This window comes from Onychostruthus taczanowskii, unplaced genomic scaffold, assembly GCF_017590055.1.
Source record: "Onychostruthus taczanowskii isolate IOZ18803 unplaced genomic scaffold, ASM1759005v1 scaffold64, whole genome shotgun sequence".
Taxonomy (NCBI): domain Eukaryota; kingdom Metazoa; phylum Chordata; class Aves; order Passeriformes; family Passeridae; genus Onychostruthus; species Onychostruthus taczanowskii.
The window spans coordinates 2,450,102-2,594,280 of record NW_024504122.1 but is presented as its reverse complement, the minus strand read 5'-3'; the positions used below and the strand labels follow the sequence as shown (position 1 = coordinate 2,594,280).

The following is a 144,179-nucleotide window of genomic DNA, read 5'->3' as shown; positions in this document are numbered from 1 at the left end:
AAACATTTATTAAACAAAACTGATACCAATGCACATGTAGTCAAGTTAACACCCCTAATAAAAAATAAACAATTCAGCCAAGACCAAAATTATCTTCGCTTCTGGAAGATGTTGCCACGGCCCATACCACGGCCTCTTCCTCTTGCAGCCACTGAAGAAAGAAAACATCAGGGATGACATGAATTTGACATACCTGCATATTTATCTCAGCAACTGACAAGCAAAACATCAACAAAACTCAAGGTCTCTTGCTCAGAAGCAAGGAAATGCTCAGAAAGTGATGTGAGAGGAAGAAGCGTTCTGTGAGAAGAACCAGAACCTAATGGTCCCACAGTCTGGCTCCTCAGAACAACTGCAGTAGGTATTCATACATTTCATGTTCCTTCTGACACACAAATCTCTGTCACCCAGGACATTTGGAGCCCCACACTCCTGCAAGGTTTTGTAGCACTATTCAGTAAGTTACTCCCCCACATCAACGTTACTGCACACTGAAGTTAACCAGGGACTTTGTGGCACATGACTGTTACTCAACTACCTAATAACTAGAGTGATCCCCTGAGGAAGGCACAAATGAGAGTGATCTACAGAAAAGGCAACAATTACAGCTTCCCAGTAGCTTAACTACCATCTTACTAACTAAAGCTGTTTTCCTACAACAGCTCAACAAGAACACCTGAATCCTTCCCTAAGCATTTCAAACAGCTGGTGGCCACAATTGCAGGAAAACAGAACTCCCAAGTTTAATAGAAAGGTTCTGTTTAAAAAGACTACTCACTACCTCTAAATTACTGTAGCATCAATACTAAACATTCAGGTAATTGGGACAATTTGAGTCTTGACTCTCACTGTAAGATAAAACATACAGAAAAACACTGTATGAACCAGTAATCTTTTCACTTCTTACTGCTTAATCTCCTCAGTGACAGAGATGAGTTTTCCAGTTCTACAGAAAAATAGGGGGAGGGACCATGAAGAAACTGTACATACCTTGAGCTTTGAGAATAGCTGCTTTCCCTCGCCCAGCTCCAGAGCCCTGGTTTTTATTCTTCATGCTTTTCAGCATAGGAGCATTCTTCAACATATCTGGTAAGATGAGAAACCGTATCTTGCTGCCCCTGATGTACACCTGCTCGAGCTGTGCCACCCGTCCATCTCTGTAGGTCACTGTTATGTTGGACATCTGGAAGGGAAAAATCAGTCAGTGCTCACAGGCCTCAGCTGTGACACAAGGCATCATGACCATGGAAACACACCCCACTGCTGCCCAGGACTTCTGCTTTCTCACCACTTTACGAATGAGCTTTATCAGCATCATTATTTTTGTTTTCCTATATGCAAATAGTTTTAATAAAGCTATTCTAGTACTAACTATTAGGAAAGCTTTCTAATTTCAATGAGCACTTGCCTGAAGTCAAAGTTAGGCCCTCTTAATGTGCATTAAATAAACTTCAGTTTATTAAATCAAGGTTTTTTATTCTTACACTCAGTGGCTTTAAACAATAAACTCTGGAAAAACACTGTTCACAGACAGTGAACAGGACAGACTCTTAAAATCTCTGATCATACTGACAGGGATGCCCAATCCTACTCTGAAACTGGAAATAAGCTCTAGCCTCTTTGGAGCATTCTGTAATGCTGAATCCACTTCACCATGGTAAAAACCAGCAGCAGTGCAGTTTTTATTTTATCCCAGAACTAAAAGCAACAGTCTTTTAATCAAGTTTTTAGCCTTCCAAGGCCCAGATCAGCCTTCCCTCCATCCTTGTGAAACAAAAGATACCTGACAATTCATGTTGTCTTCAGCTTCGATAAGTTTGCCTCGATAAACTTCTCCTGTATTGGTCTCGCAGGTCACGATGTGGCCCTCGGCCTCGTGCAGGACCTTGATTGGCACTCCAATCGACATGGCTGCAGTGCTGTGGCTCTACACCTGCGGCACAAGCAAAACAAAAGCTTTTATTACAAAGGAAGATGTAGCTCCAATTACACAATCCATCATCCCTTCCGTTAGCGTAAAGCATCATTTTTCTCACATTTTTAAGACAACGTGTGTTTCGACTATGCATCAGTAACACTTCTCTAGAGACGTGTCCAACGTCTTTAAACACCAACAGCCAGTCTTTTCCAGGTCTCTTCTGGGAAATTCCCTTTTAAGGGCCACAAAACAAACCACTCGTAGCTCCACGGGAAGAGCCCCAGGTAGATCCCATAGCGGTACGGCCCCTGCGAGCCCCGCGGGCAGCACGGCGGCGCTCGGGGGCGCAGCGCCGAGCACCGGGCCCTTTCGTGAGGGAGCCAGGGCCGCCCAGCCCTCCCGCAGCCCGCCGCTCCGACCCGGCCCCTCCGGCTCCTCAGGGGATGCGGCGGCGCCGCCCGGGCGCCTCCCCACAGCGGCCGTGGAGCAGCGTGCCCCGCAGGGAGCCGAGACCCCCGAGCCGCACTCACCGCCCGCGCCGCTCTCCCCTAATGGCCTCCGCCGCCTCCCGCCCTGCTCCGCGCGCCGGAACCGGAACGAGCGCTGGGGGCGGCGCGGCCTCATTCCGTCCGCTCCCGCCCGGGGCCAGCCCGGCAGCCCCGCGGTGCCCCGGGTCCGGGGCAAAGGCTGCGCCTTCCCCGCCCGCCGTGTCATGCCCCTGCCCGCCCGCACGTCCCGCTGCTCCCCTCGCCGCCACGGCGCGGGGCAAGCGCCCCGGGGCCCGGCCCCTCTCAGCCCCCGCCTCCGGGAGGAGCCGCGGCGGGGAGGAGGAGTCCGCTCCGCGGAACGGGCCAGGCAGGGGGCCCGCGGGCGGCGGGTGGGGAGTGAGGGCCCCGCCGAAGCTCCCGGCGGCCTCGGTCCTGCCGAGCCGCGGTGCTGCGGGTTTGGCCCGCGGCAGCCATGTGGAATTACCGGCCCCGTCGGTAAGGTCGTGGCTGCGGGCAGCCGGCCGAGCACAGAGGGGTTCGCAGGGTGCTTTACAGGCACGGCATAGACGGGCTGCTCTCGTCTCGGCACAGCCGACAGCCATCGCTGAAGAGCTCTCGGTGTGTTGGGAAACAGGTGTCTGTCTGGAAGCTGGACGGCCAAGAAAACTTGTCACTGCTCTCTGAAACTTTCACGTGGAAAACGCGTACCCCTTGGTTAATGTGGGACTTGGCAGAGGCGCTGGCTGCTTGCATAAAGGGGACAGATTCACAACGTGTTAAGAAAATATGATGACAAAATACTTGAGAAAGCCTCCTGGTTTGAGGACAAGTGGGAATTGGTTTTTTGTTTTTTTGGCTTTTGTTTTTTGTGGTTTTTTTGTTGTTTTTTTTTGTTTTTTTGGCTTTTGTTTTTTGTGGTTTTTTTGTTTTTTTGGCTTTTGTTTTTTGTGGTTTTTTTGTTTTTTTGGCTTTTGTTTTTTGTGGTTTTTTTGTTTTTTTGGCTTTTGTTTTTTGTGGTTTTTTTGTTGTTTTTTTTTTTTCTTGTTATGATACTTGACAGGGCCTTAAGCTAGATGAATTAAAAAGACTGAATATATCAACTGATATGCTATTCTTTAAAGTCATGATTAAACAGGGGCACAACTAGGAAAAATACAAGAACATTATCTAAAAAGTTCTATAAATCATATTACCCGAAAACTAAACAAGTCCACATGATGTCAAATGCATTTTTATTCCCATCATAAAATATAGAGGACCTTGTTAACGAAACTTCTCAAAGGTCTTTTCTAGATCAAAGGTTATTGAGACAAGCCCTTTGTGATTAACTCATATTGGTCAATGTTGAAGTAGCAATGACAGAGTAGCACAACTCTTCAAGTCCTGCTAGTGGTGAAACTGAAACCACCACATTGCCAACTCCATAAAAATAAAAAACTGAGGCAGAGGATGGAGCTTGTTTTTTGGGGTTTTTTGGCAGAGATTATTAATTTTCCCTCTTTATGGAGGTTTTGACAGAATTAATACAAAAGGACAACTGGTGCTACTTGTGAGTTCTAACTTGTTTTGTTTAAATTCTGTAAATTACCATCCCTGAGAAAAAAGATTTTTATAGAAAAGGTTTAAATCTGTGGGGCTCCTAAGAGATTCCTGCCCGGAGATCCTGGTATGTTTTCTCCCAGTTTGGTTGAACTCCTCTTGTGGCACAGAAGTACAATCAGACACAAGAGAAAAGGTGAATACCTGTGTCTTACCTGCTGCTATCCAGGAGGAGGCACAGATTCAGTTGAGGGGTGGTGGGCACATCACCCCACAAAAAAAAACAAACTTCCAAGGGAAAAGAGGGTGGAAAGCCAGTGATCTAGATAAGGAACAATAAAGGAGTATGAGATTGAACCAAATGCTTACCTGTACAGAAATACTAAATACATGTTCCCCTAAGAAAGAAAAAAATCCACCTGCCAGTCAGACAAAACCACATTCCTAAGTTTCCATGGCTGTAGTGCTGAGGACAGGCTGACTTTTAGTGGCATGGTAAAACATTTCTGTATGGATTGACATTGTTTGTGTCCTGCTCACACAGTTGACTGCATCCAGCTGAAAGTGCCAGTGATTCAGCAGCTGTACCACTGGGACTGCGGGCTGGCCTGCTCCAGGATGGTGCTTCAGTAAGTGGCTCTCAGAGTGGAAATCCATTCCATGGGGAGGGGTAGCAGGAGGCAAATCCCGGGGAGAAGAGGCGTGTTGAAGCAGCCATGAGTTCAGTCTTAAGAGAGCAGCAGTTTTTGAGGTACCCTTGGACAGTGACTGCTGCTTGGGCCTGGCCCAGCTCTCCAGCAGGAGCAAGGGAAAACATAAACTGAACTTCAGACCCTTTTGAATAACTGACTAATTACACAGATGCAGAATACCTAATCAGCTCTATGAACTCTGCGGGCTGGCATGCATAAGCTTCTAGAAAGTGTTGCCTCTTTTCTGTTGTTACAATTAAGAAATGATAGTTAGCTGTGACTCATCTGATTCCTTTCTGTGTTTTCAAGTGATGGGTAGGTGTATCCCAGTTTATGAGCGTGTGCTGTACCTGTACTGCCTCTGTCCTGCTGAGCCCCAACCTGTGGGATGAGTGTTTGTGTCCCAGGAGTAGTTTCAGCTTCAAAACTGTGTTGCCCTCTGGGGTTTTTTTTGTTTATTTTTGGTTTTACCGTTCTTTGAACTAGTAGCTGTCCTGCTGAACTCCTCTTTCCTTCCACAGAGGAACATGAGCTTAGGTGCAGGAGAAATACCTATTTAGATGTCCACTTAGTAGATATGAAGCAGAAGATTTTCATTTCTCTCCATCCCTTCTGCCAAGACGTTAGTCCGTGTGCTGGTAATTTCCCATCTTGACTACTGTAACCTCTATTCCCTTTACCTCTTTGCCACTCCAGTCTGCCCAAAACTCAGCTTCCAAGATTAATCTTCTTACCCTGCTGATCTGACCTTGTTTGCCCTGCATCCTCAATTCCAGTCGCTTTTTATTTTTTATCATTTACTTCCATTTGTTTTCTTACTTTCAGAACTCCCTGTAGCTACCTTGCCCTGCCCCTTTGCAACTTGTCCCAAGCTTCCTCCTGACTTCCATCTCCCACTTTCTTCCTTTTGTGTCATCAGTGCCTAAGACAAGCTTCCTTTGAATATTTACTGAATTCCTTTATGGCTCCTTTTAAAATCCATCTATTGTGTGAAGGAAGTTTTAGTCTTTAACTCTTCTTTCTGTGTTGGCTCTAATACACTTGTATATTACACTGTAAACCTTCAGGACAGAGTTCTATACCAGCTTGACTCTGGTACAGCACCTGTACACTTCTAGCACTCTAAAATAGTCAAGGCACCACACATTTCCAATTTTAAAAAGTCAGCAATAAATCCAGTTAAATATTCCCTATTCCCTTCCCTTAAATTTGTCTCCTTTGTGGGTTGGTTTGGTTTTTTTTTTTTGGTTATTTCTTAGCCAAGCCTGTTGTTTCAGTTTCTATGTGCTGTGATGTAGAGGCTTGGACTACAGCACACATTTTACTTCTCCTAAGATCTGTGCTTCCCTTCCCCTGCCTTTCTTGATACTCTAGGTACCTGAATCATTTGGACAATGATGAGTTTCAGAAAGCCATCCAGGAACTCCAGCTAACAAAGAGTATCTGGACTATTGACCTGGCCTACCTAATGCGGCACTTCGGAGTTAAGCATAAATTTTGCACCCAGACACTTGGAGTGGACAAGGGCTACAAAAATCAGGTCAGTATTCTCATCTACAGGGGGAGAGCAGGCAGCTGTAAAAGCTTTGAGTGTCATGCTATAAAAGCTCTGGTGTGTTACTGACAGTCAACTACAGTTAATTTGACCTACTGCCAAAACTGGCACAGATCTGTTCCAAAGGCAGTATGATCCCATATTGATTCCATCTTTTGAATTTTTAAAGTTTGCATGTAGTGTTCATGAAAGGTTCCAACCTATTTGACAGCCTTGGAGACTGAAGCCCTGTATTTATCTACAGAACAGGTACAGCCTGGGCAGCAGCAGTGTTTAGCTTCCACACTTTCCCCACCACCGTGCCTCAGCCTTGACCTGGAAGATCCACCTCTAGAGGTGAGAGGGGAACTCAGCCTCCCATCCACTGAGAGCTTGGCCTCTCCAGGACTGCCAGCAAGGGGCCAAGGAGGGCCTGTAGCAGTGGTGACTTTATTGCAAGCTCCTGCCCAGTTTCCCCTGGGAAACCAGACAGGCTTCTCTTATGTAGGCAGCTGAACAGCCACTGGATGGAAACTGCAACAGTAACTGACCAGGAGCAAATTTAATTTGTAATTCAGAGCAGAAATCCTTGTCCTATTTCCAGCGAACTAAGGGAGAGATCTTTTATCCCATAGCCAGAGCTCCAACTTATGCAGGCTCTTGCTAGCAGACACTAAGTGGTGGATTACCCAAGGTAAACACCATTCCAGTTCAGAACTTCTGTTATTTCCACAGTCATTTTACAGGAAGCACTTTGACACAGAAGAGAATCGAGTGAATCAGCTCTTTGCACAAGCCAAAGACTGCAAGGTGCTGGTGGAGAAATGGTAAGCTGTTTTCTTTCTCTTTGGAGATTCTGTGGGCCCCTGCTTTTCTTGGAGGCACCAAGCTAAATCGCTGAAAGAGACTGAAATCAAGCCCTAAGCCTTTTTTTACCAATTAGTGTCTTTCTCCTCATGCACATCAAGAGCTAATAATGAAGTTTGAAGAAAAATTAGTCATGATGCAAAATAAGTGATAAGAAAATGCTGATAGGAGCTGACTGTGTTTTGAATTTGGTTATCCATTACACTTAGGCAGCAGGGAGTGCCTACAGCACTCTAATTGGCCATTGTTGGAATTAAGGAGAATGCTGTGTGGGTACAGAACTCATTGTTCCCAGAGCTATGCAAACATTATGGATCTCTGTTCCCAGACAAACATGCAAATTACAAGTTAGCGTAGGAGCTTTTGCCAAGGAGACCATGAAATAAGGAACTCCATGAAAGAACTACAAACCCAGAGGAAATGGAAAAACTGCAGAATTTTCATAATCAGCAGTGAAATTCTATTGGGGAATGATTAAGCATCCAACTTGAGCTGCATCCCTTTTTATAGGGAAGCTGGGTTTGGATCCCTGCTGTCAAAGTGGGGTAAGTGATTGGGGGTAAGCAAAGAAGAGAGGATATGGGGCAGCCACAACAACATTTGAATGCTGGAGCTTAACTTATATTTAGCAGAATCAAGTGTCCTTTCTAACGTGTGGAGTCACCTTCACTTTAATTAATAAGCTGTGACAGGACAGAAGGGACATGCAGTTCCTCTTGCTTTTGCAGTCTTAAGACTGTGGCCTTGTGCCCTCTGGCAGGGACAGAAGGCATATCTACCTGTGCAGTACTGAGGCTGGGGCATCAGAGTGGGGAAGTGCCACGGGAAGGATTAAATAAAAAGCACGTGAGTTTAGTCAGGTGCTGCACACAGCACAGACATCTGGAACAGATCCAAGAGATGAGTTTCTCACACATATGGAACACACCATCTGCCGCAGAGAGGGACAGCTTTTAACAGATGAGGTTATAGGTGGTGTTTGGTGAATACATACTCTCTGAGAAATAAAGCCTAAAGTATGAGGTGATTCAAAATTCCAGCTAGGAGAATCACAGTTCTATGTGACACAGGGAAATTTGGGCACATCTTAATTTGGTTAGTGGTTACACAACATTTAACCACTCACTCGATAAAGATTTGGTGTTTCAGAGATAAGCTTTCTAACAGCAAGAGAGAACAATTCACTTAAAATTTTCCTACAACAGAAGTCTCTCAAGTTACTGAGTGAGTTGCCAGTTGCTTTAATTCTCTTCTCTGGAGCATCTGATGTGTCATATCAGAATGTGTTACTGCAGAATCCAGAGCTGTTGCTCTGCACTTCAGCAGCAGCAATGAAATGAAAAGGCCATGAATGCTGCAGATTCTGTCAGGCTTTGTCCATAGCAAAGCCTGCAGGGTTTAACAGCAAAGAGCTGTACCTGTGATACAGAAGTGTATCTATAGTGTATCTATAAAGTGCCAGCTGCACTGTCCACCATCAGGCACTTTCTTCACACCAGTCTTTCAATGAGTGTGTCTGTTTTTTTCCTTGCAGCACAGTCACTGTTCAAGACATCCAAAACCACCTCTCCCAGGGTCACGTAGCCATTGTCCTTGTGAACGCAGTCCTGCTGCTGTGTGATCTTTGCTCAAGTCCTGTCAAATACTGCTGCTTCCTTCCCATCGGACAGAAGTGCTTCTGCAGGAGCCCTGACTACCAGGGCCATTTCATTGTGTTATGTGGCTACAACAAAGCCTCAGGGAGTATTTACTACAACAACCCTGCCTATGCTGACCGTGAGTAGCCTGTCCCTTTTGGATGGATTCTCAGGCAGTGCATTACTAACGAGTGACCCAGAGCCACAGCTGGACCTCCCCTCACAGTGCACAGGCATTTTAAGCATCACTACCCAATTTATCAGAAGGGGTTTTGCCATGTTAATTAGATCAGTGCTGCATTTTGTGGTGTGATTTAGTGGAAGAATTCAGATAGGCATTCTCTAGCAATTGGCTTGTTTGGCTTTCAGATGGGTTAGTGGGAGAATCTGAAATGTCTGTGTGCAGAATATAGCAGAAGGGCCAGTTTGGTATCTGTCTGCAGCATTATTTCAGTGAGCTCTCTAAGGTGAAAAATCTACCTGAGTAAAGCTGTAACCTAAGCTGCTGGGTGTAGTCTCTTTACTAGTTTGGTTTGTGGATTCTGTTACATCCAGTGTAAGAACCTTTCACTGGCAAATCCTTCTGAATTTTTTGTAACATTTTGTTCCTCCATCCCAGGAACATGCTGCACCAGCATCAGTAACTTTGAGGAAGCCAGGACAAGTTATGGCACGGATGAAGATATTCTGTTCATCTACACAGACAGCTGACACCCACCCAGGACACTCGTGCTCCTTCCTGCACAGCCTGCAGGGCAGCTGGCTGCTCGTCTCAGGACTCCCCTGCACACACCTCACTCCTGGACTGCAGTGGGACCTTCAACAAGGGAGGCTTTATAGACATTGACAGGACTGTATTGCAATGCTGTCTTTACCTTTTTGGGTTTCTGGTTTTTTGGCTGGTTTTTTTTTTCCTTTTTGTGATCGTGTATCTGATTTTTCAATATCTGTCTTTGGGTTTTTCTTCCCCTAATTTTCAAAACTGCACATTTGACAGCAGTTCTAAAATACAGGCCCAGAGCCTGTTCACTTTCAGCTTATTTTCAAATTAAACACATAAGAAAAAAGCACCATATTTGTGAACTTTAACACTTGGTAATATTTGCATAGGTTTAGGTAAACAAAGAAAAAAATAGAAAATACCTGTTTCTCTCTCTGTCAAAGCATGAACAGCTGCTCTTCATACAAAATCTATGGATTTGAAGTTCAGCAGAATATTATAAAAGGAAAAAAATTAATGTAAAAACTTTTCAATCAAAAAAATGCCGTGTTGGCTCATCAGTATTGTCTGCAATGTAGGAAACTTCCCATCTACCAAATTCACAGAGATTTAGCATTTATGCAACTGCAGTACTGGAATTACTCCCTTGCACTACAAACTCAATCTCTTTTGGCTAAATCCTCTTGGATGACTGCTCAGAGCTCCATATTGCACCAAAACTTTAGGTGGAAAGATTTGCTTTGCACTTGGAAGTCTTTACCGCTCTCTGCAAAAAGCTCTGAATGTTATGCCACCCACATGTACCAGTTTCTGCAGAATCCATTCGAAATATGAACATTCTAAATATTTCAACTTATTAAGCAAATGCAGAAAATTGTCATCCACACTAATGGTATATATTTTGTGTGTAAAGTGTAAATATCTGACAGCATCTGCATTGTATCTAAAACGCTAAATCATAATTTGAGCCAAATTTTGCTGTTAGTATTTGTTCAGTGACCTTCTCAGAAGAGCTAAAATCAATTAAGGAAAGAGGGAATACAAACACACCTTCTCCAAGTAAGAAGGCAGGAACATAGATTGTTCTAGCTCTTACACTACAGCTGTATGTGGATTAAATTGTTGCTATATTGAGACATTAAGTGAAACTGGTAGCAGCCTATTCATAGCCCTTTCCTCTGTTACCTGAGGAGCACTCTGAAGTGTAAGAAAAAAACCACTTATTTCAGCTTCATCCATCCTAATTTGTTACAAGTCTCAATCTTCAGTCCTGCCTATATGAAAGTGAGTAGGAAAATCAGCACTGATATAAAACTAGGAAAATTTGCACTTAAGACAGAGATCCCACATCTCTGGCATGGTTTTAGGAAAAGAACTGTTCAAGTTCTGAAACTATGTGGATATAATAAATAGGAATCCACTTTCAGCATAGAAAGCTTTTTTACCAAGATAAAATTTATCAGTTGTTGACTAACTGAAAAGTATACAGTGTTGACTAAGTACTTAGTAGAATCAAGTGCTCCTTTGTACAAAGGCAAAAAATAGTAACAGACATCTAAAATGCAGTAACCCTTAAAAAATTCCAAACAAAAGTGCATGACAGGAAGTTTTGTGTGTCAAATTTTGCTTATCATTGGTGAAGTTTAAATACATTCTGGCAGTGATGAGCAACAGGTAGGATGTGCTTTGTGTAGAACCAGTTCATCAGTGCCACCAGCAGAATCCTTCCAGAAGAAAGGTACAAAACCTGCTGGAGGTAATGCCTTTCAACTCCTCCAGAGTAAACAACCAGAAGACTCCTGATCTGGGAATTTCTATGTCCAGGGCCAAAATCGTGATGTTTGATTTTGAGAGAGTGTCTTAGCTGTGTTAATAATTAACAGGTATGGAAACTACAGTCTGTTAAGAGTACCTCCTTAACCCATGCATTTTCAGGTAGATGGTTCATTCAATACCATTAAACTGCCACAGGATTTATCTTAGAGCAGGCTTGATTAGTTGAATAAAAACAATTCTTACAAAGGTTTGTAATTGGCATTCAGCATCTTACTGTTTCCATTACCAAAAGTGAATCCTGGGTGTATAGAAAACATGAACTTAAGGGCCAGCTTAGTGTTCTGAAGTGTGCACACAGGTGTAGCAATATTGACTGGCAAGTGTTGGGTACCCAGGGTTTAAATGCTTCAACAAAAATGAAAGATAAACAAAGCTGTCTAAGCTAGTGCAGACAAAAGGAGAGGTCCACTACAACAGGGTCTCATACAGCTGCCAAATGGAAGATGGCTGTGAGAGATGAAAACACAAGGAAGAAGCAAAAGCCAAGTGAAAAGACTGAGTATGTGACACAAATTCAACTGAAAAAGCAGCTCACTGCACAAGCATCCAAAACACCTGCATTTTCTGAAACTTTGTTTCCTCTTACAAAATTGTCTATCAAAACACTTAGAAAAATGTTCTGTTGCTTTGTTTCTGTCAGGATGTCAATAGCAAAGGAAGGGGATTTTACATGCAGGGATTTTATACATAAATATATTTTTATTTGTAACTAAGCCATTCTCAATAAAGTTTAAGCTCACAAATAACCTGGTAACATAATGTAGCAAGTGCATTTATTAACAAGTTTATTAGAAAAAATGTTTTTGAAAATCTGAAATTGCAATTTGGAAAAACAAAAACAAGAGTTCAAACATTTATTACTATCATTAGCTATAAATTCATAGTTGCTGGGCTGTAAATTGTAATCAGTCTGCATTGTCTGAACACCCACTGCCATCACCCAAATCATATGAAGTAAAATTTCAGAATACAGTATTACCTAAGAGTAGCAAATGTATCATTACTACCTTTATTCCACAGCTGGTTTGTGTACTCTGCAGCCAGCACATATCCTACTGGAGTGCAGCCCCAGGGAAGGAATCTTCCTTGCCCATCCTGAGCTTTCTGTTCACAGTGAAAAGCATGCAACTGCCCCAGCCTTGCCTGTGCATTGGGTCTCTATTTCTGCTTCCCTTCAGGACACTGAGCTTCAGAAGATACCAAAGCATCTCTCTGAGCACAACTTCTGCACCCTGAAGGGGCCTAGCAAAGACACTGCTCCAGCCGTGGCTGTGTAAAAGGCAACAGTACCAGAGCAGACCTGCTTTACAGCACCCACAGATCTTCACTCAGCTGGGGTGTCTGGTACATTACTCAGCTATAACTGAACTGCATCAAGTAGTTTGTAAGCAGAAAAAGCAAACAAAACACAGATGAAAACAATTTCTGCCTCATCTCTCCCTAAATTATGCATTTGGGCAGAGGGTAAAAACCAGAAAGCAGAAACAGATGTACAATGCAAAGCTTACATAAAAATTTTCATGTCCTCTGAACTCATCCCATCAACTCTATCATAGTACACAGTATGTATATCTACTCTAGAAAAACACTGGATGTATTTCTAGCAAGGAACAACTTTAGACTCATTAGTGTAAGTGACAAACACTTAAGAAGCCATTTTCAATTATTTTATGTAACAGAGTTCTGACTCCTATTATTTAAAACATGAAATTACACTGACAACATTAAAACAGCAACTTGTGATTCACATTAAAGCTATAATCCAACAGTAACTTTGAATTTGTCTTGCAACATTTCAGTGTAATGAGATGCTCTCTCTTACTCTTTGATGATATTGGGTATAAAGAAAGGCTGGATTGCTTCAGCAAGCTTTTCTGCATACATTTCATATCTACCAGTCATCTGGAAAACAAAAATCAAAGCTTCAGTTCTTTCAAGTAAGCTACAAAAGTACTTCAGTAGAAAATATTTATATCCACTGGTTGCTTTTTTCTATGACAATATATGATTTAATTGTCCCAAATATCAAAACCATAATTCCCTCAAAATCAAGATCTCCAGTGCCTTAGCACAAACTTTTTTTTATAAAAACTTTTTTTTTATGAAAGAACTCGTATTATGTTGCCTAGCACTGCATTCCTATCCAAAGAATAAGTGTAGTTACACCCTGAAAAGTCCAACTTTTAAATGAACACCTTCCTGTTTTGCAGCTCTCCTTCAGTGACAGTCATGTCCACTGACTTACTACTTATTATAGCTATTCTGGATAGCTGGAAGTGAGTGTGAAAGGTGGACTTACTCTCCTATGCATCAACCATTTTTTAAGTTATGTCAGTGAAGGCAGAGCAGTGTCTCTGTAATGAGAGAGTCCTGTCCTTCATGTCATGTCCCTGACTACCAAAGAGCCCTGCTGCCAGCAGTAAGTTTGCATATAACACTGACAGTGTTGGGGTTACTCTTAATTCACCCGTTACTAATACAAAATATCAATGGTTTGGACAACAGAGCAAGTGCTGGAAGTGCTGCAATACAGCAGCTGATGTAGTGCCATCATCCTCTTCTGAGTGTGCAACCCACAACATTGGCTCTGGGAGGGGAAAATTACATCTTTATTTCATCTGTTTAACCCCTTTGCTGCTCTAAGATTAGCAAAGACATTCTACTGAATGTCCCTTTCAGGCACCACTGGGTGCAAACTGCAGATACCAGAGCAGGTTAAATAGGTTCATACTTGTTGTTAAAGGTTTTCTGCAGTGGGTGTGAAAACCTGTGACCACTCTTCCTCATTCCCCTCAGCAAGAACTACCTCTGTCTTGGCCACAACTGAGAGGAAAAGGAAACACCTCTCCCCTGTCACATAAACAAAACCACAGCTGTGCCTTAAGTGCCAAAACCCAACAACAGCACTCCACACCACCAACATGAAATAAAGGTGCTGAAAGCACAGGAGTTGAAGACAACAAAAAATACACAATTCTACACAAATCAGCTGAAGGGCAGTGTTTTGCTTTTACTGTCTGTTTTTCCTAATCAATACCATTGCTTTTGTTCAGATACCCCTGCTAAGCTGGTAGAAGCAATGCTCCATGTGCTTCCTGACACACCAAGCCTCCACTCTGCAGTAAGGGCCTCAGACTCTCATGGCAAAGCAAAACTAAATGCATGCCTGGCTTAAAAAGCTAAGAATCTTTCAGCACAACTTAATTCCATTATGGCAACAACCACATGCCTACCACAGGCGTCTGCAAAATAACAAATGCAATTCTGTTCCAGAAGATGACCTGAAATTACTTCTTGGGTTTAGTCCCTATGTATGGATTAGCAGTATTAGCAAAGAAATTGAGCTGTAGATAAGAAATTACTGGTTTTTTTTAATAAGAAAGCTTATTCAGCATTTCAAATCACAGACACTTTTCGTTTTTATGTCAAACTGCCATCAAAATACGTTGGATATTGCACCATACTGTAATGCACAACAGGCAAATAAAGCAGCTCTATAAAATAAATGTCTGCTTGCAGTAGCATGATGTTCAAAAACTGACACTCCTTGCAAATGATTACTTATTTTAAATACTAGGTGATCACTGAAGAACCTACATATATTGTACAGCTGCTAGCCAGGCATTCTGGTCTATTTTGTTAGGATTCAAATCATGCTCATCTTAAGAGTGACTAGGAAAAACTTCTGGTCTTTAGCAGTACTGAGAACTGGAACAAAAGATCTGTCTCCACAGAAGCAAAAAAGATGTTTTCTTCATCAACAAAGCCTATTTCCAGAGTTGCCACTTTTTTCTTTTTTTGTTCCAACAGGATCTTTGTGTGGTCTGTTGTAAACTTGGTCAGAATAAAAAAGGAGAGTCGATTGTTTAAAAAAAAAAAACTGGTTACTCCACTAAATCAGTACATAATATAGCACCCCACACAGCCTGTACTGGCAAAACTGAAGGGTTAGCAAGCTGCTGTGCTGAAGCAGCCATTTCTTCAACCAGCACTGCTGCTGGACAAATTAAATCCAATTATGCCCTCTGGAAAGATGAACCAAATTAGCTTTACCTCAGAATACAAAAAAAATAGTAATAAATAAGGTTTGTTAAAGCCATATGGAGTGGCTTGCAGCTATCTTAATCTGATTTAGATAAATTCAAAAGTGTGTTAAGATGCTTCAGAGATTAATATATACAGTACATAGTTCTTTCTCTGTAGTTTCAACATACCCACAACTCAGGAAGTTAATGTTGCAAGAAGTTTGCCTTCAGAAAGTCCTTAAGTTTGTGGGTTTGGGTTTTCACTAAATTTCACCAATACTGACAATTAAGGCCTTTAAGAATATGCAATAGTACCATGTTAGATAGATCCAATGAGTCTGGCTCAGCTCAGCAATAAATGGCTACATTCACTGCACAAGGAAAGCAAAACTTGCCCAGCAATCAACCTCAGAGCTGCTGGCAATCCACATTAAGGTCCTGAGGCTAGAGTTTTCATCTGAAAGCTACTGGCCTAGTTTCCCTGAATTCTATTCCTTTTCCAAATCTATTTAAGCTTTTGGCCTCCATTATCCTGTTAAATTACTTCAACAATTTAAGCTCTGAACTGCTAAAAAAAAAAAAAAAAAGGCTGCCTTTTAACTATTGTAACATCACAGAATCATTATCAAGCTTGTTTGTTCTGATACTGTATTCCCTTTAGTGTCAGGCTTACCTTAAAATTCCATTTGTCACTGACTTGCCTGCAGAGGTTTAGGTCCATCTCTGCCACCAGCAGCCCGTCCTGAGTGCGAGACAGCCCCGGGGTCCGGCTGCCGTCTGGCGCAGCCACGTAACTCGAGCCGTAGAAATGGCCCAGCTCGTGGTGTGCTTAGAGAGATTTTAAAAAGCATGTATTGCCATCTGCAAACAGGTTTGTAACTTAACATGCAGTGTCCTCAAAACCTGACTCTGTTTCTTGGGTACTCACTGTGCTTTAGGCAAGATAATCATCTTGAAGAGTCACAGATGATCCTAAAATAACTGCAGTTTTGGCCAGTTATAATTTTCATGCAGAGTACACCATCAAATTACCAGGAAAATCTCCCTGCCTTTCATTATTGCCTGACATTATTGCCTTTCAAATCATGTACCATTATGCTTTCCCATTATTAAGTCTCTGGACTAAAGGCTTTGCTTTCATTGCTTTTTACTTTGCATTTAAATGAATTCTAATTGTCAAATCACACATTTTCAAAACAGCTGACAGAGATACGCCCATTCTATTTTCAATAAAAGGTCAGAGGTGAAAACACTGGGATTTGAGGCACAGAAAAGATGTTATTTCATATTGCACAACTCTTGAGTTGTGCCAAAAATCAATCACATTTGTTGTACTACTAAGCAATGGATCCCACTGACCTTTCTCATGCAGCTGCTAAAAACACTAAGATCCAAAACGGGCTAAAAAAGGCTCAGGCACACTCTGGATGGAGCCACAAGAAGCCACAGTTTTCACAGCACAAGTTACTGTGTTTCAACACATAAATACATACAAGAAAATCTCATACTCCTCATTGGTAATCCTCTTTAACTTCCAGCAAATCTGGGAACTGGGAGTGAATGTGATTTCTGAACATACCTTTTCCACCATCTCCAGAAGTAAAGGCATTCTTGTAATATTCCTGTGAAACAAGAGGAATCCATAGGTGGCAGTATAATTCTGTTTCACTCAAGAAATCCTTGCTAGTCTATCATATTTTGGGAGTTTATATAAATCTACAAATATTTTTTTCTGGCACACGATCAGCACTGTCTAAAGGGAGTCATCAGAGAGGCCTAGTTTCTGTGATGGATAGCATAGAACACAAGGTCTTTTTGTATCACTGCCTGTTGTTCATACACTTTAGGGAACATGCCTTGTATCCATTTCACAAGTTTAAAGAGGCAAAAGAGGAGATATTTAACCAAACATATCTTTTCAGATCACAAAAAAAAGGCAAACATATTCACATAGCAGCAAGGAAAATTCAGGATTTTTGCAGGGAATCTAATTTAAAAATATACACATAATAGTGTAATTTAACTAGTCTGAAGGTAATAATGACTTATTGCATGCATTATTAAATTTCATTATAGAATTTTACAGACCAGAAAGAGATAGTATCTGCACAACAGCCACAAGTTATGTACCACTGACTTAAGGATATATTAATTTTTCAATCGTTTTGGCTAAAAGAATACTGATTTCACCAGAGAAACTGGGAGAGTTACCAAAAGGCGGGTGCCTATTACAAAGATTCAATTAAAGAACAGGAAACAGCTGCAACCAAAAAGTAGGCTGCCAGCAACAGAGGCAGCTCTCAATCTCTTCATCACTGTCCATCTTCAAATCACATCATAAAGCCTAATCCAGTGGTTACCCAGCAGGGGAAGCCCTGCTGCCCTGAACAAACCCGTGCTCCAAGCCCTGAATGAGGGGATGAATGAAGCCAGGAGGATACGAACCGTTCCTACTCTGTTGATGGGGCACGTGAAGCAGTGATTGGCTATGGCAGCGTTTCTGGCTTCGATGGGCCACAGCGCCTCGCTGCAACACAGAGGAGCAGGTATTCACTAACTGCACGCTTCAGAGAGAAATCTGGGCTCTCACTGTCTCACGCTGCGCGTTTGCTGTCCAAGAAGCCACAGCTGGCTTTTAAGAAATCAAGTCAGTCGGGTGCAATTAATGTTAATGTGCAGAAGATTAATCTCAAGGGACAGGTCACACTGGTCCAGTCTGGTTTGAGAGGCCTGATAATCATTAAATTGCCAACAGTTTAAAAACAAATTCCGAGAAAAGGGTATCTCAGCTTGGTTCTGAAAACTGCAATTTCATACCACACTCCTTAGGTGGACAACGGAAGCTGGTAAAATAAGCCTGAATATGACGACTACCAATTGTATAGCAAAAATACAACATAAAAAATCTAAACAAACTCTCAGTTTTCAGAGCACCAGCTAGATGCTGGTGAATGCTGTCTCAAAGACAGGAGACCTGCTGATGTACAGTAAAAGTTCTCAAAGAGAATCAGTTACTGGGAGGAGACCGAGAGCCCCAAATTCCTAGTAGAGGAGAATGCAGGCTCCTTTTTGAAGACAAAACAATGAGACTACAAGACATCAGCAAGGTGCCTTTAAGGCCCCAGTGAGGGGCTCAGAGGTTCAGTTAACCCAGAAAGGGAGCAATGGCACAGATCAGTTTGTATTTTACCTGAGTGCTCCTATGGTGGCTGAAGGGTTGAAGATGATCTCTGCTCCATTCATGCTGTACATGAGCCAGTTCAGAGGGTGGTGGCGCCCGTAGCAGATGTTCACAGCAATTGTCCCAAACTGTGTCTGAAACACTGGGTGTCCTGTATTTCCTTCCATATAGTAAGTAGACTACAAATAAACAAAAGAAAAAACAAAGGAAAAAGTCCAACCAACCAACAAAACCCACAAAGGCAGACTTCTTTAAAAAGTGCAAAGAATTACCTCCAAGTAAAAAAGCTTTTTAATCTGTAGATGGAAGGCTGAGGATAATATGATGAGATTTACAAAATCACTTAGGCAGTAGAAAAGATGAATACAGAAATGCCAATGCAGCAGCAGGAGTGTGTATTCACTGAAATTACACTTATACCTTTCCTTGCTTTCAAGCAAAGGAACTTTTTTTATGCAGCAGGCAGTGCACTTCCAAAGTGTGCTGCTTTCTGAAAGTACCATCACCAGGTTCAGACAGTGATAAAGACCCACAGATAAGGAGACAAGACATGCCACCCAACATTCCTTATACAACACTGAGGATCCCAAGGCAGCACAGAAGTTGTAGTGGCCAGGCTCATTCCTGACAGAATCCTTTGGTACTGATCTGAGATAGAAGAGCAAGGGACACAATTCACCACCCTGACCCAACAGGACATGTCTCTCATCACAGAAGGAAGGTGTGCTGTAAAGCAAACTCCCCTTTGTTGAAATTATCTGTTCTTTGTAACCACCACTGCCATTGGTCCTAAAGCAAGCAGGAACAGCTGGGGAACAAACCTGGGCCTCCTGTAAGTGTGGGCCAATGGCATGGCAGATACAGGAGGTCACCTTCTGAAACCAAGGGCTACAGGTTCAGTATGGCCAGTAAAATAATCATCTCATGTTTCTTATTTATTATCAGTTCTCATGAAATTGCACAGTCCCTTGAGAGGTGATTTGATCTCCTTTCATGTCTGTAGACAGCAGACCACATGGTGGGTGCTCACACAAGTCTTTTTCAAAACAATTCTGCTGAATGAATATATTTCCATTTTTTTCTCCTATTCTCAGTTTCTTTTCTCACAACAGCAGAAGAAAAACAAGAATGCTGTTGCTTCAGGGAATTCATCAGTTCCTATTTCTTTATTTCACACCAGAGGTCACAATCCTCTCCACAGCAATAAACTGTGATGTCTCAAGAAGGATTGATTTTTGTTTATAAGGCCTCCCACACTTGGCTGAATAGGCCACAGACCAACCTCTCTGCCCTTTCCATTTAGTTCTTGCTGATTCAATGGGCACGATATTAACAAGGTTCCTTTCCCATCTGCCCTACGGAGACAACCCACAAGAAATAATTTCAAATTCGATATTTCCTTGAGGTTTAACTTTGTTGACAAAGAAAACAACATTAAAGTAACACAGATGAATACAATCCTTTCCTGTAGCCTGGGTGGTTTCTGAAGTTGCTTTATCAGAATTGCTCAGCTCACAAGAGTGGACTTAATGCTTTGCTAACAAAGCCAGCTGAAGACAGTGCTGTCTTGGGTAAGCACAACTTGATTCTGTAACAAGTAGATATAAGAAGAAGTGCCAGATGATTATAGTATATCTGGAAGCTATAAACAGATATTTTTGTAGTAATTCTGGCATATAGGATTCTAAGAACTGATTTCTTTTAGCAACTATGCAAAACTCTTAGTGAAACTCTATTTATACTTCACATGAGAAAGTAAAAATTCTTTCTTTTTTTAGGTGTCTCTCATTACAGTTTCATAGCTGGAAACAATGAGTTTCTTGGAATCTGTTGATTCTCCACTAAACACTGTCAGGAAAACTGAAAGACATCATATTTTAGCACAAGCAAAAGGAATTTATTTTTTGCTGGATTACATAAAGAACAAATTAAAAAATGTGGAAAGTAACCAATGGATTTATTAGTTACTACTTTTGCTAGCTAAAGGACAGACCTGATAAAATAATATTAAATATCAGAATAAGTGTTAAAAATATAAGGTAAGACTGATGACTGACAGACTGTGCCAGAAATTCAATGAGTAGAACTCTACTAACAGCCTCCTCTGGAGAAACTCAAACCAGCCTGATCAAGTCTGGGAGCAAGGTCAAAACTTGCAGAGGTCTTTGAACACAAAGTTTTGAGACCCAAAAGAACTTTTTGCATGAATAAAAAAGCACTTTAGGTTCTGAAGCCTCAGTTTGATGACTGGAGCAGTCAGTCAGGGAACAAAAGCAACTGGAGGTATACAGCAGCCTCCAGTGCTTAGCAGAAATGCCTCTGTTAATTACTCTCTTTAGCTGACAAGGAGAGATTTAGTTAGGTAAGACAATGTATTTTTAGACTTCAGTTAATTTTTAATCCTGATCTTTCTGCTTGTGATAATTCTTTGGATGGATAAACACGTTTCAGATCTATCAGTCATTGCCTTTACTGCCAGTTCAGTTTCTGATTCTGGAGGATGGCCCAAAAGCTGCTGGGGGTTTCAGCTGCAATAATGCCACTAGTAAACAGAAGATGCCATAAACCAGCTATTCAGTCAGAGGCACGATGAATTAAGGGATTCTGCTCGAATAAGCACAAGCAAAAGAGCTGTCATTTCCAAGACAACCTCACAGAGAAACAGAGAAAGGCTGTAAGTAATGTTCATGCTCAAACCATGAAACAATTGCCCTGCAAATTAAAGTAAGTTCAATGTGCACACATGACAAAACTACCCAAGCCAATCATGCACAACAAACATAACACAGCTGTAACTTAAACAATTCTTTTAAAGGATACTTGATACTTCTGAAGTTTCACTGGGCCAAGGAAGAGTACCTAACAGGATTCAATGTTATTCTTCCTTTAAGACTCGTCACTCTCATAAAAATTATTCCTTCTTGATAAATTAACTATCACTTCATCTCAGAAAAATTGATTCAACAGTAAGTGAACCACTATTGTAGAAACACATTGCATTTCCTGCCACTGTGACTCTGACACATGCTGGCACAAACAAGAGCTGCAAGGTAAGACTCATTTGAATGCCACAATACTGCACCTTACCTCATTGAAATCTCCAACCCTTGGAATGTGATTTTTCCTACTTTTGCCAAGGAGTGCTCCAGAATTAGAAATGACCACTGCAGTATTCCACAGAATTCCACCATGCAGCTCATCTCGCTCCAGGATTGGAGACACCACAACCATATTGTACTTCTTTGCAAGCTGCACAAATGAACACAATTCCTCTATTAGACACCAGCCTGCAGTACCCCAAAATGAGTACCACAGCCAGCTGAAAGCAGTTAATTAAAAAAAAAAGGTAAAACAGCATTACAAGTTAACTAGAAATGTTAAATAACACAGATACGAGTCAGAAATGCACCAAATTCTGCCTGCCAGTTCACTGGCATATTGTATTTTCCTTCAAATGATGTCAGTTGGTCTTTTTTTTGCTTGCTTGGTTGGTTTTTTACCTCTTGACAGAATTTTGTTGTTGGCCCATCCTCTGCTGACTCAGCAAATTCAGTCCAAGGAAGTTTCTCTCTTGTACAAAAAGCAAAGGGCATGGCTGGAAAACACCAGAGCAAGGCAAAATGTACAAAAATGTTCATGTCACTCAAGAAATACATGATATTTGCATGAATACAGATAAAAAATGCAACTATGAAGAATGATTAAACTGTTTTCCTTGCTTAAAGGCAAAAGCTATTAAAAAATATTTTTAGCCAGGGCAAGGAGATTTGAGCTCACACAGGGCAAACCAGAAGAGAATGGATGCATGTAGTGAAGTCTCAGCCAGGGTAAAAAGACAATATACCCCAGCACTGGTGTACACCGTGAACAACCTGATTCCACAAACATTTCATGGGCCTTCACGTGCCCATGGAAGTCAAGGGTTTTGTTTCAATTAAGCCTCAAACATCCCATGTTAAGTAAAAACAGATTTTTAAATATTAATATCTGTCTAGAAAAAAAACCCCAATGTTTTAGGAAAAAAAAATGAGGAAAGGATCACAAAGGATGCCATGAAGGAGCTCCAAATATCATATGGCAGTCTCCAATACAACAGACCCCTCATATCTCTTCCATACAGTTCTGCTACCTCAGACTCTTTGGTTTTTCCTTTAGGAAGCAAATCACTAAAGTCAATTGTTGTATCTTGGAAGATTTCTACTGTTCTCTTACAGGACACCTGTTAAAACAGAGGGCACTTGACATCTGGCAGCAAATACTCACTCCAAGCCTCCTGGAAACACACGATGTTGACCCCACACATTGCAGCCACTCCCACGATCTCCTCGATGCGCCTGTGCAGGGCAGCCACCTGATGGTGAGAAATGTCACACCGTTACAACGCCGCACGTTCTAACTCACCTCTGTGTCAACCGCCTGGTTCCGCACCCTCTGCTCACACTGAGTTTAGCCGGTTCTATACTTAGTGCCGCTGCTTTCAGGGGGAGTAACTCGAGGTATCATTCCTGAGCACTGATAATAGAGTCAGATATAGATTTTTAAAAGCATTTAGATGCTGAAAATAGAGAAAGAATTCCAATGGGATTCTAATTCCATGGTTGCAATATTTATATAGCTGGAAACTCACTGCTGCCTGACTTGCAAAAAGATGAAAATCTAAACAGAATCAACAAAAACTGGAATTTTGCTGCTCATTGTAAACAACCTACAGATGTTAAGCCCTCTATCCCAAGAGCTAAGTAATTATTACCAAGAAAAATAATCAAAGTATTTATTAATTAGTTTTCTAGAGTATTCTACTTAAGGATAAGCATAGGTGTAGTACTTTGCATTTCTACTTTCAGGTTTCAAAAAAAAAAAGAGTAAAGACAAGACTGCAGTGACCTATGAAATCAAAAATTGTATACTGATTTACAGAAACAGTTAACTAGTTATTAATAAAGTAAAATCATTAATGTAGCTGGTACTTTATTCAACAGCTGTTATAAAGAATCCACAAACTTGAATTAATGACTTGCATCTGTGACAGGTAATCTTTCCAAAACAAACTACTTCAGAAATGTTCTGTCCTGTTACTGTACAAAACTACTACTCCAGGAGATTTTACAAGTGCAGTATTTTCTTGCCCTTTTTTAAAGCTACTCTCGGGAGACTATTTCTATACATATTTGTCACTTGAGTGCTGCTGTGTCCAAGATGTTAAGAGATGATGGTTTCAGAATAATTAATGTTGGAATAGACCTCTAAGATCATCAACCAAGTCCAGCCATTAACCCAGCACTGCCAAGTCACCACTAAACCATGTTATCTTGTAATAAGATTTCACTCGCTGCTGTACAAAGAATAATGAACACAGCTTTATTAATCTGTTTCCTCTAATGGATTTTCCTGTAATGGAACATTTCTCAATTAAAACAAGCACTGCACCTGTGGTTTCCACTGGTTGCCATCCCTTTTGATTTTGTGTAAATGATTTTGCATTTCATCTTAGAGGCAAAGGATTTTCATGTATAAAATGAGCAACTAAATATTTAGTTTTGGAAAAACTGTGAGCAGGTTGGGCGTGCTAGGTAAACACAAGAGATGTTTCTGAGAAACAATGAAACTAAACGTGTCACTCAAATTTCTTATAGGATGCTCTACTGCAGTAGTGATGGGTCCTGTACTGCCAGACAATCATTAGACATTTTGTGATACAGTTCCAAAAATCAACAACTGAATTGTGTTATGTCTCAATCCAGCAGAAGAGGAGACAGAAACAGCCCCAGTCCCAGTCTGTGTACCTGGATGGCCACTGCTGTGTCTGTGGGAAGAGGAATTTTATTCTGGATCAGTCCCACTCGAACAATACGTGGCCTTCTCAGTTGCTCCAAAGCAGCTTCAAACCCATAGCCCTGTAGTTCAAAATCTCTTTCCTGAGCTGCTGACAGTGCAGCAGTTGGCAAATCAAGTTTTCTGGATTGAACAGGAAACAAAGACATTTCAAGATGAGATGCTCCCTTTTTCTGCTCTGAACGCAATGGACCGAGGGGATGACAATTCTGCCTAACGCTGCAGAGACACCCAAGCTCCCATGCCCCACGTCACCCACCGGCCTGGGCCAGGCCGTGACCGGCTCTCGAGCTGACCCCACCGCTCACCGCCATGTCACCCACCGCCCACTGGCCTGTCACTCCCAGACACTAACACCCTGCTGCACAAATCAAGGAGCACATACACACAAACTTGCACTTGCCATGCCTGGATTACAAACATGTCTTTCCCTCAAGTTTAATCCCTACTTTCCAGGCTCCATCGCCCCGATATCACTATTTCTGTCATGTCTTCCATCCTTGTCTTTCATTTTCTCACACTGTCCTGTTCCTCACACACCTGGATCACCTCCAAAAAACCTCAGTCACCTCACTGCAGCACCACAAGCCCTACTTCTCCTTTTTCCCCTCAGCCCAGCCCTGTGTCTTGCAGGCCCGCCTTCACACTGCCTCCTTCCCCTCACACCCGGGCTGGGCATCCCCGCGGAGCCCGGCGAGAGTAGGGAAGAAAACCCGCAGAGATGGGGGCGAGCCCGTCCTGGTGGCGCACCTGGCCTCGCCCCCATAAAGGATCCGCTTGACCTCGGCGAGTTCCCCGGGCGGGATGTGCCGCTCCAGGCACAACTCCAGCGACTCCAGCTCTGCCGCCATGGCGGAGGGCGAGCGCGCACCCCTCAGGCGCTCGGCGGCCCCTGGACTTTGCCCCGGGCGGCCCCGTCGGCCACGCCCCGCTCCCCTCACGAGAGGCGGCGGAACGGTGCCGGCCCGTGCCCTCAGGGAGGGGGCTGCGCCGTGGCCGGGCTGTCGCCGCTCCGGGGGCGGGGGCGGGTGCGGCCACGAAGGGGCAGGGAGCGCTCAGGACTCGTAAATGCTCGTGGTGGAAAAGAACCACAAAGTCAGAAAGTCCACAAAAAGTCACTTGGTGTGGAAATCCGTTATGTTGCTCCCTGACCTACCCTATGAACGCAGAGTAGAAAGAGAGGAAAGGGGGGAAAAAGAGAGAAGGTGAGAAGGAGAAGAGGAAAGGAAAAAAAAAAAAAAAGGAAGGAAAGGAGAGGTAGGGAGAGGAAAGGAAAAAGATCACCAGCCCTGGTTCCGTCGGTCCAGCTGATGGGATGTCGAGGGGATGGGGCCGTTCCTGGCTTCTTGTCACCTCTGGAGTAACTCTAGCGCTTCAGACATAGCTCATTTAAAAGCAGAACATATTTAGGAGCTTTTTCTAGTGCAACAAAAAGGCTTGGAAATAAGTCATAAAAAGGCAGTGGTTCTCAGGGATATGTGTGCGTCCATTGAAGTTGCAGTAAAACTCTGAACAGGAGCCAGTAATAATTAACTTTGAGTTTAACATGGATTTTGAGGCCCATTATAATTGGAAATCCATCCCAAAACCAGACTTAATGTCAGATAAAGGATTGAACCAATTAAGACCTTGATCTGGGACAAAATAGAAGTGCATCAAATAAAGGCCATTTCCTTCTGCGGGTGCAAGGCAGACGCCCTGTTTAGAGCAGTTTTTCCCACTGAACCACTGGCCATGCCTTCTGCTTCAAAACACACAGAAGTTCACAACATAGCAACCGGGTTTGAGTGGAACACGAAGTCCAGGGATGGCTATGCTTCTCTAAATATATCCCACTGAGTTTAAGCACTGCTTTATGTATCTGCTGGAGGATGTAACAACTTTCAGCACTTAGCATTTGAAGTTGTTAGGTGTTTTGAGTTAAATATTAAGCCTTTTAGATGAAATAAAAAAAAGAATGTCAGGGAGAGAGTGTCTAATATTTAACTTTAGGCAGAAAGTGTCCAGGGGTAGTCTGGTTTCATCAAGGCATTTGGAGATGTGATTCTTTCTCTCTAATCACCCTTTTGAAACAAAAAAGTTTCAGTGAAATTACTTTTTTTTTCCAAGGCATTTGGAGATGTGATTCTTTCTCTCTAATCACCCTTTTTAACCAAAAAAGTTTCAGTGAAACTACTTTTTTTTTCCCAAACATGTTTCTGAAGGACAATAATAAGCAGTGACTGATACGTACATTAGATTTTTCATCTGATGATGCTAATTTTCTTTAATGGGCAATTTTAAAGGTACCTATCTGTAACATTTTGTTCTGTCCGTGGCTGGCAAATCTTTAAACATTGCAGGGAGGGAGATCAATGAAAAAGTCAGCTGACAATATAGGGGGGGAAATGAGGAGGCCAAGTAAGTTCATTTCCGTATCAGCATAGCCAGGATGTCAACAGATAAAGCATTTCTGGAGGATTCATAGAAAAAAACAGAAGGGCCTGGGTTTCTCTGGGAACTGTTCAAGTTCTTTTCTGCCTGGACTGCAAATTAAAGGGAAAAACAGCAGGTCTATTTTGTATCCAGCTCCTGAAGAAGGTCACATAACTGAACTTTTCTCTTCAAGTTCTATTCTTAGTGTGAACTTTCACTGACTTCTCTATTGGTGCCTTGTTTATTTGTAATTTAGTAAATTGTACTACATGTAGGAAATGGACTTCATGCAATAAAACTGAAGCCCCTGAAAAGAATACTTAGGAACAGTGGAGACCTGAAAAAACAGAACATTTCCTGTGCACCGTGTCAACCATCCTGCAACAACGCAGTGAGGTCCAGACTGCATGGGTAGGAAATGACAAGCCTAGAATTACTAATAATGATGAAAGGAGACCAGGCTATTCCATAGGGACTGCGTGTATATAAAGGTATAACTCCAGCCAACACAATAAACCTTCAAAGCACGAAATGTTGATGTTGAGCAGGAAAGTAACCTAATAAAGGAAGATGCCTTCCATATTCCAGACAAAGCACATTAGAGGGCTTGGATTTAAGTCTGAATGTTCTACCTCAGTCATTGCAATTATCTGTTAAGTAGGATGCTTGAATCCAGATCCCAGTTCTGATTCTGACTTCTTCAAACCTCTGTATTTTGACTTCTCAGTTCTGCATTACCTGGACCAAGTAATTGTTTTGGGAAACAGCTGAAGCTTTTGGTATGAACCCAAACTGTAATAACTGATTTAGAGGAAAATAAGTATTTTATGGAACAAAAGCACTTCAAAACGAGGGAAAATTCCTGCAAAACAGTTCTGAAGTGCACATTCTTTTCATCTCCATTGCCCTCAGTCAGGGTGGTCCATAAAGTCGAGAAGTCAAGACCACACAGTGCAATCTGTACAGAAACAGTTCTCGTGTGTTTCTGTGCTGAAACCCTGCACTGCACAGACACCATCACAGAGATAAACCTGGGCTTTGGTAGTGCTGGTCCACAGCTCTGTGCTGCAAGACTGTTCCCAAGAGTTCCTGTAAAACCCCACAATAGCACCCTAGCATTAGTCAGAACCACCCTGGAGAATTAATAAGAGCCAAATATCTGGAGTTCAGGCTAAAATTGGGAAAGACCCAAGAAAAGATTTAAACAAACAAACAAAGTCTTTCTGCTGTAGCCCAATATAGGAGGAACGGCTGAACAGCATCACAAACCAGTGCTCATAGGGAGGATTAGAGGCAGCATTTCTCTCTGTCCTGTAGCAGTATATGCACTCCCTCTGAAACACCCAGCTTCTTACAAACCCTGCTACTATCATCATATGAATCGTGTTTCTGGCACTCTCTTTGCATGTCAGTCCTTAAAATTGCTCACACAGAGTTCCCCAGAACAGCTAAATAAATTAATAACTCATGTCCCTAATCCAGTACCTGCCTCAGATATCCCCAGTGTCATGCTGCTGGTTATTAACACCTCTCAAGGGATTTGGGTGGACACAGATGTGTCCTGCAAGGGCACATGATGTTGGTGCTCTGTCTAAGCTTGCTTTTTTTAATGCTGCCCTTTAAATGCCCTTTAAAATTATCTTCTACAATGTCCTCTTCCAGTAGCCACAAAATAAAGTACTGAATTCTACTGCAATCAGGTCTTTACATTGCTTCACCTTAAATACAAATTCCCTTGCTTCATGTGGAAATATAACACAATTATCTCGAAACACACCTAATTCAAAACATTTCAAGTTTAAGAGACAGGCAGTGAAGGGAAATTAGCATAATAGAAGTGTAGGAGAGGAGAAGGTCTAAAATATAGTGGGAGGATAAAACACAAGCTTCAAGCTCCTTAATACACAGCTAAAAGAAGGGAGTTGGTAACCTTCCTGTCTCTCTGCTTTGGTTTAAGGGTGCTGTGGTGAAGGAAAACCAAAATTCTCTGTTTTAAAGTCACTCCTTTGTACCATGACCTCTTGCTAATAACACAACTCTGGTGGGGGTTTTGGGGTTTGGGTTTTTTGCAGACAAAGCTCTCTTCCTAATTCTACTTAAATCCTTACAAGCCCTGTTATCAGTTTTAGAAATGGGTCTGTATGTAAACTTAAGCCAAAGTGAAGCTGAGGATTTTGATATGAATGGAAAATTCCAGCCTGCATTCAGATTACCTGTCTTAACTATGAACTCTGCAACAGCCATAGGTACAATCACCTGCAGAGCAGCAGAGCCAAATTACAAACCTCATCTCGTTGGCTTTGTGTCCTCTGCTTTTAGCTTCCTGCTGTTCTGAAGGCTGGGTGAGGGGAAGTGGCTGAAAACTGAGGAAGTTTATTGTTGACAATACATTTTGTCTGCTCTCAGACATGCCTGGGACCAAAGCAGTCCCCAGGCAGCCCCAAATCCGGGCAGTGAAATCTAAGATTTTAGCACTCTCCCCTCCCTCCCACAGGAAAAGCCCAGCTCACAGTTTTCGGAGTTAATATAACTTTGGAAGATCCCTTCTGTTGTTAGTGCTGTTGTCTTTCTAGCTAGGAACATTTTCCTTGATTGCTTTGACTGAATCACACCTGAAAATATATCCTTAAAGCAGAAGAGATTTGCAAATTGGCTACTTTGCCAATTAAAAACTTCATCTTCCCCTGGAATATGGCTGTCTCCCTGGTGCACAGGAAGTGCATTAAAAAAGTAATAAAGACTCATAAAATACATTTAGTGATCTAATATTTAAGAGCAGAGTTCTTGTTCATTACTGTAACTTTCTGCTAAATTACCACCAACACGATTGCTCATGGGCTCAAAAGGTCAGTGTTATTTTTGCTGTCGAAATCATGGAGTCTGGGAAACAACTGTGTGTAAATTGCTGATAAACTGGAACAAAGACAGAAGAGCAAAACACTGAACATATAAGAATGCAAGTAAACCAGCAGGAAAGGAGGGGAGGGGAAGAATCTCACGGACAGTTTATTAAAAGAACAAAAGAATAAAATCTGGCGCATTTGTTTTCCACGGGTTCAGGAAGCCCGGTTTTAAGCACCTACTATAAATAGTGTTCTAATCCTTCATCAAAGTGAGTAGTAGTCTATACCAAAATGAATGAATTTTAGGTATAATCTGGGAAGAGGAAGATGGCCCTCCCCTCACAGGACAAGAAAGATCTTTTGTTTAAATCCTTGCAAAAATTAAGTATTTCAAAGTGTAAGAGCTGGAGACATGAGGAAGGGTCTGGAACATGACATTTCTATACTGCCCTATTCCTGTCAAGAATATTGTTAGGTAATGGAATTAGCAAGCATCTAATTTGGAATTGAGTGATCTGATTTGGCAAAAGATGGGCTTGAATTTATCACACGGCTAACTTCAAAATCCTCAAGGAGTTCCCCTCTGAGTGGAAGCTCTATGTGAATTGTATGAACTTTGGAAAAGCTTTTGATAAGAGAGATCATATTGAAAGGAATGGGAGTTTGTTTGAAATTCCAAAAAGGACAATTTTCAGTCACTTAACCCTGCATAAAGGATCTGATTGTAATGTAATCCCAAACAGCTACCTCAGAGCCACCCAAGTTAAAACCAAAACCAGAATAAAGGAGCCTTACATTGCCCTTAAGAGCAAAAATGTAATTGAAAGATTATTTCATGCAAAAACCTGCAAATTGTTCCAGGCAAGCCTGTTAGATGGCCCCAAGACCCATTATCTTCTAGGTGAGAGCTTTGGTTAATAGCTTGGCCAGTGGCAAAGTGGTATTAAATGATTCAGTACACTGCCCTGGCTCTCAGTTTTATGGTTTGGGGTTTGATGGTATTCCAAGCAACTCAACAAGAACCTTGAAGCAGTTTGTTTCCAGAGCTTGCCCACTAAACTGGACAACAAGTGGGTAACTTTTAGGATAGGCATTGAATATTTTTTGGGCAGGTCAAAACCTGCACACAGCAGTCAATAGAGTGCTACATTAATCTTTAGTTTCACACTTGACAGCACAGAAGGAACAGCAACATCCACTACCAGTCAACACCTTGCTTTTCTGGGAAGGCACTCATGCTGAGATTGAGGAAATTGTGGTAAGGCTCTCTCTCACAGAGGATGAGACCCTTCCCACCACTAGAATTATTAGGGAAAACGTGTTAGACCTCTCAAACAGAGAGATCTTTATCCTCTTCATAAAAGGACCGCCAGCACAGGTTACACGGGCTGGCCCAAAGACAGGACATTCTCTATATTAAAATACTTCCTCATTAGTCTCTCACCAAAGCCATTCAACTCACAGCTCCCACTGACCAGAAGGAACTAGACCTGCAGAGTGATTTCAGTGGCAGGAAAGGAAATAAAAACAGAAGCACCTGTGGGATCCATCTGCTGCACCTTGATGTGGGAGCACAATTTTGTGCTAGGAGGTGGCAAAGGGGCTTCAACCCTTCAATTGAATTTACCCAATGAGTTGATCCATACCCCTGACACCCAGACACAGTATCTCAGGATTTCAGAGGTTTTATACACAGGGACTGACACTGATGCCCAGCCTGGAAACTTCTGCTTGAGAATAACCTGATCTGCTGTAGAATTTATTTCTGTGTAACATACTTTATTCCACAGTGAAAATATCTGTGATATTACTGAGAATATGGGGCACTAACAGAAGTAATATCTCACTTGGACTGCAGATTTCACTGCAACCCAAATCAGTTGTTCGGTGTAAACAAGCCCTTTTTTCAGAGAAGTGGGAGGACAACAAAACTTGCCATCTTTTAAGGACAGCTCATGGAAGGGAATCTGGGAGGCCTCAACGACACATTTGTGTAGTGAAGGCCAATATCTCTGGCTCACAGGAACATGTGAGATTGGGCAGACAGCTGCAGCTGCACTTGGCAGTAGGAACATAAGCTTGACACTCTAAATGATGGTTATTGAACTGGTGTCTTCATGAACAGCCTAGATGCTGGCAAAAGGGCATGAGGAAGACAAAACAGAAGTTTAATTAACTTAACAGGAAAGGAAAAATCTCCTAGATAAAAGAAAAAGAGCCATTTCTGAGCCAAGTGTTTAAAGGGTTCTCAGACCTTCCCAGGCCAAAGAGTGTCTGTGTGTAATGCTGACTTCCTTTCAGCTCTGTCTGTTCCAGAAATAACTCGTCAATGGAGTATATCTTATTAGTGTACTTTTTATCAAAGCCATTCCTGCACAGGAAAGTGATACTTGCTGCTGACACATAAGGAAGGTGCATTTATGAAGAGTGTAACACATTCTACTGTCCTTCCTGAGCCCATACAAATGTCTGCGGACTTGTAATGGCACAAACTGAAAACTTCCAAATGAGACAGCACGAGTCCACCAAGGCAAGAGGGGATCTGCAGGGATTGATTTGCCTCTGTAGAAATCCAGAGCACCGAGAATATTTCTCTGTCTGCTCTGGGGTGCCCTAACCCCCAAGAGAGCACTAACTTTGACCCTCATTCATAGAGAAAGTTTCCTAGACTTCAAAATAGACTAGAATCCACAAAAGTGTGAAATAGATTATAGAGAGTAGTGTAAGAGTATCACTTAGTGAAAAATTTAGGTTTTAAGATTTTTAGTATAGTGTAGATAGAAGCAAAATAAAAAGCACAAAGTGTCGTCCTGAGTTTCTTCTTCATGCTTCTTCTTCCTTCTTCTTCATGAGTTTAAGTAGCATTTTGTAATTAAACCAAAAAGTCCACATTACGAGCTCTTTAAAATCAGTTATTAAGTTAAAAACATCTAAGTGTCAATTCTTTATTAAATAGTTTAGTCTTAAAAACCTTATAAAAAATTGTTAACCATTTTATACCTTCTAATGAAAAACTACCAAACTCACAATAGTAAAACCATTTTACTAATAAAAAATAATTAACACTTAAATCCAAACATAAACAACCATCTCAAATACCTTCAATCCAAACCCAAAAAAACCAACAACTAATACTCTCACACCTCTGCAAGATTTGGGGTATTTTCAGCATCTTTTAAAGGCTTGTTAGCAGTTTATGTCACTGATGCTGTCGTTGGTGGCATGGTGAGGGAAGCCAGAGTGATGGAGTGGTGCCTCAGGGTCCCACCTTGCGGTGGTCACACAGGGGCTGAGAGGTGGCAGCCAGGTGTGCACCCAGAGCAGCCTCACCTCTGCGTCACTTGACTTGAGCCACACGCGGGGCGCTGGAATTTAAACCCAGAGATAAAAAGACAGGATGTGTTAGAAACACAAAGGCAGTAGAAAGAAGGAAGGGAAGAGATTGTGGATGACCTACTGGTGGAGATAATTTCCCTGCTGAGCAATAGTTACCATACCAACAATTTCTGAGCAAATTTCCAACAGTAACTGTAGGAAGATTCTTTGTTTGGCTTTGGGGATTTTTCTGTTTACCAGCTAGACTCCACATGAGACCTTTGGTCCAAGCTCGCAGTGCAGAGTTCTGTGGGTCCTGAGGAGATGTCAGTACTAAATTTATAGCCCAAATATCATTAAAGATGGAATTTAGTCCTTTCCAGGAACAAGTGAGACACTCTTCCCACAGCCAAAGAGAGGGGCTTTTATCTCTTTCCTTCTACACACAGGCACCCTCCTGCCCCCCCCACTGTGCTGCATGCATATAGCCATTTCCTGAAACATTTCAAATTTGTTTTCCTTAGGTTATTTGTGTCTACAGCCACCAGATGGTCTGTGTCAAAGCTGATATGTTCAACATATTATTCCATTATCCTATTAGGTTGAACATGTCCTTCCTCCCATGAGAGCTGTTAAGATATCACCCTTACAGAAAAGAGCAGCTTTAGTCCCAGTGTCACCTCCTTTCTCCTTGTGAGTAACACACTATCCTCAGTGATCCTGTAGCACATAGCTAACATTTTAGACTATTCAAGAAATAATATCTGGCCATTTAATATCCAGCTCCCTCAGTGAACAAGCTACTCATATGTATCCAGTGAGCTTAAAAAAAAAACAAGCTCTGAAGACTTGAAAAAGACAGTAATGATGCTTTCTTCTTTTTAAATAAAATTTTCCTATATTGTTTTGTAGGAGTCTATAATTTGAAATGATCCTCCATCAAGATACCCATTATATTTCCAAAACTACTATCTTTATCTTAAAAAGTCTTGGAAAACAACTGCAATCCAGGTCAATGACATTTCAACTGAGGAAATGGTCACCTTTGGTTTTCCTCTGTGGGCTCCTCATGCCCCTGGGAATGGGAGAGCAGAAATTCCTGGCTGGTTTCCATGACCCCAAAGACTGAACTTTGCTTGAGGAGCCTTCCCAACCCCTGCAGCATCTACAAATAAGACAGCTTCTGTCAACAAAGATTATTTAAAAGATGCTTTTTCAAGTTGGTAGGGGCAAAAAGCAATGGGAGAAGAGAGAGAGAGGGGGGCAGAGAAAGCCTCACTGATGGGGATGGAGGCAGCCAGCAGACAAAGGAATGAGCCTATGTCAAAGATACACTGGGTCTCCTGTGGGAATTCTTAATCACTAAGAACAACAGGAGCACTAGCTCTTGCTTTCCTCCAAGATGCAAGTCCGGGTGAGAAATACCCTGAACAAAGGACCCTTCTTCTTACATACCAAAAATAAGTGTTTTTGGAAAAAGCGCATACCCCCCCTTTATTTGCATGCCTGAAGATTTTTGCTATCTGTCCACTCACCCTCTACATCCTCTGTTCCACAATGGGAAGCAGCCACAAGCGTGTCACTCACAAATATGTTGACACAGTTCAGTTCCTCCTGGGCCTGGCATAAGGACAGTCACCAGCATCAGCTCAGTTCTAGGAACTCAATAAAATCAGAAATTTTTAAAAGCCTCCATCAAGCCAGGTTGTGCCCTGGGAAGCCCCTCTAGCACAGCCTCCTCCTGCGTTAATCAGAAGGAGCAGTGAAGAACACATATCTGCCTATCTACCATCCACACTCCCCACCCTGACTCCACAGAGCATTAGCAGGCACTCCAGGCAGAGGTGAAGATGTGTGACTAGGGTCCATATAACTCTTTCAGGGGGCACCAAAATTCCTAATTGTCCCAGGAGGAGACGTGGTCACCTCAATTACTGTAGCATCCCCTTCAGCCATAGAGTTTTTATGATCTTGTAACACATGGGTTGTATGCTCTCCCCAGAGAGGAGGGCAGGTGAAAATTAACCAACATGCACCTAAAATACAGAAAGGCAATTAATAAATTGATATTAGGGTGAAAAGTCTGTTATCAGTAATTCCTATGGAAAGGGGCTGATGTGTCACCATTTTAGATGATGGCAGAGAAGCTCTGAGAGATGTTTTGGCTGAGGAGCCATCCCTGTGAGCAGCAGTTCCCAACAGAGGGGAGCAGCAGTGGAGCTGTTACTGAGGGGTGGGACAATTGGGGAATGCCAGAGAGTGTCTTCCATGTGCTGTAACTCAGACCATATCTAGTATCTCTTCTAATCCACATGGGTACCGTTTCTCATGCCCTTTCTTGCTGGATTGCTTTTGTCACCATAAATCCAGATGTTCAGGCTTTGGGAGGGAAGAGGCAATTACACTGAAGGGCTGCTCAGCATTGCAAAACAACATCCAGTTAGGCTGTGATCCTGAGGAGTTGCAACACTTCAGAGATTCACTTGGACCTTGCATTCAGTGTACAAAAAAAATGATACACTGACTATCACATCTGCTGGTCTGTGCTTCTCTGGTCATCTTATGTGCCTAATTTCACGTAAACTGTTGCAGATCTTCAAGGCTTCCTTCTAGCAATGTGTAATTTTCCACTGCAAGCAACATCTCTTCAGAAACCAAAGCACTGGGAAGCTCTGTATATACAAAGCTGCAGTTTTCAGTGGAAGCCTTCCCCGAGGATATAAGCATCTGAGTGGAAAGATTCCTCACTTCCTACAGGTACAAAGAATCATGCTCTAGTCATGTTGAATCACAAGATCTTGAATTACCAGTCCTAGAGGAATGCTTACTTACAAAGCAATGATTTAGCAGAATAATAGAATACAAAGGTGAGAGGAGAAGCAGCTTACAAATACTTTCTGTCTCACCACAGTTTCAAAATGTGCCCATCCCCTGGAGCCACAGATTACTGGACAGAGGCTGGGAGCAGCAATAAGAGCTGCCTGCAAATGATATTCCTAAAGATTGTGCAATTTAAGCCAGCTATTATGAAGATGGATGGATGCAGCATGCACACATATTGCTGCCTGCTCCACACAATGGCTGAAAATGGGCAGAGGGAGGGACGGCATAGTGCAATTTACAAATAACTAATATGCCTGTGGCCTTTCTTCACCTTTCCATCTCCTTATGCATTAGACAAAATATTCATATCCCTGGGAAGGGATAACCCTTCCAAGTCCTGACCTCCACATCTTTCTTCTTGCCTCTGATTTGCCAGTGATTCAGCTTCCCTCATCCACATACTTGGCCTATAAGCATGTTCTCACTTACTTTCATAAACTCAAACAAAACTTCTAAAATTACTACCATTTTGTCTTTCAGCTGCCTGCTTACAATTCACAGCTTCCATATGGTCTGGATGAACTCAGATGCACAATCAGGTTGCTGCTTGTTTCTCTTATTCCTATATCTCATTTTTTAAAATGCTATATTTTAGTTTAGCTTGTTTAATGTGTACAGCTGCTAACAAAGCAAGGGCCAAACTTAACAACAACAAGAAAGATACATAAGGTAATTTCCTTTTTTAAATGCAGAAAACCATGTAATGACCAGCCTCTCAGGATGATTTACCTTGTTTAACAATGAGCCTCTTGGGTTTATTGAACCTCCATGTCTTGTGCATGCAGGGACATGTTTGCAGTTTAACCAAGGTGAAGAAAAATAGCACTTTTATTAGTTGCCAGGCCAGTGAACAATCACAGCCAGAAAGCCTTGTTGCTTCTGACCACAGCTGCTCATCCTTCAGGGGCACCTGAACTAAGTGAAAAACCATAACAAAGGATTGATTATATTACAGTTGAGAAACACAGGAATGTCTTCCTGAGCACAATTCCAGAATGTGGTTTGCAAATAGAGAGTCCTGAAGGGACAAAAAAACCCCCACAAAACAAGCAAACAAAGGGGAAGACCCTCCAAAAGAAAAAAGAGGCCTCAAAAACATGAAGTGAGAAGCCACACAAGTCCAAGGCAAAGGGAAGGGCTGCTGCCCTTGCTGCTGCTCTTTGGCAAGGCACTGCCCAGTTCAGACAGCCAGAATGTTTTCTATCTTCACCCAAACAAATAATGACCAGGGTTAATAAGCTTAATAATCACAACATTCAGAACAATTTAGAGGCACTTTTCCTCTTAAATTACTTAATTGCTTTTAAAAATCCTTTGTGGTTGCCCCATTCCCCCTTGACTTCTTGGCCCCCAAGGGCCTTAGTCTTAATGCTGAGTCAAGTCATGTATCCTGGTCTGAGTCTCCATCAGTCTCTCCTTTAGGAGTAAAGAAACCTGTCTGAAATAAACCATCAGAGAAGTCCATGGAAGAAGCTGCTTTACAGACCTGAGATTTCTACCCCAAATTGTGTTGCAGTTGAGACAGCCACAATACACAGAGTATCATCATACAATTTCAGAAAGCTCCAACCCATACAGTGTAACACCACATCACTCCACAAGGCTGCAAGCAGCTGCCCACCTAGCTCTTTGGCCCAGCCTTTTATCCCCTCATTATTCATGCACTGCACCTTCTGTTCCCTTTGGTGACTGGTCAGTGCATCTGGGCACTCCTTGTCTCACTGCTTTCAACACTGTTCACCTGCTTTTCACAGCTGTAGCCTATTAGAGATGAGGCTTAACCACAACCCCATTCCTGATTACCACAAACTGTGTACCTACAAAATTGAACAGGATTTTGTTTCCTCTTGTCTCATGCAGGATGACACATCACAGGTGTCACCTCCTCAGGAAAGACCACTTGCATGAGTGTCCTCCAGTCCATCCTCAGCTGAATACAAAACTGACATGTCCATCCCTTCTCATTGTGTATTACACTGGGTCCAAACCCGAATTCAGTCACACACAGGCTGTGAGTCACACTGGGCCTTGCATATAAACAGCAATAAATGTATTTCATGGGTCCTTTACAGAGCCATCTGCAGACCAAACAGCTTCCAGTGTCATCTCCAGCCCAGCAAATCATTTAATCTGAGCAGGGAGCAGATTAGCCAAGAACCTGAAGGACCACAGACAGCAGAGGGAGCACTCGCTGCTCCGGTCCTCAGCTCGAGCATCCTGTCCGACTTCAACAATGCAAAACAAAAGTGAAAATGACCCCCGGTGGCCACCTGGAAAAACGGAGGTACCAATATACACACGCTGCACTTGTGGTTCGAATGCTGCTGAATTATTAGACCAAGTTATTGCCCAAATCAGGTGCTTAAGCAGGGCTGTGGTTTGGAGGATGTTTCCCCTGCTGCGCTGCACCAAGCACACAGTGATCACAGCACACATTTAGTCCTGATTCTGCTTTGCATCTAGGGTTTCACTGGACATGTGGAGATGCAAATGCGGTCTGGACTGGACTGCTGGAGCTCTCAGTTTTAAATCCCACCTTTCCTGCAGTGCTGCTGGAATTTCCTGTGAAGGCTCCATCCCAGCCTCTGACTGCCCAAAGTGGAGGCAACACTGAGCTCTCCCATGAGGTGTGGAGACCTCTCATGGCAGTCCCTAGAGATGAAACATCTTGTGAGCTGAATCCTATCAATTTAGTTTCTGAAATATTCCTGTAAGTACCAAATATTAAGCAGTTAAAAAAAGAAACAGGGGTTAAATGTCAAATTTACACCATTGAAATGCAGGACAGATGCTTCCCAGTCTGTTTACTGGCATGTTACTGGTGGGTTCTTGTCAGCAGTTCTGTCAATCCAGGCTTTCTAGATGTGTGAGGAAAAACCCCAATCTCTGGGGCCCAGAAATCAGCTTTCCCCCACCATGTTCTTCCCAAGGTATAGGAAGAGCAATTGCCTCTACTTAGCAAATCAGACTTATTCAGATAAAACACAAGACCTTTAGACAACCCTTTCTGCCCCCCAGCCAGCAAAAGGAAATGCTGTAAATAAGTGGAAAGGCTCAATGCTGCCACTATTTACTGACTCCCAGCACCAAATGAGAACACAGGGGTCTGTGATCAAGGAGAATGTTCCTGATGAGAAACTCTCTGCAGCCTTTTGGAAATTTCTTCTCAAAAGGGCCCCATTTGTGCACCCACCTCAGCCTCTGACCTGGTTTCTCCCAATGATGCTACTCTTTGCTCCCTCTTCCCTTCTTGCTGCTATTTGGCACAAAGAAATATCAGGGAATCAGCTAGTGTATCCTTGGATGCCAGTGTGGAGAGCTATGGCCAGCCTCGGGGCCTCTGCCTGACACACCACAGCATGCAGCTTTTCAGGAAGCAGGAGAGCATGAGGCAGAGGAGAAGCCAGCAAAGAAAGAAAAAGCTAAAAATGAAAAAAGTGCAGAACAAATTCATAAGATGAAATGAAAAAGAAAAAAGTGAGGAAGGGAGGAAGAGTGCAACCATCTTCAAAACAAACAACGCAGGTAGAAGTTGGGGAGCATGAAGAGAGACAACACATTTGAATTTATTGGAACAATAGATTTTCTTCTATTCATCCCATGGTCTCTGCCAGCTATTGCCCCCACCCACACATCCAGAGTCAGCTTCAATTACCTTACCTCAGGAATATTCATTACAGGAAGATGCCCTGTGTGTATCAAATTAGTGCCTTTGGAAAGCCCCTTCAGGAAACATCTACATGCCCCTTATTCAGTTAGTGGGGAGGGATGGAGTGGGGATGCCAGCTGAGAAGGGGATTTTATGCAAACATGGGACTGATGGACTGACAGGGACATGTCCTGCCTGTGCTGAATATTGAGGCAGCTGAATATTGGTGCAGCCCTCTCAATTGCTTTTGTGCACAAGAACCATCATATTTTAGAGTTGAATAAATTCTTAATTTAGATGGAAAGTACTGGGATGAACAACTGGGCCTGGAGGTACCCACAGGGGACATCCCTTTTTAATCTACATAAGAGACCAAGGCTGATGAGCGTCAGATGCCTTTGGAAGGTGTTTTAACCTCTAAGTTTTCATATGAACTTATGGCATTGAAACAGGCAGCCAAGTCACTTGGAACAACAACAAAGACAATACCAGTCCAAAACGTTCCCCCTGTAGCTGGGGTTGGGAAAAGGTGAGATTTCCATGTGCAATACACAAAGGTCTCAGATGCTGCAAAATCTACCAGTCAGCTGTTGAAACAGCCCCTGACACACTGGTGCAAGTCTTCAGCACATTTCCTAAAGTGCTGAGCAGACATCTCAGAGGACATAGCCACAGACTAATACCTCTTTCAGGGACATGGTGTCTCACAGAAATGTCCCATTCTCCTGCTTTCGTTGCCCCAGGGAAATGGGATGTAACATGCTGCCAACAGCTGCGAGCAAACAAGATTGTCCACATGGCAGCTGTAAGGCAATGGGACTGAGAAGAGATAAATTTCTGTCTCTGACAATAGCTAATGGGCTCCAGGCAGACTGGCAGCTGCAAAGCACCCAGTTCCCTGCTCTGGTTCTGCTGACCAGGCACCTCTGGGGCTGTACTTTGAGCTGGTGGAGAAAAGAGGCAGAACAAGTCTGCTTCCATCTATTTTTGTACTGCAGATCCATCTGCTTCTCTCCACAGCTGGCAAGGCCTGGAGCTCAGTTTAGATCCTCCCAACAAAAGCCTCTTTATGAGGCATGGGAATCCCCCAGCACTATCAACACCATTTGGATTGGATTGCCCAGGCACGGGCTATTTTGGGCACCACAGGTGGTTTCTCCATCTCACTGAGCACAGGGATGGAGCCAGCAGATGCCTCACCACAATAGTGCTCTGCCATTCCACCAAGGGTAACCTGAGCAGTGTGGAGGCTCTGATAAGCCCATTGGATCTGGGGGGATGGGACACAAAGGGAAGAGTTCAGGGAATGGGTTTCACAGGTGAGACAGAGCAGAATTTCCATCAACACCAAGACTGAGAACTGCTTTTGAGACAGAAAAACAGAGCAGAGCTGATCAGAGTCTCTGCCCTGGAGCAGAGAGTAAGCACTAACTCACCCCACATCTAGACCCAAGATCTTCATTCCACAGACCCTATAACCTAGAGAGCAACCCCTCCTCTGTCTGAGCAAAGTAGAAAACTCTCCTCTCCTCTCCTCCTCTCCCCTCCCCTCCCGGCAGTAACCCCTTCCTTTGTGCTGAGGTTCAACATCTGCTTGCTCCTGTTGGAGAGAGCTCCAAGCTCTGGGTTTCCCCTCAACACACAAGCATTACAAAGCTCTCCCAGCCTTCCTTTCTCTGTTATCTTATTGCAAGGATGATATTTCCTGTGTTTATTTTTCTTCTTAGAAAAAGCTTAGCTGGCCTGGAGGGTCTCACCTGCTGGAAAACTGCCATTACTTCTCTATCCGCAACACTGGCCAGGGGTTAGCAAAAAAAAGGGTTTTAGGTCACTTCCAGTTTTCTTGGGATGCCTGACTACCAGTAGAGGCCAAAGGCCACAGATGCTGAGGGAGAGCAGGTTCCTGTGTCCTTACCTGGAAGTTGACATCAGCAGATGCATCTCTTTAGGAAGAAGAACAGGGACACATTTCATAGCGCTGGGATTCATCTGGCACGGAGAGAACACAGCCACCTGGAAAACACTGAATTCATGGTTCTGTCCTCAACCCCTCCCTTTGGAGACCATGAACGTGTCTGTGCAGCAGACAGAGCACAGCTCCTCCAAGAGCTGGCTGACACTTGGGCCTCAGTGTTCAGTGTCAGCCACATGTCACTGACATCGCGACCCCAGGACGCAGCCTCATGCTTCTGACGGGAAGAAGGCATTAAACCCTCCCAGGGAGTATTGCATGTCCCACACAGTGTTTCCAAATCAAATGCTGATGGAAAGGTCCTCCTGCAAGGAAATCAGAGACTTCTGTTAGCATAGAGAGCACGTCTTCTCCAGCCACAGGGAAAATCTACACGAACATGGGTGCTGCAGTCCTTGAACGTGCAGGTGGTCTGAACCATGGAAAGGCACAGGTGACCCCTGCATCTTGGATAAACTTCTTGTGCATTAGGTCTGGTGTGTGGCAGGAAAGGAGGGATCACCTGCAAACACAGAATTTAGGATGGGAGAGAAATTGCTTGGGAAGCAAGTGCTCAGAGAAAGCAAGCTAGAAGTGTTTCTGATCAAAAGACTTGATTCTTATGCATTGGCTCAATCCATAAGGAATAGGGGATCTTGGGTTTAATTTTGCTGTAGAAGAATGCTAGCTGGGTTAGTTCAGTGGACTGGAAGGCCTCAGTGCAAGTTAGGGATATTATTGTGTATTTCCTCTGGAAGGAAACCAAAATGCTGTTTCTCATGACTTCAGAAAGGACACAGCTGTAGAACAAGCAGCTGAGTCCCAGCTTTACTTGTGGCATTGAGTTACCGATGGTGGGAGAAAAGACTATTTCTGTTTTTCCAATGCAACCTTTAGCATTTTGATCCTTCTGGAATTAGAGGAGGATCTTGAGGAGGGTATGAGTTTTTTGGGTTTCTTTTTTTTTTTTTTTTTGTCTCCACCCTATTCTGTTAGTGCTTTTGGCATGGATATAAAGAAAGGCAGGAAACACTTGGAATACTGGACTGCTCCCAAATGGCAGGCACCTCAGAAAAGAGGCAGTCAGCTGTCCTTTAAGGTGCTGGGTGCCACGTAGCCCAGCACCCCTGTACTGTGCTGAGTGCTTGAGGCTCTGCCTTTCAAGCAGTCACAATCTTTGTGAATTAACTGCAGCTCTCCCCCAATAGCCTCTCTGGGACTGGGAATGCAAACATTAGCACTCTTCTCCCCAAAGTCTTTTGGATCTGCAAAATAACTTCACAATTGGATGTGTTACCAGCACAGAACAGCTTCAAGTCAGCAGCACAATCTTCAGTTGCCTGCAAGGAGCCTTGTGTATCTCAGGGCTGGATCAGGAAACCTGTGATTGCTCACAATCACATTAACAGAGAAGACAGGATGTCAGGGAGTCACTCAGCAAGTCTCAGAGCTACCATTCCTGTCACCTGTGAAACCAGTCAAATTCTCTGGATGATGGAATGGTTTAATATCACAGGATCCAGTGTGTGTGGCAGGGCTGCTCAAGACATTAACACAGGAAGCAATATTGTTCAATGTCGACTTAACTGCCTGGCAGGTTATCCAGTGATGTGGAAGGATGGGAGCCCACCTGGGCCTGGGACTCACAGCCCTGCAAGCAGCATTTCTCCTTGGCAGGGCTCTTTTTTCTATAGCTCAGTGGTAAAAGTTTGTATGAGCACGGAGTGAAAACAGCCTTCACCCAGCCCGGCTGGGCCCAGCACACCTGTCCACAGGAGGCTTCAGCATCTGCCACTGCTCAGCCCTTCAGCACCTCCAAAATAGGAACTTGGCAAACAGAGCCAACAGGGTGCATTGCTAAGCAGAACGTTCTGCCGAGTCCCAACACCAGGACTGTGTGTTATAGGGCACTTGCCAATTCCTGAGTCAACTTTATTTATTATACACAAGAAAGGCCATGACGAATCTCAAAAGATAAAATCTGTGTCTGTCAAGTCACCTTCCTTATTTTCATTGGCCCAGACCCTCACGTTCCACACTAACAATAACAGGACATGGGTTCAGGAGGCACTGTGAGTGCAGCTTACCCTGAGATGGCCCAGGCTTGTTTTGCATTCTTCATAGAACTGATCTAGGCAGCTCAATTCTCTTTATTAGGAGGTGGTTTTGTTTTTTTTTTTTCCTGGATGCAATCACCACACTGTACAAGAGCCCTGCATCCATGGAAATTGCAAAGAACAGGCACAATCTTTCACAGCTCAGATGATGCCAAATACCCAAATGATGCAGCTGCAAGTTCTCTAGCAACATGAAGTACCCAAGATATGCTTAACTCCCAGTTAGAAGAAATATCCTGGACCAATACCAGCCCAAAAAACATCCCCATGATCTCATCAACAGCTGAGGCAGCAAGATGTGCCACGCACAGAGATTTCTTCATTGTCACCATGAGCTGTTGTCTAGTAAAGACAAAAGATGGGAGCTGCCTCAGGTTCTGGGTAAATCCTTGGCTAAACCCGTTCAATTGCAGCTCCACTGCTGTCAGTGTCCAAGCTAGCAGGTTTAAAGATTTCCCTGGGATCTGCAGAAGCTGCAGTCACCTCTCTGGATTGCAGCAGAACACTCCCAGAAACCATAGTCTGCTTTGGAGTTCAGGGTAACAGTCTTGGACCACACAGTATGGATCTGCACTCCACATAACCTCATTTTTGTACAGCTTACTCTGAACTTGCAGGCGGAAAGTTCTTTTCCCACTCCTTGCCTTTCACCTGCTGAAAAATCACCACGCTGCTCTCAGACCCAAACTTGGTTTACATTGCTTTCTCTGCTGTGTTGCAAGGACTCTAATTCTTGAAATGAAATTCTGATTTTCTGAGATCTAGACAGCACTTTCCTGACACTGCAGGATCTTAGCAGTGACTGCTGCAGTCCCAAAGCAGAGAAATGACTGCATCTTACAGCCAAAACTCCTCCAACAACTCCACCCACTGGGTCATTTCTGAGGAAACCTCCAATATCCAGAGATGCCGCTCTTTGTTGTCTGAGCAACACTGAAGAGGAGATTGGGAAGTCATGGAGGAACACAGGTCCCCTTCCTATTCAGCGAGACTCCAACCTGCAGTGAGTCACATCATCTAACCTGAGGTGCTTATTTGTGGGATCAGAGAAGTGGATTCCTCTCAGGATCACTCAGAACAGGCAAATGTCTGTCTCCTTCCCATGAATGAACACACAAATAATCTCTTTTCTCACATGGTCACAGTCAAACGCAAGACTGGAGTAATCTTTCCTGTGAAAGTAAATTGTGAGGTCCACAGGGCCTCAGAGAAGGTGCTCAGAGCTTTTTAACTACCTGAAACTTCTTGAAACACATGCAGACACTTGTGTGCATTATGCTTAGCAGCAAAGTCTTCCTGTTTGGGGGCAAACGTGACAAAGAAGATTCTGCTGCTTTAAATATTGTGAAAAACTCTTTAGAGACAGAATCATTATTTCCCATTTGTAGGGAAAACCTACTAATCCTCCACAGCCCCATCCTACTTCATCACCCAGAAATGTCAGCAGCTCCTCAGTGCTGCAGCCAGCTCTTGTCTACAGCAAAAGCCCTGCAGAGTCTAATTGCTCAGGGGGACTGAGCCAAGGTGTGGATCTCTGAGCAGAGATTTCTGATCAGGCCAATTGTGCTGTTAAGCTGGGAGCTCTCTCTGTTCTTCCAAGTTCTCTTTCTTAGGCACAGTATTGTTCCCGCTGGGCTCCTGCAGACACCCATTGTTCTGAAGCTCCTGGCCTTTGATGCTGCAGAACAAAACGCACAGTGTTTGTGAAAGGAGGGAAAATCAAAAAGCTTCTCCGTTCCACACTTGGTTGAACAGCTTGGGCAGCTGGCTGCGGAGCACCAGGATTGCAGAGCACCAGGATTGCAGAGCACCAGGGTTGCAGAGCACCAGGGTGCCAGCACCTCTCCACAAACTGGGGCCTCCCATGAGGAGACCTTGAGCACAGCTGCAAAGTGACCCAGAAGAGGGAACGACCAGGGGCTGGTGGCTATCTGGTGAACTTTCATTTCAGAATCTCCCAATTCCAAGTGCTCCTGGACTAAACAGACTTCTATTCACCTCCTTAGACACACATTTATTAGCTGCCATGTGGAAAAAGCTGGAAATTACTTCTGCTTCAGCATTGCTCAGATTTGATAGGAGAAACACCACAGCAGCATCTAGATGTCCTGCCTCCATTGCCAGACTAATTTGGCTGGCAAGAGCTGGGCAGAAGTCTGAAAGGGTGATGGTCTGAGGTGAACCAGCAGGGCCACATGGAAGGAGAGCCAGCAGGGTGGGATGGCCCAGTGACAGCTGGCAAAGCTGTTGCATGGTGCAGTTATGGACCCTCAGGTCCTGCCAGGGCAGTGGTTTGGGTGAAAACAGCTCTACTTTGTGTTCCATACACAGCTGTGAAGGATTTCTACTGCCACAATGGGAGAAGGCTTCCAGTCCATTTGGGTCTCTCACTTTAGTCCATGCTAATCTTTTCTGTGAAAGCACAGGCTGCACCAGGGAGAGAGTTCTCCACAAGGATCAATCAATGGAGAAAGATAATAACATAATAAAAAAATACTTGCACACAAGATCCAGCCAGCCGGATCTTCCTGAGACAAAGGCACTCACACTCTCTTTTACAAATATATTTTATTATTTTAATGCTTATTAAGAAATGTAACCAAGACAGACTCCGCAGCACCAGCGGCTCCTCACTGCCCAGCAGTCTGATGACTTCACAGGTATGAAAACTTCACAGATTCAAAAAAACCTTTGGTCAATGCACTTTAAATACATTTGCATGCACAGCTTTTCCCACTCCCTTCCCACCCCACCCCCCCCAATGGTAACGGACAAAGGGAAAACAACACCTATATCATAAAACATTTAAATTAAAAGAGTAATTGTTTCATACTGACAGCATGTGCAGCAGGGTGTTCATAGTGTCTTGGTTTGCAGACCACAGAGAACCTCTCCACAGGACAGGGCAGGAACACCAGCTCCTGAGATGGGGGGGAGAGATGGATGCTCTCAGATCAACAGGTTCCAGTCTTGATTTTAACACATCCTTGTGTGAACAGCCCCAGCAGGCAAGTAAGGAGGGGAGTTACACACAACATTGCCCCAGTCTGGGGATTGTCATCTATCAGGGTTAGTCACCTCTCATGCAAATGAGGAACTGGTGATTTTTGTTATTCTTTATGTGTTTTGCCATAAAGACAGCCAGAAGCTCAGAGCTGGAAAGAAAAAAAAATCCGCTGAAATGACTCAGTGCAATTTGATGCCCAAAACAATTTGGGAGAGAACTGACTTTTAGGCACCTGAACTTAGCAAACACCACCAGAGAGTATTGCATGCAGGTTTAATGCATTGTGGCACCACTGCAGCCTGTTTGTCTTTCCACAGAACTTGGCTGGAAGGATTTGGTTTTAGGTAGGGTCCATGCTCAAGAAGCAGAAGGGAATTTGTTACACCTGGAGGTGCTCATGAAATGGGACAATGTATCTGGAAAGAACATAATCCATAAGAACCATCCCTGCCTCAGTCAATATAGAGTCAACCCAACAACATCAACCCTGTGCACACCCCAAGAAGGGCTGATCCTTGCAGTGACCCCAGGAGAGCTATAAGGCTCTGCATCCCTTCCAGAGTCCTTCCCCAGCAAGTCCCACCTTGGTCTCAAGCCAGCATAATTTCTACACCCCACAGCACCTCCCAGCACATTCCTGCTCCCCTGAAATCCTCCCAAACACCTATTCTACAAATGCTCCTTCACTACCAAGAATTCCTGTCCATCCTGACCCTCCAGTCTCCCACACCATAGAGACTTCTCTATTTCCACCAGCAACCCCTGAGGCATCTTCAAAAAATGATCAAAGGCTCAGACTATTCTATGTCACTCCAAGTCCACCTGCACCCTAGCACCACCTGGGACCAGTGAGAAACCCCTTCTGTCTCCAGTATTCCCAGCTGTCCCACCATGCCAAATTGCTTCTTGGTTCAAGAGCTGCAGTTCAAACTTGCACAGAGCTTTGAAATATCACTGATCCAAATGGGATCTGCAGGATACAGCTGTAAGTGCATTTATTTGCACACACAAAAAGCAGTGCCCTATTGAGGAGAGAGCCCCGAGAACTCTTGGTAAAATTGCTCCTGGCAACTGATCAAACGTTCTTTTCTCCAAAACTTTTATAAAGCAAATAAACTCTGGAGCCTAAGAGTCTTCAGGGAATGGTGAAATTCATGGAATGCCCTCACACCAAATGAGGCACCACAACTCTCTATGTATCTTCAGACTTTTTTAGCAAGAAGTTATTGTTCAATTAAATCAGCCTCTGCTGACCCCAGCTCCTACTCTCTGGACCCACTGCACCTGGGATTCCCAGGAAGGTCTTCTCCAGCCTCTCCTGATAGTCACCTCATTCTTCCTTATGTCTTAGCACCATCTTTGTTTATCCGGAACAGCTGGATCAGCTAAACGTTCTGCAGCTGGAAGAAAGTGGGGATATGAGTGGTCCTAGGAAGTTTGGAAGGCAGGTACTTCTCCCAAGAGTGGAGAGCTGCCAGGAGAAGGAAAGAGCACACTTCATTGATGGGACCTATTATTTTTTTTTTGAAGAGCAAATCAAAAAGCAGGAAGTCCTGAAATTATGATCCCTAGGAAACAAGAAATATGAAGTCCAAAATTCTGATCAAAAGGCTCCTGCTCTCCCCAACAACAGCTTCAGAAACATCCTCTGAGGGTCGATCTCAGTCACCATGTGTTTGCCAGCAGGCCTAGCCTGTGGTGCAGCTGCCATCCCTTCCTTGCTGTGACTGCAGACAGCTCCACAAACCACGCTCTCCATACCCTGCCCTGTCCCCTGCACACAGCCCACCCTCTTCACACACCCTTTTCACTTCAAGTCTTGATCACTAATAATGAAAAGGACTGGATACACTTGGGGGCAGCTCAAGCAGCAGCACAAAAGCTAAATTCAAGACATGTGGAAAGTCACTAAGCTCACATGGTGATCTGGTTGGGCAGGAAAGTTTTCCAGAGCAATCTGGAAAGCAAAGCAATCCTAAGTTTGTCCATCAACATAGATCAACCTGATTATTGGGGCAACCAAGCAAGAAACTGCCACAAGTAGGTGTGGAGATGCTCAAGAAATATAGAAATCCAATCCACACCAACTGTTGAAAGTCTGATCCGATGCAGTGCAAACCATCCCTTTACCAATGGCAGCTAAAGCTCAACAGGCAACACTTCTGCACTCGTGTGTGCTCCAGCCCATGAGCAATGCTGGTATTTTCCCACACTTCCTTCCCTGCTCTGGGTCTTTGTGGACCTAATTGTTATTGACATGAGTGCCGGATGTAATCTTGTGTTATTCTTAGAAACATTTCAGCTCCCAGCTGAGGCCTGAAGAGAACAGCCCCCCATTTTCCTGAGTTCTTCTGCTGCTGTTACAGGAGGTCAGAGAAGCCATCACACAAATAAGCTACAGAAATATTCCATCAAGAATGACCAAGAGTAACGAGATCCCAAGTTACCCTACAGAGGAGCTACCTATGACATCAGTCACAGGGAAATGGCTCAGAGTTCCTTCATGCTGCTGGAGTGATAATCCTCTCCTCTGACATCAGACCATGGGGAAGAGCCCTGCCAAGAAAGCAGCAGTTCAACTAAACCACAAAGTCTATATTGTTTTACAAACTGGCCTGTCTTTCTGCTAAGGACTGTGGGGGCAGCCACATCTTTTTATCCATCTCACAGCAAGCTTTGCGCTAGCCCGGAGCAGCTACATACTCAAACACATTCAGCATCACAAACTTCTCCCCACATGCGTGTAGGGAAACTGGCAAAAAGAGAATTCTCCTCAAAATAAAACTGATTTTTCATTTTAATAGTTCATAATATATAAAATAAACATGGAATAAGAACACACAGACCTAACCTGCTCTTCCTCAAGTATGAAAAGCCCCCTTGGCTTCTGAAATGTTAATGGACAGACACAAGGAGGAACCAGATTGAGGGAGGCTATTTCTGATGTTTTCAGCTAGGGAATAAGCTTCAGATTCCTGGAATTACCAAACTTTTCACTTCCCAGTAGGACCACCACTGCCTGTCTCTCCAGAAGGCTGGTAGCACTGGACATGGATTATTTGTCTGAAAAGCACAACCCAGACAATCTTCAGGTAGAATTCAAGCTGATGTGGTTTTCTGCTGTCCTTGAGCTGCCGGACTTCCTTAATTTTTCTTCCAGAAAATTACCAAACTGCAGTGAAACACCTCTTGCAACAAACCACAGCAATGTGTACACTCTTGCTGCAGCACAAATTTGCCTTTTCTCTTCTATAGAAAGTAGAAACTGCAGTTTCTAAGCTGAGTTCCAATATCATTGACACCTTCTCAGAGCTTCTCAGAGCAGGAGCATCTTCTAGCCAGACAGAGCCCAGAGCTGCCTCTGTTGGCCTCTGCACCACAGTGACACATCAGGCTTCACAGGAAAAAACTGAAATCACAGGAGAAAAGGGTCTTTAAATAGAGCTCATTGGAATTCTAAAATTAGGTCAAGGTGTGTGTGTGGACTGCTCTCTATCCCAAGAAAGAAGTAAAAAAAAGTCCCTCAGCCTGTTGAGTGAGGATGAAGATGACTGAAATATGGAATATTACCTCCCCTCACACACATCTGGGGCCATGGAAAGAATTTGCATTCTAGGAACTCAGAAGGAGAAGCACAGAGGCAGCGGGACAGCAGAAGGTGCCACCAGCCTCCAAAGAGCCCACACCCACAGCCCTTCACAGCCCTGCCCTGAGGACACAGCCCGCAGCACCACGTCCTCCTAACAGCCCTTTTGCCGAGGGAAATCCTTGGCAAGGCTCAGCTTTGGTGATTTGTTGGACAAAGTGGAGTGCTGAGAGGTTACATTTGTCATGTGCATCTGGAACACTGAGCACTCAGGGAACAGACATGAGCTCTTGCCCATCTTTTATAAGTTAACATAAAGCAACCTTATCATGTGGAAAAAAACCATTTGAGCAACCTGTTGCAGTATAAGCTTTAAGAACACAAACTGAAAGACAAAGTTCCATGGTTGAAAGTGTCCAGAGTTCCCATCAGGTAAATTCCTTCCCTCTCCAAGCAGCTTCTGGCATCCTTCCTGACAATAGATTTTGCTATCCCCTGTTCTGCTTGTTGCAGGGCCACAGTACTCAGAGGCCCTTCCCAGTTGCTCTTTGTTATTCAGGGAATACTTCCAGCCACACTTCTATTTCCATTGGTAAAGACAGTGAAACCAACACTCAACCACAGGCACAGTACAGCAGAATGTCCCGAAATCCCTGCATCAGCAGTCTCCCAGTGCTGAACTTGGAATGCCATCCTCGACCTTGGCACTGCTCTAGGTGACAGGTCATTGATGGTAACGTGTCCCTCCTTCCTTAGTCCACTTCTGTGGTCTCTTGGCTTTTCTCCAGTCTGGTATTTGGATCATCCAATAGTCCTGGATATGGACCCCTTTCTCCACAGCGATCTGAATACACTGCTCTCCCCCCGCCCCCCAACCTCCCTTTCTGCCATGGCAGAGGTCACCAATGGAAAAAAAAAAATTCTACCAGGAAAACTTCGAAAGTCTCATCAGGAAACATCAGCTGCAGCAAAGGCTGCTCTTTCCAGATCTGAGTAAGACACCTGGGCATCAATTAGCTCTTCACTGTGAAGCTCCCTGTTCAGGCTTGCATCTGAGAGAATCCCATTTTTGCAGGAATGTGGGAGATGCCCATTTGTCTCCAAGTCCAGAGCATTTCCATTATGGTGCCATTCCAAGGCAGCTTTGCACTTGTTTAAGTCCTGCTTTTCGGGATCCCTGTGGATCTCTCCGTTGGTGTATACCTCTAGTGCATACTCACTGATCCGTATGCTGGCGTTCTCCGTGTCCCCACCGTGGGTGGAAGTCCTGGAGCTGGCTGCTCCCGCCTTGAACGGCTCCTTCCGGCCCAGGATGTGCTGGCTGATGATTTTACGGAAGGTGTATCGGAACTCCCTGATGCGGTAGGCATAAATTAGGGGGTTTACAACCGAGTTAGCGTGAGACAGGATAATGGCCAGATACATCAGCCAGAGGGGAGCGTGGGCGCAATCTGGGCAAAAAAGGGTGAAGCAGTTGATGATGTGAAGTGGAAGCCAGCAGACTGCAAACAGCCCGACAATGATGGCTAAAGACTTGGCTGCATGGACTTCCTTCTGCAACGTGGAGCGGGAACGTTCCCCGTGTACCATCTTGTTCTCCATCTGCTTGAGCTGGCGCCGGGCTGCCATGAAGATTTTCAAGTAGATACCAAACATGAGCAGGAGGGGCAGGAGCACACAGGCAAAGAAGTTGTAGTAGACCATGTACTCCATGGTGACCACGGCCTCGAAGAGACAAGCCACCATGCTGTTGCTGCAGTTGATGGGAGAGGACCAGTTGGAACCCAGCTGTTTGATCTGGGCATGCTTGTGCCACCCCAGCATTGGGGTCAGGCCGATGATGAAGGACAACACCCAGCAGATGGCAATGATGCCTTTGGCTCGAGAGCCAGTCACCAAGCCATTGTACCTGTAAAGCAGAGGAGATGGGAGCTGTATCAGTGTCATTCAACAAGCTGCTGACACCCGCACAACCTCACAATGGCCCCATGTTCCAGAAAACAGTGAGAAAAGCACCTGCTTCATCAGAGGAGCCTTTGCTCTGATGTGCAGAACCCATGCAGCACACCAAGGACATGGTGACACTGTCTGCCACCTACTTCCCTCCCCTTTCCTTTAAGCAGTGAATAGTTGGCAGAAAAGCAGGGAAATTAATTCAGTTTTCATCTGTGCTCCTTCACTCCACCAGTCCACTTGGGTGTGCACATGGATCTTGCAGCCTCGTGGATAACCACGACTGCTCTGACCCTTGTGATGAAGACCACTGTGGGTCTCTCGCCGAAGGCTAAGGGAGCATCTCCTTCCTGACAAAGGAGCAGCCTTTTAGCATGGAATTGTTAGGTCTGTCTTGCAGTAGATCTGTAAACCAAATAGCACAAAAGAGCCTGGAGGCACAGTGCCACCAGCCATTCCGATGTGGAATGCATCCACATTCCGGTGTGCTCCAGGGAAACCCTACTGGCTCAGTTGCAGCAGCCAGGTTGGCATTGCCTGCATGGCACCTCACTCTGCTCCTCAATGGCACTTTCAGGAAGACCAGCACCACCAACCTTCTTGAAATAACTGAGGAGGTCAGCAGTGTTCCTCACCAGCTCAGCTGAATCGACCCCATGTCTTTCTCAGAAAAGAGGAATTAAGCTGGGGACAATTCTCTGACTACAGGTGTGCCATGGCCTGCACTGCACACACCAAAGGGACCTCAGTGGTGGGGTATTGATGCCTGGCTGAAGCCAGTGTTCTTAGTAAACCTTCCAAGGTCTATTGAAAGAAACAATGAGCACCATGGTAAGAATCTGACAGTGCAGCAGAGACCTTGATTTGTTCTAAATATCAGCCAGTTTCCAGGGCCTCACAGGTTACTGCGAGTCCTGAGCTGACTCCACCAGTTCCCCCTCTGAAAATGTAAATTAGGGCAGCAGTTTAACATTTCAATGCAATTTCCTTCCCTGGGTAATGCTCAGCATGGAAAGTAGATGGCTGGATTCCCACATTGTGCAGCGTGGGTCCCACACTGTGTTTGACCGGACAGTAGTGCTGGGCTCCCAGTGTTTACCCAGTGCTCCTTCTCTGTCCCCAGAATTCTCTCCAAAAACAAACATTACAAGAAATAATACAACAAGCCACAGAAATCTTTCCATCTCCCAGTGAAATAATTACTCCCACAGGTTCATGCTCCTATCCCAACACAAGTTCAAGACAGGGGAGAAGAGTGGCCGCGCTTGCACAGCAAAGAATGGAGATCCTGCACATGCTTTAAATCCCTGACAATGGCCCTTGGAAAAAGCAAGACCCATCAGGCTTGAATTTCCCTTTCTCAGTTGCATTCCAAACCAGAAAAGACTAAGTGGATAAGGGAGCCAAGCACACAATTCCCAGCATGAAAAACACACCTAAATTGCCATTCCACAAATGAGGAAGGAATTCAGCTGATTCTGAGGGAGAAAAAGGTTTTTTCCAGCAATTAGTGGATCCTGCCCAGTGCTTAAAGGATGTAAAGGGCACGGCATAAATGGTAGCAGAGAGCTGCTCCATTCAGACCTCATCAACACATCAAAACAGCATCTGTGCTTTGAAATGTACACTCAGGGAGCAAGAGAGTGGCTGGAGGCCCTTGAAGCTTGAAAATACAACAAAAACAACAAAAGAAAACAAACAAAAACAACAACAACAACAAAAAAAAACCCGACAAAACAACCCAACAACAACAAAAAAAATCCCAAAAAACATCCCACAACCATCAAAACCCCGCAGCCCTGGAATTAGCTACATCTTGTCAGAGGAATTTTGAAATTGTGCAGCTGTTATCCCACGACTAGAGATGTCCCTTCCCTTCCACTAAAAATACATTCACTACTGCTCCAGACAAACACCCCGCCACACTTCCCCCTCCCTCTTGTCCTTTGGGGATTCCCATGCAAGGAGCTTTACAAGAACAGCACTGAACCCAAGCAGCTGCCCAGCAGAGCATTGTGCTGGAGTGCATGTCCATAACACCTTGCTCAGTATCTCCCAGGGTCGGGACAGAAAGCTCACAGCATCTGGTGACAAAGCCAATGGCCTTGTGCTGGCCAGGTACCCACTGAGAAGTGTACATTTGTTTAGGAGAGCTTAATTTCTAGGCTCCACATGAGGCACCTCTGACTGACTTGGCTGAGGTAGCACTATAGTCCAGATGGGCTTTCCTGGACTCTTTCCTCTCATCCTCTTGGAGATGTCACTGAAGACTTTGTGTAGATCTTTTTGTACTTTGTCTCAGTATCTTTCCAGGCTCACAGCAGCCAGGCCAGAGCCACTCTCCAGACCCTCAGTGCTTTAGAGCTCTACAGGGTAACTTCAGGGCTTCTCAGACACATCTCCTGCCCTGGAAGTTGTTGGCACCATGCAGGAGACACAAAGGGGCTGAAAGGGGCTGGTCACACCTGCAGCCCATGGTCTGCATAGCTGGCAGGTGACTTTGCAGCAGATCTGATGTGTGCAGACAGCACTGGATTGCCTGTGCAGCAGCAGTTCTGCTTCCTGGAAATAACACACTTGCTACATAAACAACCACTTCTGCTTGTGAAATTCCAGACACAAAGGATGTGAGTGCAGAGCACAGGGATGCTCGTGGTGGGGATAGAGTCACATGTCTCCTCTAAAAAGCAAACCCAACTTTTGCAAACACATGAAAATGTGAAAGTTATCCCCAAAATAGTTTCATCTGCCCTGCTGCTCTCCCAGCCACCCAGCTGGCAAAATGGAGGAGGAGAACAGCTGCCCTTGGTGAACGTACAGCTCCTCTGGGCTGCCTAGAGCAACCTGGCTGTGCCACTTCTGGGTCCTTGGACTAAGTTCTGTGCCATGAAGACAAAGAATCCTGCCTACAGTCTCTGAGACTGGGTGGGAGACACAGCTGGTAGTCTGTCCCGAGTGTCTTCAGGGAGAAGTTTAAATCTTTCAATACATTGAGTGATATGCAGCTGGCCTAACTCACCATCACAGTGTCCAGCCATCGTGCTGCTTGTCTTCCAAACCCTCCTTTGGTGGACAGCACTGCACATCCTCTGTCAGGTGTGGAGCATTTTTCAGACACTGCATCACCCATAGTGCTCAGCTGAGGGCTTTGATCTGAATTCCAGCACTGCTCAAAGCTGTTTAACAAATCACTACAAAACACTGCTCACCAAGCACATCCACCCAGCAGCCCACACCTCAGGCAGCTGCAGCCATCAGGCACAGGACCAAGCAGGATATTCAATCCCTATTACATGTATGTGGAAATGAGAGACCCTGGCAATCCCAGATCATCCAGGAAATCTGTGACAGGGCAAGAAATCAAACTGAGACCTTCACATGTACCAACTAAACAACCTTTCCCAAACCCCTCAGTCTGGAACATTCCTCCTCTATTGCCAGGTACCAACTGATCCTGGTGGTTATCCATGCTCTGGAGATGGGGGAGATGGGGTCCCACAGGTGGGCACAGGTGCCCAGCATTATCTGCTCTAAACAGCAGAAGCAGGAATGATGGGCAGACACAGTTCTGTGCGTGACATGATCAGCTTCCTGAATAAAACCTTGGTAACATCAAGTTCTGTGCAGGCCATGAAGGCACTGCTTTCAAGCTGTGCCCATTTAAAAGAAGGAGGGGAATTAGTCTGTTCTCACATTAGGTTGAACCTGCCCTAAATCTATTTAACATATGAGCATATGTAGGAAATGCCTGCCATTAAGTCAAAAGGTTTATGGTGAGCAGGGAAAGAAATAAGTCCACATAGGACTCAAAGTGGCAATAAAACATTAAAACTCTGATTCACTGGTTTAGATGCTCACATATGAGCATTTCAGAAAGGAATCCTAGGGAATTAAAGCAAGTACTGAAACAGGCTGTTCTCAGGACAAAGGTCCCTTGCACATACTTTATTCAGGGTTGGTGTTCATCTCCCCTATTCTTCCTAGACTTTGAGAAGCCAGTTCTTCATGTCCTCTGGCAGAAAAACATCCCAATGCCACCTCAGAACTGCAGTTTAAATTACCACCACGTGGGACAAGTCAGTCCCAAAGCTCCAAACATCAGGGAGCTGCACCTCAACCATGTTTCCCCAGAGAAGCATTGCAGCAGCAAAAGCAGCTTTGAGTGGAGGAACGGCTGCAGCTGGCACTGCATGACCTACGTGTTTCATGCCTGAATCCAGCACAGAGAGCAAGAAGCAACCTCAGTAACCTCAGCAAACGTTTCTGTTTGGCTGCAGGAAGGAAAGTGTTCCCTCACTTTCCAGTTTGTTGGAGCTACCTGTCCTTCCCTGGGAATATCTTTACACAAATGCCTGCACAGGAGCACGTGGCTGGCGCACTGCCCACGGAGCCCGCGCTGGCACCACGGAGCCTGGAAAGCAGCAATTGTTCCTGGCCCAGGGCTTCATCCTGGGGCTCACACTCACAGCCAGTCTTGTTCAGAGCACCTGGGGGTTTGATATTAGCCAGTGCAGGTTTTCAGGTACCTGCCATGTGAGAGACCTCATTTTGTCCTAGACTGAACAATGGCTCGGGCTCCCTGGCAGTGCCTTACTGCCACTTGCAGAGCGTTACATTTGTATAAAACTTGGCAGAATTCAGCAAAGTGCTTGAGAACTTGTGGAAAATTATCCAAAAGCAGAACACATAAGATATTCTCAAATGATCCATTTTAAAATTTCACCTATAAATATCTATTTTCATTGCAGTTTTTTGGAGGAGGGTATCTTCTCCACAGAAAATAATTTCAAAGGTAACTAATAATGTACTGAGGGATCCAAAACAAAGTAGTATCAGAAAACCCACTATTCTGCTTTCTTAATACTGACAGTTTATTTCTGGGGGAATACACATCCACATATGGAGTTATCTTCATTAGGACAAATCAGACATGAACTATTTAAAGAGAAAGAGAAGAACAAAGCACAAGTTTGGCCCTTTTTGGTTCCCCTAGACTAAAGGGAGTCTGGTTTATTAATGACTCAGCTAATGAGTATTAGGAATACCTGCTGGTACTTTTCATGTTCTGTGAGGAGGAGAAGGGGCCTTCACAGATATTAAAGAATGAGGTGAAAACAACACACTGTTAGTGGTAGAACTTTCCTTCAAATTGTTTGACCCATTTTTGAGACAAACAGCTATTAGAAAAATAAAAAATGTGAGGATGTGGGCAATCGAAATTATACCACATTTCCCTCTTCAGAAAATCAGCTTTCACTTTCTCAGCATGTCTGAGGCTATAAATGCTTATTCATCCATAAATTCTAAAGGGGAAACACAATTGACAAGTACATCACTGCTGCTGTGAAAGGACAAACCAGCAGAGGACAGAGAGGAGGAGAAACCCATGGATTTACCTGTGGGTTTCTACATCCAATCAGTCCCTCTGTTCCTGGGGCGGAAGAGGGTGTGCTCTGTTTTTTCCAAAACAAGATAGTGAAACCGGTGTCATGCCCAGCACTAATGTACTCTGGTTTTTTGAAAAGACTCTTTACCTTGGCCGCTCCAGGAAATTACATTTTCAAGACAATATAGTTACAGTGATAGCCCAAAACGTGGGCAGAAATCCAGATTTTTTTAAATCCCTTTCCTGGCAAGTCATCCTCTAGCAATAAGAGTGCTTAAACTGTCAGCAGACATCCTCAGAGTTACCTTGTGAGAGATGAAATCAAGACATCAGCCCTTCTCAAAACCATTGCAGAGGCAGCTCCCAGGGGCTACTCAACATATTTCCTTGTACCATTTATCATTATTTTGATTTATAAACTGAAATAATCTATAGCAGAACTGTAGAAAAGTGGAGACAGGCCAGATTGTAGGTAACTATTATCAACAGAGTTTTCTCTGCAATGGAATGGAACAGTTATTCCTTACATCTACATCAAAACTAGAGGCTGTAACAGGTATGACCAACAGGGTTTGGCAACGACCCATTAAAGGCAATGTTATAGCAGCACAAACTTGCTGAGGCGAGGCTTCAGGAAAGACTTGGCTGCACTGGTCCACATGGAAAGGCAATTTCCGCTCTCCAGGGCTCCCATTCGAGTTTTGAACAGGAGGTTTGTGTTAATTGACATAAGCGCTGCATGACCAAAGTACTCAGAAGAGACAGAACTAAATTGTACAGATCAGCAAAAGTGATTTAAGCTCAAGAAGAGTGAGGATGTCCAAAAACTCAAACTCAAGAGCACAAAAGTCAGAAATCGGTTCCACTTTTGCAGCCACGTTGGTTGTTCAGGAGACGAAGGCGGTCTCTCCTTTCCTGAGAGGGTGCTGCATCCTTGTAAGGACAAGACAGGAAGGAAGGAGACTCCTACAGCTCTCCTGCAGCAGCCTCTGCAGGGGCTTCCTCTCCATCTCTGGAGCTCAGCGAGTGCCTCGGAGCAGTGGCAGCAACGCGGCCCTGCCTCATGCCCACGGGCACACAGAGCCCATCACAGCCATGTGCTCCTGCCAAACTGAACTGAGCAGCAGCCCCTGTGTGTGTGACAGAACTTCCCCTTCTCCCATGTCAGCCTCCCTGGTCCCACACCAAGTAGCAGCCAGTCTTAGTCATTAAAATGTCCTTTTCTTTCTTCAAGCTGCAGAGACCACAAAATCCCCATCTGCAGGTGTGGGCTAGGACAAGCCTCCACCTCGACCCAACCTATGCTGTGGTTCCAGAGGTAGCCTGACCTAGTCCAAATCCTGCTAAGGCCCATTTCTTGGCAGCCTGCTGCTTCCTCTCCCTTCACATTTAAGAGACCCCTGAGAGAAAACCCCACCTCCCTTCCCCCCTGCTGCTCCAGCTTCAGGCAGAGCCCCCCTCCTCCCCACGGGAGGGGGACAAGCTGATCTCACTCCTTTTCTGCCCTCCACCATCCTTCTGGTGGCACTGGCTGCAGCCCAGGGCACAGTTTGCCTAGGTATGGAGTGGCAGCTCCCAGGCAGCAGTTGTGTGATGCCATGGACACCCACCACAGTAGAACGGAGAAGCACAGGAAAAGGAAGCAACCGGAAAGTCCACCAGCCAAGACGGACTTTAGGACCTAGAAAAGCTGCTTTCAAAACACATGAGAGAAAGCATCAATCCTCATTTAACTTTTCCTTCCTTGATTCATCTCCAGACCTGTGGTTTTTAGGGATGTTGGGCCCTCACCAGCCCAGCCCAGCCCGTGCTTACCTGAGGGGTATTCGGATGGCAATGATTCTGTCGATGGCGATAGCAAGGAGGCTGAAGATGGAGCTCTGAGTCAAGACCAGGACAAAGCAGGCAATGAAAAGGCAGCCATAGAAGAAGGCACAGAAGCCAGTGCTGATGGTGATGGCAAAGGGGATTGCCAGCACCCCCACGGCAATGTCAGCAGCGGCCAGGGACACCACAAAATAGTTGGTGACGTTCTGCAGGTTGCTGTTCAGATAGACGGCCCAGCAGACCAGGATGTTGCCCAGGATGGCCAGCACGGCGATGATCAGCTCCAGGATGATGTAGGCTATGTCTGAGAGGAAGTCGTCCTTCCCATGTACTAGCATGGTGAGAACAACCAGGCCCAAAGCTCAGCGTTCATATCTGCAGAGCACTGAACAGCCAGGACCCCTCAAAGCTGCCTGGGCTCCATGGAGGGCTCGGCTGCCAGCCTGGGAAGGCTGCTCACACACACATTCTTCTCCCCATAGCTGTTCAAGGACTTTACAGTAGATGGTGTCAAGAAAAAAAGCCCAGGGTTTGCCAGCTCCAGCAAAGTGGATTAACCAGGTGCAGAATAACTCAGACTCCAGCAGATAAAGAGACAGGAGGATCTCTCTTGGGGACTGACAGTGCTCCCCAGGCCTCAGAGTCCAGCAGGCAGCGCAGCACAGCAGCTGTACTGTACAGCAGTGCCACATTGGCTGCGGTGCTTTGTTTCCTGTTGACAATCCCCCTTCTAGTCATGGCTTCCTGTCATCTCCATATCATAGCAACATCCTCTGGTCCTCTTTTTCACCTTTTCCCACCAGGACTTGGGAAATATTCTCTTCAGCTGAAGCAAACATTAAACTTCTTCACTTGCAGTTTCCTCTAAAAAGAAAAGAAAACACCAACCACATACACTAAGTAATCAGCTCTACAGAGGAGATGGAGAAAGCAAAATCTCATTAAAGCGGCACATTAAATTGATAACGGATATTACACAGACCTAGAAGAATACATTATTGGCAAAATTCTCACATTTTGTCTATCCTGAAAGCTGCAGGGCCAAACCCAAGTTCAGGAAGGCAGCGTTTCACAGTGGTGATGAGAAACAAGGGACGTTTTGTTTTCAAGGCTACCAACTGAGCTGGCACTTCAGCAGCTGCTCCACAGCCCGCCCTGAAACACGAGAGCCCCACTAATTATGTCCTGGCAAGTGCTGAGGCTGCACAGAGGAAAGGTGGAGGAGCCTTTCACACACACCTGTCTCCCTCTGATGGCAAACACCGGGTTTGGGCCATCACGTGCTCTGCCACAAAACTGCTGCACCAGTACCCTGCTCTGCAAGGACAGGAGCCCCCGTTCACAGGGCAGCACACTGCTGGCATGTGTGGTCACCCCTCTGTGGCCACACCTGTCTGGCCTCCAGGTATCCATGGACCAAGATCCATGGCAGGGAGAAGTGTTCAAGGTGCTCAGACAGGGACATCTTTGAGGACTCCTGCTGACCACGCACACTCTTTGCAAGGGTCTCTGCAGGCTCTCCTCCTGCAACTCCCTTGTTTTTGTTCAGGTAAATCTGAATCCTGTAAGCAAACCATTTTTTCATTATAGCTGCACTGTCCATAGTGTTTGTTGCATCCAGGACAGCATCATCCTTCACCGACAAGCAGCCAGAACCAGGCCCACCAAAACACATCTCTCCCAGAAATACACACAGAGGCAGAGTGCCAGTGCCATGGCTCAGGGCTGCACTGAGCTCCTGCAGTGTCCTGCACACAGCCTGGGACTAAGGCTGGTGCTGCTTGTGAGGAAACAATCCTGCAGCTGCATTTCATACGAGCAGATACACATCACCTGCACACCCTTGCAGGTCACCTCGTACCTCTGCTTCAGATATGGGTGCATTTCACCACAGTTTCAGCTAAAAATACAGAAGGGAGAACACAATTCCCTGAGCTTTGTGCCACAGTCAAGAGATAATTGCTTGCTGTCCTCGCCTGTCACTTCCAGAGTGGGTTGCAAGCCTTATTTAGCAAGCTTTAGCAATAATATTTTCTCATTAATTTAAGAAACAGCTTGATACATCAGAGGGTTAGGAGAGAGAGAAACACAGCACTAACTGATAAATCACCCAGCTCAGTTTTGGATGCAACATGAACCTTCAAAACACAAGACCCATCCACAGGAGATGTGGTGTGGTCTCACCCATCAGGGTTCGATGCCTTCACAGTTCATTCTGTTTTCAAGTCAGAAACCTAATTTCTCAGGGTAAAATAAAAGGGTAAAGACAGTGATAATAAAAGAAAATATGATTAACTTGTGATTCACATCTGATCTCAGGAATATAATCTAATTTTAGACCTTTCATTGATTTAGAGCTCTATTGCTAATGCTGCATTTGAAAGGAAAGTGAATGATTCTTGGTGGTTTGGACATGCTTCAAAACCCTTGCTTTTCTCTACCTTTAGCTATCTTGTTTCTGTGTTTTGTTTGGTTTTAGCAGAAGAAATCAACAGAAGAGATCAGTGTGTGATCTAGCTACTAAGAGGAAGATAAAGATCATCCATTTAATCTTTTTTAAACAAGAAAAACCCCAAGAAGTCTCTATATTTTCTCTGCTCCTACAGCAAAACCTTCAGTTTTTCAGTGGCTTCCTAAAGATGGCTTTTACTTTCTTGGATTTCAGGGATGTCAGTGATATGCCCCTGAAAGGATCTGCTTGTCCATTACAAATCCCAACAGGTTTGTTTCAAAGCAGCAATACTGAAACCTCACCCTCCAGCCCAGCTTCCAGGGAAGAAGATTAGAATGAATATAAGACAGAAATAAAGAAGATCTGGAGGCAGAGAGAACAGAAGGGGCAGGATGAGAAATAAACAATGTTTTGTGCATGTGTGTGAGCAAGAAGGGAGGAAAAAAAAACAGGAAAAAGCTGGTAGGAGGAAAAAAACAACCTAACAAAGGAAGCAGTGGGCAATACAGGCTCCTAAGAGGAAGGGGGGTGCAGGACATGGCTGTGCCTGAGACTGAGGTGGGTGTGAGCCCCTGAGTCCCTCAGCAGGACTGAGTGGGAGCACACACCTCCCACAGGCTCACTCCTCACCCTGCAGGACAAGAGCACATCAAACTCCAGTGCCAGGCCAAGTTTAGAAAAATTTAACAAATTACTCTGACATGCTTTGGGCCCAAACTACTGCTAAACCCACTATAATTCCCCACAAGCTCCTCTGAGATGGAGTCAGAAGAACTGAGGGAAGCCCTGTTAGAGAGGAGCCAGCCTGAGAACTGGGCACCTTCATCTTGATGCTCAGAGGATTTACCTAAAGTCCTGCTATGTTGCTCTTGCCCATCATGTTCACAGCTCATACACTTCAGTGAAGAAGATCAAAGCAAAATTACTGGATATTCCTCCCCATTTGAGAGCTCCCTTCAGTAGGATCACAAATCCATACTAACCCTAGATGCACTTTGTTTAACCTGACTCTGCCCACCTCAAATTCCAGCAGGACATGGAGGAAAGTTACAAATTCACTGTGGAACTTCTGCACATACCAATGGCTCAGCACAAAGCTGAAACTTCCTACACCTCTGCCTGAACCTGAAAAAGCACAGTGCTGGAACCTGAAGTTTAATGGCTACATCACACGCTGTTCTCTGACACAACAGAGCTTTTAACCTTCTACTTTGCTCCTTCACGGCCTCATGTTAAATTTGAATTTTTTATCTCTGAATTTGTTTCTTGCTTCCATCTCTCCACACAAACAGTAGCCTGATTCTTCATCCCAAGCCCCAGTCATTTATTCTGAAGCAATGGGAACGTTATGTCCAGAAAAGGACAGCCTGTCCTTCCACCCTCTGCTCTCAGATGGGCCGGAAAACACTCGGAGTTCTGCAGAGCCAGCACATCTCAGGGGAGAAATGGCTGGGGCTGAGCAGGTGTCCCAGCCACGACAAAACAACATTTGGTCTCTGCTTCAGCGCCGCTGAGTAGCCACTGACATTAGAAAAAGCAATTACTGGCCGCACAAGCCCAGCCTCACCTGCTGCTGACAGAATGTGCCGCAGCCCGGGAGGGTTCACGTCCAACCTGAGCTCAGCCACCTCTCCTCATTCCTCTCTCACAGCGTCAGCTGCTGCAGTGCTCACCTGACATAACAAATCTCCATTTCAGGAGTATGTGCAACTTGTTTTAAAACAAGAACAGGCTCAGTCTTTCTGCTTATACAGCTAGAAATTCACTGCACAGGGACAAAATGAAATAGAGACCACCCAGAGATGATGACGTAGATCCAGAGGCAAAATTAAATTTATTGTAGAATTGTCTACTTCATGCAAGACCCAAAGGCTCAGCAATCAGGTCTAATAAGAAAAAATTAATTAACAATCTGCTTTACTCACTGGGGAAGTGTATATTTAACATCTCAAGCCCTTGAGGGATCAGCATGGCAAGCTTCTTGAAAGTTAAGAAAAATAACATGTATCACCCAACAGGCTGGACAGCTACAATTAGTATTTCTTCATAAGCCCTTCTTTTATTTTGTTAATTCCTTCTTGATACCCCGGGCTATGTTCCGGCCTTTCCCCCATTATTAAATAAACCTTTTTTGTCATTCACAAACCTGTAAACCTGCTGCTCTGTTCATTTGTAGTGACTTGGAACACTCTGTTCTCCCTCATATTTCAATCCCAATGAGAAACTCCTCCTTGAAAATTCAATAAAGCATCTGCACAGCACGTTCCCATGAAGCAATGCACCGGCAGAGCCTAAGCAAGCTTTAGTTTGGCATCTCCAGTTGACTTTGGACCAAGGTGCTGCCCTTCTCTCTCCTGAGTGCCAAAAGCATCGAGCTGGGCCCTTGGCCACTGCTTGGTTCAAATCACCCAGCTCAGACAAGCTCATCTGCTGTCTTGGCCCCTGCAGGCTGAGCCCATCCTGCTCTGGGAGGTTTGGGCTGCCCAGGCTCTGTCAGCTGGGATGGAGCAGATGCCCCTCGGTGCCTGCCGGCCTCACAGTGCCTGCGACACTTCAGCTTGACAGCTCCTCTCACCTATTAGCAAAAAGCCCAGATGATCAGCAGCCCTTAGGGCACCCAGGACAGTCTGTGGGCACGTAGGTGACACACTGCAGCTTCCCCGGCCCCAGAGGGGCTGCGTTCTGTGTCTGCTCTAGGATGGGGCAGAGAGGCAGCAGGCAGCTTAAGGGGGCCAGGGGGTGTTCATCAGGGCTCATTCTACAGATCACAATCTTGCATCTCCTTCTGACATGACCCTTCCCAGGTACCAGCCACATGCAGATTACCTAATTCCCTTAGGGAAAATCCTTGAATTCACAGATGGCCCTAAGCAGAAAAATTGGTGCTGCTAAGTCATTTGTTTCCTACTTTCCAAAGCCTGGAGGGGGAGATGCTTGTCAGTTTTTATCCTCTCTTTGAAATCCCTTCAGCTCAAAGTGAATCTCCCTATCTTTTAAATCAAAGACTCCAAGAAATCTTGTCTCTCCCCACCACTTCAGAGGAAAAAGTCACAATAAACGAGCCAATGTGCTCACAGGCAGAACACAAATTTGCAAAACAACCAGGGCTGTAAAACATAATGAAAACAGGTGTCCTTTGGGGAGCTCAATAGGGAAGGCAGCAGGAGCACTTCTCTGTGCTGCTCAAGGGTTTCCTTTCTGTAGTTCAGTATTTTATGAATACTTCACGTACCGCAGCTTCCTGGGTCCCTGAGTGCTCACACACAGCTGTGGGGAGCACCCCCAGCCCTGCTCCAGGGAAGGATGAAGAGCTGTGGCTGGGTGGGGCAGGAAAGAGGAGGAAAGAGGCATCACCCACCTAACCAAGACATACACTTTCTGATTCCTCTCTTTGCTTTACTATTGGCTGCTGCCTAAATGATCTTTTAGGTCATCTGCTTACAGTAATAGGAGGAAATTAAATATTAATAATAGACTATTTCCCTCTAGACTGCTCTTTGTTAACAAAGGATACAAGTGAAACAAAGCAGGCAAAATTATCAGCACACCATGGTCTTGGTTTTCAGGTACCTGGAGCATTTGCACTTTCCCTCAGCCCTCCCTGGAGGCCCTTGCCTGCCTGCATGGACACCACTGCAAGTGCAGAACATGGGCACGTGTGGAAATTTTTGTTCTACCAAGGGGCTCCACATGCCCGTCTGACCCTTCCAGGCACCATTTCAGATTTTATCCAAAACGTCATCTGAGCCATTGATGCTCTGACTGCAAAAATGCGAGGCTAAGGACTTTTGGAAGCACAGACTTTGTCTCCTCTTGGGAAGTGAAGTCTGCTGTAATATAAACCTGCAGTGGGGTAACGAGCTTTCTGGATAGGTTTTGCAAGTTCTCCTGAAATAATAAGTAAAATGAGAGCGTCAGCTTTGCTAAATTTGGTGTAATCTCCTCTTACAGGAAAGCAACAGCCCTCCAAGACTTAAAACCTTCCCTTCACATACTTGTGAAAGGCAGAAGAAATGGCTCTTCAGAGACCTGTACTGTGCCTGAACTTTGTCTATCAGTTTAAAAATGGGAAAGAAGGGCAACAATTCTGTTTTACATTTCCATCCCTGCTGCAGTCCAGGCCAAGAAAGGAGGATGTGCTCCAGCAACAAGCATGGTGAACCTGGGTGTAAAGTCTTGACTGATTTACCAGAGATACCCAGACTGCTGCATCAGTGACAGCAGACAAAACCACACCCTGCCAGCCTGTCCTGTGCCTCTCTTCTCCTCCTGTTTATGCCCATTAAGAAAAAAACTAAAAAACAAAACTGCCCCAAAAGTGAAATCCCACTGGAAAACAAGCAAGAGGGACTGGCTGACAGGAATGGCAAATCCCAAACCACTACTGCAGCTTTGCCTCCTGCCCTCCAAGTGCTAGAAGTGGATTAATTTTTATTGTGGTAGCGGAAGATTAGAACAGAACACATTTGACCATATTTTTTTCCTAAGTGGATGTTATAAATGTTTAAAAGCAAGGGAAAAAACCTCACAGTAATTATTCTAATTCTAATGGTCACAAAAGCCAAGGAGGGCAAAACTAAGTAAGGATGAATGACCAGCAGTTAAATAAGCCAGACCAAACAAACAGAAGGGAAACAGCTCTCCTGTGCTCACCAAAGTCTCGCTGGGCAGAAGGCATCATGATATATTGCCAAAAGACACCAAAACATCGGATTTTTTAGCAATTTTTTTGTACTCAGGATGGCTGATGTTAATTTATCTATGTGGAGTTTCTAAAAAAAAAAAAATAGAGCATTTGGATAGGCTTTCATAAGGCAGACAAGTAAAAAAGCATAATTAAAACCATGTACCATGGCCAGAAACAAGTTACTACTGCCAATATCATCCACAATGTCTCTGAGGAGCCAGCTTTCCTTTCCTGTGTGAGGGAAGAACTCAAAGGCAAACTCTGCCTCCTCACAGCCCTACTAAAGCCAGCTGTGTTCACACATGAGGAGCATTTCCTTCAAGGACAAAATAAGAGAAATGAGGGAACAGAATATAAAGAAGTGACCCACTGAGGAATACAGGCAAGGGAAGAATTTACTCTGAAGATATTTATCATATTGCTAATGCATCCATTCTGGTCTATTTTAAAATAATGGAGCAGACTTCTCTCCAGATGTGACTTTGCCTCTCGTTCTGTATGAAGTTTCCAGACAGGCAGTTGAGAATTGGGTACATCTGTTAGTTTTCTTGCATGTTTATCCAGTTATTCCCAAACCCTATTTGCCTTCTCTAAGTGCATTTACCTCTCCACCATGCCCCGTGATCCCTGCTCTGTTCCCTGGAGCCCTGTCCTGCAGGCTGCCAGGAGCGTTTGCACAAACTCTGATGGTGAAACAGAAACTCACCCCAGAGCGGGGAGAGCTGTTGTAGCAGGTCAACCAACATCCTTCCACAGCAGAAAGAATGTAACTCTTACTATCTCTCTCCGTGCAATTAACATGGTTCCCCAGCTGTCCTTCCCTGTCCTGTGAAAGCATTGTACCACACTGATCATCCCAAAAGCAGGCAAAAGCCACAAAAACAAATTTTCTGTCCCCTGAGTTTGTTTCCAGCAGTTTTCCCTCATCCATTTTGTAAGGTACTCTGACTGCTAATGCTTATTTGCTCGGTGTCAGCCTCACCATCCTGGCAGCGCTTCTGTCACAGCCTCAGAGCTATTTAAGACATTTCCAGGACTCTGCTACCCTCTGTGGATAAGGAGTCGATGCTCTGATGATGCCCCGAGGCCGCACGCCCTCACTTTGTCATTCTCCTCTGTGCTGTGACCTGCAGCACACTGCTGTCACCTTGTGAGGTGACCTGCACTTCCACCATCACAGCCAGCCACACCGACACTGGAGGTACAAAGGGACTGGGTTTTTCCCCAAGTCCTTGATTATATCCGATTGATTAAGAGCTTCCCAAGGTCACAGTTCCAGACGCAGGGTCAGTGCGGTGCTGTGAGGACTCCCCAGCCCCTCGCTGCGGTCGGAGCGCTCCCGCCCCGCACCGCTCCCGCTTCCTGCTCCGGCCGGGCTGCGGGCAGAGCGCAGCGCTGCTGGGAAACGGCACTTCTCACCAGCGAGCTCTGTCCTCCTGCACCGAGACACCGCTCTGGAGAACCAGCAGCCGCTCATAAATCACTTCAGAAAACAGTTTCCTGCATTTGCTGGCTGTTGATGAGATGCTGTTCTTGTCCAGAGGGAGAGGGAGAGGGAGAGGAGTCAGGACTCCACTAGAGCAGAGATCCCTCCACCAGCCTTGGCAAGTGGCCCTTCTGTCCTGTGAAAACTTTAGATATTTTACACAACAAGATATTTTAGATATTTTACACAACAAGATATCATAGAAAACATCCGTCTGTAAAGAATCCTTCCATCATTTCTCAAATGCATGACAACCGTGATCCTCACACCTTTCCAAACAAGGATAAACCATAAAAGACCCCCGAGGCAAATTCCTTAGGGACTGTGACATTTGACTCCAAACACAAAAGATGTTAGTCAGGCAGAGATGGATCCTGGGGGAGCTCTCAGAACAGATACCCCAAGCCTTTAGGATGGTTTGTCCCACATGCACTGTGTCCATCCCTTGCCTGCTGTAATCATACAGCTGGGCTGTAGGATGGCTACAAGGAGGAAAAGGAAGGTTTCCCTTTAGGTATGGGGTAGGAAAGTTAACAAGAACCCCAAATGAATCATAATGGTCAACAAAGTTTGCATCAACATTTCATGAGACACAGGATGATGTAAAAGAAAGTATTAATGTTTTTCAGGTGTCTGACAAAGTTAGGTGCCTCAGTTTTAAAAGGTCTGCTAAAGAGGCCTGCATTTTGGGACTATCAGGAACAGTCCCAGATTATACCTGACTAGGCAGCCATCAGCAAGGGTCATTTTTTTTGCCAAAATCTGGGCTGCAAAACATTTTACAAACTTTTTAAATGTCAGTGTGCTTCCCCACACATGCTCCAGGAGCTGTAATGGTGCTGGTGCCAGCCCAGGTCAGCCTATGTGATTTTCCACCATCCCATTGAACCTGGGCACTGATCTGTGGATTGGACGTATGTGGAAACTGCAATTATTCAAATCAATTTCAATCACGTGCCTCTCTTCTGAAGATTTTAGTAAAAAGCCTCATACCTCTTAGCTGTCTTTTATCCAGGGGAATGTTTCCTATGGAAAATCCCAGTCTGTGCCCAAGTATATGGATCTCATACTGAAACCAAAGTTGTTATGATCAGGGAATATGACATTTAACCACCTACTTCCCTTAAGTCCTTAAGCTCAACAGCTGATTCATACCAGGATCTGACAATCCTGTTCTATTGGGGAAAACTCAATAACCAAAATGATAGGGCTGTTTGTAGAGGACTTTCCCAGTAAAAGAAGGGGAATTTGCATAAGAGGCCAATACTAGAGAACAGGCAGAGAGAGCACAAACATTTATGCTGCCCTAGTTAGAAAAAATAAGGGGGGGGGAAGGGGAGACAAGAAGCAAGAGGAGAACACGACAGCGCAAACCCAAACCAAAACATCTCCAACAAAGCCAATCCAGGAGAAAAACAGAGGAGACTCTGAGGTCTGAATACTAAATGAGGAAACTTCTAACAGGGAAAACTGCAAAGCTCACCATTCCCGAAGGGATGCGTTAAAAGCTTGCCCTTGGCTCCGCTCAGCAGCCGGGTGAGGGGCTGCCCTGCCCGGAGGATGCTCGGACGGGACCCCGCGGCTCGGGCTGGCTTCCCGAGGCTCCAGCAGCCAAGCCCCCCGGGGAGCTGCGGAACAAGGGCCACGGCAGGAGCTGGGAGCACAGGCACAGGGACACCGGGAATGCCGTATCGCAGCCTGCCGCAGATGGAACAGCCCCAGGCTGCAAGGACGAGCGTGCCGGCGCCTTCCCCCCTGGAACTGGGAGCAATCACAAATGCTAATCGACACACAGACAGCAGCCCAGCATGTCACCCGTCACGTCTCCGAGGCTCCAGGAAAACCCCCCTTTCCTCTCCTTGTATCACAGAGGGACAGGAAGATTCCCTCACCCCGGCGTGCCTTTCCCTCCCCCTGTCCCTGGCTCAAATCACCCCTGCAAGAAGTTTCCCTCCCTGCTAACTTCTCCATTGTCTCAGATGCATTGTTTGCAAATGTTCTCTAAAAATGCTTTGTAAAGTATTCTTTATTCCCGTTTCAAGTCTTTCCACATCCCTGTGTAACACCTGGACTTTATCTTGTTACCTGTCAGATAGTGATAAACCTACTGCACGCAACCCCTGACTTACCTTCGAAGATAAATACAATTTGTCTTGTAGCTGTCATTTCTTTTCAAACCCTGCCTTCCACAGCTGCCTTTGTAGTGGTAATAAAATTACTTTATTTAGGTTTGAAATGCATAACTTTTAAAGAAATAAAAAAGTAAAAATCCCCATCAGCGAGAGCCCCAGGACCCAGGATGAGGAACGAAAGAGATCACACCTGTACCCACTCACATTTACCAAACGCCTGCATTTGGTGAAGTGCTTTGAAATACTCTTTGCTGATTGCCTGTGAGTTGCCCACTGTGGCCAGGATGAAGAATGAGTTAGAGCAAAGGAGGTTTTTAAGCTGCACATCAGGGTATTTCCTGCACACCAGGAAAGTGAGGATTCTCCGCTGCTGGTTTTTAGGAGCAGGATGGAGAAAGATGTCAGGAATGGCAAATCCATAGCTGATCCTGCCTTTGGGCAGAGGTCTGGATTAGATGACCTTCAAGTGCCTCCTAAGGATATTTTCCATAATAGAGAATTGTATGTGCCATCTGTCCATTCTGATCTACAGATATCTACTGCAGGGGAAAAAAAGAGCAATACAACCAAAATTATCCCTGATACAGATGCAACCTTTGTGAAGGGAGAGGCATCTTCTGACTGTGGGAGGAACTGAAGCCTCCAGAGGTTAAATCACCTTCTGTGCATCTCCCAGACCCTCCTGCCTCCCCCAAGACAGAAAGTTGCCAGTTCTTCACCCCTAAGAGTCCAACCCTCCATATTCAACCACAAAAGCATCTCATTAAGTGGCAGCTTCCTCAGCATTTTCGAAACGAGCAGAGAGGCAAGGAACTGGTGCTGTTTTGTTCAAGCAGCTTTATCAAGGCTGTTCAGGTGCACTGTGCAAAACCTGCAGATGGTCCACAAAGCAACCAAACCTTCTGGTCCTAAATACCAGATATCCTGATAAAAGGGAACAACGCTCCATTGACTTGTGAGGTTCTTCTCTGATTCCTTGACATACATCTCAAGATCTCTTTCCTGGTTTTTACTTTAAAGTCCAACAAAAAAAGTGTTTAATAGCCCATCTCCATTTTCAGATGGAAATCACACAATAAAGAACAACATTGGGAGTTAATCACAATCCAGATCAAATGAGAAAATGAACAAGCAGAGCCAGAATCTGTATGAGCTGAAGACAAGGACAAACTTTGCAGGACACCAAGAGAGATACTGGAGATGCATGGAGAACACCTCACTCCCAGCTGTGCAGAACTCAGAGACTTTCCCCACAATGTGCCTTGTCCCGTCTCACGTGGGCAGAAATGTCAAACCCCAGTGAGGAGCTGAAGCACAGTGAAAATGGTGAGAAATCTGTGAGACCTTAAACATCCTGTGCAGACGAGAAATCATACAGCCATCAGTCAGCCAGGCAGAAAGGAAGTGGTAAGGGGAGAGGCTTCCCCTCAACACAAGATGGAAAAGCAGCCAGGTTCAAAACCAAGGGGGGAACAGACCCTTCTGAGAGACAGGACTGAAAGGAAGAGTATAGATTCCCCCCAAACTTCTGGACGGCTGAGCTTTTCCCAGTCGTTCTCAGGAGAACTTAAGCACACAGCTCTACCTGACATCCGTCAGTGAAGATTAAACAAAAACGATGAAGAGCTTTCAAAAGTTGATTATATTCAAATGCAACAGCAGCAGCAGCCCTTATGGAAATATCCTATTAAAATACCAGCAAAAACAGAAATGCAAGCATGGGAGACCTGGCAGAGGCTTTCCAGCTCAGACCTTTAGTGCCTTTTGCACCCACTGATAGAAGGACAGAGGCTAAAACATCATTATTGCCTTGACCTGGCAGAGGGTGATGCTGGTTCTATTTTTCATGTATAAAAATACATACAGAAAGACACAGATTATATACACATGAAAATTACAAATGTACCACATGGTCACCATTTAAAAGGAGACCTGCCTGTCTTTTTTTTTTTCACACCCTGCAATAGGTCATTCTTATTTTATGTACACACATACTTGTTTGCAGTTTGTACCCACATGTTTTCTCTACAAATTCAGAGGTTCACAGCTTTCCTTGTTAATTCAGAATTTAATCCATTTGCCACATTAGATAGGATTTTGTTTCCATAGGTTTTTGTGGTACATGATTACATTTTTATTGACTTTTTTATTGAGATTCAAAATAAAGTATTTCCTCAACAGACCTAATCCAATTTAAATATTTCTCACATCCTTGCTGGTCATTTTATCTAATCTTTTTCTACCTCACTTGGGCAATATGCTCCAGGGGTGTCTCTAACTGCAGGGGCTGGCCATGCTTTCTCTCTCTCTGTTAGCTTCCTTCATGCAGAAGAATGAATTTATCAATTACTCCAGTTCTTGAGTTACATGTGCCTGAGACTTACAAGCCTGATAAGAAACCTGAAAACAAATACATCCTAAGACAGAGTTATCTAATAGTTGGCCATCTGCTTAGGAAAATCATTTTAAGTAGTTACAGCAATTCTATTAACTATTTACCAAGTGAGTCATGTTGTTCTCTTTAAGTTAACCCTTCCTGTCTCTGCGGGCTCAGAGCCCAGGCAGTTTTGAAGGCGCTCAACCACCTTCCCTCCCTTCAGGCCATGGCAAAGCCTGCAGCCCCCCTGCACTCGAGATCCCCCAAACTCACAGTCCAGGGCACAAAAGAGCAATAAAGCAGCCGTGACTCCTAAACCACACAAACGACCATGCAGAAATCTCCTCCCGGGAGCATCCCCGGCGAGGGCACCGCGCACCAGCCCCGACACCGCGGGGTGGGAACGCACCTGCTGCCTCGGGCACTCCGTGGGGGCAGGTCAGCCCAGGGCAGGGCAACACCCCGCACCACATCCTGCCGACAGCTCCGGAGACAGCCGCGGCTCGCAGGGCAGCCTGTCTGCCCGCCCTTCACTGCCCTGTGCCCCGCACGGGGCACAGGCCCCTCCGGGAGGAGCGGCTCCATCGCGGGTGCCGAGGCTGAGCGCTCCCGGGCAAGGGAAAGGAGCTCAGCTGAGGAACTTTCAGCTGCTCGGCAGAGATAAGGCAGAGCTGGGGCTTCTGGGGGCAAGCAATGGGACAACACCGCACAGGTTTGAAGCCATCTATTCAGTCCCTGAATCGAAGTCCATCTTTTCCCTTTAACACGACTGTGAAGCGGATGGAAATCTCCTTTGAAAGCACTACAGAGAAGTTCGCAGGATGAAGCGTGCTACCCTAGAATCACTATTTTATGATTAAGCACAAATATCTGCTGGAAGGCCGAGGAGGGGTGGGTGCAGGGAGGCAAAGTCCAGCACCCGATGTTTGAGGGAAGATCCGCGGAGCAAACATCTTGGAGCGCGGGGGTGTGTCGGGAGACTGACAGTCGGGAACCAGCACAGTCGGAGTGAAACGCACCGGCTCCACGGGGAAACACCGTCCGAGCCGGGGTACCGGGGCAGGAGAAAGCGGCAGCAGGGCAAAATCGCCCCGTCTTGGGGCTGGGGGCTCGGCTGCACCGAGAGGGCAGCGGGCGGCCACTTTTCAAATTCGCGGGATCGGCAGGAGAGAGACCGCGGCTGCCGCGGACGCCGTGAGGGAAACCGAGCGCGCACGGCGGCTGCCGGGGCCGGGACCGCGCCGCGCTCGGGATGCTCCGGCGGGACGAGCCCCGCAGCCCGCCCCGGCCGGGAGGTCCCGCTCCGCACTCGGCACCGACACGGCCAGCCCGGAGAGCATCCCCGCAGCGGGGCCGCAGGAGAGAGGGAACTTACTTGAGTCCTGGCTTGTCGGGAGGACCTGCGAGTGACAGCAAGCGCGCTTTGAATGCACTCGATCTGCATACAATGAAAGGAGGAAAGAAAGGAGAGGAGAGGAAAGGAGAGGAGAGGGAAAAGGGAAGGGAAAAGGAGAGGGGAGAGGGCAGAGGGGAGGAGAGGAGAGGAGGGCTTTCTCACTACATTATTTTAAGCATCTACTTCTTTCCAGGCTGGAAAACCCACCCAGCGAGTCGAAGCCTGCAGCTGTAGCACAGGGGGCTGGGTGGCCCCGTGCAGCGCTGCCGGGCCACCGACTCAGGCTGCACACACAGAGCAGCTTCACTCCTTCTCTTCCCTGCTGCCACTACTACCCACGGAAAGGGGCCCTGTGCATTACCACTCTGGAAGTGCTTAGGAGATACTGACTCTGACAGCAGTTTCCCACTCCCAGCGGGCAGGCGGCTGTGGATCCCCCAGCACACTCCACATTTCCTGCCGGCGGTGCCGCTGGGGCCGCGCCTGGCCCCAGCCAGTCCCGCTCCTCCGCAGGACTTGGGGACAGCCGTGACTCATCTCGCAGCAATTTTGAAACAGGGGGAGAACCTCTCAAGAATTTCATCCCACTGGTCTTTGTGGGTATCTTCTAAGTTTTTTAAGTTCTATTTTTCAAGTTTACCTCTTAGCAAGTAAGTAATCCACGTGTTCCTATTGGGTGGACATTGCAAACAGGAAAAACCACCAGCGTGACTCCACACTTCCCACCAGCTCCACGGCAGGTCCCAGACTGTGACAGACTGATCCACCCCAGTGACAGCCAGCCTAGGCCCCTCTGTGCAGGGACTGCTTGTGTCATACTGTGAGGTTTTATTCCAGGATTCCCCACTCCAAAAGCATTCCCACATCACTGACACCCAGCACTGCTCACCCTGCCTTCCCTGGCAGCAGCAGCACGAGCGATGCTTTACATCTCCTTGGTGTAACAAGACAGTAGGAAAAAAGGAGCAGAACTGGCACCAGCCCCTCCAGTGCCAAGCTCAAAATCTGTGAGCATCTAAAAAGACAGTAGGAAAAAAGGAGCAGAACTGGCACCAGCCCCTCCAAGTGCCAGCCTCAAAATCTATGAGCATCTAAGCATTAAAAATCCAGCACTGGCAGCAGCAGCCAGCACCTGAGCTGCCCTCCCCTCCACTCTTACCCCAGTCAGGAAGGCAGGCTGGTTCACAGGCTGGCTCAGCCAGGCAGCTGGGAACTACAGAGCAGAGTGAAGGCTGCTCCAAACACAATGGGAATCCTCTGGGGAGAAAAAAAAAAAGAAGTAATTTTTCCCAGGAAGTTACAGAAAAAGCTGGAGTAATTTACCACACAGTAACATGAAATGATTTTAAGGAACACATACACTGACTAGCCGAGTCAAGAGAAAAAAACAAAAGTGGGAGATGAGAAAATTAGGAGCCTCATCAAAACATGCTGCATAGATGATAGATTTAGAAATGCCACCTGCCTACATGATGTTTACCAGAGCTTTTTAAAAAAAAGCTGACACTAGGAATGGGATACTACTCATGTAAGGGCCTCACATCTGCCTTGTACAAGAGGTGGTATTTTCCCACTCCTAGTTGATATTCCATGAAATTTTATGCTGTGCAATTGTTTTTGAACTAGAGGAGCAGGTCGGAATCAGCTGCCTGCCATGCTCTGCTGCATCTGCTCCGTGTTGCTCCCTTCCAGGGCAGTGTTTGCTGTGTTGCAGAGGTTGCCTCACTCTTTGGCCCAGATCCTCAAAGCCATCCAAATTACTCTCTCCCACTGAAATCAATGAAAGCTGGAAATAAAAATACTTTTAAGGAGCAGGGATGCAGTTTCTAAATATTATTTTGTTCTCGAATACATTAAACATAGCTGTTGCAGTCAACCCTCTTGGCTGAACTGCCAGACTGGTTTATTCCAGCCGTGCCATCCTCAATATATCACCTCACAAGTTTCCCAAGTCACAAAAAGTCACCATACCTGTGAAGGACCCCAGAAATGCATCATTGGGTGTTTCTTTTCCCGGTTGCAACTCTTTGATTTTTTGCAGCTAACCAATTTTAAAAGCATTTGATGTAGACTACATAGATTTTCTTTTAAATCAGCAAGTCATAGAAGATTAAAAAAAAAATGTCCAAGTACTTTCACAGGACTGGCTGATAATGGCTCCCTGACCAGCTTCTAAAGCTTCTTAGGAATTACTTTCCTTCTAGGAAAGTGTTCTGGTACCAGAAGCACTGGTTCCTTCCCTCACTGGCCATTCCAGTTTGGATGGCATATCAGATCCCCATTGTCACCTATTGATTTTATCTGTGCAGCTGGGAACTCTGCAGTGATCCAAGATGTTAAAATCAGTATTAACACCTCCCAGAGCAATGAGGCCAGACCCTCTATGGCTTCTGCATGCTCATTTCTCACTTCTGCACAAGTAACTGTGTTTATAATGAGCAGCTGATGGTTTATGTCCTATTCAGCAGTTAGATAGGATAACTTCCATTACTATAATAAGATCTGAATAGATCTGTTACCTTTCTTTTGAACTAAAAAATGAATTGGTTTTCTAGTGGTTCTATGCCATTATCCCTGTCAAGTACCAGCCCATAATTCTTGTGCATGTTCCATGTGCACTGTCCTTACCTCTGGGTATTTCTACTTATGCCCTCCCTTACCAGTGGCCAATGACAGTAAATTGACAGTAAGGAATACAAACAGCTTTTTTATCTTTTGTTTTTTATAATAAATGCAGGGGTGGCAGCTCCAGAGAGTGCAACTTCCCTTGGTCACTCTGGAGAATAAAACCAGCATTACTGTGAGTGCTGTGCCCAGGCAGAGTTTGAGAAGGGATGACATGAAGAGACAGGCTGAAACCTCCTGGAAACAAAAGAGCTTCCAGCAGCCCCCACAGCCATGGGGGGGGCTGCCACACGTTCAGAGCCAGCTCTGAGCTGAAAGGAGTCCAGAACTACAAGGACAGGAATTAAATTTTCTGATTCTGTCATGTGCAGCCAAGACAGGCGTTCTCATTCCTGGAAAGCAGAGCTGCAGTGACATCCTGCTCACTGCCTCACTGAACAAGTCAAATTCCTGAGTTTTGGGCAGCTGGGAAAGGGTGATAAGAATATTTGCACTCCTCAGATTTAGCAACTCAGCTCAAGCAGTAAACTCTAGAGAGCCTGTGTAGAACAACCCTTGAAATGCTTACTCCAAAACGGTGAGAGTAAAGTAAACGAAACCTTATGCTCGAGACCCATTGAGAATCTCACCCTTCTCTCTGCTGGCACTGCCCGAGTGACACCTTGGGGACATCAGGGATACCCCTGGAACACCAAACAGACTCATAACCACACACAGCCTGCCACCCTGGGAAGCAGAAAATTGTACCCAGGTACTGAGGCTTCCACATGGAAGACTGAAAATGATCAGTTTGCCTAGGACAGATTCTGGAAGAATTAATCTTATTTCAAACAGAAAAAATTATTTCTGTCTTTACAAAGAGATTAATGATTTATCAGTTTTGAGGCTCTTCTCTGTCATGACATTTTTCTTTCTAACCAGACTGAATTATTTAATATGTGCAAAATTACATTTAAGGGATGCATATTTTGCCAAGAACATCAAACTGAGTGTTGCATTAGCACACGTGTTCAATGTTGTCAAACAAGACATTTAAAATGGTGTGTTCTGACTTGTACATATCCTATTCCCACAAATACTGCCTGAATCTCCTCAAAAGCAATGAAATACACCTGTGTTAGTCTAAAAGAAGGGATGAGGGCACAGTTACTTGAGGTCCTTTGGATACACCAGCAAATCCTTCAACATTAAAGACAGATATATATATATATATATAAAAATACAAATCTGTATGTGTGTTTGTATATATGTGATTATTTCACACACATTGTTCAATATTAAATATTTCATAGCACTTTCAAAATCAACATTGGGAAAAGCTCGATTTTTCTGAAGAGTGCCTCATTTAACAAAGTTACACATGCAGAATTGTGCTGGCAATGCCCATGGCTAAAATCATGATGAAGGACACTCCTGTGTCAGAGACTGAAGCCTTTTGCACCAACTGTTCAATTCCAGCACAGGAGTAATTCAGCTTTTACCAAAGGCTTAAGGAAAGGAAGCTGAAGTCAAGGTAGATTTGCCCTCACAGGGAAATGCAAAGCATATCCCCAACAGTCTGAGTCCAGTCTGGGTCAGGAACAAAGGAAGGATTTTCAGTAATTTCATGTCAGGAGTTGACTACTCTCCATAAAAGACACTGCCCAAACAGACTGTGGCTTTATTCCTCTCAATGCTATCCAGTATGACAGACTATGAGATGGAATTCAATCTAAATTTAAGCACTCTCTGTAAACTATTAATAGAAGAAAAACTGGTAGCATGAATCATCATGTGGGAGCTGCAGAGCAACAGCTAAAATATAACTTACCTTTACACAATACATGAACTGTTGGAGTTGAAAGGCCCAGCAGAAGTCACTTGATTCTTCTTCACTTGAACTATTCTCATTTTATTGAGGAGCAACGAGAGGGCAACCCCTACTCAAGTCTACAAAACGCACATTGTGTATAACCCAGTTTTGTCACAACACAAATTGGACACAAAAAGCAGCTGCTGACCCTGCTCCCCACCGCTCCCTGCTAGGGCAGAGCGTGTGCTGGACACCTTGGTGCAAAATGACACAACTTCAGAGGTTTGGAGAGTTGAGCTCATGTTTCAGCTGCCCATTTCAATGCCAGCTGTACCCCTGGCCAAGAGCAGAACAGCAGCAAACCCTCCTGTGACGTTTTGTCTCTGCCCAGACCAAAGTCCAGCTGTATCTTGGAGCAGACGTTTCTTTTTTTTTGGGGGGGGGAGATTTTTTGCAGCTCCTGAACTGCAAAGCTGACAATGCAAAGCTGTGATTTTGCAGACAGCCCTGGCTATGGCCAGTGCAGGCTGTGCCCTGGTGCAGCCCATGGACTCTGAGTGTGGCCCCATGGAGACACAGCCTTAACTCAACACAGTGGCATTTTGGTGCTCTGTGGGATATTTATTTTTGAAAAATATGATATTGTCAACAGCTCAGTGAAGTTGTCTCCAGACTGTTATGTCTCCTTCTCAAGTTTCTTTCATTTTTAAGAGCTTAACTTTTAGGCTTCTGGCGTGAGGAAAGAGCCCAAAATGGTTTAAGAAAGGACATAAACAAGGGAGTGAGCTGTGCACAGCACTGGAGAGAAGCACAAATAGTGCCCCACGCTATAGAATCAATGCAGATGTCCAAGAGCAAAAGTACTGTGATGAGACACCACTGCATCCAACCCAATTTTCACAATGAGATTAAGAAGGTTTCAAAGAACTAAAAATCCCAAAAGACAAAGACCATTTAAGAAAAGTCAACATAATATTTTTCAAATAGGGCATTTAACACACAGAAATTCAGTCCTACAGAAAGGGCTAAACAATGGTGACACAGAGGAAATAGCAGACAAAGGCTCATAAAAGCCTTAACCTGGATTAGAATTGGTGGCACCACTCCCTAATCTACTTCTTTAAAAATTCATATACAATGTTTTTTTCTGAACAAAGACTTGCATGGGAGAAGTTTCAATTCAACTCTTCTAATAGAAATGAAACTAATAAAAATATTTAATTAGACATAAATGCTTTTCTAATCTTGAGCTGCCAGGAACAGACACTAATTGGCCAACCTGACTATTGAAGGTGCTGGGCTGCAGCACCAAGCAGGAATTCAGAGAAGGTACTGGGGCTTCCTCAATGCCAACACGGCTTCCCGAGCAAATTCAAAGGAGAATTCACTCAACCTTTAGTAGTGAGCATGAAAAAGAAAACCAGCTTGAGATATGAGAACATCTCAACATGAAATGCTGGGCTCAAGGAAAGGTAGTGCTGAAAAAACACCACAGACAAAGCCCTGAGTGAGGGGCTGAGAGGGGCACAGAACCCAGCTTCCTTTTTGTTGGTTTTTAAAGTTCTTCTGTAGCTACTGGCTGTAAATAGCTTCCTAGTTCATAAGGAAGTTTAGAAAGGAGTTAACTTTCAATGATAAGGGTCTCCTTAAAATAATTCTGTGTGGTGATAATGCACATCTTGTGAGCTCCTCTGATCTCTGCCCTTTGTAGAACTCTCTGCAACAGACATGATTTAATCCAAGTCTCTTCTGTCCATCAAAGCCATTGTGAAACCCTTTAGCACTTTTTCTGCAGGTCTGTGTGGCTATCCACAGAGTTTAACAATTTCAGCAGAAGGTCTCTATTGCTAACCTAGATCCTCCACAGAATTTAATGGCAGAAAACCCATGATTCCAATATCAGATTCTGTGATTCAACACAATGCAATATTATATTGCTGTTGTTTCTGAGGTGTTTATTTCACTATTCCATATAGCTGCAACTTTTCATTACAGTAAGATCTTAAAAATTAATGCACCAATTTTATTATATTCAACTTAAACACATTTATGGAGCTGGTTTCACATTTTTAACAAATTTTTTAGTGACAGCTTGGAGGGCAATCCATTAAAATACTCTGGTGAGGGAATATTATTTCAGTGGATATGGGAAAGAAAAGTTGCAGCTCTACAGACTGGGCAGACCCTGAGGCCTGGCCCAGTCTTTCCCTCCAGATGCCCACTGCACGTGGAGCATGTCCATGGGGCTGCCACGTGCTTCTTATAGAAAAGAATATCTGCTTTCTGACATGAGTGTACTGCAATACACTTCTGAAACATTTATTTGCAAGAGAAGTACTAAAAACAGGATATAAATCCATTTTAAGTAGTAAAATGTTTTCTTAAATCAGGCATGTTCTTAAACCACACACCTCCAGCAGCTCCAGACACTGCAGGCAGGACTGCAAGGAGTACTCAGGGAGAATATTTCACCTCAAGAAAGGAGAAATGCAGTATTACATTACTGAGACAAACACTTTTCTGGATGGCTGAAGTCAGAAAACCACACAAAGTATCAAAAAAAGAAAAAAAAAAAAGGTAAAATTAAAATACCTATACTAGCCAGTGCCTTTCAGAACAACATTTACAATAATTAGGAGCTCAATCCAAACCTCTGGATCCAATTTATTCCAGAACACTTGAAATTAAACCAGCATTTGGAAACAGTTACCATTCAGGACAATTTGAGACCAAACCAGGTTTAAGGTGTTCTAAGCTTTATTTTCACCTGGAAAAATTTGTGTTTAGGCTTCTGCTTTAAACAGTCTGAACTGTTCTAGAGATTAAGCCCCCAACCTCTCTCCAGCCCAACTCCTTTAGAGACAGAGGGGTGAGCACACAATTGCCTTACTGGGGTTGGGCTAAATTACATTTAAGTAACTGTAATCCTGCAATGTATTACAGAAGTTGCCTGAACTGAACATATTCTCTGCAATTTCCTTCTCTAGAACAACACAGGCTAAGCAGATGCCTTAAACATGTCTCTCTTATCTGGGGTATTCACTGTCTTATCACTTAAAACCCTTTGGGGGTAGAGGCTGCTGGTCCCAAGAGAGATAGGATTTCCAAAAAAATCCTGAGGTTACATGCACACAAGCCCTCAGCACACACTCCTCAGCTTCACCAGTGCTTCCTGCAACACTCCTGAACAAACAGTGCCAGAGCCAGCCTGAGAACAGCCCCTTGTGCAGGCCTTCACCCAAGAAAACAAACACACATTCTCCTATTTGCAACCTTTATTTCATGAATAATTAAGAAGAAAACATGGCAACATTGGCAAATTGAAGGCATACATACTAAATACTCATACAGAATACATCATGGAGAAAGTAAATGCCCAGGTCTTTAGTGGTCCTTGCAAACTGAAAGCATGTTGGGTCCTCCAAAAGGTTTAGCTTAACATAGGCTTGCTGACTTCTCAAGTTCCAATCATTACCAACTTGGGGCTTTCAAACCACAAACAGGGTGAAATACAATTGGAACACTCATTCAAATTTTCCTCAGAGCTGCATTTCTCAGCTCTAACCAGAAGCAAACAACATGTTTTTTCCTCCTTGCCATTTAAATATATACACTAATACACCAGCCTAAGTATTCAAGACATAAGCACTTGTTGAAACACGTTCCATGTTATTCAGAACCTGCAGGAGCACATATCTGTACACACATTTATACATGTGGGTACATCTGTACATTTATGCAAAGCCTCTCTCTATGTAAGATATGTGTAAACTATTCAAAAAGCAAAGTACTTGCACTTGTCTGGAGGAATTTCTAAACCCATACACAGACTGACACACAACAGCTGTGTTCCAGGGAAGAGTAAAACCTATACAAATCAGAAAAGCTGGAAGGATGAGAAGAGCTTTTAGAGTCACTGGGTTTTATATCATCTTTAAAGGCCATGGAAAGTGAGCTTTAAATTAGCTATTTAGGAGATAGATTACTGGCTGCAGTGTCATCTCAAACAAGGTTAGTCCTTATCCAGTACAGTGCTGTGAAGTCAGACTGAGGCATCAATAAAATTCTGTTCTTCCACCAAGTCCAAAATTCCTCTCACTTCTGTCAGTTCTGCCTCACACCTGAACTGGCAGTACCCTCCAAGAGGTGGAGGGTACCAAATAATGCCCTTCTGGGTTTGATCAGGAGAGCTGTCCAGTATTAAATGGGATCACTGAATTACTTCAGAGACACTGAACAACTCCTGATCATTACTGACCTAAAGTGAACTTACAGTCTGGAGGCAAACTAGTCTATGCCTTGTTTAGTAGTGTTATACTTTCTTCCCATTAGACAATATATAGAAAAAACACATTTCTGTTCAAAAAAAACCCTTCAGATACATATAAAAGTGCTACTTATAGACAGAAAAATTAACCTTACAATACACATAAAACCAAAAGTTTCTATCACACTGAAATGTTATAAGTTACAAGGATTAATTACTTGAGAATGTTACATGTGTTTGTGCCCTCCTAGATGAACTGATTTCCAAGTAACCATCCTAACTGAGCATATGCAATAATTGGAAACCATTAAGAGCCTCCAGAGAAATTTCAACAAAAAACAAAACAAAAAAATATGAAAGAAGAAAAAAAAAAAAGAAGAGCCCCTTTTTCCTCATTTGTTGAAAGAGTTCAGAATCACAAATGGACTATTCCATTATTGCAAGTGCAGTCCACAGTCAGAACAGGTCAGTTCATGAACTGTGGAACTGGGACTGCCAATGGCTCCTGTGCAGCAGGAAATGTCTGCTGGGCTCCCTCACTACCATATAAATACACCAGTTACATGCAATTAAAATAATACATGGATCACTAGGTGAAAATGCACATCACACATTCCTGTGCTGGGGCAGAGCAGGTTCCAAGCCTTGACTTCCCCAAGCAGCTTCCTCATATTCTAGAACTATGCAAAATACAAAAGCCTTAGAAAAGTGCAACAAAACTAGCTTTATGACATTTTTCTTTCCATTTCCATAAATACAATCTCATAAAAATATTATTAAACAGAAGCATACTTCCCAGTGGAGAACTAACAGGCCACATTTCAGCTTTCAGTAAATGATTTTGCCTAAAATGAAACCCCCTGAAAATAGGGGATTAAAATGAAACCAGCTTAATTGCATCAGGCTGCTGTTATGTTCTGCCAGAAGTTCACCCTCCTGCTCTGCATCCCCAAGTCCTGCTGGGACTGATGGGAAGCTTACGTGCAACTCTGAGGCAGACAGTGGCCTTTGGGTAAGGAATATTCCAAGCAAAAGCTAATGTCACCTGGAAGGAAGTCATCTGGTATTCATAGGTTTTACTAAAGCTTCATTGGGAGGAAATAATTTTAATATCCCAGAATGAATTAGCTCCAGGAGATCAGGACAGTGGCTTTGTCAAACAGAGTTCAACAGAGATGCAACAGGTGTTGCATCTAAACAACTGACAAGTGTAGCAAAAACATAAGGAAAAAACAACTTGTGTCAATTAACAGAAATCAGAACTGTACAAACCTCAACCTTTTAAGTTATTTAGCATTAATTATCCACAGCATACTTGCTACATATTCCAGATGCTTAACATCTTGGGTTAGATAATTATAGAGTGTACTACAAGGCTGATTCTGAAATCAGGGAACACAACAGAAGAACCTTAGATGAAGGAGGGACACAGCAAGCCACACAGTAATTTAAAACCCATCCAGCCCCTCTCCTGTAAAGCAGAAATACTGTTAAAAATACCTTTCTAAATAGGAACAACTGAATGTATTAAGAGCTGTCTGTGTTTTGCCAGTCAACACAGTGACACTAACTTGGGAAAGCACAATGGCATGTCCAGCACTGGTGGCTGACAAAGACACTTTAATAGCCCTTCTCACCAAGTAATGTCTCAAACTGGTTAATATTAGCCTGAAGAAGGGGATACACTAATGGTAGCTTAAAGGAAAGAGTTGCAGAAATAGAGCTCACAGAACATAAAAACCAAACAGAAATAAATGTTTGCCAAGTCTAGGGAAGGACCACAAACCAACCACACAGTTAACTCAGTCCATCCATGAACATGACTGTTTTAAGGTTCTCTTTCTAGACCACCTCAGCATAACTCATTTCTAGACAAAAAGCAGCATGAAGATGTACAGCTGGATTCCTTCCCAGAAGAATTTTGCCCCTTAGGAGCTCCTGCTTGGGGCTCTGTTAGTTGCAAGAGGCAAACAAGAAGTGAAGCCACCACAGGAACACAGTTTAAAGGTGTAACTTTCACTTCAGCCTTTGGAAGGAACTGTCACACACCACCAGAACACCAGGCAGTGTCCCCAGACCAGGCACAGGTAGGAAGAAAAACACCCACAAGTTCTCCAAATCTCCAGCTTCCCAAATAATCTTGGTTAAAACTAGGCTGGAATAAAAGCTGTGCCCTGGGCCAAACCTGTACAGAAATAGAACTGAGTGAAAGTAATCTTCTGGTGATGCAAATGAACCCAAATGTCTGGAGTGCTGAAACTGAAAAAATAGCTAAGAACTTAACAGTGAGATCAGTAAGAGAAATGAGACTCCAATGTCACAGCCACACCATTCACAAGGCAGATCCTCAGCAGCTCAAGCCACTGCACCATGACAGGAGGGCTCCAATTTATTTCTCTTCATGCACCTAAAACCAGAGCATTCTCTGCCAGAGACATGAACAGGAGTTTACACCAATAAATTAAAGCAGAGTTCATTTAGCTCTGGTAAATTAAGGGCCTTCTAAGACACAATGATGGACATTACAGAAAAACACAAACAGTGGAAATATTTCATAAAATTGGAGACAAAAAATTATCAGAAACGCTACGTGTAACTCGAAGAATATATTTTATGCAAAAGAGAGCAAAAATCTACCTTTAAATCAGAGTATGTCACAATTATATACTATATTCTGGACAAACTATCCACAAACACAAATTTAAAAGTGAAAATTTCACTCAGTTTGTCAGAGGCATGGGAATAAGACATTTTTGTAAGGGCCAGAGATTCACAATGGAGATACTAAATTAGTGTTTCTATTGAAACAAACAGCCAAATCAAACTGGATTAAACAAAACCAACTGAAAACCAAATCTAGTGTAACACCTATAGGAGTGTCTCCACAGGGGATGACACAGCTGTACGTGGATCAGGATGTCCCACAGCTCCACCTTGTTGCCCAGCCTGGCCCCAGCTGGCCATGAGTAACCCTGATGTTCTACAGCACAGGCTTTTGCAAGGCACATAGTAAAATATAAATGGATGACAACATATTTTCAGTACATTCAGAAATACCTTCTGGATTAAAAGAGAAGTAAGTCAACATAAACTCGCACTTGACATGTACAAAAAACCACGCTGTTTCAGGATTAACTATGAACAGAAACAAAACACAACAGTATATTTATTTCACATCCAGAAGGGCTACTGCTATTTTTCCTCTTGAGCAACTGAATGTGGTTTGAACCTTGAGAGAGAGCCACACTGCAGAGTGCAGCAGGGCTCTGTGTTTGCTTTAGCTCCTCCATGGCTTCGTTCCTTCCCCTGGGCAGCTGTGCAGCACCTCACGCGTAAAGGCTCAGACACATCAGGACACAGAAACTTCTTTCTGAAGCCCAGGACCCCTGGGCTGGGTTCACAGAGTTTTATCAGACAGACCACACCAAGAAGAAGTTCACAGAGCTCTGAAGTTCATAACAAGATGCCTATTATAATTACTGCTAGCTTTTCTCTCTCTTCCTTTCTGAAAACCAGCAGTTCATGTTTTAACAGAAGGGATCTGGCAAACATGATTTCTCCTTTGACAAATGGTGACACTCTCAGGGTTATTGCAGTTAAGGACTCTGACAACATTCCAGGTAAATGAAGATGACCATTGGACAGAAAAAAAAAATCAGCTCAAAGCTCAAATTACCTCACCAAAACAGGTGATGAGTGAATTTAGATCAAGAAATGCTATCCTTTTCATTAGAAAAATATTATTTTTTAACTCTAAGGCAATGAATAAGACAATCATAGATAAGGATATCAGTTCAGAGGATAAACAGAAGGGTTTTAAAACACTGATTGGCAAAATCTGGAATTTAATAATAGGAGATAGAAAGCAAGACAGCAGTAATGTGTATTTCCACTAAGACTATTCTTATTGAAACTAATGAAGAAAAATAACTGAAGAAATATAGAGGAGAGGAAAATGCATTTCAGACTTTTATTAAAATCTATTAATGAAGATCTTTCACTTGAAACCTCGTTTGCAACAACTGTCTTTAGATTATGCTGGCTCTTCAAATACACCAATTAATAATCAGAGGGTCTCTACTTCTAGTTCTAAAGAGCTGCAAGAATGAGACACTTCTGCTCTGAAAACTTCTCCAAAGGCCCTCAGCACAGGTTAAGTAGTTATTTTGCAAAGTTCCATAATTCTCACAGGCACATATCAGTATAAATGTGTATTCTTATACAATGCTAGAGACATGCTGAATTATTACTCTTCACATGGGCTATGTTCTTCATATGATGGGGTTTTGGATTTGGCAATACTTTTGAGTTAAATCTGTGCTTTTTTACCATGAAGAAGTTTCACAGATGCCAAGCACAGTTGCATTCACTGGGTTAACATCTATGACATTCAAACTGTCCTTAACAGTCGTAAGAGCACCATAGAACAGATTTATTTTCTTTACAATGGGGTTACTGCTGAAAGAGCCTGTGCTTATAAATAGCAGCTGTTACAGAACTCACTGCTCAAGTTGGCTTCTGCTTAATATTAATGAGATGTTCCATGGCTGAACTGCTGCTAAGTGTTCAGAAAAGCAAGAGGCAGAAGCAATGACAGAGTGAAGTTTCCCCTGGATTTGACAAACAAGATTACAACAAACAGCTCGTGACAAATGGAGCCATGAAACCATTGGGAGCCATTAACATTCCACAGCAGGCCCTGAAGTGCCAGGACGTATCAACTCAATGATAGCTAAGGCACTTAAACTCTTTTGCCCAAGAGCTGCTAAATGAATTCAGGTACATTTTCAGAAAGAAAAAGAAGTTGAGCAGACTAAAGTTTCTCAATTCCTTCCTTGTGACAGTGAGTCATTTCCACACAATATTTGAGATGACTGGGTGGACACACATTACATCAGTTCCTCCACAGTCCTTCCCAGAGAACATCTCACCTTCTGTCACTCAGATGTGCAAGACCAACAAAAAACACAGAAAAAAATGGCAAAGCTGGATTTTGAGACAAACTACTTCATGATTACATCTTATTGAGAGTATCTTCTCAGCAGAAGAAATGCTATCCCAGTTCCAAACTTCCACCACAGACATCCACGACGCGTGCTCGTATTGCTGGAGAGGAAAGCCCGGGGCGGCTGCGTGTGCTGCACAGGCAAAGCAGGAAGAGAGCAAAGAACAAGCCAGACAAGGGGTGATCACTGATTCATTTCTCTTATAGTGGAAGCACAGGGACTTTGCACAGATTCCTTGAAGTGTAGTGTACCCTGAAAGCCAGGAGCTGCATGTGCTAGTCTTTACAATCCATAAGATAAAGATGAAAGCCACATCACTGTGACAGAGGTAGGCTTATAATGAAGCTTTAGAATGAAGACTTCTTCTGTGCCAGATTTTCGAGGTATCAAGAGCACTTTTCCCCTCAATTTGTCATTATGGAATCAAAGCTTGTTTTCCTAGAATATTGTGCACATTTTAAAGGATGAGAAATAGCTGTATAGGCAGTAACTAAGTTACCATTAAGAACTCTACTGTATGGGGCTGCCATATGCTGTGGGTAGAATATTCAGAGTCTGCGAAATCAGGATGCTACAGAAAGTTCAGTAATATGATGCCATGTTATTCTTTTCCTTCTCAAAGCTTGATCTGTACATTCAGTCTTCTATATGCCAGAGGAAGCATTCATCTCACTCTCCCAGCAAAGAAAGTTTCAGGAAGTCTGACTGGAAAGGCAGCAAAGAAGTAGTTCAGGCTCTTTAGGCTACATAATTAATCTGAATAGCTTAATAACTTGGGTTATTCCAAGCACTGTGGCAACAAGTTCTTACTTTTAAACAGTTGTTCCCATGCTTAGTAGCTGAAGCAATCTGAGGCAATCCATGATAGTGTCACTGAAGTTTGAGGGGACTCAAATGTTGCCAGTTTTCAGTGAAATGGGGATTAGCATTTCAGTAAGATTTCCATCTGGTAGCTCACGTTGGTTGTGTCCCATGGATCTGCTGAATGATTGGGGTTCAGGTTTCAAAGTATTTGTAAATTGCTGTAACATACAGCATGACATTCTGCCAGTCTGGACGCTCAGTTCGCACCATTTCATTGATGTCCTGTCACAGAAAACAGATTGGTCAAAATCAGGAATGAAAACCCTGAGAGCAATGTGGCAGTGTTTTCACACATTCCTGGGAATGGTAAATTTGTCAAGTTTCCACAATTTAAAGCACTGATGAAGAAAGCTCTGGTTTCTTCCATATATCTTGGTATGACTTACAAAATGTAATGAATAGCATATCTGTAGACAGTTCTTTTGTTGACTTAAGACTGAAATGCCTGATGCTGTGCATGCTCAAACTGTGTCCCACTGAGTACAGCTGGTACAACAGTCAGACTTTAGCGTTCACAGAACCCTGCACCAGCCTTGCAAATCAACACAACCTACCCAGGAACTGTGAGCCACGGAATCAAGGCCCAGATATTAATTGAAGTTCAAAATTCCCATCAGGTTAAGCATCAATAATAACTGACTCCCATCTACCCTCTTCAGCACATGTACAAACATAACAGTGTGATGCAGTTCCTAGTAATTTCTCTTTACTGTAAGGCTCTGTTTGAAAGCTTTGGATGCAGGAATCTCCAGAAAAAAAGAAGTTGTGAGTTCTTTTAGGTGAACACCTTCATCAGAGAATGAATAACTTCTACTTGCATTCCACTCCTGGTTACACACAGCAGGTTTCACACCCTTCTTAGCCCCTCACTCATGTAATATGGATGAGAAAAAAATGCACAAACCTCCACATCACACACAGTGTGGATGTAGGTATGCAAATAGCTGCTAACTTCTTCAGATGGATGCAATTTGCACTTAAACTGAATTCCATTCAATTTGCCTGTTTGGAGTATCTTTAATGAAGTACATCACAAAAAGGAAGGGCAGACAGCAACCATTTGGACCAAGGCTGAGTTAAGCAAGAATTTCTGTAGTTATTTTCCACTATCTCATTCTTACATCAGCACTTGGTAGAAAACTTCCACATCTGAAATCAGTGCCAAAGTCAAAGTACGAAAGCCCAGGAGTTGCACTGCCATTGTCAGCAAACACAATGCTGGGGGGTAAAAGCACTGATAAGAATCAAGGAAAGTGTTATTTTTAAAAACTCTGTTGTACTGTTAGTTGCTAACTATGGCAGCTTTGTTAGAACTTAGGTTGCAAAAGTATCACTTAAATCTCCTTTCTGATAATGGCCATTTCAGCTGAGCTTTTGTGGTCACTCACAAGGGTTTGGGATACTCCCAACTCCACACCTTCAGAAATGCTCCTGTTCTAGTAAACACTCTACTACTGAAAACTAAGTCTTGTGAAATTTGTGTAAGACATCTTTTAAGCAATCACTGAATAAAACCTTACAACTATTTGCAACGATGACAAATTAAAGTCTAAACTTAAGAAGCAAATCTCAACTCTCACACTACACTGAGAAAAAGAAACAAATTACATTGCTTGATTTGTAGCTCCAGAGTTCAAAAAATCCTGAATTATTTAGAAGTAGGTCAGAGACAGGACAGATTTAATGGATTCTTGAAATCTTATTCTCAAATTATTCTCAAAAAAATCCACTATCATTATTAATATTTATGTTCATACTGGGAGATAAGTGAACCTTCTTTTTAAAGCTTAACCAGTCTGCATTTCAGTCACTATTTAGTGCAATAACCTCTAGCTGAGCTCATCTGCTGCTATTTTTAAGTATAAACATCCAGATCTTTTGAGAATATAAAAGAGAGTAATTTTGATTTTTGTAAGTGGGTCATAATTCATTCAATATACAATTAAATCTTACCAGAGTAGATTTGATGCCAACACTTTCAGCTGCCTGAAAAGCCAAAGTGAAATTTCTTCTCTGCATGAAACATGAAAACATGTTAGAAAACAAGGAAATACTATTTTAATTTCAACAAAATGGTCTTAAGAATGTTCATAATAATGCTACTACTTAAATTTCAAATGGAGAATATAATATGACTACAGTAATTTTAAAAAGCCATAGGAATGAATGTGTTTTAATATAATCCAAAAATGTATAAAATTTTTTATTAATTGCCTGTTCAGAAGATAATGCTGAATATCATTGTCAGCAAAGAACAACTGAGTTATAAAAGACTAAAAAAGAGATTATTTATTCTCTGAAAAGAATAAATAAATAAAATCTCTTAATGCATTAATGAAATTATATTTTGTTTTCAGGATCTGTTATCATTGATTGTACATCCTGGGCCAACCAGTAGGTAGGAATTGTGGCAGACCAGAATACAAAGAGATGATTTGGAAATCCTAGTAACACTGGGGTTTTTAGAACTGAAATTAGTTCACTGGTCTTAATTAACTCAAGTTAGCTAAAGCACTGGAGTCCTGAGAATGGGATTTTTAATGTCTTACCTTGTCCTGGCTGTTCAGTTCTTGATAGGGAATATGGGCTGGGAGGTAAGTGTGGAGAACTGCACAGAAAGCCAGGCCATCATTCCAGCTGCTGCTGAAGTTTGTGATGTCAATATTCTTGAAGGGAAAAAAATAAAAGCAATATTAAAATCGTAATCTAACAATTATTACATGCTACCAATTCATCAATACTTCTTTTTAATACCTTCAAAGAAATTGGCAGAGAAAGTGGACAGCCCAATACCAAAGTTCTGTGGTAAGAACTGCACTACTAACAGAGGAAAACAAAATAATACAGTGATAAGAAAGTCAAGTTTTTTTATATATCAATCTCAGATAATTTTAGGTCCTTCCTCAAAAAAAAAAGTGCAAAATGTGGGCTTGAGTGTGTGTTAAAAGCTGTAAAATGTTGTGCTAGAGAAGATAATGGATTTGGTGCAACTGTACCACAAACACAAATTTAGAAGTGAAATTTTCACTCAGTTTTTCAGAGGCATGGGAATAAGACATTTTTGGGAGAGCCAGAGATTCACACTGGAGATACTAAATCAGTGTTTCTATTGAAACAAACAGCCAAATCAAACTGGATTAAACAAAACCAACTGAAAACCAAATCTAGTGTAACACCTATGGAAATGTTTCCACCCACAGCATCCAGAGGATGACACAGCTGTACGTGGATCAGGATGTCCCACAGCTCCACCTTGTTGCCCAGCCTGGCCCCAGCTGGCCACGAGTAACCCTGATGTTCTACAGCACAGCCCCAAGACAGAACAGCAAACAAGGCAAAGACGTGTACCCCAAATCTCTGATCAGACAACGTGCTCCTATCTGTTCATCTTCATTCTATTTTCTGCTTCTACCAAATTCATATCCAAGCAAAACTTCTAAATGATGAGGAAAAGTATTTTCTTTTTTAAACAAACCGTTTCTCTATAGAAACTGATGTGAACAAGATCACAAACAAAAGTTAACTTTTATTTGGAAGTAAAGATGTTCAAGCAGATTTAGTGCTGACAGTAGCAGAGAATCTTTGGGATTGAAACTGAAATTGAAAACTGCTGTCTTGCACTTTGATCTTTTAGTTCCCGTAGGAAACTCAGTGGCACTGGTAAATGCATCTCCTGAGACTGTATAAATTATTGTAGAGTCAGCCCAGTCCAAAAGAGTTATGAACAAGATGCCTCAGTGACCTTTTAAATGACTGTATATTTGGCTGTTGGCAGTCAAACAATGTTAGAGAGGCTAAGTGGATAGCAGTCAGTTTAAACTTTAATTAGGAAACAACCAGTAACAACAATATATCATATGTCTTTTACACTTTCATGGAGAAATAGAAATATGCTTTAATATCTAACCCACTTAACTGGGCTCAAGCAGAAGCTTATTTAGCTTTCAAACGGGAACAGAAGGAACTAAAACCTGCAGTGACAGAAGTGCAGGACCACAATCGGCTGAGCCAACATTTCACCTGACAGCAATTTAGTCACCATCAGCTGTCCTGGACAAGACACTAAAGCTGGTTATTGCTAAGGCAGAGAACCCCACCCAGAGCCAGAGCTCAGTGCCAGGCAGCCCAGGCCGCTTGGACTTCACACGAACAACAGCCACAACCTCCTCCGACAGAGGAAAAAAACAGAACTCTGGGCAGTTTCTAGAAGAATGTGAGGGAAATCTTGGTTTCCTGCTCAGCTCCAGCACTTGTGCTGTGAAGTGGCCCCGTGCAGGCCGGCTCTGGGGTCAGTGTACGTGCCGGGGCTCACAGGGCCCGCGGCCGGAGCCGCGCACGCGGAAACGGCGCCCGAGACCCCCGGGCTGTGGGAACTGCTCTGCTCTCAGCTTCCTCCAGCCACAGGCTGGGAAAACTCACCAGCAAGGGGAAAAAAATGAAGGGAGAGAAAAAAAAAACCCTCTCTCTCTTTTTTCCTCAAGAGAGACAGGAAATTGGATTTAAATTAATGCCTGGTTAAAGCTTTCTCAATGTTACTTAAATTAAGGAAACATATGCAACACATAGGATGAGGTTTTAAGGAAAAAAGGGAAAAATGTCAGACTGTTAAAGCCAATAAATTTCTACATGTGTCCATTTACAGAAGTCACTTTTTGGAAAGTTCTCTCCTCCTGCCCTGTACCCACCAAGGCCTCAGGCTCACGTGTTTGTCAGTAAGATGGATAAAGGTAGGGAGAGGGGCTTTTCCTGCCACAGACTTTGTGTGTGGCACGCTGGCTGTAAAAATCAGGTGTGAATGATCATGTGTGCTTTGCTATACAATCCACCGAGGGAGAAAAACTCAAACCTGGTTTTCACCTCTTGGCTGAAATGTTCTCCCTCCTTCCCTGAGATGACCAAGTGATGTGGGAAGGGGAGGAGAAAGATGTACACTGGCATTGCTAGAATGAAATTACAACAAGCAAAAGTCGTCTTCTCTTCAACATTACAATTGTACAAACTGGAAACTTCACTTTAATATTAGTAAGTATCCTCAGAATGCTGAATTTTTAATATAAACACTGTGGGGGGAAAGGGCCAGTCAGAGTACACCTACAAGTTTGGTTGGTTCTCAAACAAAACCAAACTCACCATATCCCATTTTTCTAAATCATCTTGTAGGGTCCAGCTTTTATTATTAAGACAACTAGCAGAAAACAAACCTATCATCCAAGAATTTTAATGTATCCAGAGAAGCTGAATTAAATACAACGGAAGGAAACAATTAAAAGGGACTGGTTTCTGTTTCCAATTGCTCTAAGCATTATGAATTATTATTACCTCTCAGACTAAAAGAAGTATAATATTGGTCAGACAGTAAAAACAAATGTAGAAATGGGACAGATTGTCATTTAAACTGAAAATTTAATTTTTCATGTAGGGCTTTGAGCACATAACTGGCACATTTAAATACGGCAAATTTTATTTCCTAAATGCTTTTAACTACTTGTGGTTTTTTTGAAAAAGCTTGGTCAGTATAATGAAATCAATCTTGCATTAAACTCTTATTTCTCAAAGAATTGATGGTAAACAGAACATCAGCCTAAAATCTCTGCCATAATTTCTTCTTTGTTACTGCTTTTATTAAGTAATTGGCTCTATTAAGAGAATTCTGCTGGAATCTAATCTAGAATTATTCTTCAAGAATTATTCTTCAGACCACAAAGTATTAAAGCAACTGAAGGACATACTTTCAGATAAATTGTCAAATGAGGAAAAAGCTTTTCTGGAGATAAATGAACTAGAAGGGCATTTATCATCCCTTGTCTATTAATGATTAATAGACAGGATGGGAGTGAAGTCACCTCTGTATTTGGGGTAGATGGTTTTTGAAAAGGTGATTTTTACAAAAGTTAAGTAACAGACCATTGTCATAAAAAGGAAGACACTTTCCAACCAGGAGTAAACAACAGAGTTAAAATTTTGCAAGACTTTCTGGAGACAGAATATAAAAATATAAAGTGAAAAATAGATGGTATTTAGAACAACTTGGTAGATCCACAACCAAGCAGCATTTCAAGCATGACTCCAGCCCCAGCTGAATGGGAAACTGCAGAGTAGGAGCAGCCACCACAAAATGAGGATTCCCTTGAGCTCACATAGAAAAAAAATACTAAAACCAGTATACCCCATGAAGCTATCTACACTGCTTAACAGACTGGGCTCTGCATAACATCAATCTATCAGTCTCTGCAAACCTGTGGCTTTTCTAAAACTTACCATTTTAAAATGGTTTTAACCACCATACTGCTAATTTTAAAATTTTCTCCTATTGATTTTTGCAATAATTCTAAATTAATAGAGGATCTAAAGTCAGTGAAAATACTTTTTCTTTGAAAACCAAGAAACAGATGTTAACTATTATAACCCAGTAACTCCTTAATTTTTTTATCCCCCCAGAAAACTTTCGCAGCTAAAAAACCCCACAAACATCAAGAAACCCAACTACAGAAAACACAGTTTCTAACTTGCAGTTACAAGTTAAGAACAAAGCAATTTTAATCACTTTTTAAGACACATCCCCATCTTCAATCTCCCTGAATTGTGGACATCAGAACTCCAGCAGAGGAGCATCCTGCACAGCAGCTATTTCTCCACCCCTTGTTCTGCACAAGGAGGAGACACTCCCATATCCAAACTTGGTTTGGCTCTCAAAAGAGTCAGGACATGAAGAAAATAAAAACATGTGTCTATGTCTCTGTTGTATTAGTTAATTAAATAAGTGGGTTGAGAAAGCAAAACCATTAATATGATTCTGTGCTATAATATATTAAAGTCTTAAAACAAGATTTTAGAAGTTTTAGTGTGCAGACCTTGGCAGGCTTCTTCCCATGGCAGAAAATTACTAGTAAAATGCTTTTAAAAGGTTTTAAAGCTACATGCACAAAAGAAAAGAGTATCCATTACAGAAGATTACAAAGGTTAACTACAACACAACTGCCATCCATGCTCCATTGAATCAGGATTCACTGACTCTCAAATCATGGAATAAAGCTGTGGCTATCTGCTTCTGGCAGTGGGTGAGAACATGAAAGTATTTCTGGAATAGACTTAGCAGCAGTCCCAACTACTGCCACCTCAATCCCAGCTTCTGGAAAGGTAGTAAGTGGCAAATATAGACCACCAAAATCCTTAAACACTGACTGGTAATGTTTCTTTCCATACCAAACACATGTTATTTTTCACTTTGGGCACAAAGAAGAACCATAAAAGAAGCAGTCATTCTCACAAAATCCAGTAATAGCTTCAGACATTAGTGTCTAAAACAGAGGTACAGACAGCTTCATAATTTATTCTAAATTTTGTCATAATTAAGTCTAACATTAAGTTGACATTTTTCTATTATCAGAATCCAATCCAAACACAAAAAGGAAGCATGTCTTTCCATAACTCAACCATTTTTGGCTAAAGCATCAACTTAAACCAAGGAGAGAAGTGTTTTGGCATCCTGACTGTTCTGATGAATCAACCAGACAGCACAGAATGCACACCCTGCAGTCAGTATTTGAACACAGGCTTGCATAAGCACAGTCATGTCCTTTTCTTGTGCATTTTTAAAATCAATATAGTACTTTCAATAGAATATGACCTAGCTCAGTGTTAATAAGTCTAAAAAAAAAAAAAAAAAGGAGCCTGAACAATTTTTTACTTCTAGTTTTGTTATTCCATACTTATTGGCCAAGCACAAATGAAAGCACTGCTTGATTCCAAGGAGCATTGAGCATAGCATTCAATTTTTTGCAAGACATGTAGCTTTGATCTGTACAGGAGGTAAAAATTAGGTCTTTGCAGCAAAAGTCTTTCCAGAAAGCAGCATTGCATGAAATAGAAGACAAGAGGACATGGCTACACTAAGTGTATCTGTAGATAGAAAGTGTGTAAATCTTAAAGAAAATTGAAAAAAAAAATAGTCTATTCTTGTTGCAGTTTTGTGACAATTGTTTTTTTGGTGTCAGACTTCTGGAAGTGAATTATCTTTCAGAATGCTGACAAAAATGGAAAATAAATTGAAATACTGGTAGAGATAAGAATGGGTAAGGATGTGTGTATCCTGTTTGTTGGTCCTCTTTTAACATGAAACATGCATGCTCACATCCTTTTTGGGACTTTTATTAGCTGTGTACTCAAAATGAAAGTCGTTGTGCTCCAGCCAGGGTAAATGCTCCATAACAGCTGGATGGGATTACTTTATGCTTTGAAGATATCTGGAATTTATGACAGTTTTATGACACAGCACATATTTTAGAGGAGCCAGGAGGAATCTCTCCTCTGAAAAATGCAGCACTTGGCTCTGTACTCTGCAGCAGTGTCAGATCCTGAGCAAAGCTAACACATGATGAAATTTCAACTATTTTGTGCCTGTTGATCTGAAAACTAAAGGTGATTTGTTCCTCTTTTATCTAAATGCTTATCTTGGGAGCAGCTCTCCTCTCTCATGGCTTAGAGATCTGCCCAGCCCAGAATTCAATGCAGCTCAGTAACTTGTGTGTCAATTGTGTCAGGACTGGAGGCTCTGGGTGGAAGTTAATAGAGAACCTGCCTCTGCTAGTCCTGCACTGACCTTCTGCAGATCACCATCCTCCAAACCTGAGCTCCAAGGAGAAATCTGCCTGCAAACAACACTCAGGCAGCATGTCAAAAGCTACAATATAGTAAGAGATGAAGTAATTCAGGTTTTTACACCAGAAACTTCTCTTATTTTCATTGGCTGTAACAACCTGCTTTTTTTACTGTGGTCTTGAAGAAACATTTGGAACACAGTTAAATATTAACAACTACATTTAAAGGTGACTATTTATTTATTCCCCTCCAAATTTGCTTGAATAGATCAAGAAAAGTATACAATGAGGTAATTTACAGTGTTTTTTAACAGCGTTTATTCCACTATAATGGACTGAAATTAAGAGCTTCACCACACTATCATATTTTAATTATTCAGCATTCACAAAGTTTCAAGCTTCTAAGGCAGAAATAAGTACTTAAGACTTTTAATCAAAAGCTTGAAAGCAATTTTCTAGAAGGGATAGGAAAGCAGGAGGTATTTCTCTTCCATTTTACTTGAGCTGACAAAAACACCATACCAGTTATACCAGACAATTCTGTAGGGCTGTGTTCTCCACAAGTATCTTGTGAGTAAAGAAAACCTTCTCTCTTTGAAACAGGACAGACTTTGGTGTGGGTTTTTTTGGATTTTTTTCTATTTAAAGAAGAGAAATTTATTTTATTAAATAAAATAAATATCAGCAGTATTTTACCCTGCTGAAAAGGATAAACCCACCCCACCACACCTCACACCTGGTGTTTAACAGGCTAAACCACTGGCAGCTCACCTAGAACTCTATACACCTTCAAAAAAATTCTAGAAATTAAAATTTCTATCTTATTTGTGTGATTACTGTTTTTTAGTATTTATTAGCTACTTTCCAGTATCCAGTGTGAAATATAACACCAGAAATGAAAGACAAAACAATACCAGGAGCAAACATGTCTCTGTTATAAAAGGAGCTTAACTCAAGGTGCATGGCTCCATCTTCCCTGTGAACCACCAACAGCTGAAATAATTTTCTATAAATACCTTACATGCATTTATGCATAAAGACCTACAGCTGTGAGACATCACCTCCAGGTGAGAGGGAGAAAACAAGACAAAAAAAGTGATTACTGTTGGCAGTGGATGAATTAGTTGTGATTTAAACACATCTTGAAAAATACTGGCTTACAGGGTTTTACCTAAGTATTGGTAGTTTCAAATGAATAGGACAAAATTAAGAAAATAAGTATTCTGAAACAAAAGGTCTTTCTTTTCTTTTCTTGTTTCCAAATGATGGTTACAATCGTTCAGGTGATTTTTAGAACTTGTTACAGACTCCATCTCATATCCTTCCTTTAGCCTGCCATATTTACAGCTAATATTGGATAGAAATTGGTGACTGGATAAAGGTGACCTACTGCCTTTCCTAAAGGAAAAGGTTGGGATATTTAGGACTTGTGTTCTGTGAGGCTCCTGCAGCAGCTCAGAGGCAGAGGAGGGCTGGGCAGCCAGCATGTACCTGCAGCTCAGAAAGCTTGTGCTGGCTCTCACCCAGGTGCTAAAGCAAACAAAACAACAGTGGTACAGAGGAAAAGTAGGGGTTCTGATGACAGGAAATGCTGTCAGGGGAGAAAAGGGAGCAGTGGCAGAGTGTGAGACACCAGGAAGAGCTGGAGATAAAGGGAGTACCCTGTCCATGCTTGGATGACAGGGAAGGAAGAAGAGCTGAGTATCTTCAGCAAGACTGAATGAGGAAGAGAGATGTTCATTACCCTGATGCTTGTCTCCTGTTTGTCAGTTTTGAACACACATAGTTTTAAAATAAAATTAAATGAAGCAGAGATTCATTGAAAATAAAAAAAGATCCTTATCTGTTATTGATAACAGTGAGATGCCAGCAATCTGGATAAGCACTGTTCACAATGAATACAGTGCTGGGTATGTTTAAAACATTAGAATACCACCAACACAGCGTTCAACCAGAACTGAATTTCAGGGGATGCTGAAAATAATCAAATTCTGCACAACAAAGAAATGAAAAAATGAGTGTGCCTAAAGCAAAAGCCATTCTTCTCCCAGAACTACTTAATATAACCTCCTGATACTATCTTACCATTTCAATGAAGGCATTGCAGTGGCTCTGCAGATGCTCTGTGCTTTCTCAGTACCATGCTGCAGGTTCTGAACCAAGTACAGAAAGTTTCAAAAGCTATCCTTTTAGCAGTGTTTATAAAACTCCAGGAATTAGAAGCAGCAATCTGTAGAATCAGAAGGGTATTCCTGAATGTGCACACAACTACAGAGTGAAGTTTGGAATAATTTCTATCACTTTTCCTAACCAGATTAACGAAGCTGTCAAATTCATCTTTCATGTCAAGACAATATGGGAAAATATTTTTGCACTTAGTTCGAGGATTTATAAAGCAATGTAACATCCTGCCTTTTTTAAAACGTGGGGAAGGAGAAAGGCTCTTTCCACAAAGCTGCTTCTCCTCAGAAATAGCACAGTTGAGTATCAGACGTGCCACAGGAAGAGGGGGAGGGTTATATCCCAGCCTGTCCATTGTGCTGGAGGAGGACTTTTCCTATGGATGGGCCACCATCCTGTTATGTGGCTCTCAACTTCCTCCTGCATTGTGAGGCTCAAGTCATGGAAAGAGTAAAGTTCTTAAACTGAGGATTGTGTTGGGAACTCCAAACACTTTCAATACAAGTTAACCAAACAAATACATCATGGTCAGACTATTAACATCCTGGTTTAGTTTGCTGAAGCCGCTATTCTTTTGAAAAAATAATGTAATCAGGAGAATTCTGGACAGTTATCTTGTTAGTTTTTTTGGCTTCTGATAACATTTGGACCAAGTGAAAAAAAAAAAAAAAAGTCTGCAACCACAGTGGAAAGCCAAGTTCAAAATGCAAGACAATGCCACCTTCACAAAACAAACTGTCCCTAAGAGGGCAAATGGGAGTGCATTCAAAGACCCAAAGAAAACCCTATGATAATTACCTATAAAAAAGAAATCTCTGAAATCTGAGAAATGGTACTCTAGCTGCATTTGGGAAACATTAACTTAAACATTAAGTTGATAAAGTTTCAGCTCCAGTTTCACAAGTGCAACCTGTGAAAGGCTGATTTCAAGCACCCCAGTGGGAGGGCAGCTGCCCCCTTAAGAAAAAGCTGTGGAGCCAAGTGACTGAGGAGCTGCTGGTGCTGGAGCAGCACCGGGAGCACACGTTCCAGGGGGAGGGAACAGGACATGCCAGGGCACTCAGTCCATGCAGTCAGGTGTGGAGCAGCCTGGCACCACTGCACACAGTCAGCCAGCAATGCAGGTACCTGGTAGCCCTCTGTTTTCTTCTGGCACCACTTCAGCAGGGCGTTCCTCTTGGAGCCTCCATATTCTCTTGCAAGGGCAGACAAGGGATCTTTCCTCTCTTCCCTAGGAACAAGGCCAGAAGAGCTTATAACACAACAGAAATAGGTATTTATAAAGGCTCAAATAGAAGGACAAATTCTTGGCACGCTGGAAGTAGCAGGATACGACACTTATGACTGAAAAACAGAACACCCAGGAATACCTGCAAAAGACTTTTGAGTTAGTTTGGAGTAATTCTTTCATTAGCAAATAATCTTTCTTTTTCCTTTAAGCTTTTTTACTAGATCTTTCCACCTCAATGATATATTTCTTTCTAAGAGTTTGAAAAATTAAACTCACAACACAGTAAGTTCCAGCCTGAACCATTAAGCTAACTCAAGTGACTTTATTTCTTATTTAGAAAGAATATAAACTGATGCTATCTCTTTTGCATCTCATGGCTGATTACAAATGTCACCTTGAAACAACAAGTTTGCATATGAGCAGCACGGTGTTATTAGCAGAACGTTTGCCTGAGACCTGGAGTTCTCAAAAAAGAAGGGGGAGATCTATGTAGGCTGATCTGCCATTTGATGTATTAGCACAATAAAAGCAGTCAATTAATTTCAATTCCAGTTTGTCAAGCTATCTTAAGTAATTTTTTCCTAAAGAAAAGATTGGGGAAGAAAAGAACAACCTAACTAAATTGGCCATTTTTTCATGAGTCTTACATTACAAGTATCTCTTTACCAGACTTCAGAAATTAATTCTTAGATTAAAAAATATATATTATAGAGGCTAATACTTCTTTAGTGACCTGGTTACACGACTCAGTATTTCTATTGATATTATAATGAACAGTCTTTGACAAAAGGAGCAAGTACCACCATTATGGAGACTAGTTACCACACAGGAAGTGTGACAGCAATTGTTCTTGTTTTTAATAATCTCCATTTGGAAAATTAAAACAAGACAGCTATCAGTGAACTTCAAAGACTTCCCCATCTGCCATTTTTAAAGAGTTCTATCAGATGTAAGCAAAGTTTTCACAAAATTCATCGAAATTATACCCTAAGTTACTCTTTCTGAATATTTCCCAAAAGACATTGGGACTGTATACATTCACTCTCAAATCTTCAACTCTTTGTTCTTTACAGCCTATATGATGACTGGACAGAGGGGTGGAATGTGTAAATAAATAATAGCACCAGTGGATTCTCTGCTGCAGATTTGCAGGTAGCAACTCTCCAGCTCCTGCTAAGGGAAAAGAAAGCATCCATGGAATGTGAGTATCTTCCTGTGTGCGTGCTATAAACAGAACACCAGAGACTGTTCCATGTACCAGCATCTCTTGGTCAATGCACAAAAGAGAACGTGGCCCAACACACAAGCAAATGTTTCAAGGCACTGATCTTAAGTACATGTATTGCAGTTTTCTTGGCCAGTCTTCACTGACATATGGATGGGCAGGATCCCCAAGTTACTTAGAGATAACAGTTGAAATAGCCACGAAAATTTATGCCCAGCAGGACAGTAAACACAAAACAGTAACTGCTATCCTTGATGCTGAGCCTTCAAACCTAACTGCTCATCTTGATTTAACATGACAAAGAAGTCATTAATTGTGCATTTAAAATATGAAATAAATTATGTGAATAGGTCACTGTACCAAAACTTCATAGGCACCACATAGCCAGAATGATGCTTCAAGAAATTCTGTATTTCAGTTCTTAAATCAGTACAAATATCAACAACTTACACTGGTGATTTTCTTCTTTGGTGATTGAAATAAGTAACAATGGGATTGCATATTCAATCTATAATGAGGGTTATGCAACACTATGAGAACTGAAGAACAGAGATCTGGGGCAACAATAGAACTCAAATAAAAATATCCCTCTCTCTTTATGCTAAACATACTGTTTAGCCATGAGGGAGCTGTACAGCCTGTTCTCAAATTCCAGCAAGAGCACATGGTTTATATCAGGTTCTCACAGTTATGAAAACACTGCTGAAAAAAATAAATTAGAATTAAATTGTATGGAGACAACGAGAAATGGTTTAACATACAAATCTTACATGTTCACATATTAGGTCAACTGCATTCCAAATCAAAGAGCTAATGAAGTTTCAATTAGAACAGAGAACAGTAAACTGCAAGTATTTGTTCTAGTGAGCTACACCAATAACTGTTTATCTTCCAATAACTTTCAGAAAAAGGTAGGGGAACAGAGAAATCTGATCATGTAACAAACTAGAGTGTCTCCAAAGCCACACTCATCACCACACACCCACTGCTGCACAGCCCATGAAGTCTTTTGTAGCACTGAACACTGCAGGCAATGGTTTGGGAGCACAGTAATGATTTCATAATTATAACTACACTTTCACCCTGGAATGCCACACTATTTGCCCCAGTCTGCAGACTGACAGCAATACAACTCAATGTTACCAGTTCTAAGTTCATACACAGGTGCTTTTTGGGTTTTTTTAAAACTTATTTCTGGATGTACTCAGTTTAAATATAGGTGCTAACATACACATTAATTGCTGATAGTAAAGTACCCACAATTAAACTCAGTTTAATTTCTGCACAATAAAAGGAGGGTGGCACTGAGGCCTGTCTCAGCTGATTTCAGAAAAATCACTTTCAAAAGCACCCACAGCTGTGAACACCTTAGAATTTTATACATATTGTAAGTGTGTCTGACCATTAAGGGTTTAATACTTCTGCTGTACAAAAGCCTTATCAGGAACCTCTGTGAGAAATGGTCTTGACAGAGTTATTTAACCTTTGTCTGCAAATTTCCCAATCCATGAAGCAGAGCTGAGGACATACTTCACTTGGATAACATGAGGATTAAATAACTTTGAAGTATTCTGACTGATAACACAACAGAGAGAAAAAGTTTTATATTTACCACAGACTTATCTTTTGTCTTACTAATCAAAGGAGATTGTCTGGCCATTTGTTGCTCAGACTTGCACTATGACTCCATCTGTGGGACAAAAAAACCCAGGTCCATTCACTCATGGTTATTAAAAAGACCTGCCAGTGTCTGGGATTAAGATCCGGGCATGCTGCTTTTTGTCTTCAACTGGGATTACAAAAGTTAAGATTTATCATGGTCTCCCTGGGTCCAAGCCAGTCTGCATGATCTGCTCCGTGTGCTGCAAGCTCACTTCCTGAATTTGGCTTCGTGGTATTTTGAACTGCTATTATTATTTAGTGACACGACTTAAGCTTGCTTTTCTAGTGGAGTACGAAGTCTACTATTAACTCATAAGCTTTAAAAAGCTTAACTTTTAGTGTAACTTTTAAAACAAATACTGAGCTGCAGAAAAACCTTTCTGAAGCTCTTACAGATTACTGAAGATCATTACTGCGTGGGGTCTGCAGTCTCAGCAGCAATATTATATACTAGAGGTATGCAGGCAGAGAGCTGTGGAATTAACCCCAATAAAGCATTGTTACCTTATTCTGCTTCTGGTTGTAGGGGTGACTGATGCTGTAGGAGAAGATGAGAGGGACAGCTGTGGTGAGGTGGTGCCCATTGCCATGAGGGATGCTGGGGATGCTCCGTCGGGTGCGCTGATGTCCCGCTTCATTTCCTCACTACTTCTTCGAGACACTGAGGAGGGAATCGCCCAGGCATTTATCACTTGCAAACATACAACTTTCAAACTTGCTCTCAGACAAGCATTAGTTCAAAAACCAACCACAGAAACCTATATCTAATAGTAGGTGTTAACATTATTCTTGATGCTTTCCACTTTGGAAATATGAAGGATTTAGACTGCACTAGAAACATTTATGATCAAGCCTGTATTTTGAAGCAAATAAAGTTTGATGGATGCATCTTAATGGAATATGACTACTTCCATTTGAAGGATTTAATGAATGAGAAGGAATTTCAACATCAAAACATTTATTTTCCTCTAGCCCATATAATTACACTGCAAAGCTTCAAGTAGTTAAGGAAAAAGAAAACCAAATCAGTTTAGGGATGACAGCTGTTTTATTTCCATTTAATTTTAATGAAGAATTGGCATGTACGTGATGCTCTGGACATTAATTAAATATCATCAACAAGAATATCAAATGTTGACCTGAGACCAATCAGCCACATTCCACAGAGCTTGCTCATTTTATCAAAGGAAATTATTTTTCTTTCAAACGAAAGCACAAGCATTGTACTCTGTAAAACCAAATTTGGAATTGTTACATATTCTCTACATGGAAGAGTTTCCAGTTAAAAGTATGATGTTTGCCTTTATACTTAAATAATCTCCATTGTTCATGTTTGTGCAAATCGAAGATTCAACTCTCTACATCAATCAGGGACTTATTTTCTAATGACCTGGGGGAAAGTACATTATTTTATAAATACCAGACACAAAAAGTTTGGGTTCTTATACAAACAAAAACTATCTAAAACTTGTAAGCATTTACTCAAATATAGGGGTTTAAAAAAAAATTGATCTAAAATCAATTCTGCCCAGATTATACAAAGCATCATTTTCACAGTATCACACTATTTGTACTATAATTCATAAAGATTTGGTTTTAGAAGCCCCTGCTGATACTGAGACATCAGTATATACAGCTTGATAGTAAACTAACACTCTGCATAAACTTCTATTTAGCAAGTCTGGCATTTTTTAAATCCAAAGTTAACATCAAATGTCCAGCAACTACCATCAGTAATACTGAAGAGTATTTGTGGGTTATGCCAGGCACAAAGCAGACCTGTAAGTACATGACTGAAATGAGAGTTCCTCATTTTCCTGAGCACCCAAAGCCGTGGTGTTACCTGAAATGGATTTGGCACTTTCCATGGCAGGGACTCTGGGCAGAGACGCCGGCCGGCTGGTGGAGGATGTTCTCAACAAATGCTCTGGACAAAGAGAAGGGAGGGAGTCATCCTTACTGGGGGTTCCAGTCAAGTGTAAACAGTCAGGTCTGAGTCACCAATATTGCCCACCAGTGCCTGAGTTTGGCTCTTTTAGGGAAGGCAGGTGATTCTGTCTGGAAGATAGAAGAGCCCTAAAATTGCCTACTGCCAATGAAGTGCACCAGGAGCACCATGAGCACCTTGATCCTTTTGCCCTAAAGCCTCTTGCTAATCCACTTGCCCTGGTCATAAAAACATCCTTACACCAAAAGGCTGAGAAAGGAATCCCCATTCAGACATGGCCAAAAATATTCAATATGTCTTTCACAATGTTCAGTGGTAAAGCTTTTTTCTTTTTTCCAGTGGATTGCTTTACCTCTCAGGTGACTTCTTTTTTCCTCCTCTCTGGTTTGTTGGATTGACATTTTTTGGGCTTTGGGGTTTTTTTTTCATTCTATTATTAAATAAAACTACACATTTTTTCCTTTCTTCCTCCATGCAGTAAAGTCTAAAATGTGCCTTTACATATTGTATTGCAAGATCAGCTCTGTCTAATGCAAATGAGTAAAAAAAATTACGACAAAATTAATTTTCTATAGCAACAAATCAAAGATATTTCCCATTATGAAGTATTCCTTCAAGTAAAAACTGCAAACAAAAGGTTTACATACTCCTACATAGAAACACTTAGATGACAGTAATTTGAATATAAAACCTCATGGAAACAAGAATTAAGAAAAGTGAAACCCCATTTATTAACTGAAAATGTGACATTTTCATACATTGCTGGAGATACATTAAAAATATATCTGTATGGCTGTAAACAGGAATTCTGTCTGGCACCCTCACTCCTGGAACACAGTCCTGCTCCTGCATTCACTGATTTGAAAAAAAAACCACCAAAGCCATGTAAAACATACCATTCATTTTGTGTTTAAGCTTATGTCTAACCCTTACGTCTTACCCTGAACTCTGTAACAATTAAAGAATCTGTATTATCTTCTTGGAAAGGCATTTCAATATTCCTAAAAATATCAAAGTTTCTAAAATTAAAACTGCAGCTGCATTGTACAAATAGCCTCAATATGGATTCAACAAAAGCAAGAAGGAAATCTGGCACATACAGACTATTATGAAGTGCAACAGAAAAAAAAAAAAAACCCAACCCTTTAGAAAACAGCAGACCTCAGGAATACCAATTGAGAGGAAATATTCAGCCTGGAGTCATATGGGGATTATCTTGAGAAACATCTACACACAAAAAGCCCCTAAAGCAGGCATAAATCAGAGAACTACACCCAACACATGATAGCCATTCATTCTCACAGGAAGAGCACATTGTGACCAGTGTTTTGAGAGACAAAACAAAGTTCACAGAACAGGGGAATATTGGGAAATAGATAAATCAACACTCAATCCCATTCAATTTTTCATCTGACTCCTGATGGTTCAATATGTAATAAGTTTATTTTATTGTTCATATGCAATACAATGCCAACCATCACCTTTGTTTCATTTTGGGGGTTAAAAAACCTGTAACCCCAGAGGTTGTTTTTTTTAATATCTGGACAGCTGCAAGACATGTTCCTGAAATTATCTTATCTTGATTTTACAAGTGATCTTAGTTTATGCACACACTAAAACTTGTCAGAATAGTACCAAGTTATCAGCGTGCAATTGTGGTTCTGTTGGAAATTCAAAAAAGCATCTTTATGTTATATCACCACATGTGATGAAACACAAGTAGAAAGAACTTAAACATGAGATAGCCTACGAATCTACTAAGATATTTAGATAATAAAAAGTACGTAACATGATAATACTTTGGATACTAAATATTTTTTTAAAAACTATCAATAGCAGTGCTAAAACCAAAATTTAAATGAGCTTGAATCAGTACCTTGAACAGGAATTTCTGCATAGCTTGGTCTTTTGTCTGTCAGTGTAGCAAGGGGTTTTGAAGCTGAGATTGGCCCACTTATGGAATGCCTCTGAAATGGAAAAATACTTGTGTCAGACATAACTAGAAGGTAAAAAAATCAAATGTGGAATTACATAATAAGCTTTAGAAATTCAGATATGATATTATTAGTACTTTTAAAGAACTACAAAAATAAAGAAATCTTTGAAAAATTTTCCTTCTTTACTTTAAAATCCTTTACTTTTGCCAATCTGACTATGCCTTGATCCTGTAACATTTACTTCTTTAAGCTCAGACTTGTTCCTCAGACCAATGTTAAAAATTAAGGCTGCGAATGCTGCTGCAGTTTTTGTATTAATTCTCACCTTCATTTATATTTTGTTTGAACAAGCCTGTTCTGGTTAAACTTGATGTGTTTATTTAAACCAACGGAACCCCCTACACAAAGCCAAGGTTTTAGTGCATGATCTGTGTTATTAGCATAAGCCTTTATAGCTTTGTGCCTCTTCCTGGAAAGTTGGGAGAATGGTGCAATGGGTACAGTGACCCAAAGCACTCTTTGCTAAGAAAAACACCACTAAAAAAACTGGGTTTATTCAGAATGTCAAGTGCTTTTGTTCCCACATATTTAACTGAGATGCTCTGGGAACAGAGAGACATATTTTATTATTTGTCAAAGATATAATAAAACACAATTTTTTTTTTTCCTTCTCAAGTCACTTCAATTTTTGTTCTCCTCTAAAGAGCTATGAATTGAGCATTTAATTTTCAAGTTTTATATAAATATTTAGCAATATATGGCTTTTAGCAAGCACACGATCACAGCTGTGTTCAGACTTGTACACACAATGCAGTAAGCACTGAAAAGGACTAAAATAAGCATTTTAGTCTCACACAGTGAATTGTACAAAGCAATAATTACCCTCATAGTTACTGAAACAGATTCAGTTGCTGAAGGCTCATGGAGGATCACCCACAATTATTTCAAATTAATCATTTCAAAGAGCCTATTGCAAATTATAGTTCATTCTTTATTCACCCTGTCCTTTCTATTAGATTCCAATATTTAATCATAATCAGTCCACTAATGTGTTTATCCTGAAAACTCTTTCTCCATCTGGCCCAAGGTTAAATGAGTCTTATCTTCACAAAATACTAAAGGTCAGATGTTTCTCACGCCAAATTATGTAGGCAAGACAGACAAATGCAGAATTGTGATTAAAATAAGTTAACAGTATATACTTTACAGCACCCCATAGCACAGGCAGGATTACAGGGCTACGTATTCATCAGCTAGAGTCAAACTAGAGTTATGCTTTTCTGCTAGAAATCAAATGGAGAGAACAACTGTCAAAGTACAGCATGAAGAATTTCATCACTTCATCTACCCAATGTCCTGCACACACACACACACAAAGATTATACCTTTATATGTGCAGGTGGAAGTGACTGTGAGCCATGCACAGAAATGCCCATAACAGCTTCCCCTAAGAGCTGCCATTTCACACTTACATCACCTACTTAAAAAACATCCAAACATTTCCTAACTAAAGGATATGAACTGTACCAAAATGAGCCATTTCATTGCATCTCCCCACCCCAGGAAACAGCTAAAATATGAGGCTAAAATAAAAATATTTAATTTTGGTTCGCTTTGGGACTGGCACTACAGACACAGGGGAGTACAGAGTTTCAGCCAAGAAACACAGGTATGTACAGAGCTGGATAACCATATACCTTTATCCCTTAAAAGCAAACATCCTTTGTGGGAATTGTCAGAAAGTGGCTGTATTGTCAGAAAGCTGATAACTTGCTGTATGGCAAGTTATCAGCTATTGGTCTTGTCTCTTTGCAATAAAACAAACTGGCTGTCTCTTTGCTCCTGTTGGCACTGCAGACAGGGCTCCCTTGCACTGTTTAGTTCCTAATTCCACATCTCACAGCCATAAGCAGTAACACAGGGACTGATGCACTGCAACCCAGAGGAACATGGACCAACTGATGCTTATCTATTTTCACCTGCCTTCATCTATGTAGCAGTGCACAGGTGTCTGGGATATGCTTTAAATTAGAAACAGAACTATGGCAGGATGAACTAATCACTTCAACTCCAAGCTGCTGACTTGTCACCCTTGTGTCTGTTGTCAGCTATGGAAGGAAACGTGACCATCACCACTATCCAGGCACCTCTTCCTGATCACTTTGCACTTCATGCCAGTGCACCTGCACGAATTGCAGTGGCAATTGCAGAACAAACAGTTCTTCACATATTGACCAGTTAAGATATAGGAAGGCTTTGACACTAAATTGCTTGGACCCTGGAAGTTTATATGCTCAAAGCAAAACAGGACATTCAAAGGTAACCTGTAAATCTGAAACCACACCTGTTTCAGCGACTCCTCCAGCTACAAAACAGAAAATGGAAGTACCCAGGAAGAGCAGAAGATATACTCTCTTGTCCTTATAGTCCTCCCTAGGCATCTGCTTTGGTCACTCCCAGTGGCATACCAGATCAGCTAAGCTCTGGGCTAGCCCAGCAGGGCTGTTTTCACATTCTGAAGAGCATTCTCTTCATACCTCTCCTCCTAAATTGCTTTGCAGTACTGCTAAGAACCATAGTAAAACACAGCTATGTTCCACTGCAGGCTTGGACCTGAAGCCAGAAAGGGTTTTGTTTGTTTGTTTGTTTTGAGTTGCAAAATATATCCAAGAATCTATCTCATTATATATACACACAGCTGTAAAGAAAAACAAACCAAGCAAACAAAAACTCTTCAAGACTGAGGAAATTCATCTGATAGTCCAAAGACAAAGCACATGATTGATGCATCTGTACTTGGACAATGTTTTTTGCAACCAATCCATCCTATGGAAGTATCAACACTGTGCCAGTTTCTTAGCAGGTGCCCATGTAAACATTTCCCCTATGATAACATTTAAGAGCAACTGAAATTAATGATAATAAACACTGCAACACCCATACAGAAATCCACCTCTCCTCGAAGACCTTAAACCATAGATGACTTTCATAAGGTGGAGCCAATAGGTCAGCTCAGGTGGGAACTCAATAGGTCAGTAATTAATAGTGATTACTTATTAAAATCTTGCCTTTCAATTGCAAGAGAGAATAAACAAAAGATGTTTAAAAAAATTACATAGAATGCAACAGTAGAAAATGAGGCAGCAATATGAAAATAAAGAAAACTCAACCCCCTTCTCTCTTGAGCAGAAAATATTCACATAACTGAGGTCATGAAACCCAACTGCCTTCTGGATACTTACAAGCACTTTGAAGAAAACCACCTATCTTCAGAAAGACAATAGAAGCTGTTTTCATTTACACACCCTTCCCTTTGTTTTTCAGGCAATGTTTCCCACTAATGAGTATCCAGCTGTTAATGACTTGGGTCTGTACCAGAAGCTGAATTCAAAATTCAAGTAATTCTGGCAGATCAAGAACATCAAACAAGAGCTGTAAACCTGAGCAGCTTTGCAGTATTCTAAGAGATTACTTTGGTTCATGGTTAATTTACAGGTAAACAAAGTGAGATAAGCCTTAGGCTTCAACCAAAAAGTCTTCTGTCTGCCAAAGGTCTGGTTCAGCCCATTGGAACACGAGATTAAGTCTGCCTCTTCCTAAAAGAGTGCAGAAATAAACAGAAACATAAAGCCAGATCAATAAGAACAAAGCATCTGTCAGCGAACTTGTCACATTTAACTAATTTAGAAAACTGCTGTCAAGAGTGACTGAACCACAAGAAGCAGAAGCTCTCCCAAGAAACCATTTAATTCTTTCCCTTTACTTTAAGGCTATCTGTTTCATGAAATTCACTCTTAAATGAATAAAAGCTGCACTAGTCTGAGAACGGGAGAACAGTCAGTCTGTTCCAGGTATTGTTCCTTGAGGATTAAAAGCTAATATAGCTATAGAGTCCTCAGTTCAGGCAGAGAGAATGTATTACCAAATCATTACACCGACCTACAGTGAAAATCAAGTTTTGGAACTTTTGGATAGCAATATCTTGAGGGCAACAGGAGAATTATGGATATTAAAGGAGTAAAACAACATACATTCTTTGACTTGTCTTTATGAACCTGGTCCCATCTGCTTTGTCTTTAAACTTGTTGCCTTCTGCCAAAATCTCACTTCACACAGAGAGATAACAAAGCCAGCAAAGATCTACAAAGCTGAACAACAGAGTCTTGACAATCCCATCTCAGTGCACCCAGGCTGCTGCACCAACTGAGCAAAAGGACAAAGCTTCAGAGGGGACAGCACAAAACACACAGCACCATCACCCACTGGCCAAACTCTGCCAGTGCAAAATTAACAAAGAGCACAAATTTGCAATTATTTCAATCCTCCCTGTAATGCCTGCATTTTTGAAAGATCCATTTACACTGCTGATTGATGAGAGATTCTGCACAGTCCTTAGTCCACTGCCATAGGGGATTACTGCTGTTTCCCTGCCAGGCACAGGACTAAGAACTGACAAACTGAACTCTAAAATGAAGGAATGCAAATAAAGTCTTCCTCTCACGCTTTTTAATAGCACGGGAATAGCAACGATTGCGAATATTTAACAAGAATTTCTAAGTTTCCAACGTGGTTCTCAGTGAAAGACTTGTTAGACTGAACAGTTTAGTAATTACTTACTTAAGGCAACATTTTATCATTATTTCCCCAGCAAGTCAGCCAATATTTCTATGTTACCACCTGTAGTTTCACACAATCTTCAGAGAAAAGGATTAAGTGCAATCATAAAACACCCACCTGCATAGGGGATACAGCAGCAGCTGGGGGAGTTTTCATGGGACTTGGGCTCAGGGGAGTGCGAGGAATTGTGGCAGCAGCAGGGCTTGGAACTAGGAGGAACATGGAGAGGAAGCCATGGTGAGCATGACACTGTTCTGCAGTGCAACAGGAGACTGCTAAAGCCAACCCTCACCTTGTACTTTACATTACCAGTTTTACCAGATCACACTCTCAGAATTTCAATTAGCAATTGACTGAAAAGTCATTTGAAAGAATGCCTACACATTTACTCCCCTGCAATTACCTTCATTTGCTGTCTTTCTATCATCCATGGTAAAAGCCTGAGTTGGCTGGGGGTGGACAAGGCTAAGGTGCAGGATACTATTACCTTGGCAGATGTAAATCATGGCATTACTTGTTCTCTGATCTTCAGACAATTAAAGAGATAGCAGCAGGCTCCTGGCACTGCTAGTAATACAAGAAAGATAAGCTACATCACCTGCTTCTTCCTTGCTTCTAATCCAAGTCCACGAGCACTAGATTATTATATATCTTAAATTTTGGGATTAAACAAGTAACATTTTTACAAATGTATGAAAACAGAAAAATTCTAAACTGGTGAATCAGTGATCTGATGATTTAACAACATGATTAGACATGAATGCTGAGGTACAAGGCAGATATTAGCTTGAAATAAAAGATTCCAAAGAAGGGAGAGGGGTTTTATCATTTAACTAAACTAACTCTGGCAAGAAAGTACCTTCCTACAGTAACATACTAAAAAAACCTTCTAAATTAACACTAGAGAAGTAAAAAACTGTAAATACCTGTGAAGAAAACGAGCAAGCATGGAAATAGAAACATTTACAGAATGGTTAAATAACAGAGATGGTTCTGTATCTTGAACTTCCTGGTTCTAAGCAGTGGAAAGCAGCTTTGCTGTGCACAGTACTGTACTGGCTCTAACTTAGTCTGCTTCAGACCAAGCCTTTTTACATGAAACTTACTGTGACTTTGTTGGACATGAAAGTCAAAACCCAAAGACCTGGCAAAGGAAGTACTTTAATCCACACAAGGTTTCATATGCAGTTAAAGGTGAAACCCAAGTGTTTCACATTTCAGAATAATTACTCGGACTCCTTATTCTGGCCACCTACTGAGAAGAACACCACTTCTTCCCACAATCAGAACCATAGCAAAGTCCATTGTATCAAGAGTGAGACTCCTTTCATTTTAGAAAGTATCTCCCATATATTTCAATAGGTGATACTGGTCGGATCTTACTTTTAACTATCATCAGAGCTCTGAGTATAAGATATAAGTTATTAAAAGAAATAAACTCAGCTCTAGCTATTACATGGCTTTTAAAATGCTTAATTTGGAACATTAAGTTCACATTTTAATAATCAGGCTGCAATCAGCTGTGCTCCCAGCTATAATTACGTGTGTCATATGTGTTTATGTATTTCTAATATACAGGAGCACTGAATCAAAGCATCCAGCATATGAGTCACTGGCAATGCGACAGCAAAGAGAAAAATAAAGACAAGACAAAAAAGGATGCTTGCACTTAACTGCAATGAACAACCTGTTCTGCAATCCAGTTTGGGTTGGTTTGTTTCAGCCCTCACTCGGAGGTCAGGACAGGATAAAGCAGTTTGCCTCTGAGCCATGAGATGACCAGAGGCAGAGGGGCAGCCTGGTGCAGCTGCTGGGACTCACCTTGGGAGGAGGCACTGTCGAAGGACTTGATGAGCGTTTTCACGGTGGGAGTTGGCTCTGAGGAGGTGGAGGATCTGCGACTCAGGCCCATGCCTTGTCTCAGAGCTGCCAAATCTCTCTCTACCGCATTCATGTAATTGTACACTCGACCGCGTTCTTCTTCCTGCCTGAAGTCAATGTGCTGCTCATTTAGGGTATTTAAAAAACATTTTAAGATGTGAAGGCTTAAAAAAATCAACACAAATGGAAGTTGAATTAAAATCTATGGTCTAAATGGGTCATTACATTAAACTAGTTTTCTTTCCACTGTAATTCAGAAATAGGTTATCAACCCAAATTTTCACTGTAATTTCTTACAGCTTGTCAACAACAGAGCTCAGCATCTGGTAAAAAAAGTCTATCAAATCAGTATTTGGTACCAGGCTTAATTCCTTCTCCTATCTCACACACACGGATGGAAAAAATTGAAACTTAAGGATTTCATCATTCCACATGAAAATAATCATCTCAGAGGGGAGAATATTTTTCCACCTGAATAAATGGAAAACAATTTAATACTAAGGAGGTAAGAATATGCTTCTGGTATAAATCTCCAGGCAGCATTAGCTTTTCCCCATGTTTCCCAGTCTGTGAAAGGATCTCCTATCCTACTAGATGCTGGGCTAAATGCAATGTAAATCTCACCAAATTCCCATCCATGCAGAAAACAATTGTTTTATATATACACATCACAAGCATTATTACTGTAAGCTATATACAGATCTGACCTAGAGACAATGTAGTCAGGATTCAAATGGTGCTGTCCAAGATGTTCCTATTTGAGGACTTTATTACTTCTGAAAGACATATAACTCAGCTTCTAAATATCTGGAGCACCTCATTCAAGCCAGAACACATCACAATTTGGATTATTTTTGTTTTTATGTAGAAAGCACCTTTAATTATCAGTGGAAAGAAAACAGTATAAGTTGCATGCGGAACTAGATGGTTTCTTCTCAGGTAAAACCCAGCTGTGTTTTTAACCACACCAAAAGCCTTGACTGCTAATAAAGAAATATTAATGATGGTATAGAAAAGCCAACCCTGCTTGTTTTTCACACTGTGGGAAGCCAAATCATTTTTAGCTGTTAAACTGGAAAAATCCTCCACTTTAACTTGGTTTTGTAAGACTCTGGGTAGATTAAGTATACAGTATAAAGAAACAAATATTGCTGTTTTAAAATGCTGAAAGCAGTATAAAGCAGCTTGCTGAAACACAGATCCCCACAGCGAGAGGATTTACAAACTTCTGGAGCCTCAATAAATAAGAAACTGTATTTCCAAAACTGCACCTCCCCTGCAAAAGAGACCACCTATCCCTGCTGTCACTGGCATACTTGCGTGACTTGATCTCCTCCAGCTCCTTAGTGAGCTTCTCATTTTTCTCCTGCGCCTCGTGCAATCTGCGCTTCAGGTCCCCAATCTCCTCCTGGGCCTCGGACTTGATATCGTTGGCGATGACCACTGCAGTCTGCAGGTCTGCCTGGAACTGACGCCATTCTGCTGACTCCTCCTGGAAGCACGAATTTGGAAGTTAAAAATAAAAGTTATCCTTATTATTCATAGTTGTCCTATGCTGTTAAAGGAAACGATTTACAGAAATGACAGAGGCATTTGTTAGGCACAACCTAACTCACAAGATAAACTGAAGAGGTTTTGCTGGAAATAACTAGACATTGGAAGTCATGAATTTCTTTTCTGGAGAAATAAAATGTTGAAAGTGGAGGAGAAAAATATTAAACTCCACATCAAAATACACAGGGATATTTTCTCCTAAGCCAAACATAATAGCTTTGTGACACTGAGAAATTTTTAGTATTGTTTAGTGTCTGTAGGTTAGTAAATATATATTCCCATGATGCCTGTATTTCAGAAATAATTATTTTATTGGCATTGTATCTAATGATATTATCTTTTCTCAATTTCATAAGCTGGTCTTACGACATTCTAAGCTGACAATTTATTGACTTTTTCGGTTTTTACCCACCCGGAGTCTCCTGTGAAGATTCTTGATCTCTCTTTCCATGTCATGCTTTTGATCCTGAAGTTTTTTAACTGTATCTGGAAAAAAAAGTTAATTTTCCTGTAATATCCTAGTCAGGGATTTATTTACTTAAAAATGAGTAACTGAAAAGACCTGCAAATGTTTTTGAAGACTTACTCAGAGAAGACATTTTTATAACCAAAGACATCTGAAAAAACATAGTATGAGGAGGAATAATAATATAACAGCCAGAGGCTGTTAATAGGTACACTCTCCTCAGTGACTGTAAGACATCTGAAAAAACATAGTATGAGGAGGAATAATTTGCCAGAGGGTGTTAATAGGTACACTCTCCTCTGTGACTGGCAAGGGGAGCAGCATAAGCAAACTCAATTCTTCTACAAATCCCAAATCACAACACTAAAACGACAAAGCAATAACAGAGAGCAAGTAAACGAGGTAGACAATTTAACATGAAAGGACCCTAAAAACATGGATGTCTGGGGGTTTCTCCTCCTCAAACATAAGCTGCAGCTACAGGAAGCCTTTTGATTCACAGTTTAATTCCTGCCGCTAAGCAGCTGACATAACACTCTCAGCCCTGCCTTCCACAGGGACAAAACTGAACTCATGTCCCCAAGATCTGACATTCTTGTCTAGCAAGCTACTATTTGAGGTCAAAGCAAACTATATTTACAGCAAAAGGCCAAACAGCCTGTGAGCTCGTGTTAGGAGAGAGAGGGTGCCTAAATCTGTCAGCAGGAACACAGCAGGGTGCACAGCCCGACCAGCAGCAGTGTGTGTGGCGTCTGACAGACTGGCTACTGCAATTATTACTCATTTGTGACTTTATTCAATACACAAGGACAATGTGATTGATTACTCCATTCTTAAAACTAAGCAACTAATGAAGCAGCATAAATTTCCAATCAGTGTGTCACTTCACCAATCCTTGGATTCTAGGATGTTTTATTTCTACAGCATTGTGTGGCTGTAAAAACTGTAAAAATGATGGAGAAACTGATTAAATGCATTTTTTTGTTCAGGTTCATTATCCCAACACCTGCTGGAAACAAATATTTTTCCTGTATATTAGCAATGCTCTTTCCACAACACGACTGAAGGTGCCTAATACATTTAGGCTGTTCAATACACAAAACCTTCCTCAACAGCCCCAGGTACAAGGACTTTTTAAGTCACAGTTAATTCTCAACAAGAATCATATAAACCCCATCTGGCCCGAAAACACAATAACCTTTCAAACTTGGAAAAGTTGGAATATAAAAATAGACAAATACTTCTGTATTTATCTCCCCCTTGTAAGACTGCCCATTTTAAGTTGCACCAGCTGATCTTTAAGCTTTGAAGATAAGCCTGCAGGGTGGGCCACTCAAATCTCATGCTACCATAATACTTAAGCAAAGCCCTCCAATTTTTAGCTTGTCTCTTAATACACAACTTGTTTGATCTAAATTCAGGACTAGGAGGCCAGCTTTAGGCCAAAGTTATAAAACTTGCTCCCCTCACCTTTTCCTTTAAATACATTTTGGAACAAATCAAGCTGATGTTCATTTTCCCTTTTAAAACAGTTCAAAGAAAAAATGTTTTTAAAACCAGAATTTGCAGTACTACTAAAAGCAAGCTATCTAAAAATAACCACAAACCAGAAACCATAAATGCACCCACAGTTAAAGCTTGTGTAGTGCCATTGTTTTGAGCTTCTGTGAGTTATGAAACGCACCATTAAATTTTAGTGTATTTATGCTTTGAAGTAAAACACAATGGTCTGAATATTCTGCAGGTACATAAATAATACAGAGCAGTTTACAGCAGTTGTTGGAAACAGTGCTCTCTCTCCTCCCCAATCAACCAAGGAGACTAAAAATACCCCCCACCAAACTGCAACTGAATTTGAAATGCAGTGAGAAATTATGACTAAAATAAGTGATTTCACCTCTTCCACCAACTACAGCCTGAAAATTCAAGTGGTCAAAATAGGTAGAGGCTGCCATGTAGCACCTTTCCTTTCTGCATCCTTGCAAACTCCACATTCTTCTCTAACACACATAAACCCTTTCCACCTCCACTGCCTGAATTTTCCGTATGGTAGGACAGGTACTTCTGCCATTATCCAGTCTCCTTCTGTAATGATCACAGGCAATAAAGAAGACTGAGGTAAAAGAAAAAGTAACTACACGTTAGGGTAAATGAAGAACAAGGAGACTCTTCTGATGAATGAACAGGATAATTAAAAATGGCAAATCAGCAAACTTGTGTTTGACTGCAGGATCCAAGTACATCTACATTTCAGAAAATTATATTGATTTAAGCCAGAGTTTGACAAGGCCTTGCCTCTACCTAAGAGGCAGAAAAAAATAAATTATGGGACGGCAGACTACAAATGATAAAGAAAACCTTTACAGCTAGGGCTGGGGGTGAGAGGAAGACTTTGGTAAGGCTACCAGAGAAAAGATATCACAATGTTCTGTATCTGCAATTTTTATTGGGCTGGGGGTGAGAGGAAGACTTTGGTAAGGCTACCAGAGAAAAGGTATCACTCACTATGTTCTGTATCTGCAATTTTTACTTATAATATAACTAGCAGTTAGAATTTATCACTATGAAACAAAAATGAGTATCAACATCCAATTGTATAATTTCAACAGTTTCTGGGGAAAAATGCTAACAATATTCAGACACGTGCAGTAGTTTCAGAAAAAATGACATGACAATTCCTGGGAAGGGACACTAAATCAAGTCATTCTGACACAGGCAATTCCACAATGGGCACTCTCACAGTTTTTGTACTGGTTACACAGGCATGCCTTATACTGGAAGAGCATCTTGATTCTAGCACAGAAATGGCTATCCCAACACAACCACAAATACACAGAGTAGTGTAAGAACTGCAGCTTCCTTCTGTAAGGAAGAGGCATTGGGTACAAATACCAAAGCTCAGCTAATTTGCAGACCAATCTTGTTTTTGAACTTATCACGTCAGACAATATATCTACACAGCAAGAAAGGTGACTTTTTAAGGGTCCACCATTAGCCACAAAAAAACCCCAACTAAAAATGTAAAAAAAAAAAAAAAAAAAAAAGTACAAAGAATGAACATCCCATTGACTTTTCCAACACTTTGTTAGAAAAGGCCTAAATATGGTAAAGCAAACATTTCATTTCATAACTGCTGTCAAGATCCTTTTCAAATGAAATATAGCAGAATTAAAACTAACACTGTCAGCTCCATAAAAGAACTATTCACTGAACATTAAAAATATCCACCTTCTAACTCACCTACACTCGTCCTAAAAATTTACTGACTTTAGTTACAGACTAGGAGAACCTACATGTACCTGTGCTGAGAACAAGCAATGATTACTTTTGTGCTTCAGAAGAAACCTTTGAGAAGCAGTAAGCTAACCTACAGATACACATTTTCTGCACATCAGGAGTCAAACTTTTCTGGAAAAAAATTCCCCACAAACTCTTATTAACTGCTTGGGAGAATAACAGGTTTCTGTTTCCCACTTAGTTACTGCAGATGACTAATGTGACAGCTGGGCTACCTGACTACTGCAAGTTTTTGGGAGTCAGAAGTGAAACCCAGAGGGAACACGCCATCTAGTGTAGTGTCAGCCTTCCCCACTGTCCTTCCTTCCCCACTGCCTGTTTCAGCTCAGCACAGCAGGGAGGATATAAAACACAGGTTGTTTTAATATTTTTTAGACTTTTTACATGCAATAGAATCATAGAATATCCTCAGTTGGAAGGGATCTATCAGGATCATCAAGTCAATCACAATCCCAGCCCTGCACAGGTCACCCCAACAATCCCACCCTGTGTCTGAGAGCATTGTCCAAACACTCCTTGAGCTCTGGCAGCCTTGGGGTCGTGACCACTGTCCTGGGATCCTGTTCCAAGGTCCAACCACTCTCAGGGTGAAGAAACTTTTCCTGCTATCCAACCTAAACCTGCCCTGACTTAGCTCCAGCCACTTCCTCAAGTCCTGTCACCAGTCACAGAGAGCAGGGACTGAAGACCACAGCGAGGTCTCCCCTCAGTGTCCTCCAGCTGAAGAAACCAGGTGCCCTCAGCTGCTCCCCACTAGGTTTCCCCTCCAGGCCCTTTAAGCATTGTGCTTAAAACTCCTCATCCCAGCAGGAACCAGCTCAGCTGCAGTGACTGCAGCTCTCACCACATCTGGATGCATGTCAGCAACACACTGTGTGCTTTTCATCAATGCAATTTGCATCCTGCTGCACACATCAAAGAGATCCCTGTTTCTGCAGGCAGACATATTAACAGCTCAAATGTGACAGTTCAGTACTCAGATTACTGTGAAAAATGATCCATTGTAGGTTCCTTGTGCCTCTTTTTGGTGTTTGAAAGGCCCACAGTGAAGCATGCCCTAAGTGCTTAGAGTGTTTCCCATTTCTACATTACTATCTGTGTTGATTAATCATTAAATGGAATGAACACTCACGACCTCATCTATGAGGCATCTTTCTCCTAAGTGTAAAGTCTGTCTTTAGTAAAATTTTTAAATTATAATTTTCCATTTTGTATTTAAAATTCTATCTTCTAAATGCTGCATGCACAACCTCTAAGTCCGAGATTTTTCACAAAGTTTTCTGCTGTCACTACTTAGAGACTACCACGAAAAAATTCCTGGAAGAGGTTTAACTATGAACCCAAAATCAAGACTTTTCAAGTTGTCAGAAAAAACGCACTTTTTCAAGTTTATACAGCTCTTGGGGTGCCATTCTCTCTTACTGCCACTAGATGCCACTCTCCTTCCAGCATATAACTAGAACAACAGTTTGCTTCCCCCAAAGGATCACGTCAGGACATTGGCTGGTCCACAGGAATTTTCCAAGACCAATGAATAATAAAGACTATTAAAATTTTTGTTGAGAATTTTTCCCCTGGCAGAGGGTTGTCTGCCTGAATTTTCACCAGTCGAAATTAAATATCTGACAGCTGGTTTGTACCCACAAAGCAGAAGCATCTAAAAATCAGAGCTGCCTTGTAATGAGATATTGCTAGGCAGGTACCAAATATCTACTTGACCACAGTGCTGTTCCCTGCAGGAGTGTATTTCAGTTAATGCACAAAACAAAACAAAACTGTTCAACCTTTTTGAGTTTTTGCTCCAAAATGACTGTCTTTTATCATAAAGGGAAAAAAAATTTAGAATAAAAACTTAAAACTATTTTGTAAAGAGAAGTAGTGATTGCCTTTCAAGATAAAAAAGGGTTGCTTAGGGAAACAACATTCACAGCCATGTCTGAAGATACTGAGCTTGAATAAACAATTTAGCTTGCTTAAGACATCAACTCTTCTTGATAGCAGACCAATTAAAAACCCTTTCTGTGAATATTTCCCTTGTTGTTAGAAGGAATCATGCTTTGGTTTTTCTGCTATCTTGTTTCATCTTTGAATAACATGGAAGACTAACAGGTATTTAAATCCTCTAAGTAGCACTGTGCAAATACACCTTGCCAGGGTAGAGTTGCCCGTGTTCTTAATGAGCTGGAGACTAATTGCAGAATTCCAGCCCGTGGTAGGAATGTCTGAGCAGGTCTCCAAGATCAGAGAGGGAACTAAGGCACAGACAGCTAGACAGGCAGACAGTAAACATGTTTTCTACCACATGTTTTTCTACTTTGAAGAACAACTTGAAAACAGTATTAGTAGATTTCATATTTGTTCTCTATTCACAGTTTTATTCCCACACCAACTACTAAGTGGGTCTGGAAAAGCTAAGCCAACTTGATTTTTTTCTTCCCCTGGTGTGTAAGGATTCTGCAAAATCTAGTCTGACTTGAATTCCGACATACAAAAGACAAGTAAAAATATTTTCAATATTACAGTGTTCTACTTGAGTTTTCCTTAAATTATCCTTTCTCTCAAGAGAAATGCATAATACTTACTCTCCAAATCAGATATGATAAGGTTGTCATGAAGCTTCACAGCACGGTGCTGCTCCACTTCATCCTCCAGCTCAAAGATGGTTTCTTTCATGTCACTCCTCTCAGTCTCTTTTTCATCCAGTTCTGTCCGAAGCTTTTCTAGAGTCACATTGAGATCCTCAATTTGTTTCTTGGCTTCTTCTTGGAACACTCGATATTCATCTTCAACCTAAAGAAGAGTATATCTCTCTTGCATATTAAACATATTTTTTGTTTTGTAACTACCACACTTACAATCTATTTCTGCAACCAGAAAAATGCAGCACAAAATGTAAGCCTTTGACTATACATGGTTCTAGTGCAACTCTTTTCCTGGACCAAAGTTAAACTTCTTTTATTCCCAAGTTGGATACATGAGCATTCCCAGCTACTCTCAGAGCAGTGTCCTGCATACAAGTGAAGCAACACCACCATTGTACCAAGGCTGAGGTTTCATGAGCAGCTGATCCAATTTAACATCCAGCTGCCATAGAAAAGGGACAGGGTGGAGGGGAAATGTTAAAACTTAATTTCAGTGTTAAACCCTTCATTCCTTTTGCCAAAAGAGAAAAAGCCTGGTCTCTTGTGCATCAGTTTTAGTGCTTGCTGGACCTGTGTGATGAGCGATTTTCTTAAGCAAGTGTGACATTTGTGTGTGAGGCGTGTTAGTGAGTTGAAGCAGTTCTCAGGAGTCTGTCAAAGAATTAATTTGAAAAAAAAAAAAAAAAAACCAAAAAAAAAAAAAAAAAAAACCACAAAACAGTGAAGGGAAGATGTGGTTGACTTCTCTCTTTCAGAAGCAGGGGAAGAGGCTTTTTTATCCTGCCTCATAAAACTGAAACATAAGTAACAGGCTGGGATCAGTGGCACAGGAACATTAACTCAACAGCAAAAACAGCGTGTCAGAAAAACAAGAGAACATAGGTTGTGGCTTAGGGTGGGCAATGCTGGCAGGCACCAAGTTTAATAGACAAAATACCCTGTTTTTAAGTCATCTGCTTCAGTGGTTTTATTTTAATAGCACTCTCCAACTTTAATTATTAAAAACATCTTATTATATTTTTCACCCCAAATTAAGGTTGATTCTAACAGGCTTGTGATCATGACTAACATGTTGATTTGCAGTTAAGATATAGTTCACACATTACATTTGGCATAAATTGTCTCTTCAGGAAGATATACCTTCAAATGCATATATAAAGTGAGTAAACAAATTGTGTGATTCTTTCTTTTATATTAAATGATGGTAAATACTTTTACTGGACATAGCTACTGCATGAATTAGAAATATTTTGGTCAAAACAGAACTGGAAATAAACATTCTGATCTGAAACGTAATCAACACATAACGTCTTGCAGAAGGTGTGCAATTTAATCACTAAATTAGTACAGTATCTTAAATACTGTTTAAGTTTGGACACTGAAATATGTTGTGGAGTTTAAATATTTTTTGAAAGTAACACAGCAGTCACCCTGTAGCTCAATGAAACCATCTAATTTTTTCAAATGCTGACATCATTTTCATAACAAAAGTCAAGAGAAAGTAATCAGTCCTAACACTACTGCAATCCAATTAAGCTCATAATTAATCTTTTACTTCTGAAAGAACTACAGAGGCCAATAGGTCATTGTGCACCTGGGATGTTAGAATTGGTATTTTAAGCACTACCTTAGCAATGGCATCTTGCAATCGATTGGCATCATTGCGGGTGTGTGCCAGCTCTTCCTGCAGACCACTGGCCAAGGTCTCTGCTTTTTCCTTATCCAGCCTGACACTCTCCAGCAGGTCTTGTATATCTGATTTATCTCCAGAGTTGTGTATGGAATACAACTCAGCTACTCTCTGCTTTTCATGCTCCAGCTGAGCTTTCAGCCTGTTCATCTCAATCTGGTCACTGGCTACTGTGGCCTTGTACTCCTCTAAGGTAGATGCCAGGGCTGTTTTGCTTTTCTGCTCCGACTCAATAATCCGTTCCATGTGGTGATTCCTTTCTTTTAACGCCCCTATCATTTCTTGGGCCTCCTTGTTGTCTTGTTCTGCCATTTTCAAAGTGTTGCTCAAGTGCTGCTGAACCCCCAGCAGCTGCTCCCGCTCGAAGCGCGCGTTCTCCGCCAGCTCCATGTAGCGCTGCTCCAGCTCCATGTAGCGCCCACTCTTCATGTCCTCATCAATTCCATAGGAAATATGGTGCTCGTCCAAAAGGGAGCGGAAATACTCGATCTGACGGCTGAAGTGTTCCAGCTTGTCACTCTGCTGGCACAAAGACTCCATCAGGATTACTTTTTCCTCTCCAAGTCTTTCATTCTCACTGTTCAGCTCTTGTGTTATTTGTTGCAGATCTGCAAGCTCTTGAAGTGTGGCTTGGAGCTCCTCAGCTGTACTGTGCTGATTCTCTTCCATCTGATGTATCCGTTCTGTCAGGCAAGCTACGGACACTTCACTTGCATTGCCACTGCTTCCCTTCCTAGACCTTTCTATACTTGGTACTCCTTCAGATTCTGAAGATGATGGAGCATCTAAGGCATCATCGCTTGATGTCAGTGGCTGATAAACTTCACTGCACTCACTGTCTAAATTATCCATGGAATTACTGTGTTGGTTGTCCATGAGAGTGTTTTCATCCTGACTTAACAAGTCTTCCATTGATCCAGGAGCAGAACCTTCCACTGAAGATGTCAGAGTGCCCCCACCATCGCTGTGGTTGCCAGCTGTCATCTCTGGACTCAAAGACTGATAGCCAAAGAGCTTTTCAGAGTTGTCCAGCCTTTGTTCCAAAGAAAAGCCTAAAGCATTTAGTCTGTCTTTTAACATTCGATTCTCATTCTTCAGCTGGTTGAGCTCTTCTCTGATGGCAGTGTTTTGCTCCTGTAACTGGAGCAGTGTAGACTCTACATCAGTTGGCTGATGGACAACAATGGCTTCTTTCTCTTCAGATTTTTCATCCCCCTCAAGATGATCTTCGTTGAGTCCCAGCTGAGCACGCATGTCCCTCAATTCATTTCTCAGATGCAAGATCTCCACATCTTTAGTTTTTGCTAATGTCAGAAGATCATTCACCTTTGCTTCCAGTGCAGCTCTGTCACTGATCTGATTGTCTGACTTGGACTTGCTCATGCGGATATCGGACTCGGGATTGGTGCGGCTGCGGGAGCGCTTTGCCAGCACCGCGTCACTGGGCCCCTGCCCTGCCAGAGGCAGCTTCTTGCTCTGGCTCAAACGGGAGCGGTCCCGGATCCTCTCTCTAGAAGAGCTTGACTCTTTATTTCCAGATGAAGTGCTACGCTTAGCTGTGGAACTTGTACCTGTATGTTTTTGGAAAGTTAGGAACATGAGTTTAAAATACTGTATCTGTCACAGCAGGCTGTGTGCTTTGCATCAGCAACAGCGGCTGATTTTCTGAATCACACTCTGCTAAATACATTTAATGGAAAATACTGGAAGTAAGCATTAACCCAACATTCAGCATTTTCTGTTTTCTGCATTTTCATCTCATTGCATAAAAATAAAGATAGATCATTACTTCTTTATTTCCAGATGCTTTACAGCTTTGCAAGCATTACTGAATCAAAACATAGCAATGGAAGGCAAGACCTACTTCAATCCATATCAATAACACACTAAATGATTTCACTTTTTTGAACAGTTTCTGAAAGTCCTCTCACTTTATTTCTATAAAGCAATACAAAACATCCAAAATGTTCATTGTAACAATTCATCTTAGAGATTTAGTGCTTGTGTAATGGGTTTTTTAAACAGACAATTTTAGAAAAAACTATGATTCTCTAAATTAATTATATCATTTCATCTTATATAATAGTTGCATAGTCAGTACTGAAAAAAAACCTAAAAGGAACACCCTCCAAAGAAGCAATTACATTATTAAAAACAGGAAAAGAGTTCAGAAAGTGTGTGATTTGACCATGGCATTACTGAGCACTTCAGTAGGCAGCCTGGCTCCTCAATACATTAAATGAAAATAAAAAGCCTCCAACCTTTAAGTACCAATATATTCATTTACCTGCAATAGTTTTGGGTTTGTTTTCCAGACTGCTCATGGTTGTCCCTGGAGCTGAAGATGCTGTTGATACACAAGAGTTCTTCTTGGCCTTGACACCATTGGTCATTGTCACTCCGCCGCCACCAGCCATCCCTGCTAAGAGGTCATCGTTACTCTTAGTCTGAAAGAAAGGGAAGAAGCAGCTTTAAAACAGCTGGCCCAGAAGTCTGCACAGCCAACATTTCTACTGTTAAAGATTCCTTCAGTTTAAAAAGTACATATTTGACAAGTCATGTGTCTATGCAAGAATGCTGAAAAGTGTAAGCGCACTGCACTGTGCAGAGTCAGGAAACTGAAATGGAACTGTAACTCCTTACATATAAGGAAAATAAGCATTGAAACTTCTCTCTGCCCTCAAAAATTCTTAATCTTTCAGTACCAAGGAATAAAACAAAAAATTCAATTAAAGCACTGTAAAACATAACAGCGTAAAACTTTTCAATTTTGACTGGAAGGTTGCTTATGCATAAAAATTAAGGCAATTCTTAGATAATTAAAACACCAAATACCAGGAAGTTAGTATAATACCCTTCAATAGAGTGTGCTAAAATCTTTTCTGGTGAACAAATTCACAATAAAAAGCTCAAATCAAAGGAGAACAAAAATCAATCCAACATTACCAAAATACAATTTCTAGCTCAAAATACTAAGCTACAGACCACTAGAAACTAGGACAGAGGCAGGGGAAAAGCCACCCTCACCATATATCCTTGCCTTGCTTTCAAGCTCTTTTCTAGGGAATTTTAAGACATGGGGTATTTGTTTGATGGACTTTTTGTCTAACCTCATATGATTGCTCCTGAAACTACTGTTAGCCACAAAAGCTGCCTGGAATGTGACAAGGCAGCAAGCACAGGATTCTCAACAACCAGACTCCCAAACAGAGAATACATCTTTCAGAATAAAGCAAAGTCTAGAAACACTAAGCTCTTAAGCATTAATTGGCACACTTTATACTCTTTAAAATACAATTTTTCAAATGGTGAAAATCAAAATGTGCTCAACATTTTTCCTTTTATAGGAGAAACAAAATTAAAAGGAAACAGCTGTGGTAGCAGCATTCCTTGAGCAACTGTATTATTCAGCTGGATAACACATTTGAACTCTCCTCCAACATCTCAGCTAAAAGGTACTGCTTAGGAGTTAACCAGTTGCTTTCCATCATGTCTGCAAGTTTGTAACTTACAGCTCCCACACACATTCATGTTAAAAACTACACTGCAGGCATTACAATTCTATACATTTAGAATAAAGGTACACTTGCTTAATCAAAAAAATAGTTGCATGTCACACTATTCTCTACAGTCTCTTTTTGCAAATGCCAATTCCAGAACAGCTAGGAACACTGATCACAGCACTGTGGGAAGAGCCTGGATGGGACCTGTGCCATTTGCAAAGAGCAGCTACAAAACAAAAGGGAGCTTTGGGAGGAGAACACATTTGCTGCATGCAATTGATAGAAATATAGAAAATTTACATATAGAATAGAATATTTACAGATATTTGTAAGTGTAAAATCCTCTAGGACAAGCATGTTTTTATTGAATCATGTAAGAAGAAATGGTGTAGCCTTCTGAGAAAGTTTATAAAAGGCTGGAAGAAAACACATCACTCCAAGGATCTAGTCTGATGTGCATCTGAAGCTGGCTTTGAAAATGCCATTGTTGTTTGCTGTGCAAACAAAGCTTTTCCAAGGGCTCCTTCCTCCCAGGAGTCAGACCAGCTCCTTGATCTGCCATGTCACACAGCCATGCAAACAGGCACAGGCAATGGAAATATAAATAGGAAAGCAAAAATATCAGAGGGCTACCAAAGCCATAAAGCCCACCCAGCTCATATGGGGAGGACAAACTACTCGTGTACAACAATCCCGGTATACCTGTGATCTAATTAGATTTTGTATCTAATTGAAGCTCATTCTGGGGGCATGGGGGCACAGGGGGTGGGAAACAACCCTGTGCAACTATTGCCTAAACCAAGGTATCACAAAAAGGCACAGAATAGTGATTTTCTGCTTTGCTGCTGGATCTGCCCACCCTCCTGCAAACGTGATTGCTCAAACAGACTATGAGCTGCCAGCATCTTTACCCTGCTGAAAGACTGGGGAAATTAGATTAAGCTTTTAGACACTTAGGAGTACAAGCACATGTTATCAAGCCAAATAGGTCAAAATGTGACTCAGCTTGAAGGAAAAAAACTCTAAGTAAAATACACATGTTCAGACATTACTCATCTGCAGTCCTTGCTGAACAAAGGAATTTAAGACAGCCATTCTTCTTCTGACTTACCATAAACTATTTCTGGTCTAGGTTGGAAGGCACTGCCTCCTCTGCAGCCAATTAGTAAACAGTTTCTCAAAGTTGTAACATTATACTCTTGGCAAAGACAACTATTTAGCAAAGCTTTGGAAAAATTACAAACCAGCAGCTCTCTTTTTAATGTTCCACAATGGCAACCGTTCAGAACATTTAAAGTCTTTTTGTAGCATATCTTTTTAATTGAAGCAAAAGCAATAGTGTGTATTTATCAAACAGCTTTTTCCCATTTACTAAGAGCTGTGCCATCCGGCTTAGCATAAAAACTCCTACATTAAAATATGAAAAATTAGAAAATCCCATAATTAGCAATGCTCATCCAGACCTATTTTGTTTTTCTGTATAAAAAACCACTTTATAATTATACAATTCATATTCTGTTTTCCTCTCACCACCTTCTTTCAGTGCAACGAAACTTGAATAATGACCTATACAATTAATTTCATCTTAGTTTCTCAACAGGTATACCCTATTTACTGCATCTCATTCAAATCCCTTTATATATATATAATTATTCCTACCTAAGATTTTCTTTGATGGTTGTTGTTGCTGTATTTGAGTTTTTCAAACATCAAACTTCACAACAATCTGTAATTAAGTTACTGCATTTTGCAAACAGAATAGAAGCCTAGACACATGAATACTGAAAACACTCTAATTTTTAATATTCAAATATTGGTTTCCAAGTCCTGGCTTTTCAGGGACACTGGATTTTGCAATTCGTCTGAAGTACAGCTGCTGTCTAGTTACAGCTGGGAGTGCTAGCACGATCACAAGCTCATTAACTGAAGAAGTCAAAAAATAATCATCTTAAAAATAAGAATACATTATTTGTAGAGTATTTTTTGACAGATTAAAAGGTTGGGAGTTAAACTTCTGTAGTAATAAAGTGTGTGGGGTGCTGAACATTTACACAAATGCTGGGCAAAGTGGGAGACAAACTACAGAGAAGGAACCAACCAAGGGCATTGGGAAAGACCCTGGGACAGGCTCAGCTCTGCTGAAGGGTGGGGCCCACAGTTTCTTCCTGTGCTATTGTCCACACCTTTTGAAAACTCCACAAGAAAGGACAAATGTATGGAACAATGCAGTTAAAGAAGCCCTCCCAAAGCTGAATGCTGGCCTATAGTTATATCATGAAGGGGATGCTATAACTACAAAATAATTTTCCATTTTGCAGCATTATTACTGACTGAACCAAGATTGTTGTAGTACTGTATTTCTACTCTTTAATAAAAGCCTTTCACTCAACATCCAACTCAAAGGACTGAATAAATTAGTAAACACTGCAATAAAGTTATTTAATGCCAGCTTTTTTTTTTGGTCAAAGAATATTCAAAGAAATTCAGAACACACACACACACACACACCAATTCAACTCTAAGAGATTATCCCACAACCTCTGAGGAAAACAATATGCCAAATGTTTCATCAACAATATAAAATAATATTAAAAATATTTTTTAAAATGCAACTTCTATTGATACTTCAAGAGAGAAATTATATGATTTGTCAGTACCAGTAAACAAAAAAAAAACCCACAAACAACTAACTTTCTTATGGAAGTACAGAACACTCAAATAAGATTCTTCACTACCATTAAGTCACACAGTTGGCACAACAGCACCATAACAAGTAAAAGACATCCAACTGTATGAGTAAGCCTGGTTGAACATAAACCTGAGATAAGCCTTAGTAATCAAAAGAAAATTTTCATTGTGCATGAAACTCATAAATTGTCATGAATTCTAATCCCACAACAAAACATAGCCAGAAGTGTTACTAATGTAAGTAAAATTGTGAAAGCATACTGGGTCAATCTGTTCAGTGTTACATCATCCTCCTCCTTTATCTCCCTGGAAGGTATGACATAAGAAACTTGATAAGTAAACTACAAAGGACTTTAGCTGCTTTGAGAGGTTTCTAGAAATATAAAGTATGTAGTGTCAACAAGCATCAAAAGATTATTTAAAGCTGAGAAAACTGCAACATGCATTGGGTGATGCAAGAAAGGAGGGGGAGTGGGAGAAAACCTCCATGAAACTTGGCTTGCAAGTTCATCAGCAAAAGTATTAACCATTCTTCCATACAAGAAAAGGAAGAAGAGAAAGGGAACACACCTTTTGACTTCAGTAACCCCGCAGGGCTATTACAGAGAAACCTCAACTCTTACACTTCTTTCATTTTGGATCTTTATTTGCCAGTTACTTAAATGGCCTTTGTGGCTTCCTGTGTGTCAGTGACAGTGGGTCAGGGCCCTGCTGGACACCCTGTTCCTTGCTCTGTTCATTTGTTCCAGGGCAGCAGCAGCACAGCACTGCACACACTGGGCTGCAGAGAGCAAAAGGAGCTGGATCCAGCCACGACTCCGTGCCAGGAAAAGGAAGCAGACCAGGCAGACTCACTCCACCCATCCAGCCCAGATGTGTTTGCTCCCAGGTAAAAACTCCACAGCAGCACACCTCAGTGTGTCTGATTGTTTGTTGGAAGCCTTATACTCCTCCATATACTGCCCTGTTTTTCTACTGTAAGAGAAAACCTCTACCTTTGAACTTGTTCTGGGAGCAAGAATCAACTTGTGAAAATTCAGCTCAAGCAGTACTTCAACACAAAGCAAAGGCCAAAACAGCCAGAAGAACTCAGCTGCACTGACCCGACACACATCACTGATGTAAAAAAAGTTCCCATGATAAATATTTCATTAGTTATTTTTTCAGAATTAGTAAATAACTCTTATCAAATCCTATCAGTCACTGACACCATTCAAGCATAACCCCAAACAAATAACATTAGTCAGAACACAACTTCCACTCTGCTCCTTCTGCACAACAGCCAAGCCCTGCACAGCACATTGCTCTCCATATCCTGCTCCAGAATGAAAGTACAGCATGAATGACACACCAGATCCTGTCACCCTGCCCAGTGCTCTGGAACTACCCAGATTCCCTCCTGCTACCATGCAACCTCCAGTCTAAGCTGCACTAAAGACAAGCCTGTAAATTCTACCCCTTTTAAAGCTTTAGTGCAAAAAATACAAATAATCAGAACGTTCTACTGGCTATTACCTTCAAAAGAGATGCTGATGTCCCGGTTTTGGAGAGTTTTGTTACTGCAGACACTGAGGAGCCGTTTTCTGGTTTGGCTTTTTCACTGGTTTGAGCTTTATTTACTCCAGGCACTTTGGGCACTGAGCCAACACTCCTGCTTGCTTTCTTCATTCTGGGCTGTCTGTTTATGATGCATTTACAAACAAATCTACAAGCAGAAAGAAAGAGACTTTAAACATAAAATACAGATGAAAAGCAATGTCTTTTTTTATAATGCTCTATTTAAGACCAGAAATCCAGAAGAGCAGCAAAGACCACAAATTAGAGCCAAACAAAATGCATGTGACTGACCAATGGTTTTTGACTTTTTTAAAAGAGATTTTTGCTAAGGACTAAGCACTTCCTACAGCTCCACTCCAAATTGTAATTTTTTTTTTAATTTTTTTTTTTTAGGTCTTGTTCCACAAATGGCATTGAACTGAGGATATTTTATAAGTGACCCATGTTGCTGAGTTCACTCGTTAGCCAGCAAAAGAAAGGCTTATTAGGGAGCAATGTCCTTTATTTCTGACTGTGGGAAGGAAAACACTGTGGGAGTATTCAAGCAACAGCTTAACCATCAACAATACTGGATCTGAGAAAAGATTACCACTAGCTTGGTAAAACGGCGCTTGTGGAGAAAAACTTACTGTACAAAATATCCAAAATAGTTGAAAAATTCATATTCCCTCAAACCAGTTATCAAAAATCACAATAATAAACACATGAAACTTTACAAAATTTAACACGAGTCGCGTGATTCTGAGGATTATCTGCAGGAAGGAACCAGAAGCAGCTCCCTGGGCTCCATAACTCCTGCAGCCTGGCCCAGCCTGCTGTCTCTGACAGCAGAGAACTGCCAGCACTGCCATTCCACCACAAGCACAGATGAAAGCCCTGAAAACAAAGCTGGCTTTATCCAAACGAGGAGCAGCCACAGCAGAAAACTGTAGGTATTACAACAGCAGCTGATTCCAAGGAAGCACAGACTAACAGAACAGCCATAACTTGAAGCATGGACTACCAGAAAGACTAGACACACCAGGATCTTCTCCTCCTGCAAGAGTGAGAGTTGGCAGCTGTTTTCCTCATCACCCCTGAGTCAGATGTCATGGGATGGAAGATTAAGAGGACATCTCCACTCCACTGTCAGTATCAGGGAATCCAGGTGGAAGTAAGTGATCAGGTTTATGTGAGCCCAATATCTCACAGCTGACTGGAAACATGAAACACATCCAGTCATTTCCATCTCTTAAAAACTGAAGCATTTCAAAGGCACAAAAAGCAGACTGATGACTGTGTGCATGAGACATTTGACATAACAACACAGCGATCAGAAGTACTAAATAGTTTTAGCTAACAAAATTAACACCATACCCTTACACACACTCCTTCCTTCTGAGCACCACATCAGCTGCACACAAGTATATTTCAATTCTCACTTTGATAAAAGTCAGTAAAACTGCAGGAGTTTTGCCTCCTCAGATCCCTAAGTACTGTTAACAGAAGCAACAGGAAGCTTCATCTTAAAACACTGAAAATATTTGTTTATAGCTTCCAGATTCCCTTTAGCTCTGAAAGCTGCCATGGACAGACACAGAAAACTTTGTTTGCTGTTGCAGTTTCATCATCACAATGTCAAAAATGCACCAGTCCTGCCACATAGCTACAAGTAATCAGAACACTTTCACAGCAGACTAAATAACTGAGATAATTTGAAATGAGAGACTCCTTAAAAAGCCAAAAGCCAAACCAGAGAAGCCCCGTGAAGATAATATGTTTGCTATACACACATAATATTAAGTGGTACAATTGCCTACTAGATTCCAGAAGCAGATGGTGACAGTGGTTACCATCTAAGTTGACACACTTCTATTTCTTGCCTTTTTCATGTTTATGAGTCACTTACTTGTGCTTTTGATTTTATTCAACTGAAAACTAAAACTGAAAAACAATAAAGAGGATAGAGTTCTTTAGTAGAACTGGCATCTTTATTACTGAGTGGTATTTCTGATGTTTTACAGACATAAATAAATTGCCCATAGCACACCAGAGGAATAACCAAATCAATTTTCAGAGTGCAGTTTGCAGCGAAGCTGACTGCATTTAAAAAATTATCCCAAAGGAAAACTACACACCTGTGATAAATCCATTAGTCAGAACCATCCCTTTTTGACAGCTCACAGAGTGAGAAGGCAGTGCTCCCAGGAGGGTTAGGGCACTGCCAGTGAAATGACTGTGATACATTTGGGCAAAGCCTGACAACCTTGCCTGGCAATGCAGATAAAGCAGGCTGGCATGGAGACACCCAGCACTGGCTGCTTGCAGCGCACATTTTCCACGTCTGCAGAGCACATTCATCAGCCCTGACACACCTTGCAAAGCCAGACACAGCACACACGAGCTTTGCATGCACAGTAAACACAGCTGAATCTGTTTATTACAGCAAGTAAGAAGAACATAACCCACTAGATGGATGGCCTCAAAGAGATGCAGGCTAACGTTACCTCTTACAGAACAAACCATTTTTACTGGTATCAAGATATTTCAGGGGGTTAGCAGTGACAAGATTCTGTGAACTCAAATGTTTCTCATCCATGGCAAGTGTTCCTGAAAACATGCCACAGTGCTTGCTTCAAGAACAGCAACTGCAAAGCAGTGATGGAAGCAAGCAAAACTCAGCAATGTCAGTTAAGTATAATCCCCATGTTTCATCACAGCATTACTTTAAAATATCCATATATTTGACACTTAAGACCAGTATTTTTAATTCACTGAAACTCAAAGGTAGAACCACATTTCCGGAAATTTTAAAGATACATACAGGACAAGAAGGCTTAGAGACCACTGCTCCTGTTTTAATTCCAAAAAAACTAAACCTCAGTAGTTACTTTCCTAATTAAAGAAGTTTACATCATTAGAGTTTAAAAACTGAGAAAAATATACAAATGGGTCACACAAAGTAAGAACAAGACATCAATCAGCATTACAGGTTCTAAAAGCAACTGCATAGTAAGACTCCTAAAGTGAATTTATGGCCTCTCTGTGCCACTTTCTCCCCTCCTGCTTTCTGCAGGAAGGAAAAAGAAGATGGGGTTTCAGCACTGAAGACAGAAGACATCAATATGGTGTGACTGGAAGTAGAAAAAGCCCTGTTTCACCCAGTTTCTCAAAAGGCAGGTATGGCAGACAAAAACTACTTTTGTGCTTCTGAAGAACACAACTACATTCCTTAGGAAGAAGCAGCATTAAGAATCAACAATAATCTTGTCTTTCTTTTTAACAAGAAAATTTAACAAGAAATTTTAAAATAAGAAATAAAACACTCTCTAACCAAAGGAAGCTTTCTGAAGAGTAACATACAGCATTAACAACTCAAACGAGAACTAAAATATTATTTCACTATTGTTTTAAAAAGAAAATACTGCATATAGGACTGTATTTTATATTTTGCCCTAGGGAGAAAGGAAGAATTACTGAAGACTTCCTTTCCCTTTACACACACTTCCTCCTCCTCAAAAAAAAAAAAAAAAAAAGAAGGAAAAAAAAGCCACTACTAAAGCAAACACTCACCAACAGGCAGAAGACATTACTGGAAAACATTTGATTAATGATAGCACAAACACTATCAATTAATCAAAATGGAAAAAAGCCAAAACAACACCAAAATATCAGCTAGAAAGACTGCATTCCTAAACTAAACTGTAAGTATTCCCTCTAACCTGTATCCTTTCCCAGGCGTCTCTCTTTCCACAGCACACATAGTCCAGGAAACAGGAGAACTTGCTCAGCAGTGCTCTCCCTGCTCTGGTGGAGGCATGTGAAACCAGTCCTGCACTTTATACCAGCTGCAAACACAACTGCATAAATAATAATTTAAAACTGTTTTGCCCAATAGCAAGGCTCTGCTCCTGACTGTAAACTGATATCATACATCCAGCCAGCCAACATGCAATGCTTTCAGCATTACTCTTCAGAACCCTGAGCACTGAAGCAGGGCAGGGAGGGATGATTCCTTACTGTGATTATTTTAATCTCATCCATTATTTAATATGCTTGTTTATGCTAATATTGCTGTCACAAAAGTAAAGAGTAGTAGTTACAAGAATACAGAATATAGTTTCTTGTGCCTGGAAGACAACAGAGGGTTAAGCAACAAAAGTATTTTTGAGAGGCATTAGGCAATGCTACCTACTAAAAATCATGAATTATTAAGAAAATTATAAATAATCTTAGAATTATCTTTTAAGAGTTAAAAAAAAATAAAGCAAGCAATCCCTCAAATCTGAGGAGCACTTTTGGAAAATCAAATACCCAAGTCACAGAAGAAACTGCTCACATCTAAGAGCCATAGTCAGTACACTTTCACCCTCTATTTGTGCAAATTCTTTGGTTTTGATGTATTTAGGCTGACAACTTTGCCCAAATAATTAGGGAATGACGTTTTCAGGTCACTTACACAGTCCCAAAAGGCAGAAAAGCAAAGAGATTATAAAATACAGCCTCATCAACCCCCTGTAAAACACAGATACAGAATTTTCCCAAGTCTCTGCAGACAAGACAGCACAGACACCAAAAAGCTTCATATCTGGAATATGAAATAAGCTACCTAGAAAGAGACACAGCTCTCCATATCTAGAACTTTCAGCCTGCAAGCTGCACAAGCGCTCTACAGCAATGTCTCTTGCTCAATAATTCCAAAAACACGATATATAAACCACTGGATTCCAAGAGCCCAGAGCAAATAGTACATTTCTTTTATTGCTTAAGATCAAGACATCAGTTTTAGTGACTTGAAAGTTTGCTGATGCTACTGGGTAATTTAAGACACCAAGGATAACAAGAGAGTCCATGGAATCACAAGGACCCTTATGAGACTAAATGGACAATAAAAACAGCAAACAAATTAAATATAGGTAAACACAAACACATCTATCTCTTGAGGGAAAGCAAGCTCAGCTTCAAATATAAACGTGCTCTCAGTGTATCATTACTGCTCAGCAAGAATACAGCACTCTGATTCACAGCTTCACTAAACTATCAGTGCAGTGTTTGGAATAAAAGTAAAAAAGCAAAGCAATTCCAGAAATTATTAAAAAAGGAACAGAGAATGAACCACAAAACACTAATATCACACTCAACAAATCAATTTTTTGCCCATCTACCCACACTTTAATTGCTATGTGCAGTTCTTTTCTCAACCTCAAAAAAAAATCTTACAGATCTTAAAATGACCGAGCAAGAGGCAAAAATAAGATCAAAGGTATATAATAGCTCCCATGAGACATGTCACAAGGAACATGACAAAAGCCTATCAAATCTAGAATGGCATCGAGAAGGCACAACTGGGAGTGGCTGTTAATCATCTCTTCCAGTAAAAAATTAAAACTAAAGACCAGCAAATTAATTTAAAACCAGATTCTAAATTAAAAAAAAAAAAAAAGTGAGCTGTATGTTTAATGTATATTGTGTGAAGAGATGGGGAGATTGGCCATGAACAAGGTACAGAAATTTCCTAATGGCTGTTAAATATCTGAGCACAAAGGGCTCAGAAACCCCTCTGAGCCAAAACTAATGACAAGGTGGGAGAGCAGTTAGGGTAGGAGGGAAGACTTTGGGTTCTTTCCTAAGGCATCTGCCCACAGCTGCAGGTGGGATGGAGCTCCAGGTGGGCTGGATCCCTGTGCCAGTGTGGGCAGTGTCTGCTACATTGTGCTGCAAGAAATACACAACTGTGCATTGCAGTGCAACACAGATGGAGCACACGGGGCTGCACTCCTGAAGCAATGGCTGCAGGGAGTCTTTTAGAGAGAAGAGACCTTTATATTACTTTCTGTGAAAATTCTGAAGAGTCTTTACGGTTTTCCATTACAAGAATTACAAAAATAGGAATTCTGCATTTAAGTTATGCTATCCATCCACTGTTTTCAAGCTGCATTTTGCTATTGCTACTTCTCTTTCAAACAGAAGGGAGGAAAGACCAGAGCTCTGGGCAAGAATTGACTGTTGCACACCTCAATTTCTCTACTCCTTCTTTGGAGAAAACTTCAGAGCTGTAGCTGCTGCAAGCGATGTGTAACCGTCGCAATACTTAACATTCCAGACAAGTGACAGGAACATTTACAGAACTCCTGAACTCACAAACTGTGCTCTAAAGGCCTTTTCATAACAAAATTAAATTTTGTAGCCTTGTTTTCGAGCTCCTATTTCAAACAACTGCTATTTCAAACCACTGCCAAGGAAAGAAAAAACAACTGTTCATCAACTAGCACGGAGAAACTGCTCAACAGGGAAGGGCAACACTGTCCATGACTTGGTCTCAGCATGAGCTTCTACACGGACTGCAGCTTCAGGAAACATTTTAAATTATAGCTTTAAAAACAGAATAACAGACCAGGTAAATCCATACCTTACTGGTATCCATCCTATCCACTGAGCTGATTACAAAACATTCTATGCTGGCTCAGTACCCTCAGCATTCCCATTAACTGCAGCTGCTCACAGTCCAGATCAAAACACCATCCACATTACTATTAAGTAGGGTTTGTTTCCTTGGTGTTTAAAATACAGGTAATTTGGTTACATTGTCATTTTTCACTCCTTTTGGTAAATTTCAGAGTTGCATCCCAATTTTAAGCCACACACTAAGAGATGAGGCAGCATACACCTATTTCCTGGACAGCAATTGCACTTCTATGTCAGATTTTACATGCTTGAACAAACAGCAGATATGTCAATCTTCCCTTAAAACCCGTAAAACCCTTGGGTTAGTATTCTCATAAAACAGAGCCAACTCCTACAGTGACACTTGCTTTCCATGACAATAAAAAAATTAACACACAACTTTTCCCAGCCAAAGGACTGGCCAGCTTTAAGCATAAACCCCAGTAATCTAAAAAGTGATACGTGATCAGTTAATTAATTGGAAGTGCTCTTACCTGTTATTCCAAGCACACTCTAAAGCAAGTGTTACTCTAAAAATCAACTACCTTCCAGTTACAAAGGTGCATTTAGTGTCCTATAACCTTAAGCATATACTGTATTCCTCACACAACAACCAAAGTCCACTGGTAGAATGCTTACAGTGTTAATTGCTGTGATTCCTACAGTCATGAGTCCTACTGACAAACACATACGTGGAAATTCCCCTGGCACTGCCTGGCAGTACTTTCAAAACCAGCCATGACAATTTTAAAACCACGGGAGTTGGTAGAACAGCACAACAAAAGGTGTAGGATCAACACAACAGCTTCCTTCCCTTTCAAACTGACTGGCTCAGCATACAACATTTCACTGCAATGTTCTCTCTCCAGCACAATTGTTCCCAAAAGTGCTGCTGACCAGCAGTCAAAAGAGCAGGTGACCAGTGGTGACCTCCTCCCTTTAGTCCATTGTAAATGTTGTCAGCTGAACTCAGATATCAACAACTGCACAAAGGCTTCTGCTGCATCAAGTTCCCAGGGAGGAGTAAGGCAGGCAGCAGCCAGGGGCCCATCACAGGAAGGGGACAGAGAAAGGACGTGCAAAGAGCCATTTCAGGAGGCAGACCAGTAGCTCCCAGCACATGTGATACAGGTAAAACCTGTAAGAGAAGTGATTAACTTTGACTAGGTCTCATGCTCATCCAAAACACTCCACCAGATCTTCAGTTCATGCAAAATCCAAACACTCCCAGTATCAGGATGGTTACGGTGATAGATCTGCTCCTGCCAGCAGCTGATTAATTCTCAGCTTAAGGACTTTCTATTGCCTGGCCATCTGGAACTGGGAGGTGACTGGGTGCTCGCCATGTCCACTTCACCACCAGCCTGGTCTGACAACATTCTTGAAGGCATTGCAACAAAAAAGTCCCAGAGAACAGAAGAAGCAATAAAGAGATATATCACCTCAGGACCTTCCCAGGCCCCAGGTGCTTACAGCTCTGGGATTCCCAAGCCCAGAAGGACCATCCTGGTCTCAGATGCACCCAGCAAAGGCCTGAATGGGAATGGCTTATGCACAAGTCAATCTTGCGAAGGCTGGGGGAGGGAAGTGCCTGCTGGGGATTGCTTAAATTAGTCATGAAAATAACTTAATTGTACCTTGCCACCTAAAGAGGCAGTCCCACCCCTTCCTCGGTCCTCTCCCTTCTCTCCATTCTAGAGATCATAGCTCATTTTTGATGAGTTGGTCTTTCAGACAGATCAGGACTGATCTGACTCACCTTGTAATTGCTAGATACTATGCAAAGGAAGCAGCGGGACTGGGAACAACAAGGAAGTCTCATCCTTTCAGAGATGGTGTAGCCCCAAGTTTGTTTTAATTCAGTTTCAGGCTATTGGCCTCTCAGCAACAGCCCTGCTTTAAATGAACCTCTTACTGCCCCCCACCAAACCACAATGCTTTCCAAGACACACTCTGCCAGGGAACAGATGAACCGTGGCATTTTTACACTGTCACCATGTCACAAAACAGGCCACTGAGGGGTCTGAAGGCTGGCTATCTACAGATTTCAATTCTGTGCAGTGGCTCACATCTTTCCTCACCTCCAAGACCTGTCAACAGTACACTCATTACATAGTTTAAAGGCTTCAGGCTTGGCAGAGCCCAGGTAGAGCCACATGCAAATCCTTCCTAAATACTCTGGTATCACTAAGGGAGGAGCAGTTACTGGCCCCAGCACGAAAGCTCAAGGACACAAATTTGAGTCATATGGAAGTAAAAGTCCTTGTGACAGGATGGAGAGGTTCCCATCTACTGGTAAATTTTTATTTCCCCAGGGAGAAAGGGTAAGACTATTTCTCGTCCAAATTTTATTCCAAGCCTTCCAGAAAAGGGTGAATCACCAGCCAGTTTATGGAACCACTGTTCCCTGGGACAGTTTGGTTGCTGGAGGAGTGCAGGATTCTACATGGGACAAAGCCTGGGAAAGCACTAAAAGCCCAGTAGAGCATCCCTAGCTGATGTAGCTGCTGATGTGCTGATACCCTCATGGAATGTCAAGTGCACTTTCCACTGTGAAACACTTTTAAGGTATTTCTCTGAAAAGCTCCTGGATCTCCAGGTGTCCTGGCAAGCCTTTGATGTGTGACTAAAGGCCCCAGAATAGTTTTTCCTCCAGAAAAATGCAGTCTTTCTATTAGAAAAGGTTATACTGAAGTCTTTTTTTTTCCCTTCAAATATCCTTTATATTACAACACTAATGTCCATAACTGATAGACTTAATTTTCTTCTGAAGATAAACATTATTTATTTTTTACAGGTGTGTATACAGAAAGATTTTCAGGAAACAGTCAAGAAGTTTTTGTAACAAGAATTTGTATGATTTCACGTTTTTAACACAGCAAATGTAGTTCTGAATATGAAACAAAGCAAACTGTCATTTCATCTGCACACTTGGATCTATATGCTTTAAAATGTCTTTACTATTTGTCCTGAGTTTTCAGAAACAGAATTTACATTGTTTAAAGTAGTATCTATCTCAGCAAACTACCAAAACCTTTGGAGAACCGCATGATGGCACCTCAAAATTTTTCCAAAGTCACAGGCACACCCATGCTGCAGGCTGAGGAAACCTTCTCCTCAATTTTGTATAAAACTAGAAAGAACAGCAACATTATGTCACAAAGTTTTCATTTTAACATGCTAATTCTTTATGACCTCAGTATATTTCAATCCAATGATACTGCCACATTCAAGGATGCATATCATATTTACAAATCCTCAGTCAAGAATAATTTGATGACAACAACTACCAACAACTGAATGTATTTAAGAAGTTCACCATTTCCAAAAGAGACATTAATCGTCCATCATATGTTAGCAAGTGCAGATACAAAGTAGCTTTGCATGATTCTGTCACTGAAAGGAAAGAAGGTTTTGGTGGGTTTTTTTTTTTGTTTGTTTGTTTGGTTTTTTTTGGTTTTTTGGGGTTTTTTTTGTCACAGAAAGAAATAAAAACAAAACTAAAACTTCAAGCGTACACAGTTACTCAGATTTGTGGAAGGAATCATGTCTATAAAAGTAGCTTTAGTTTTCCTTTTCTCTTCCAGAAAAGCCTATATTCCTTCAGGGACTTGAAGGAAATATTTGCCATTAACCATTTAAAGTGCTGGTCACTTGTTAGGGAAGAGCAAATTGGAAGAGGCAAGACCATTGTCTGAAAAGACACTGCACAGCTGATGCTACTTTAAATGCACACCCATTATCAACCCTCAATGTCATTTACTTTGCTAAATAAAGGAAAATTTTAGCTCAGTATAATCCAGCAACTCAGTAAAAAGCAAAAATAAATAAATAAATAAATAAAATTAAATTAAAAATCCTACAGCTAAACAACCTTCTCCTCAATTTTGTATAAAACTAGAAAGAACAGCAACATTATGTCACAAAGTTTTCATTTTAACATGCTAATTCTTTATGACCTCAGTATATTTCAATCCAATGATACTGCCACATTCAAGGATGCATATCATATTTACAAATCCTCAGTCAAGAATAATTTGATGACAACAACTACCAACAACTGAATGTATTTAAGAAGTTCATCATTTCCAAAAGAGACATTAATTGTCCATCACATGTTAGCAAGTGCAGATACAAAGTAGCTTTGCATGATTCTGTCACTGAAAGGAAAGAAGGTTTTGGTAGTTTTTTTTTTTTTTTTGGTTGGTTTTTTTTGGTTTTTTGGGGGTTTTTTTTGTCACAGAAAGAAATAAAAACAAAACTAAAACTTCAAGCGTACACAGTTACTCAGATTTGTGGAAGGAATCATGTCTATAAAAGTAGCTTTAGTTTTCCTTTTCTCTTCCAGAAAAGCCTATATTCCTTCAGGGACTTGAAGGAAATATTTGCCATTAACCATTTAAAGTGCTGGTCACTTGTTAGGGAAGAGCAAATTGGAAGAGGCAAGACCATTGTCTGAAAAGACACTGCACAGCTGATGCTACTTTAAATGCACACCCATTATCAACCCTCAATGTCATTTACTTTGCTAAATAAAGGAAAATTTTAGCTCAGTATAATCCAGCAACTCAGTAAAAAGCAAAAATAAATAAATAAATAAATAAAATAAAATTAAAAATCCTACAGCTAAATAGAGAAAGTCAAACTTTAGCAGATCATTTTCATAAACTTGCCCATGTCACTTAAAACCTGTCCATACAAAGACAGCCAACATTCTAGCAGTGAAATACATTGAAGGAGCCTCTCCAGCACCAACCCTCACACTGCAAGGAAATTCTGCAGCCAAAGCTTCAAGAAGGCTCCATCTGCCAAAACCACTGTGTGCTTTTAATTAAGAACATCCACAGAAATGCATTCAGAAGAACACAAAGTTTCAGGGAGCAGTAAGAAAGCCTGCACACTGGTCGTGCTTCCCACCCACCTCCCCAAAGGCAGATCCCACAGAAAGCCATTACTCACTCATGTACCTGTGCAGAGCATGTATCCCACGCTGGCCAAATGGCCAAAGTCAAGGAAATGCTGTTAGCATCCAAAATATCCAAATACTTTCAGACTGACATCATCAAATACATCACTTGAGTACTTTAACTCTACCTCAACTCTTTTTTACTGTTATTTAAATACATGTTAGGTGCTCAGTTTACTTCCCTGAGTAAAACCGCATACCCAACAATTCGTTGCAGCCAGTCACCACCTTGGCTCCATGCTAGCACACAGTGATGGAAAATAAAATTTATGCAAGATTTATCTTTCAAAAATGTCAAACCAAGTTTTGAAGTAAGTAAAAACTTGTTATTTACTCTTCTGAAATTTTGCTTTAGTGGCTTTATAACCATTTAATATGCAATGAGTGACTTATTCTAATTTTTTTTTTTTTTTTGGTGCTGAAACCTCGTGGATTGAAACCCTTCAGAAAGTCTCCTTTCACCTAACTTCAGAATTTACCCTTGTATTATTCTTCCCTGCAATTTGGGAAGCTACTAGTTCTGCCACTGATTTGCAACACAGTGTCAGTTCTTTGCAAAACTGAAGTACCCCAAAAAGATGAAGATCAAAAGTTGTATGTCTGATGAAGATCAAAAGTTGTAGTGCCTTGTAGGTGTAGGACAGTAAAATCTTCTTCCCCAAAGAAAATCATTCACATATGTGTGAAAACTCTACTAATGAATTATTTATGTTTAAAGATAGAATCCTGTGATTACTTCCAGGCTGCACAACTGCTAAGCACTCCAAATGGTGGCTTCTCCGAGCATTTCAGTTGGAATAAGCTCAAAAGAAACAAGTAATAGGTTCCTTGTAACTAGCCATGTAAAGCTACCATTATGTACATAAATCAGCTTCCAACATTGCTCTTTCTCCCTTTTTCAGTATAAAGACCAAAAATAAGACTAAATAGGGTGATTTTTTAAGCCAGGAAGTACAAGCCTAACATTTCTTATGCTGTTTTCCCAATGAGCAATAGTGATTCAGTCCCATTAATAGCATTACACACTGCTAGGACTGGATCCTTGTTGGCAAGACAGGCTCCAACATCACAAGGTCAAAAAAGAGCTTCTGAATTACATTAGTGAAAAATCTCCTAAGGAGTTTCCATAGCCTCCACCTACTGAGAATCTGTTTTCCTCCTTCATACCAATAGTAAAGCAAAAATGGCACAAACTGACTTCAAAATTTTAGTTCTAAGTACATATCTATCAGTACATAAAATGTTGACTGTACATCAGATTTATTTTGTACAATCAAATCTTTGCAGCATAAAAATATTGATCCCAACATGTGCTTAGACAGAAACTTCTAAAATTCAAGAAGTTTCAGCCCTGACATTTGCCACCTTTAAATGATGTCCAGGTGTGGCTCAGGAAAATGCCAGCTGGCCCAAGCAAGCCATGCCAATGCCAGTGCTGACAACGATGTGGCCAAGCACGTGCCAGACCTCAGCCTAACACCCAAATTGTCTTTGACTTCTCTCTCCATTGAGGGAAACCTTCGCTCCAGCCTGATGCAGAAGACACCTCTGGCAGATGCCTGGAAGGCCACAGAGATCACACCAGCCTAGAGCACAAAGGAAAAGGGAAAATACCCTGGAGCTGCAAATCACAATAGAAGGGAACAGTCCATGACACCTGGAAATCCCCGCACGGATATTTTCCCACTGTGATGTTCCACCTTCATCAGGATTTAATATAACAAACCCTCAAACAATCAAAGAGAGAAGACAGATCTTTACCGATGATCAGACTAAAACACACGTCAACAATTAGCTTGAGCAGATAAAAGAACTGGGAAAATGTGGG

General features: G+C 42.2%; 5 protein-coding genes across 8 annotated transcripts in view; 1 reads left to right on the top strand and 4 right to left on the bottom strand.

Moving 5' to 3' along the window:
- Positions 1-2,720, bottom strand: part of SNRPD3 (small nuclear ribonucleoprotein D3 polypeptide) — a 2,730-nt gene extending 10 nt beyond the window's left edge. The window contains exons 1-4 of the mRNA XM_041420516.1: positions 2,449-2,720; positions 1,784-1,933; positions 991-1,183; positions 1-151 (exon numbers count right to left, since the gene is read on the bottom strand). The exon at positions 1-151 is cut by the window's left edge and continues 10 nt beyond it. Coding sequence (XP_041276450.1) covers positions 90-151; positions 991-1,183; positions 1,784-1,909 — 381 coding nt within the window. The 5' untranslated portion in view covers positions 1,910-1,933; positions 2,449-2,720 and the 3' untranslated portion in view covers positions 1-89. The remainder of the gene's footprint in view (positions 152-990; positions 1,184-1,783; positions 1,934-2,448) is intronic.
- A 1,484-nt stretch (positions 2,721-4,204) lies between these two features.
- Positions 4,205-11,986, top strand: GUCD1 (guanylyl cyclase domain containing 1). 2 transcript variants are annotated; one of them, XM_041420371.1, is made up of 6 exons: positions 4,209-4,574; positions 5,159-5,275; positions 6,012-6,177; positions 6,907-6,998; positions 8,573-8,814; positions 9,295-11,986. In XM_041420371.1, exons 3-6 carry the CDS (start codon positions 6,106-6,108, stop codon positions 9,384-9,386), a joined length of 498 nt encoding a protein of 165 aa, XP_041276305.1. In that variant the 5' UTR covers positions 4,209-4,574; positions 5,159-5,275; positions 6,012-6,105; the 3' UTR covers positions 9,387-11,986. The 2 variants fall into 2 exon arrangements, with proteins under 2 accessions (XP_041276304.1, XP_041276305.1); XM_041420370.1 differs by lacking the exon at positions 5,159-5,275 and having other exon boundaries at positions 4,205-4,574.
- A 133-nt stretch (positions 11,987-12,119) lies between these two features.
- On the bottom strand, positions 12,120-25,135 carry UPB1 (beta-ureidopropionase 1). The gene is made up of 10 exons (XM_041420369.1): positions 25,021-25,135; positions 24,222-24,393; positions 22,702-22,789; positions 21,939-22,033; positions 21,526-21,687; positions 18,448-18,617; positions 17,703-17,784; positions 16,837-16,879; positions 15,931-16,085; positions 12,120-13,134 (listed from the first exon to the last, which is right to left on the bottom strand). Exons 1-10 carry the CDS (start codon positions 25,119-25,121, stop codon positions 13,051-13,053), a joined length of 1,152 nt encoding a protein of 383 aa, XP_041276303.1. The 5' UTR covers positions 25,122-25,135; the 3' UTR covers positions 12,120-13,050.
- Positions 25,136-46,033: 20,898 nt separating this feature from the next.
- Positions 46,034-74,087, bottom strand: ADORA2A (adenosine A2a receptor). Of its 3 annotated transcripts, none has more exons than XM_041420404.1 (3): positions 73,940-74,087; positions 59,191-60,066; positions 46,034-51,945 (listed from the first exon to the last, which is right to left on the bottom strand). In XM_041420404.1, the coding sequence occupies exons 2-3, from the start codon at positions 59,538-59,540 to the stop codon at positions 50,985-50,987; spliced, it is 1,311 nt and encodes a 436-aa protein (XP_041276338.1). In that variant the 5' UTR covers positions 59,541-60,066; positions 73,940-74,087; the 3' UTR covers positions 46,034-50,984. The 3 variants fall into 3 exon arrangements, with proteins under 3 accessions (XP_041276338.1, XP_041276339.1, XP_041276340.1); XM_041420405.1 differs by lacking the exon at positions 73,940-74,087 and adding an exon at positions 69,311-69,345; XM_041420406.1 differs by lacking the exon at positions 73,940-74,087 and adding an exon at positions 68,821-68,843.
- Positions 74,088-81,406: 7,319 nt separating this feature from the next.
- Positions 81,407-132,123, bottom strand: SPECC1L (sperm antigen with calponin homology and coiled-coil domains 1 like). The gene is made up of 16 exons (XM_041420333.1): positions 131,984-132,123; positions 130,921-131,110; positions 125,502-125,661; positions 123,152-124,785; positions 121,465-121,672; positions 115,532-115,605; positions 114,882-115,057; positions 113,506-113,672; positions 111,802-111,893; positions 107,007-107,097; positions 105,026-105,109; positions 103,687-103,843; positions 100,193-100,295; positions 90,836-90,952; positions 90,240-90,299; positions 81,407-88,508 (listed from the first exon to the last, which is right to left on the bottom strand). The coding sequence occupies exons 2-16, from the start codon at positions 131,071-131,073 to the stop codon at positions 88,419-88,421; spliced, it is 3,366 nt and encodes a 1,121-aa protein (XP_041276267.1). The 5' UTR covers positions 131,074-131,110; positions 131,984-132,123; the 3' UTR covers positions 81,407-88,418.
- Between the last annotated feature and the right edge of the window lie 12,056 nt (positions 132,124-144,179).

Coding starts and splice junctions, on each gene's coding strand:
- GUCD1 (XM_041420370.1), top strand. Junction 6,999..8,572: donor AAGGTGCTGGTGGAGAAATG/GTAAGCTGTTTT, acceptor TTTTCCTTGCAG/CACAGTCACTGTTCAAGACA. Junction 8,815..9,294: donor CAACCCTGCCTATGCTGACC/GTGAGTAGCCTG, acceptor CCTCCATCCCAG/GAACATGCTGCACCAGCATC.
- UPB1 (XM_041420369.1), bottom strand. CDS start 25,121: ATGGCGGCAGAGCTGGAGTCGCTGGAGTTGTGCCTGGAGCGGCACATC. Junction 21,688..21,938: donor CAACAAAATTCTGTCAAGAG/GTAAAAAACCAA, acceptor TCATTTGTGCAG/CTTGCAAAGAAGTACAATAT. Junction 18,618..21,525: donor GGGTTGGAGATTTCAATGAG/GTAAGGTGCAGT, acceptor GTTTATTTGTAG/TCTACTTACTATATGGAAGG.
- ADORA2A (XM_041420404.1), bottom strand. CDS start 59,540: ATGCTAGTACATGGGAAGGACGACTTCCTCTCAGACATAGCCTACATC. Junction 51,946..59,190: donor GCCATCCGAATACCCCTCAG/GTAAGCACGGGC, acceptor TCTGCTTTACAG/GTACAATGGCTTGGTGACTG.
- SPECC1L (XM_041420333.1), bottom strand. CDS start 131,073: ATGAAGAAAGCAAGCAGGAGTGTTGGCTCAGTGCCCAAAGTGCCTGGA. Junction 115,058..115,531: donor ATCTTCACAGGAGACTCCGG/GTGGGTAAAAAC, acceptor TCGTGCTTCCAG/GAGGAGTCAGCAGAATGGCG. Junction 90,953..100,192: donor AGAAAACAGAGGGCTACCAG/GTACCTGCATTG, acceptor TTTCCCTTCAAG/AATATTGACATCACAAACTT.